Source organism: Ornithodoros turicata, chromosome 9 (assembly GCF_037126465.1).
Source record: "Ornithodoros turicata isolate Travis chromosome 9, ASM3712646v1, whole genome shotgun sequence".
NCBI classification, from domain to species: Eukaryota; Metazoa; Arthropoda; class Arachnida; order Ixodida; family Argasidae; genus Ornithodoros; species Ornithodoros turicata.
Window position 1 is genome coordinate 10276400 of NC_088209.1, and position 144179 is coordinate 10420578.

Consider the following 144179-nt stretch of genomic DNA (forward strand, 5'->3'; position numbering starts at 1 on the left):
AAGACTGGGTCAAAGGTTTGAAAGATCAATTTGATTATGATCCAGATCTACCAGATTGGAATCGCGATTGTGAAGCTAGAGTACAGAAAAGTGAAGAATCTATTTCTGACTACATTCATGCAAAGATCAAAATACTCTGCAAGTGCCCTTACCAGCTCAGGGAACGTGACAAGATCCGTTACATCACCATCGGTCTACAGAGCGAGGCAACGAGGACAAGTCTCACTTCCTACTACATGTCTACTGGATGTGACTGTCTCACTCTGATCAAGCTGGCACGACAGATCGAACCTTCTCAGAAACACCGTGATCCAAACTGGCGTCAACAAGGAGCCAAGCCAAAGGACTACACGAAGAAGGAACGTCAGCAAGGCTTTTCGTCCACATCACAGCCTAAGTATTCATCTCGGCAAAATGGTGAGAAACATTCTCCTACTTCCACCAAAACATCGGACAAATCAAGCCTAAAATACAAAGACCCAAAGGACTACACCAAACATCAAGACAAAGACAAGAAACACAGCTACACTGCTTCAATAAGATACGACTTACCATCTAGACACCCCGTGAGACCCGTCATTGAGATTCTTGTAAACAACACACCGGTCGACGCCTTGGTTGACACGGGTGCAGACATCTCAATTTTAAGAAAACAGGAAGCAGAGCTTTGGGGTATTAACATAAAACCATGGAGTGACTCAGCAATGATCGCCGTCGATAACGAGTCCATGCCGTTCGGCGAAGCCGTCGTGGAAGTGAAGTTAGCGAACACAACTGTTTCTCTTCAAGTTGCTATCGTCACTAACATCATATATCCTTTCATACTTGGTAGCGACTGGCGCACATCTGCCAAGCTTGGAATCACTGTTTGGCCTAATGGACACGTCTCCATCCAGTCACCTCCAAAGTCCCACCAGGAGAAGATCTTCAACAGCATGTTCTTAAAGAAAGACTTCCTCCAGGAACTTTCTCCATCTCACGCTGAAGAATTTCAACCCATACAGGAAAGGATCTTCTACAACACGACATCCAAGGATCAAGACACTTCGACAGACATCAAAACACATCACATCCTTCACGCTTCCAACAACGTGCAAGTAAACAACAACAAAGCCTCGACATCAACGTGTTCATCAACACAACGTAAATCTACACCGAGGAACTGTCCATTCCCACTTCTCCCTGGCACCAACATCGTGGCACCCCAGGACGGCCCCAACATCGTGGCATCCCAGGACAAGGTGAAGATACCATCTCGTCAAGCAACATCAGTCTCCGCAAGAACAAGTTCGTCAAACAGTTTTCCGGCGAACAGCAGTGTTTGTGAACGTGTTAGCGAATTCCGCAATGTTGTCGACCTTCATAGAACACAGCCATCACAGGTATGTGAAAATGTCATGTTGCATAACGACGAAAAGGATGAGTCATCTGACCTCTTGCTTGTGAATACCGTACAAGTCAATGACATCATTCCTTTGGATAGGGTTGTTGTACGAGAGTCAGATGCAAAAACTCAAGTACAGCATGCTGAAATCTTGAACTACTTGGACAAACTTAAAGACAAAGTAACCTCAGACATAAATGACACACAGCTTAAGAAACTCCATGACATCATTCTTAAGCACGCGAACGTGTTTTCTAAGCAAAAGTATGACATCGGATTTTGTCCAAAGACCGAACATTGCATCGATCTCTCTGACAGCATTCCTGTTCGCGTAAAGTCTTACCGCTACTCATGGAATGACAGAAAATTCATCAAGGAAGAAATCGACAACTGGCTTAAATTAGGTCTTGTTCGAAAATCTGAGTCTCATTACGCTTCCCCAGTTTTCGTTGTTGATCAACCATTCCATCCGTCAACACCACGCAGACTTGTTGTTGACTACCGTAAGCTAAATGGGAAAACCGTCAAAAGAGTGTATAGTATGCCTCGAACTGATGATACTGTTGACAGAGTAGGGAAAGGCAAATACTTTTCCACTATGGACATAAAGAAAGGTTACCTAAACATCAAAATAGGGGACCAGCATAAGACAGCTTTCATTACACCTGACGGTCTTTACGAATTCGTTCGAATGCCTTTTGGTCCAACTGGTGCTCCCGCCACTTGGCAAGCAGTAATGGATGAAGCCTTTCATTCCCTCAAGTGGAAGGACGTTGTAATCGTCTATTTCGATGACATCTGTATCTACACTTCCACCATAGAATTACGTCGTTAGTCTGTTGGATCCTCGCTTTAGCTCATTCGGCCCTTCATCACCCAAATTGCTAGGTATATCTTTATTGTATTTCATTGTATGTATCATACCAGAGTGTCAGTAAACTGTCTGTGTGTTATCCAAATGCCGTATTCCTGAATCTTGCTTTTGAGTTTGGCAGATAGCCAGGGACATCGGGTCCATCACCCGCGTTAACACCTTTCTTCACCCCTTTCCCTTGGTCTATCTTGCCTCACAATCCTCTCCTGGTCCTGCACCAAAAATTTGCTTGTATAACGTAAGCGGGAAAACAGAGTGAATAATAGCACAATGCAGGGTTCGACGTGATAACTGAAAGATAAATTCGAGCGAAAACCGCCTGCACAGAAAGTGTAGTGCGTAAGCTACTTCCTCGTAAAATCCCCAGACGAAGAGTGGGTTGTCATACACTGTAGAGACAACTACAGAGGGCAGCTCATCTTTTAAGAACGCACAAATAGAATGCCTCATGAAGGGGACTTTCTTCCTCACGAAGGAAGCTAACGCTCCACAGCAATTGTCTACCAAGGAGGTGAACGAAATGAAGACCAGTATTCAAGAGACAATGAAAGGGGGGAGATTACCCTTTCGCATCCTTTCATATTTTGAATTCCATACGTAGGTGGCAGAGATTCTGCGCATTTTATTGACAGACGTCGTGCGAAAGGGTACGACTTTCAAAAAATACCCTACACGAGAGGCAAGCCGCGAATTACACGCAAACGCGCGGGCGAATGTGATAGCTCAAGAGCGTTCCAACAAAGGCTCAGCATGCTCATATGGGTCGATAATCAGGGTAGAATTGTGTGTGTGTGTGTGGGGGGGGGGGGGGGGGCGTCATTTCATTCTTTTATGGCGCCACAGAGTTGTTATAGTTTGTTTAATAACGTCTTCAGGAGATGGCATCACTTCCACCAAATTTTAAAATTACCTCCGCAGCATTGACTCGGTGTAGTCGCTGTTCAACAGTTGGCGCTACTTCCACCCGAATTTTAAATTTCCTGCCCGTAGACTTTCGTGTCATGTCCAACAGATGGCGCTACTTACGCCACATTTTAAATTTCCCGCCTCTTGTGGCGTATAAACAGATGGCGAATTCCTTCGACTTCTGCCTAAACTGATGGCGCTATGCCGAATTTTAAATTTCCCGCATATAGTCTTCGCTCTTCCTAAAGAGTGTCCTCACAATGATTTCATGTCAAAAAAAAAAAAAAAAAAAGAAATGACCAACCACTTCTACGTCAGTTTACTGTCAAACAGCTCGAGTGATGTATTTCTTAGTAACACAATAACGGAGTTTAGAGTTAAACTCGCTCCCGCAGTGCAATTGGATGGAAAGTGGGAGGTTGCTCTGGCTGAGGTGAATATCCCATTTCCAATTAAGGCGGTGCATCAGAGCCGGCACTTCGTCGTCTACAATCGAGGGATGGCGCAGCGAGCGAAATGGTTCGCGCAGACACCGCTTCACAACATTTTGGCGCTTGCTTGGAAATACGGTACCGCTGATGTAACGTCTTCCTTTTGTGTTATTTTTGTTTTCTCTTGGCGCGCGACGGGTCAAGCGAAATCTTGTGCAAACATATGACCGCTCGTGCTCACCCATGCCAAGTCCAACACTGTAAACACGCATATCGCGCTCATCCAGACGGAACAATTAGTGGCGCGGCTTTTGAATGCGCACAGGCTGTCCAGCTGTCTCCTGAACTTCTTCGTCGATCTGTTGCTGTTCTGTGCTGTGTTGTTCTCGGGCGAAGGGTTAGTCACCAGTCGTTTCGTGTGATTTCTGCAATGCTTTCGCATATAATAAATGAAATTCCTCGTAACACACAAAAAAAGCTAGGTTGGACACGACGCGGTTGAAACACGTTGGTGTCGGCATGTTATAGCCTACCGACATTACGCGGAAATTGCGAAACGAAGCCGCAACCTGTTTTTGTTATTTTCTGTCACCCTGGGCTTACAAATTTCAGACCACGTTGTGGTGGTGCAAAACGCTTCATTTACTTGCACAGTCAGCGGAAATGAAATAAAACTGCAAAGAGGCTGCATAACGTTTCCCATATCCTTGGACATCAGTGGAGAAGGAGGAAAAATGTAAAAGAGAAGAAGAAAAGGGAAGAAAAGCAGGGTAGAGGAGAAAAATGTGTCTGCCTGGACCATACAGCTGATTGGAACGTAAAGTGCGAATGGAGGTTTCCAGTTTGGTCGTCTCTATAATTCGGGTCTGTTGTGCTCATCCTGGTCGTCACTAACCGCGGCCCCAGACTTCGCCCAAGCACAGATCAGCACGCCGCGAACTGGGTCTCTGATGTCCCATTCGTCTGGAAGTGACCTTCAGCTCGTGGTTCTGTCAGTCTGGATCTCGGAGTGAGAGCATTTCATAACAAATTGTCATTGTGAGTGCCATCTTGCCTATCCGCGCAGGAACTTCCAGAAATCCTCTCTAGCTTTCTTTTTCGTCCTCGTCGTGGCTGCCGACATCACGACCTTGTCTCGATTAGCAAAAACCGCACGGCACACTGATTACAATTGTTCTGGCCTGGCGTACGTCCTTCTGTAATCGGGAACTCTAATTCGCATGCTTCGAGGATAGCGAGGGTCAACAAGCTCTAGCAGGAGGTAGTCGTTATAAATTCGCGCAAGGTACGTACACCACCCTTTTCTCGTTCCGCAAGGCGTCGTCCAGTACCTACAACGAAGAGGCAGTACTGCCGGTTGGTTATACGTAACCTCTCCAAAAGTGCACTTCCACAGACCGCACTTCCTCAGTTCCGGTACGTGACTCTGTCCTGTACGCTTGCTACCGTCCGCCAGTTGGTCCTGATATTTCGCGAATGTTCCGGTCACTATACAAGGCATGTTCAGCGCAGCACAGAACTGAGCATGGGCTCAATATCGGGCTCCACTAGAGAGGACTCCCAAAACTACAGCGATGTTCACGTCCATATGATCTTGTCCGATGCTTGGTGGACGCTCAGTGTCAGCCACACCTAAAGTCTGTACATTTTGCACTGCAGTGTTAGTTCACTGCGCAATCCTTTTCTGCGTTCAGAAACGACTTTCATGTCCGCAAGTGCACAACAATGGGTGATGGTTTCCGAGCGCCTTTAAGCTACTGAACAGGTGCATTAGTGACAGACAGACGTAACTAAAGCCCACAATATTCACATGTAACTAAAGCCCAAAATACTGACATGTAACTAAAGCACTTGTAGCGCGGCGCATTCTGCGTACTCTACCAAAAAAAGACGCCGTAAGCCGCTTTCTCCTTTCTTGTTTCCACCGGAGGCTCAGCGACTGCTCTATGGTGTCTTCCTGTAATGCGGCATGCTCCTCCTTTGAGAGCTCAATCAATTTTTTGTAGTCGATGCATGCCGTTGCGAAGGACGTTGGCTCCATGTCTGGTCTTTGCGCTTGTTCCCCATAGTCAGCAATTCGGCGCTCGGGCTTCTTACACAGGGCTGGAAGGCTGGCCTTCTTGGCTTTGGTGTTGAGACGGCGCTTGGCCCTTGCCTGTTCACGTGCATTACAACGTTTTTGAAGGCTCAAAGTGTACTTCCCTGGCTTTGTTTGACACATCTCCTTGTGCACACGATGATGCAAACCTTCACGTGAGTTCACTGATACGGCTGCGGCAAATGCACGTGTTTGGAAAGACCGCCGCTGACAGAAGTTGATCCGCTTTCCCCCAACAAACTTCGCGATAACAGAATTGAAGTGCTCGGCGGCGTTATTGTCAACATTCATCAACAAGCTGCGAGCATTGCCTGCAACACGACTTAGTGTGATCTCAGTGACTAAGTGACTCAGTGATCTCCAGTGTGATCTGAGTGCGCAACCCTGTTCTGCACTCATGAATTATTTCCATGTCTCAAACAGCCAGAAGCTTTCGTGCCTGTCCGCAATGGCTTTGCTTCAAATGTTTCCTTTATACGATAGCTGACTGGTGCTCCGAATTTTTTCTTGCATTCCTGTTTTTAATACACAATTTCCAATGAAGTGAGGCTAAACGCGATCGTCCCGGTGGCGTTATATGGGGGAATGACATGCCACGATCATGCCCTCCCCCGCCCCTCCCCCCCCCCGAGAAAATAAACATCGATGAATGAACAGCTCATGTATAGTATAGTCCGTTCACGTATTTGCGGCAGGGCTAAGCTGCGTGTGCTCGTGCTCCTGCGTCACAGTCAACGTCGGCCTCGTCGTCCACCTGCACGTGCAGCGGTATAGCATTTCCAGCGCTCAAATTGTTGTGTCTTGTGACGATACCCTCCATGGGAGATGGCAGCACTGCGCTGCCCATTCTGAAGCGGCATACTCCACGGATGACCATACCTGACAAAAACTCGTGTGCCGAGTCAACGGCTTAACATAGATGAAATCTTTTTGTTGGTATTGGTTCTTGATATGTTTTTCTAGTGCGTGATCGAGCCAGATTTTCGATTTTGGGCGGCTCTATTTTGTAAGCGGGCGGAATCTCGAAATATAGCTTTTCCCAAACCTTTCGACGACGATATAAAAATTTCTGAGTCTAAAACGCAAAATCTGCTTCGATCAGGCACTAGATATAAGCATCCTCTTCCATTTAAAAGCAGTTGCACGGAGATCAACCAAATTTTCGCGGCGCTACGGGAGTTGAAAAATGTATGGGGATTCCCATAGAGCGTCGGTGGTGATGCACCGCCTTAACAATACCACGGATATCGTTAATGGTATATCGGAGACTAGCCTCCTCGATACTGTCAGCATGACGGAGCAAGCAAAGTTTCTTGCGAGAGAAAGCATTTTTTACCCTTCGCTCCATTGCTAACGAAACACTAAAAAAAACATAAAAAACGAACAAAACCAGTCGTTTTGTTTTGATGACACGTTTTTTGTTATACAAATAGATCACAGGTATGTTTGAAGCACATTGTCATTTCAAAGAGCCAGCAAAGCACAGTGTTACTCTAGTTAAAAAAAAAACAGTTGAACCTCCACTGAAAACAGTTGAAAACATATTGTCAAGCAATTACACGCATGTCTTGCTGTATGGATATATACTTCTTCTATTGACGTTACGTGACACAGTCAACCTAACGCAGCATATCGACGAATCGAGGCGACGTTTAGATTAAGTCAATTCACATACCGTGTGAGGACGACGATGAGGCAATGCTGATTTTGAGTTGAGATATCGAAAGAGCATAGCCAACACAATGTCCAACAGATCGCTGGTCTGTTTATAGAGTTTCTCTGAAAAAAAGACGCCATCACACACAAGTATTGACTGATGAAAGTTGAAGGACGACTGTTCCGTTGCATGAGAGAGGTTATTTTTTAGAAGGCTGCCTCGCTAGTATCCGGTGAGGAACGAAGTCGCTCTACACGTGATTGTTCATGCCCACGAGCTGCTGAAATTTCTACAGTGTGTACAGATGGTATGAGGAAGGACACAATCGTGGACTGTTTTACTGCATTCCGTGACTGTTACAACGAATTCATATTCAGATGCTATAAGGGAAAGAGACCAAGCATCACACAAACACACACCAGAGAGGGCTCTGTCGCAGCAGCGACGGAGAGAATATTAGGGGGTGACAGGGCAGGGCCAGAAAGGTCGCATGATTACCTCCTTCTGGAGTCAAAGCTGTGCTGGAGCAGTGTTGAATGTTTCAGTCATCTTTCTGTTAAATTTTTCTTTCCCATGCGTTTATTGACAACTTCCATGTGACGACAGCGTGCGTTGTAGACGTCATAGACACTCCTTGATCACTTTTCCGCAAACTCATCGCTAGCGTAATCTCACTTCGTTCCACGTGACCACTTTCGTGCATACCACATGGTGGTACAGCGTTTGCAGACTCACTTTCGTTCCACGTGATCACTTCATGCTTATGCTTCGTGCTATATCGTTTGGAGAAGCACTTCACGTATACGTCTTCGTATGCGTGAAGTGCAAGAGATCGAGTTGCATCTGCTTTTCATCACTTACGTAGAGGTGACCACGGAATGACAGCGCACGATGGACCCATCTCAGACAACCACCAACGTTCCAAGAACATCCTCTGGACGTTTATTTTTAACATCACCCCTGGACGAATGTAGGAAATTTATGGATACTTTTGAATATCCAGGAAATATCCGCTGGACATCCATCATGGATCTGGACGTTAGGACCAAACTTGGATATTCTAGGGACATTGATGGTTGTCTGGGATATGGAGAAAAAAAGAAACAAGTTGAAACGAAAGAGTGACTGATTATTATGTACATATCTCTGTTCACTTAAAACCAAATAAATAAACTAGTGATTCTCCGATGAAATCTTCCCCAACAACACATGCACTCCTATGGATGTCCGGGAAATATCCGAGAACGGACATTCGGACGTCCCATGCACATCCATTTTAGGTGCGTTTTATGTGTGTGAGATGGGCTGAATGAGACAGAAAAACAGCGCCGTTGTAGCGCCCAGGGATGTCCCGTGCGGACATTGACGGATCAAAATGGGCAGTGTAGGGGACGTATATTGTTTTTTTTTTATATTTCTGTCAGTTTGTTTCGTATGGCCTACTTAATGTTGACATTATTTACAAACTTCTAAACTTCTCCAGAAACACTTCAGACTCCTGTATTGGTGGCATTGCTTTATTATGCAAAAAGATGCACTGTGTGGAAATCGGTTGTTTCCTCCAAGTAGCAAAAAACGCTGCAAAGTATTACAAAACGGACCGAGGAAAACGAAACAGTAACTTGCGCCACTAACAACTTTAATGCAAAGAAAGAACACACACAAGCGCCGGGGCAACCACAGCTCACCCTAGAAGGTACGGCCACCCCACTACCTCCTAGCGAGACAAAAACGCGTGCAACATATCTAGCTTCCTCCCGCTCAGTGCAACAGAAGGCTGACTCACACACCGCTCGCTACCAAATCGCCAGATATGATAAGCTTCTATCACTTCCCTCTTTAACCCGTCTCTCGCCCTATCCAAAATAGTCGTGTCACCAAACAACGGTTTGCATTTGCAGGCGCTGCAATGGGCAGCTAGGTGGCCGCAGATAGGCGTCTTTGAATAAGCATAACAGTGTTCTCTTAACCTCGCATTAACGCAACGCCCCGTTTGCCGAACATATGCCTTACCATATCTCAGCGGGATGCGGTACACTACATTCATCATACACTGCAAAGACACGTCCCTGTGCTGGACTCCACAACGAGAACCATTTTTACACGCTGCCCCCCGGGCGTTCACAATTCTACACAATCCTTTGGGCCTGAATGGCGCTGAGCACAGAACCGACACACCATATTTACTAGCCACTTTCTTAACTCTGTGTGTGAATCCATGAGTATAGGGCAACACAACATACTTCTTCCTCTCCTATGGATCAGAGGGTGCCTCTTGCCTATTGCCAAGAAACTTTTTTAAAAGCTTCTCAGAAACCGCCATGAGAAGACTCCCTGGGTAGCCGGCCCTCTGTAATCTCTCACATTGGGAGTACACACTAACACGCACTTTGTGAAAACATGACTTCTTTAAAGCATGAAGTATGCACCCCTCAGCAAATTCCCCTCTCAACAAGTTTTGTGTGTCTCGACGAGTAGGGCAACAGGCCTTTTTCCACCCTAGGCTTATGCGTCCAGCAAGTATGCCCTTCCTACAATCGAGCTCACTTTCCAGGAACTTAATAATGCCGTTGCCGGGCATCTCATGAGTGAATTGTAAACCCAGGTGGGCTTCCCCAAACATAGTTAGTACTATGTCAACACAGCCGTTTTCAAACCTGTCTCGTGGGAAACAAACCAAAAAATCATCCGCATATCGGAAACATCTCACGGCCCCCGCTTGCCCCAATGCGGCCGCCAGCCTCCTGTCTCCCATAGCTAGCATCATGTCGCAAAGCACAGGAGCTATGTTTGAACCAATGCAGGTCCCATCTCTCTGAGTGTACACGTCACCCCCTTCCACCACGAACAAAGAGTCCAAGTACGTTCGTAAAATGGTCACAAAACCACTCACGCTCAAAGCACAGTCGTTCATGAATCTCACTGAACCATAGGTGTCGATACAATGTTCCACACCTCTGATGATTTCGCCTTGTTGCACGCTCTAAAAAAGGTCCACAACATCGATAGAAAAGCACATGATCGGTTGGCTTGTTGGCGCAAACGCCACGACCTCATCCGATGTATGGACGCTGAAAGGGTCGTCAACCGGCGGCAGCTTCAGTATCCCTTGAAGAAAAACCGCCAGGCCTCTCTGCCAGGAGCCCTTATCCTCGACGATCGTTCTAAACGGAAGACCTTCCTTATGTGTCTTCACAGTGTAAAACGGCCTAAGTTCCAGGCCCTCAGACTCCTTGATCCTAGCGGAAAGCTTCTTAAGACCCAGCTCCGTGTAAAGTCTGACCGCAGCAGTCTTGGCGCCCCTTGCACTGCAATCTGCCTCAGCCCTTCGAACAAAATTATTTTGCAAAGCAACACTGGCCTTTTCGTTGTACTCCGCTTCCTCCATGATCACAAAGGCACCGGTCTTGTCTGACTGCAGGAGCATCACACCTCTCTCCCTAAGAGCTCTCACTGTGCCAGACACTTCACGGACTAGCCTGTCATCATCCGGGGACCCTCCGAAGCCGGAAAGGATCTCCTCGACGCATGACTGCCGGATTCTCCCTTCAGCTTTTTGTACCACACTGTGGACCATACCCAGTACATCGACGACGTTCACCTTCAGTTGAATCGCGAACTTCGGCCCAAGCCCGAGCAAAACCCTAGCATTGTCTGACAAAGGCTTTTTTGTAGTATTGATAAGCCTATTATTGTCTTGCCCTTCACCACTCCTTACTCTTCTTGGCAAGGGCCTGAAGACCTGCTTCCACTTTTCCACGCATAGCTTTCCTGCGTTGGTGATGAACAATCTTGAAGTGGATTTCCAGCACACCAAAAGGTAGACATAAGCCTACCGCCGTCTGGATACCCCACCGAAAAAAAAACTTACTGGCCTCCAAGGGACGCTAACGCCATCTATGTGTTCAGATCCAAATTACGCCGTCAGAGATTTCTACCAGCGACGTTCTCTCAAATTAAGCGTCCATCACTGAAACCAACACTTTGTTTCGAATTGTAAAGGACACATTTGAGCTTCAGTTATTACTACACCTATACCGGCTGCACTTTTCTACTTTTTGTCCCAGACATGCATAATAGATCCTGTCTGGACGTTCCCTCGCGCGCCATACCGCGCACTCGGAAGCACTTAGCGATTTGGGCGGACCCGGCGCTTAAAAGAACGTTCGCCGGATGTACGCTAGGGACTGTGGACCAGACAGTCGAACCGAACCTGAACCCGAGCCGAGAACCGTTATTAACCGTCATTTTTTGGCCGAACTGAACCGAACCGAAAGAGTCGACGCCATCTTGGAGCTGAACCTGAACTAAACCGGTAAAAAAATACCGGTTACCGGTTCAAATAACGGTTCACACGGAATTAAGTGCGGAACTTTGCATGTTGTACATGAACGTAAAAACTATTTTTCCTCTTTTTTCTTCATTTATTAGTTTCGTAGACTTCCTTTTGCTTGCCGAAAAAGTCGTGCCCTGCAACAATGATCTGGATTTTCTCGAGTCACGAAGTAACGACAACAAAGAGTGTAACTGAAAACTGTTAGGACTACTAATGTCTAAGACATACACATGTATCTATATATCTTTTGTGTCACAATTATGCAGGACATAATTGTAACAGAAAAGGCGTACGCCTACTGTTTTCACCAAATCAGGGGAGATAATGGTGTCATTCGAGAGGATGGTTGGTTAGGAGGTGAAGTTACTGTCATTCTGTTTAATGCATTAAGTTTGCCGCGTGACTAGAGTATAAGAAGGTAAGGGGCCAGCCACCCTCATGCTGGTCAGAATGAAAAGAACATGCCAAGCTGGGTTTCTTTGTGGATTTGAAATAAAAGAAGCAAGAACAACCATGTTGGCATCGTATTTAAAAATCGGCAATGGGTCGAAAATGAGTCGAACCCTCTGTTTGTACTTCCTTGTTCTACAGACACTTCACTCTAACGGCGACATGGTAGCATGGCGGCGGTCAGTGCTGACACAATAACGCGCCTTTTACATAAAGACGCCGAGCTCGGGATCCAATACCAATGAAGCATCGTTTGCTGATTAACGTGTATTCGCGACTCCGACTGGTGATGCATTATTTCTATCACTTAAATGACTTAGGCCAAGGTAGCAGGCTTGGTTGATTGGCGAGATGTTCCTGGCGCCTGTTCGTGGCGAGATTCTGCGAACAACCCGGTGGGTGAGTTAAACCCCGCGACATGAGCTACGTGCGGGGACAGTCAACCCAAGGCGGTAATTCATGGCTATGCTCCTCTTGTAACCAGTACTAATCTTGTCTTTGATATCGCACAAAGTCTTTCAAAATCCTGAACGACCATTGACGCTTTCCTGTCCACTTCAAGCACTGTACCACACAAACGGAAGTTTGCTTTAACCTGCCTGTTGTGCTTCATTCGCACCCGTGGCCCCTGAACTGGTTCGTGAACCGAACCGTTTGAAAAGAACCGGTTTGAACCATTATAGTTGCCTTCTGGAGCTGAACCGGAACCGAACCCTTATTGTCGAACCTAAATCCGAACCGAACCGATAAAAGTTTCGGTTGGACTCTCTGATACTGAGTGCAGTCCTTCCCTGTTACTTCATCCAGCCTTACTTCATCGCTCATTAAATTCCCCAATACAATGTGGGTAATCCCTTACGCAAGCCTATTATTATTTATACCCATCATCTAGCGGGATTGTTCCGTTAATGAGAACCTTTTCAATAAAGAGGTCAAATGAAGTAATGAAACAATAATCTCAAATGTCAAAATACAGTGTGACGTGTGATGTGGAAGCACCTGCATACTGAGTGCGGTCCTTCCCTGTTACTTCATCTAGCCTTACTTCATCGCTCATTAAATTCTCCAATACAATGTGGGTAATCCCTTACGCAAGACTATTATTATTTATACCTATCATCTAGCGGGATTGTTCCGTTAATGAGAACCTTTTCAATAAAGAGGTCAAATGAAGTAATGAAACAATAATCTCAAATGTCAAAATACAGTGTGACCTGTGATGTGGAAGCACCTGCATACTGAGTGCGGTCCTTCCCTGTTACTTCATCTAGCGTTACTTCATCGCTCATTAAATTATTCAGCACAATGTGGGTAATCCCTCACGCAAGTCTATTATTAGTTATACCCATCATCTAGCAGGATTGTTCTGTTAATGAGAACCTTTTCAGTAAAGAGGTCAAATGAAGTAATGAAACAATAATCTCAAATGTCAAAATACAGTGTGACGTGTGATGTGGAAGCACCTGCATACTGAGTGCAGTCCTTCCGTTACTTCATCCAGCCTTACTTCATCGCTCATTAAATTCTGCAATACAATGTGGGTAATCCCTTACGCAAGCCTATTATTATTTGTACCTATCATCTAGCGGGATTGTTCCGTTAATGAGAACCTTTTCAATAAAGAGGTCAAATGAAGTAATGAAACAATCTCAAATGTCAAAATACAGTGTGACCTGTGATGTGGAAGCACCTGCATACTGAGTGCAGTCCTTCCGTTACTTCATCCAGCCTTACTTCATCGCTCATTAAATTCTGCAATACAATGTGGGTAATCCCTTACGCAAGCCTATTATTATTTATACCTATCATCTAGCGGGATTGTTCCGTTAATGAGAACCTTTTCAATAAAGAGGTCAAATGAAGTAATGAAACAATAATCTCAAATGTCAAAATACAGTGTGACGTGTGATGTGGAAGCACCTGCATACTGAGTGCAGTCCTTCCCTGTTACTTCATCTGGCGTTACTTCATCGCTCATTAAATTCTGCAATACAATGTGGGTAGTCCCTCACGCAAGTCTATTATTATTTGTACCTATCATCTAGCGGGATTGTTCTGTTAATAAGAACCTTTTCAATAAAGAGGTCACATGAAGTAATGAAACAATCTCAAATGTCAAAATACAGTGTGACCTGTGATGTGGAAGCACCTGCACACTGAGTGCAGTCCTTCCTTGTTACTTCATCCAGCCTTACTTCATCGCTCATTAAATTCTCCAATACAATGTGGATAATCCCTTACGCAAGTCTATTATTATTTATACCCATCATCTAGCAGGATTGTTCTGTTAATGAGAACCTTTTCAGTAAAGAAGTCAAATGAAAATAATCTCAAATGTCAAAATACAGTGCGACGTGTGATGTGGAAGCACCTGCATACTGAGTGCAGTCCTTCCCTGTTACTTCATCTAGCGTTACTTCATCGCTCATTAAATTCTTCAACACAACATTAGACCACCCGATTATTCTTTATTTGAATAATACGCATCACGTGCAATGCCAGTGAAAAGCAATCGCACTTCTAATGTACGGGCTCAATTCCCCGAACAACCCACGACCACTCAGTTCTCCCTCGCACTCTTACGCATTCCGGTGAAATGGGCTTCAGAAATTCAGGACGATCTTGCTTCTCTGTCGTTCTCAGCACTACCCGATGCATATTGAACTAACTCCACATAATCGGTTAACGTATAACCGATTTGGAGCATATATAACCTTGACAGTTTGTTATAATCGCCTGGGGCGGCGTGTCGTTTATACGACGACAGGTGTGGAGAAAAATTGAAAATAAGAAGATCGGCAAAATATCCGTGGATGCACACGAGAGATCCAGCAGCAGAATGTTAAGAGTACAATGAAATCCAAACGGCGAAAGATACTACACCAATATTCATGCTTCCGAAAAATAGGCTTTGATAGTATCCTCCTCGCAAAAAAAGAAGAGACACGCAGAAATGTGGCAATTAGGGCTAGGTGACCGTCCGCTTTTATCACTGCCTACTTCACCATTCGGGGTCACCATACCTATATATAAAAGTGCTCTATGCAAACACGAATACGATACACCTTGAACGACACGCACTTTCCGTGGACGGTTATTTTTGTCCGCTCGCGACACACATTGCACACTTGCACCTGTCTCGCGTTAACGAAATGTTGCAAGAGAGCAGGATTTTCCTCATTCATGGTTACGGGGAGGTCACAAACTGAATCAAAGGCTGGCCTTCCTAACCCCACCGCTAAGAAATAAGATCCAAGCTTCACGCTGCGTCGAAGCGCTTTTTGCGGGTCGCGCTTTCCTCAAAGGCATGGCGCTGCGCGACAACCGGGGAAGGCGAATTTTTTGCCGGGAGTCGATACGACGCAATCCACTTACTTGATATTCTCGCGGCTGAGGAGGACAGCGCTGTGAGCAGTAAGTATTTCCTATAGGAGTGTGGAATCGTGAATTACCGAAATTAAAAATACTCGCCCTTTAGGGATCTCTCGCAGCGTTCATCCGGGTTTTCGTCTGCTATTTTGACAGTCTGTCCTCCCTGGCACACGGTTGCTAGACGAGTGCGGCGCTCGACCACCCTTATGAAAAAAGTTTTCCAGATTGTATACAAACTGTATACAAAATCCTGGGTTGGGTGGATTAAAGGTATATACATATTGTATACAGCTCCAATCCAGTTTCTTCTAAGAAATGGGCGCGGGAGTAGTTACAAATTAGGTAGCCAAAATGTATACAAACTGGAAAGGAAATTGTATAGAACTTGTATACATATTAGTTACAAATTCTAAAGTGGCTGTATACAGTAAGACGTATACACATATAGAGCATTTATCTGGCTTCAGTGTGGTTCCTTTCAATAATTGGTGATGAAAAAAATTGGATGGCAAATTTGAATAGAGGCTGGAAACGATATTTTATAGAAACTAAAAACAATATTAGGTAGGAATTTGAGAGCATATTACAAGTCGTATAGAATATGAATAGAATCTCGTTTCATTTTCGATGCAGCTTCGACAACTGGTTGACTACGCATTGTTTGCGCCGCCTAGGCGATGGGAGTAGCTCGAAAATCTTCTTTTGTATTTCAAAAACCGCCAAAAACATTTATTTTACCGCCACATCCCACTACAAACAAGACAAAAAAAAAGAGCGAGAGAGAGAGAGAGAGAGAAAAAAGACTTAAGAAATACGTAAAATACACAAAAGGAAGAGGGAAACACCTGCACACGCACAAGCCTATGACGTGTTTGCAGAGGAACAAATACTGCTGCAACGAAATGGCTAGGCCACATGTGGAGCCGTCTTAGCTCGAGATGCAACCACACGGGTGAGGAGAGCACGCATAGATTGTTATTTCGGTAGCGAATAACAGTCACTAAAATATTTCCTCCAACTGGTTAATATATTACTGCATTAAGGACTGTGTTTATTACTCAAATTACTCGAACTAACCCAGCACAATCTCCACACCAAATTAATGTGGTGCTGCACGTTACTCATGCATGGAGCCCGCCCCGTACTATACGATTAGCTACTGCTATCAGTGAGTTACACTTGGTTTAAACGATGGTATAGACAGTTGAAATAGGTACAAAAATTGTACTACCGCCCTGGTTTACGTTTTTATACATACGCTTTTTATACCTTTTCCTCTGACAGTGTAGAAGCAGCAGTTCGTCAAGTGCAACATTAAAAAGTACTAAACGGTAAATGTTCACGTTGCCTGAAGTGATAAGTCACAATATTGCTATTAGCATTTGTATCCATATTCATACACGCACATGTCACATGTATTAGTTGTTCTTCAAATGTACAACAATAAACAAGTAACAGATGTCCGTAAATAAGATCTTTTGGGGCAGCTAGTATTAGCTCTATAGAGAATGTATACATTCTAGAGTCTGAAGTATGTACTGAAACTGTGTACAGTTTACCAGTTAAAAACCCTATACAGCTTCTATCTATTTCCTATGCACAAGATTGACACGTACTAGACACGATAGATAGATTCTCTATACGTCCTGTATAGAAACTAGAAAATTATTTTCATAAGGGTTCGTCGGACTGACAAAGATTGAGTTGAAAAATTCATCGTGCGCTATCCTGTGGGAGCTCCATAGAGCGTAATGTTCGGTAATGTTTTCCGACGGTATAGCTCCTGAATTATCAATTATCGTTAATTTGAGTACTTCAGTACTGAGCTCTTCACATTGGTGGGGTGAAAAAGCGACCTTCACTTGAAAATTTCTGACTTAAACTCGCAAAAATTTACATAATTAAACTTACGTTACATGACATTTACATCGGGAGGTGGCAAAGACCCAGTAAGAACAAATGCCGTTTACTGCATGAGGCTATAGGTCGATTAGTTGCTTCTTTTTTAATAATTCGATGGCACGTGCCATCGAATTATAACAAAAAAGAAAAAGAAAACTACTACTGTCCCGCATGTCTTGCAGACTTAACAATTCGGACTTCAGCACAGGGAGGAAAACTGCCGTGCACGGCGGTTTTCCTCGTGTGCTGAATTGTACAGCTTAAGTGAAGTACAGTTAGTGAAATCGCACAGTTAGTGAATGAGATTGAAATGACCATGGCCATTTCATGCTCCTTCACTCTTGTGCACGATACGTTGTATCAGATGTTTATAGAGCTTTCTCTTTAGAAGGTGAAGAAAAGTTGTTCTGCACGAGGCAGGAGAACAGATATCGGGGCAAGCTGGAAGAGTAGAATATTTCTGCTTGTCGTGGTGGACAGATAGCCGCGAAATTGTCCAAATTCTTCGTTCTCGCGTACGTGTATTTTACAAATGCTGAGCCCAGCACTACTGGAACACAAGTATGCAATTTTGGGATTACAGTACGGCCAACTGTACGACCAACAATGCACGATACTCTGGTGCGTAGGTACATAACCTCAACCCGTGGCACATCAACAGTGATAAAAACGATTTTGAAGTGTCTGTCAATGTAAGGCGCTTGTGAAAGAATCGTCAATGGCATGGCCCATTAAATAAGAAATGGAGCAGTGAATTCTTTTTTTAGTACTGCATGTGCGTACATTGTGATGGGGTTCACAAGTCATAAAATACTGCGGCTGAATAAATACTGAATAGGAACTAGTTACAAAACGGACAGAACTTTCTGTATAAAATCTGTATAGGGTGTTCTTGTACAGAAATTGATAAGTGCTGGTTACAAAGTGGTTAGGAATTCCTGTATAGAAAATGTATACAGTGCGCTCAATAAATCCTGTATCCAGTTTTAATCTAGTTTCTATCTGCTAGATTGGGACTGAATAGGCTGGATACATCCTGGTTAAGACCTGTATACAAACTAGAAAATCATTTTCATAAGGGCAGATTTGCCGGGCGAGTGCGCTTGCCTTGAGCGGAGCTCTGGCCTCAAGTATAATATACAGTTACGCTCAATGCGTTTCTTCGAAGGATGTTTCTGCAGATTACTTTGAGAACACAAGAAATCGCTGATGCAAAGCGACTGACGAAATGAAGGACATGAACACACACGCTACTCTTCTGACAATAACGTAACACCAGCTCTCCGCAACTCCCCATCGAGCCCATATTATAGGAAAATTCACACAACGCTGGGCACACGACCAATGAGAATGCAGAGATTGCTCCCTCAATCCTCCAATCAGAGGTATTTCCATCCGGCTCGCAGCCTGACCGGTTCTGGCTCTTGCTGACTTCTGCCTTCCAAACTGGCCTGTACCGGCTACCCCTTACTTCTAGGTCTACTAGTCATTATAGTGACACAATCGGCAGGTTGACGCACTTACATGCACTGAGCGTACTGAGTCCATTTGTAGAGGATGTGTTGTTCCTCTACATGAGCCCCGACCGGCGGTGATGGAATGCCACGGAGAGGCGATGACGGTGGCCTATTTCCATGGCCGCGCCGGTGGAACTGAGGCAGGTGCCCCAGGCGCGTGGCCATCTTCGTCGTTGTCCACGGCCCGCTACAGTGCTCCCCCCTCAGACGCGGAGCGGCGATAAGAAAGATAGAAGAATCACGTCTATACCGGAGGGAGAGAGCAAGAGTGACCGTGGATGACGCGCACTGCTGGACATGTCCACGGGCGGCACAGCACACGTTGCACGCAGAGTTCGATGAGTGGGGCGGGAGCGGCAGAGATGAGGTTTGCCAGAGATGAACGTTGACGTCGTTGAAGTCGTGGTTTGGGGTTGGAGTCGTGGCCTGGGGTGCCGAAGCCGGCACGGGAGCGAGAACTCGTAGGGTCCCAGGAAGTGAGGCTACGTAGCCGTGAGGATTGCCGAGACGCCGGCTGATGCGTGACGTGGCGTCGGCTGCCGCGACTGCCGAAACCAGCAGGCGAGCACGTTGCTCAGGTGTCGCTGCCGGCAGCGAGTGCGAGTTGAGATGCAGAAATGAAGAAGAGGGTGGTGAGTGTGCCGGGGGCCGTGGACAGCGCAGGTCGGTCCCTGGAAGCCATGAAGCGATGGTAGGTAGGCGGATGCGATGAACAGCGAGCGGTCGTGCCGTTGCGTGGTCGGTCAGGTCGAGCGGTGCGGAAGCGTGGACGTAAGCGGGACGAAGTCGATCAGTCTTGGTGGCCGGGAAAACGCTAACCTCCGCTCCCGTATCAACGAGGAATTGCCAGCTTTTCAGGTGCGAAGCGACGAGGGCGGCAGTGGATAGGCGGTCCGGAAGTCTCAATGTGGTGAAAAACGTCGTGTGTAATAGGTTTCTTCCAGTTGCAGTCTTGCGTGAGTTCTGGGAAGTCATCCAAAACGCGAGCAAATCCGGGTCACCAAATGTAGAGGAGGTGTTGTTCCTCTACATGAGCCCCGACCGGCGGTGATGGAATGCCACGGAGAGGCGATGACGGTGGCCTATCTCCATGGCCGCGCCGGTGGAACTGAGGTAGGTGCCCCAGGCGCGTGTCCATCTTCGTTGTTGTCCACGGCCCGCTACAGATTGCGTAGCGCTTCCTGGCAAACTGCAACAAAGTTCCAACTTGCAAAACACGCATATCGACACAGCCTATTCCCAACAACGAACAACTGTCACATACTTGCGCACAATCTCTTGATTATCATGTCCTTGCCTGCTATACGTCAAACATAAAATGATGCTGATTCATGAATCCTATTTTCTTGTCACCGCTATGCAAATCCGACGGCGCTCGAACGTGTTCATTGAGCCAGGATTCACGACAACACCTCAGTTTGAAATGCGATTGGCTGTTCGTAGATCGATGATAATGTCGAGCAAAAGTACAACACGATCAAAGACACCATAATAGACGGATAAGACGGCGAACGCACTTGCTTCCCAACGAAAGACTCTGCCGACCCGGCGTCCACCGTTCAAGTGGTTGAAATTTCAAATGAAACCGCCGCGAGAGTACGCAGCACGCAGGCGAGGAAGCGCGAAGTGCCGTTTTCAAATTCCGGGCAACCAATCCGGACACGCCTCTGGCGTCCGACCAATGGAGAGGCTCGGATTGCTCAGTGCGCAGTAACACGCATTTTGATACAGATTTTGCGAGAGCTGTGGCGGGCTGGGAACACTGTGCTGTCATAAATGACTGAGTGGAGCCATTGTGAGATGACATTGAAGCCTGATGGTCGTGAAGCTTCCCCCAAGAAGCAGTGTGAGAAGGTTGCACAATACCCAGAAAGCATATTTAGGCGTACAACTTAAGCACGTATTCTGTCGCGGAAATGTTCTACACTTGAAAGGTCGACAGGAAAATGGCGAGCATACATGAATGAGAACCGTTATATTCTTAATCCTATCTAGCCCTTCTCTTCTCTCGAATGTCGTGGCTTTAATATCGACCTCTACGGTTCTCCGCCCCCCCCCCCCCATCTCTGAGAAGGCGCTCGGGGCGGCTGCCCATCTCACAACCCCCTAGAAACGCCTGTGAATGGAATAATTCAAGTTACAATTGTTTGCAACGGAGTACGAATCCCTATCGTATTTGCAGCTCTCCTTCTTCTGAGCATACATTATGCTTTTCAAGTTAACTGCAATCCCAGAAAATATATCCACTGGACAGTGGGGCCGCCGTCAAAATGAAAAAGAAACCGCCTCTTACGTCAAAAATTTTCCCAAATTGCCGTTTAGCAAATTAAAATTTAAGATGACAGGCAACAATGTGTCGAAACCAACACAAAGTGCATTGCCCGTCAAGAACCGCGGCAATAAAACCATCCGCCGGAAGCTCCTGTTTACGCAATAGTCCAGGGAAAATGGCGGGCGCCCAAACCACGTGATCTCCAGGAGCCACTCACGGCGTCCCCGAGCTGCAGCGCGGGAAAAAAGCTGGGGCCCAGTGCGCATGCGCAGACCGACCTCCTTTCTGAACCTCCTCCCCCTTCTCTCCTCTGGTTTTTCGTCTCTCCTCTGGTCCCCCCTACACCCCAGCCTCGTCCGCTTGACTTCGCCGATTGCTGTAGAGCAACGATCATGCTGTCCCAAAGCAGACAATCAAAAACCGATGGTGTATGACAAATGAAATTTATTTGTCCTCGGGAACTGCCTCGAAAAAGCTACAGTACATATCTTTTTACGTCTTGTAACAGGCTTCACTGTAGCTTTAGGTCCTTCGAAATCGAACGGCAGTTCAGAAGCCAATGCTGAGCTATGTGCGTCGTTGTTGCCCATGGCTGCGGGAGAACTAAAACAAAACAAAAAAATATATTGATGATCCGTAACTCTGCACAAAAATCACTGCTATGATAGGCAATCGATCTTGATTTCATAGTTGAGCACGAAAGCGCACTTGTCACAAATGTTCGTAGATCACAGTTAATGAACGGCACATACCGTATTTTCACGCGTATTAGCCGCACCGCAGATAAGCCGCAGGACTCGTTTTTAGATACATTTTGAAAATGTTTTTGCAGATAAGCCGCACTCGCAGATAAGCCGCGGGTAATACGACGCGACTGCTTTGTGCGCTAAACCAGTGATGCATATACAAAATCAACAGAGACGCTCAACGCTCGTCAGCGCCGTACTCCTTGCCAGCTGCCCTGTTCACGTACTTGTCCGCGAAGTCGACGACTTTTAGTTTGAAGCCGCTGTCGTGGCTGTGCCTCAGCGTTGGAGCCATGCCTCGCCTCTAACTGCCGTGCCCGTGTCCACGAATGCTGCTGCTATAGTCAAATGAGAACTGACGCTTAGCTGACCACGTTTTATCCCGATGACAGGTGTATTGAACCCTTCCTGTGGGTCCGCCGACAAAGGAGACCGTGGGGAAGGCCATAAGCCCTGTCCACATTCCGGTGTCGGCATGATGTATAACAAAGGAGGTCAGTTCTAGTGTTCTACTAAGATCGGATTGTGCCCTTGTTGCGTGTTTTTCGTGGATTGACGGGTTAGTCCACTCGAATGTGGAGTGGACCCGCCCCTGTTCGGTATTGTTGGTGCACTGGCAGGGCGGTCCTGTTCCGAAAGACATGAGGCACTGTCGGCCCTTTCGTTTAACCCGGGGTATGGGGAAAGTACCAGGGAAAAATAGTCACCAGATAAGCCGCACCCACGGATAAGCCGAGGAGTGTCCGCGAAAAAAAACAAATCGCGCATAAGCCGCGGCTAATACGCGTGAAAATACGGTAATTTGATTAGCGGCATATCAGAGACGTACAAGTTGCGGCAATGCACTGTACAATGAAACGCCGCTAACGTACCGGTCACAAAAAGTAATCAAACTTGTCTTACCGTTCACCTGCGGTACGTCGGAAAGAGTGCAGACTTCCCCTCTGACGATTTGGAGGGGCAGGGATTCCATGTCATGTTCGTCTTCTCGCTGTTGTGATCATGAGCTGGATGTGCCATTCCGTTCTCATATTAGCAGTTCGCCACAATCTAAATCTAAACATTCAAAACGCTCAAACTACCCGCTAGCGTCTGCGTGCACAACGGTTGCAGTCCGAGAGAAAGCGCGTGGCCGGACAGACGTGATGTCTCCTCCGTCGTTTTCCTTTCTCCTCCGTTGGACCGATGGTGGTGGTGGTGGTGGTGGTGATAGGGCTTGCCGTTGTCGGCCTCACGTATGTGGGCAACGTCACGACTCACGCCCTGGGGGAATGTGCGTCCTGGGCCGACTTCTAAGGGAACTGTGCCGACATATGTCTGAAAGCGTCTGAGGAAACCCCAGGAAAAACCCCAGACAGCACAGCCGGCACCGGGATTCGAACCCGGGTACCTCCCAGTCTCGACGTGACATGGCCAGCACGCTAACCGTTTGGATACTCGCGCCTCAATCAAACGACTCTCGCCCAATCAGCACGAAGGAAACTGACAACAGTTCTTGGAGACCAATGAGCATCCAAATATTTATACATACAATGAGCAGCCAATCAGAGATCTTCCGAGAGCGCGCGCCGGTGGCGACAATATTTTGGAGGCGGTGCGTTTCGCTTTAGAGCCGGCGGCTGATAAAACTTCATTGCATGCGCATAACACTGGGTCTAAATAAAGAAAGTCGGCTACGTATCGGCTGTGTAGTCATCATCAGCAGCAGCAGGCATGTATGAGCAATCTCGAAATACATTGCATCTTTTTACTCCCAAATACACAATATATATATTCATTTGTTTTATGAGCCCGCCAACGGATCATGCCTTCTGGGCGGTGCACAAAATTCGAAATACAAACCAACAATGCATACAAAGATAAAACCGAACAGATCAATGGTAAAGTAGACCTACCTAAAAAGAATTTCGATGCGAGCAAAGGTACAAACACATCAGGAGCGTCGTCATTAAAAGCCACGCAGAAATCACGTTGAATGCCAACAACGGGACTTGCAAGGAGACGTACAGGAGGGTAGAACTCGCTAAACGATCGTGATAACCTAAGGGGGGGGGGGGGGGGCGTTAAAATAAACACAACGAGGTGGCGAGGAGGGTCGATCGCGCCATGTATAACCTTGTGCAAAAATATAAAATCCCGCAGCATCCTTGTCTGTGACAAAGTTCCAGGTGTGATTTTTCGAGCAGGCTGTAATAACTATAAAAACAACGGCGACGAAAGTATCTGTCGTACAGTTGTGAGATGAACAGTCTCTGAATACGATTGAATACTTGATACCTGAGTTTTTGTCAGGGAGTTGCAAACAATCGAAGGAAACTCACGTTTGCTACGCATAAGATCGTAGCAAAGCCTAACCATGTAGAGGGGTCTAAACAATACTGAAGCCAAATTATATACAAAACCAAGAACACATTGCGCAGAACCACAGACTGCAGAAACATGATAACGAAGGGACGGCGAAGGGACTGTCAAACAGAACACAAAAATCACGAACGGTAGTCACATGTTCAATAACCATATCATTAAGAACCTATATGAAGAGTAAAGGTCCCGTCTTCTAATATAAGAAGATACTAATTTTGTTTTCCGATTATTTAAAGACAAGCCATTAAGTGAACGCCACTTTGCCACAGCTAACACATCGTCTTGCAATCAGGAACAGTCACGATCAGATCACACTTATATTAATATACAGCATAATATTTTATAACACATATTATATATTTTATATATATACATATATAACACAAATATCCTGATATCATCACTGTGCAAAATAGTGTGCTCAACAGAGGATACAATGTCATTGACGTAGAGCAAGAGCAGCAAAGGGCCAAGTTTAGTACTATGAGGAACACCGGATAACGAAACATAAGAACAAGATGAGCAACTTCATATACGAGAGTAAAAACTGGGAATAGTGGGAGCTGAGCCACTAGCTCAGCTCCTTGAACTTTAAGCTCCTCAGCTCCACTTGAGCTGAGAGCTGAGCCACTATAGTGGGAATAGTGACGGGACCGGAAAAGTTGGAGGACGATAGTTAGGGTGCTTGACGTTTCGAGCGCATGCTCGAGGGGAAACAGAGGACTTCTGTTTCCCCTCTTTCTGACGAAGAGCACGTAAGAGAGAACGTCAAGCATTCGAAGTATCGTCCTCCCACTTATTCCCCTTTTGGGTACACTAGTCCCGGGTTTTACCCTTGTGTTTGTGTACCTGGCAAACCTTTTTGTCAACCTGATAGGCGAAGAAGCCGAATAGCAAGGACGCATTCTTTCTGCTCTCCGATTTACCTTGGTTTTCTCAGTAACCTTCAACCTCTCTGAGCTTCTGGGGTGCCCCCATGACAGGCAGTGGGCGGTGTCGCAGGACACCTGGAGCCCGCGACATTGAGGCCGCGCCTGACTCGGCCCGACCCGATCTGCTTAATGAGGGTGACAGGAGTCGCTTCCCGTTCAGACGTGTGAGCGTCAGAGCTCTTCTTTGATCATCATTGTCATTGTCATTGCGTGGCGCGGACATTCTTGAAGCTCAGCTTCGCCGATTTTTGAGCGTTGCAGAGTGGAATGTTACTCTCACGATGTGTTCATAAGGGAACACTGATTATGTGTGCAAAATAGTTATCCCAAGCTCCTCGGGAATTTTCGAAAAAATTAATTTTTACTTTCACTGACATTCCGTCTTGTGGCCCGCAAACCCTGTGTCGACGACACATTCGTGGTCCGCCCGTGCTCCGGCTTGGCATGACATTTGGCTTGGTTTCTTCCGCCAAGCCTGCCGGTTTCTTCTGCCAAGCCGTCTGCTGCGTAGATTGACATTGGGCAAGTGATAAACAGTTCGCTATTAGGGAGCCAGTATATATATGAACTTCACCGAACCCATGAGGAATGTCAGTTTTGCTTCCTTCGACTGCAAAACATTTGCCTAAGCCAGTACAGACTTCCTGGTGTGTTTCGTGTTCTGTGCTGCGTGCCGAGAATGCGTGAGCGTTTTGCTCCCGTCTGCAAGAACACTTCAGCATGCAGTTCCAGTGTTTCAAACCAGAACTTTTTGAAAGGCGAAAGAAAGCTATTGACTGCAATAATGGGTTACGGCTCTGACTGGGTGCCACCTTCGAAAGCAGCGAGTTGATCTGTTCATTTCGCTCATACAAATGTTACGGAAGCAATGCGCAACTTGTTTCACACAAAGCCGAAGCTATCTCGTCCGGGATGCTGTGCAAACCTTATCTGCATAGAGCAGTCACCGCATTCAATGCAGTATATGACATTGGAGCTTGTGCATGTGAATGCGTGGTTAACGGGGTGGGTGTAATTGCTCGCAGTGCTTTTGATGGAGTTAGCGTGTTGAACGTGCTTGCATGTTTTGCAGCGCGGGAGGTTGCAGGGTCGTGTTCCCGTGTACGGGGTGCTCGTTTTGCTGATTTGGCTTTGACCAAGGGGTCCGCTAGGTTTTTTGTGCGTAGGTATGGGTCACCTGTATGGGATGGGTGAATATATTGCTAAGTCGGTCACTGCTTTGGAGGAGGAGCTCGTGCTTCTGTAGAATGGCTTTGATGTTTGGGAGTGCGTTGGAATATCTTGTGATGAAGCTTATTTGGCACGTGTCAGGATTTTTTCGGTTTTCCAGAACCTCGTTTCGATCGAGTGTGAGTGCCTTGCGACGAAATTCGGTTAGGAGGGAGTCTGGATAGTCCCTTTGGGCAAGTGTACTGCAGAGTTCGTCAAGCTTCTCAGCGTAATCTGTGTCGTTTGAACAAATTCTGCGTATTCTTACACTCTGCCCATTAGGAATTCCAACCTCACAGTGACGCGCGTGGTGACTCTTGAAGTGAAGGTATTGTTGTTTGTCAGTTGGCTTTTTGTACAGGGTTGTGGTGAGGTTGCCGTTGTCTAGTGATATTGTGGTGTCGAGGAAGTTAATTAAGTGAGTTGACTGTTGTGATGTGAACTTTATGTTGCTGTGCGCGGTGTTCAGTAGATCTACGAACTTTTGAAATTCATGTTCCCCGCATTCCCATATTATCAGTATATCATCGATGTATAGAAGGTACATAGTGGGTTTTAATGAGAGGGCGCTGAGAACTTTGTTTGATACCGGACCCACTAACACAACACACGCAGCAGCTGAACAAATCATTTCCAGCACCACAACCACAACTCTCCGCAACATCGCTGAGCCCCCCCCCCCCCCCCCCGAGAAAACGCTGACGCCAGCACCGTAATAGATATAACACGCTCACTAACCAGCGACGAACAACAAGTCCTCTCTAGGGGGTTAACATTGTGTCCTACACTCAATTCTGTTAACGAATACGAAATCCACAAAGACATACCAGACTTTGCGAAACGGCTACGGCTTAGAGAATTCTTCGCTGATACAACACAAGAAAACAACAACGACCTCCGACTAGCATCAACCTGGACACCAATTCACGGCCGAGAACCCGCATTAGACCTGTACATTAAACAAGTAAGCAACGACATCCTTCGCGGTATTTACCAAAGCTCGCGTGGTCACAACCTCACTAAAACACAGCGTGGCATCATCAGAGCGCTAGCTGACAGAGATGATATCATTATCAAGCCCGCAGATAAGGGTGGGAGTATCGTCATCTGGCCCACAGATAAATATATTTCTGAAGCTCGTAGGCAACTCAACAATACGCAACACTACCTCAAACTGGACCATGACCCAGCAGAGGAGTACACGGCGCTAATAACCCATACCATACAGGACCTCCACGAACGAAAGCTCATCACACGTGATGACCTCAGATATCTCACCTCATCAAACACAGGCGCAGGTCTTTTCTATTTACTGCCCAAAATCCACAAGGTACACGCCAACGAGCTCTATACGGCTGACATCCCGGACAGGCCAATTGTATCTAATAACAACACACCAACAGAAAGACTCTCGAAATTCCTGGACCACTATTTAAACCATATTCCGACAACACTGCCATCGCATGTACAAGACACACCCCACCTCCTCAGAATAATCATAGATATAAACAACACTCGTACATTTGGTAGGGACACAATACTAGCCACGGTGGATGTGACATCACTGTATATACTAACATCTCACACAACGACGGAATCACAGCCCTCTGCAATACTCTTTCTACAACAAACATCAGAAAAGACACGGAAACCATACTCGCTCTAATGGACTTGGTCCTTAAACTGAACTACTTCGAGTTCAATGGCGAATACTACCTACAAGTACACGGTACAAGTATGGGCACACCTGTTGCACCAACATACGCAAATATCTTCATGGGGTTCTTAGAAAACAAAGTTCTCAGCGCCCTCTCATTAAAACCCACTTGTACCTTCGATACATCGATGATATACTGATAATATGGGAACACGGGGAATATGAATTTCAAAAGTTCGTAGATCTACTGAACACCGCGCACAGCAACATAAAGTTCACATCACAACAGTCAACTCACTTAATTAACTTCCTCCACACCACAATATCACTAGACAACGGCAACCTCACCACAACCCTGTACAAAAAGCCAACTGACAAACAACAATACCTTCACTTCAAGAGTCACCACGCGCGTCACTCTAAGGTTGGAATTCCTAATGGGCAGAGTGTAAGAATACGCAGAATTTGTTCAAACGACACAGATTACGCTGAGAAGCTTGACGAACTCTGCAGTACACTTGCCCAAAGGGACTATCCAGACTCCCTCCTAACCGAATTCCGTCGCAAGGCACTCACACTCGATCGAAACGAGGTTCTGGAAAACCGAAAAAATCCTGACGCGTGCCAAATAAGCTTCATCACAAGATATTCCAACGCACTCCCAAACATCAAAGCCATTCTACAGAAGCACGAGCTACTCCTCCAAAGCAGTGACCGACTTAGCAATATATTCACCCATCCCATGCAGGTGACCCATACCTACGCGCAAAAAACCTAGCAGACCCCTTGGTCAATGCCAAAATCAGCAAAACGAGCACCCCGTACACCAGGGGCGGATCCAGGAGGGGCTGCCCCCCCCCCCCCCCCGAGACATACCTCTACCCCCCATTCCGGCGAATTTTCCTGCTACATGGCGACCCCCCCCCCCGTCTTCTCTCTTCTTTTTAGTGGGGCCCCCCTGAGGATCTTCCCTCGATCCGCCCCTGCCGTATACACGGGAAGACGACCCTGCAACCTCCCGCGCTGCAAAACATGCAAGCACGTTCAACACGCTCCATCAAAAGCACTGCGAGCAATACACCCACTCCGTTAACCGCGCATTCACATGCACAAGCTCCAATGTCATATACTGCATTGAATGCGGTGACTGCTCTATGCAATACATCGGTGAAACCGGCCAACAAATGAACAACCGCCTTACCGGACACAGAACCGACACGTCCAACGAACTCCCCAAAGCAGTCGCCGAACATTTAAGGTTCCTGGTCACAATTTTGACAACATTAAACTATATATTCTAGAAACCGGGTTTAGATCCGCACGTGACGGACGTGATAGGGAGTCTTATCTCATATACAAGTTCAACGGTCTTCACCCGTCCGGTATCAACAAATCACAAGACACCCTGGAAACACTTCACAAATAAAATATGAAAAAATGGCTAGGAAGCAAGCGAGCTGGTGAAGATGATGCATAATGTAAAAACCCCGAGACTAGGGAACATGAAGGGACAGACACAACACGAAGTCTCAAACACTCAAACACACAAAGTCTCAAACAGCTGTGTTTGAGACTTCCCTTCGTGTTCCCTAGTCTCGGGGTTTTTACATTATGCATCAAATAAAATATGCTTTTCCCTTCTATCTTCATTATCATCTGTTATGTTCTTCATGGCCACTGCTTTCTGCTTTCTTTATTGCATGCCACAACTTTGTATTACTAATATTTAAAAAAAGAACATTGCTCGTTCTGGAATTTTCCCCAGGTAACCACTGACCTCCTTATCTTTCGCTATGCTCGCAAATTCTTGCCTGTTGTCCCGTTTCGTCCACGTGTCCGTCAGCCTCCCATTTTTCTGTAACCGGTCTGGAGCCTAGATCACTACGTTCACATAATCCCTTCCACACTCTAACAAAGCGGCCATTCACTCCGGCCGTAGAAGCCCGTACGGTTCTTCCCCTGGGGGCTGTTGACCCACAATTCCCATGAACCTTTAAACACGTCACACCTAACCCATTAAATACCATGCCAATGATGAGGACGGTGCCCAGAAGAAGAACAGTCTCTGTTCGAAATATCGGCAGCTTCTGTCCTGAGGCAACTCCCTTCCTACATCTCTACCGGTTCGCTGGATTTCTACCCATCTACATTCCGAAAGGTAAGGAGGTTAGTGGTTTCGTGGGGAAAAATTCCAGGATATATATTCGTAATACAAAGTTGTGGCATGCAGAACATAACAGATGATAACGGTGATAGAGGGGAAAGGTGTGAGCATATTTTATTTGTGAAGCGTTTCTAGGCTGCCTTGTGATTTGTTGATACTGAACGGGTGAAGAGCGTTGAACTTTAAGACTCCCTATCACGTCTGTCACGTGTGGATCTGAACCCGGTTTCTAGAATATACAGTTTAATGTTGTCACAGTTGTGACCAGGAACGTTAAAGTGTTCGGCAACTGCTTTGGGGAGTTTGTTGGATGTGCCGGTTCTGTGTCCGGTAATGCGGTTGTTCATTTGTTGGCCGGTTTCACCAATGTATTGCATAGATCAGTTGCCGCATTCAATGCAGTACATGACATTGGAGCTTGTGTATGTGAATGCGGGGTGGGTGTAATTGTTCTCAGTGCATTTGATGGAGTTAGCGTGTTGAACGTGCTTGCATGTTTCGCAGCGCGGGAGGTTGCAGGGGCGTGTTCCATGTTTCCTTCCTCCATGATTTGGACATATGGAAGTTGCATCGACTTCCCCGTCGCCAATTGCAAACGCCGTCTGTCAATTTGAAAATGACGTTGGCGATGACGATGTGTGCGACATTCGCCATCGTTGGCTATGCAAATGCCGCCGACGCGGCTACACTGCTGCCAGCAATATTGCGCGCTGCAGCCATATTCTGTTTCTTTTCGGCACGTCTTTTTACCGTATATGTCATCTTTGTGTATATTAGAGATCCGTCATCCTGCTCCCAGCGTAAATAGCTTTTGTAGTGAAGGAGCTGGCAGTGTAGACTGGCCTCCAGTGTCGTTGCATTTCTGTCGCTAGTACACGCTGCACAAGTATACTTTGTCATATTAAATATCTTGAACAGTAAACGCTCCCGTCTGTTCGTGAGTGTTTTTCGTGTAGTTTTGTCTTCAGAGCACACGGTACGCTAAACAATGATGTTCACTGTTTGTACGACATGCCGAGGTGTGTACGTACAGCAGCAGATATGAGAGTTATTGAAGTGTGGACTTGGCCTCTAATGAAATGCAATGCGTAGCAACACTGTGCCGCCATACGCATGTATACATGTACAGCAATCAACCATTTATTAAAATTCACTGTTCCCAGCAAGCGTAGCCCAATGTCAGAATCTGGAAGGCAATGTGAAAGTATACTACCGTAAAATCTACAGCCATTTGACCGTAATCACGATTATGGGCACACTACCGTCTTATTTACGGTGATAACCGTCATAATTACGAGATATTTCATTGGTGCCACATTAATTACACTACTTGGACCGTATTTCCAATTAAGGTAGTATACCTGTTCTTTTTACGGCAATTGTTTACAGTGTGGATGCCGTACTAGGTGCATCACCACAGCATACCTCAGCAGGAGCGGACCAGATGTTGTACAAAGCACTTCAGCATCTTCCCTATGCAGGTCTACTATGTCTCTTACGCATATTTAATGATAGCTGGCGGGAAGGGTGGTTTGCCGAGGAATGGAAAGCCGCAATTGTAGTTCCTCTGCTCGATCCCGGCCAATCTCCTCACCACCTGTACTCCTTCCGCACGATAGCCCTTACCAGCTGTGTGGGGAAGGCCCTGGAACGAATGGTCTTCAACAGGTTCAGCTGGTACCTAGAGAGTACCGTTTTCTTCCCGGCCACAATGATGGGGTTTCGCCCAGTCCGGTCGTCACTGTCCTTTCCCTCGTCAGTGAAGTGCAACGAGCTCGTGCGGATGGCTTCCTGTCCACCGCTGTTTTCCTAGACGTTACGAAGGCGTATGAAAGTGTGCAACATAAGACAATTTTGTGTGCACTCCAAGATGCCAAAGTAGGAGTTCTCTTCGCGCCATGGCTCCGTGAACTTCCTCACAGACCGTTATCTTTTTGTACGCACTACGGACGGGGACGCTGCTTCGAATCACGTCCAACGAGGTGTCCCACAGGGTAGCGTACTCAGCCCCCTGTTGTTTAATCTCCTCATGGCCTCGCTTTACACACAGCTGCCAAAACACACTCAGGTTACATTCTATGCAGACAATATTTGTGTTTGGACATCTGCCCTTCATCGTGATGCGATCCAACGTCGTCTAAAGGCTCCATGGACACAATATGTCATTATCTCGCCGACAAAGGCCTAACGATCACAACTGCCAAGACTGTAGCCATGGCCTTTTCAATGAAGTCATTTCACAAGTACCGATTATCTCTTGCTGGGTCGCCCATTACATTTGTCTCAACCTCCCGTTACTTGAGTTCCACCGTTGACCGATGCTTGACATGGTGTCCTCGCGTGAAAACACTTGTTGGCAAAGCTTCAAGCCTGGTTCATGTCCTTAAGTGTGTCGCAGGTGCGTCCTAGGGCCCCTCCTGCCGTGACCTCCACTGAGTCCATACTGATCTTCTCTTGGGCATGTTACGGTATAGTCTCCCTATCCTCCATGGAATCAGCCCCATCCAAGACCGAGAGCTTCTCAACCTTCAAGCCCGCAACCTCCGTGTCTACCTAGGGGTCCCTCAGACAACGGAGACCTACTTCGCCCTCGCAGAAGCTATATAGAGAACACTCTATTCCTACTCTATGGGACTCAACCACCCTGCGCGTATACACAAGCTGTCTGACCCACCCTTCCCATCCCCTTTGTCAGATTGCAGAAAGCTGCCCTGCTTCCGCCTTCGGTACTGCCACTGCCCGCCTAAGAGATTACCCCTCGCCCACGACATTTGCTCCCTCCTTTGCGCCAGCTATGTAGTCCCTTGAACGTCCCGTCATTCAACCTGCAATCCAGGACCTTCCTCGCGCGAAAACACGAAGCTCCTTCCAGTAGTAGCACATCAGCTCTCCTTGGCACATATTAACTCTACCTACCCTTGCTGTCGTTAAATATTCACAGATGCATCTATGATGCGTGACACATCAGGGGCAGCCTTTGGCGTCACTGATACGGGCCACGAACAAGCCTACACGTTGCCCTATCCTGCGTCCTCTACTGAGGCGGAACTGTATGTCATCTCCGCAGCCCAAGAGTACATTGCTGGCCTGCCACCTGAGGAATCCTGGGTTGTCCTCACTGACAGCAGGGTGTCCCTCCTCCTTTCGCTGTCTCCCCATCCCACAATCATACGTGACCTGCCCAGCATGATTATCCAGGCATACATCCACTCTGAGCAACTCGTCACGTGCTTTCTCTGCAGTGGATCCAGTGGTTCGGGCACATCGTGTGAAGCTCAAGCTCTAATAGTACAATTGTAATCTGCTACCTCAAGTCAATAATTAAAAGGTTGATTAAAATATCTCTGTTGATTAGTCCCCTAATTGAGAATAAATACGGCTTCCTAGTAGAAGCCCCGTCCAGTAATGCAATGGCGAAAGTAAAAGCGACCTAAGGCAACTCCCCTTGTTATGAAAATTTGTTGCAGGTAAAAGTATATCCTGTACATCTTGGCGTCATAGCGCCAGACTTGTACGTAACGCATTACTAATAATTGCGTTACTTGTGATCAATTACTTTTGAGTAATTGTTCGGGTAATCAGTTACTTTACTGTCAAGGTAATTTTCCGAGTAATACATTACTTTTCTGAGTAATCGATGACTCAGTAATTGATTGCTTTTCCGGCAGGAATTAAGTTACGTTTCAGATGTTAGAAGCCCGGTTTCACCAACGCAGATCAACACTTGAACCAAGGTCAACGGTCCCTTAACTTGAATTTAACGCTTAACTGTGCTTCACTAAAGGCAGTTATTATTACCGAAACACTCATCACGTCACCATCTAGCGTTTGCAAAAAAATAATTCAGCGTTAACTTCAAGTGTTACCTGATCTCGGTTCACAGGTAACCAGTGTCGGTGAAACCGGGCCATAGTCGCTTGTAAGGCTGATGGGCCGAAACGCCGTCAACCCTCTAGATGATTTTCCAGGCTACAGGACTGGCACAACTTGCGACGTCTTTCATGACGGGGGGACAAAACCGCGTCTCCAAGAGTCGTTAATTAAATTAAAAGTAAAGTGCGCGACGTCGGTCCCAAGGAGGCTATAGCTTTGTATGAGACTCAATCGGGCCCTGGAGCTGAACGCTTCGTGGACTTGTGGATGGCGGCGTCCAATTCCTGTATAGTGAAGTCACATCATATATAGTCTTAGTCATATATCAGTCAGCTGGCCGTGTAAAGTCAACCGCCCTATACACGGCATGTGACGAGTCCCTGTGGGATGTTGTGGGGCCTAATAAAATGCCTAGAAAACTCTTCCTAAATAGATTTTTCGGTCGTGCCCTGATGAACCGCCACTGTTCCAAACGGCTTCATTTGTTCAACCGGGGAGCCTATATGCCCTTGATGATCCGCAAGCCATGTCCCGTAGGCGTGAATGGAGATAATGTAGAGCAGAGTGCTCTCCATCTCTGCTTGGCTAGACGTTGAAGATGAGTGCGAATTTGAGATCGTAGCCTGCAAACCTCGTGATAATCCTCAAGGCAACCCTATCTTCGCAGTCTTCTTTCCGCACGACGACGTATTGTCAGCAAGCTTTCGAACTCAGCATCTACGCTGCGATATTTGATCGGACACGATATCTTTTTTGTTGCAGCTGCAATGCTAGTCGAGAGCGCCTCGTCGAATTCGTCGAAAGTGGTGATATTCTGTAGAGGCTTCTCCCTCCTGCGTTTGAATACGTTCCAGTCTCTGACTTTTTCTTTTCGTGATCCGGCAACCATTGAGGTGTAAGGAATGAGTATAGGTACGTGATAACTCCCTAGTGTATCTAAATCCGTCTTCCAGTGCCTGCGAGAAACCAGATCGGGAGAGCAGACTGTAATATCCGAGCAGTTTGAATAAGAGGGACCCCGGAAATATGTCGGTGAGCCGTCATTTAACACCATTGTTTCTGACTTCATGTGCTTTCGCAGAGAAACATCGACAAGCTCTTCGAATTTTCATGGCTATTGTGGCACTGAACGAAGCTACAGCTCCTCCACGTTTTTGGAAAATTCTCTTACGTGCTCTGGCGGGACCCAATGTGAAATGCAATGCCTCGCGATGGGAAAAAATCGATTCACGCGTGTCATCATGTAGACATTTTGCCCGAGAAGACATTATTCCTTAGTTTCGTAGAACTGATGAGGCAAAAGCTGCATATGTTACAAGATGTTAGGATACTTACTGAAGTCTGTTCTCATCAGTCTATGAATGGGTTGTGATGTGGTTTGTGTTTTTCAAAGCAGTGCACGTCTTATGCGAAAGCAAGAAGCTAAAGACTACGCTTTTTTTAAGAAACAGGAACCAACTTCTGGGGAGAATGTTGCGTTCTATTTCGCAAGAACATCATGCTCAGCATTGAATTATCATTTTGAAGTTGGTACCCAGTCAACCTCTGCGCTGGTAGCCAATATAGCAGCTACCCCAGTAGCATCCGCCTTTGATTGCAGTGTCCGGTCTCTGAAACACAACCACGAGGAAGGAAACGGTAAGTATGGTTGAAGGAATTTCGTACAGCTCTGCTGCTTTAAATATGGGATACCAACGTCTAGTATCCAATATGGACTACCAGAATAGCCACGAACAGCATTCATTACTCAACCACACGAAATGTTCCCGTGAAGCCCTGCGCCCCCAGAGAGGGCAATTCGTGTCGAATGGTTGCGAAAATACTGCTCCGCAAAAACGAGTGACCAGGCGTCCATCTGACTCTAATGGCGAATTCGGGTAGTCATTTCGTGGCAACACGGCCTAGCACTCGGAAATTGCTAGGTCGGAGACCGAGCTGGATCACGTGACCGTTGCAACTCGAACATGAGTGCTAGGAACCTAGCGGTTTTAGTTACTTGGATCACGCTAGGGGCATCGTGGTCGCCCGTTTTCGAGTTCCGTCGCCTGCTAAACCACTTGATTTCGACCTGCGGGCCAATGAGGGTACTCACCACCGTTGCAGTGCGGATGTGACGACACCAGATATAGTTGGGCAACTCGCTGCTCGATCGTTTTGAGACCGAGCGAAAAAAAGTGCTAGCTGGCAAATTTCGGGCGCTCGTAAAGCGCAACGCGAACGTGTGAGATTGCTTCGCTTTGACCGAGCGAATATGACTGCTCGGGATCTTGTAAAAAATGTGCCACGAAATGACCACCCCAATTCGCCATAACCACCGTCACAGATAGCACTGCACCTGATGGGCTGTCTCATGCGTTGCTAACGAAATATCACGAGAGGCAACCGCCGGGAAACAGTTGAAAATGGCAGCATGGACGCTCGCACGTTTTTCCGAAGATGACAACGTTTGTAGATCATTCACGTGTTTAAATACATACTACTAATTTGCATAGGTGATTAATGATCATTTACGTGTTTCATGGAAATGAAAACTTATATTTAGTGTTTTGTGGCTCTCTTGGAAGTTTTCAGAAAGTAAGCGTCACTTTATTTTGCGAAAAGCGTTGTGAATGCGTCCTCTATGCTAGTCGGGTGTCCAGGCGCGGGGGCCGCGCTGGTGGACTTTGGGATCGGAGGCTTTGAGCTCACGATCCAAGTCTAGCAGAGCTGGAAACTACATTCCGTAATTGCGTTGTCCTCTACAGATAACTTGTACACCCTCCTTGGAAGCTCTCTTCATCCCAAGACCCAGGCATAAAACCCAGGGGACATTTAGTGACTAGGACCAGTTGGAAGTGGAACCAGTTTCATGATGGTTCTACTTGAAGCGGAAGCAGTGGAGTTGTTCCAGTGGTTCCCGCTGTTATGTGGCCTCGGATTCTGCCACTTAGCAGCGGGACCAATGAATGCATGACCGAATATAATGCGTACAAATGCACATGTTGTTCAAGTAAATATTGTTTATTGCACTAAAAGCTGTGGGATTTGTTTTGTGGTGTTGTCGACAGGTGTCGTGATTGATCGTTGGGGCGCGTCGCTTGCGGGTAAATTAGGGGGCGGATACCTGAAGAACTTATTTAAGATGTATTGGCGGACCGGAGAGGGTCGCCCTTCTTCTCGGGGGAAAGCCTTGGCTAGCGCAGTTTGAAGGTACGAAATAAACCCTTTGTTAATTCTTCGAACTGGTGTCTGCTGCTTCTACTCTATTAAGTGCCGGCTTTTAGCTTGTTGGGATGAGCAAACCATGCTTCTAATGTGTTGTTCCTCCAAGCACCCAGACGGCCTATCAGACTGACATGAAAATCACGGATGATTTCATCATCACGTCGCTTTCTTAGCATATCTCGACTAAAGCTCCCGCTGTCGCCAAACTGGCGTTAGAACCGCATTACACGGTCAGCGGGAACAGTCTCTGAGTACTGGCTTTCAGCTGGCGTGGACGAGCAAAACCGTATTTCTAACGTGTTGTCGTTCCCAGAGTATTTGATCCCTTTGTATTCCCACAGAGGGCAATCCCAGCAGTTATGGACTCAGAACGGCCTTCATAGTCTCAACTATGCCAGGATCCGACGGGACCTGCTTCCAGTTGCTACAGTATGCATCTCCGCACGCAGCGCACGTAGCAGTCACTATTTCGGTCACCAGAACCTGATGGTCGCGTTGTAGTGTTTTTACGCGGTCTTCCACTTGTAATGTGGGGAGTACCCTTCCAGGCGCTCGCAGTGTGGAGTTACCCTCTTACTGCTTTACCTTCATACTCTTTTCATTCCAGCACGCAAAGACAGAGACAGCGCTCCAGTGTGCGCCTCACGTCCCACCGAGGATCTCTGCCCCCGCCACATCTCGGTCCCCAGGTCCGAGAAAGAAGTCCGTGGCGACGTGGACCACGGTCCACCTTGGATGCCCCGTATCGTGGGCTTCTCATGATAAGTGGTCATCCCAGCAGGTTTCCCACAAAGCAGATACTGAACAGTAAGAAATAATCGGTACATCTCTATGTACGAACTACGTATAGTAGTGTTGGGAGTAAAAAGTTTCCGAAAAGCGTAGCTTAGTTACACTAACGAGTTACGTAACTCGTTACTGTAACTAAGCTACATTTTTCGGTAACTTTTGACTTAACTCGTCGCTTTAGAGCTCCAGTAACTTCTTGAAGAACTCGTTCGTGCTTAGGTAAGTTTCTCCAAGTAACTCGGAAAAAGTTCCATGTTCCTTTCATTCGATAAGTGTACCCCGTTGAACCCTTGAACACCTTTGCCGTTACACGGTGAATGTTACAAATTCTGTTTCGGACGTACATTATGAGGCCCAGGTGTCGCTCATCTTAACGACGAGAATTCCATTTACAATAACAAAGCGCATGGTGTAATAGTGCAAAAACGTGTCACGGTTCTACGATATGTGCGTAGAGGACAACTCACAGAACATAAACTTGCTTTGTGCTCCGTTCAAGAATATTGCTACGAATCATCATCGCGGCCGACGACTCCGTTATAAGTTGTACGCTGGCTAAGAAGCTTCGCAAGGTGCAAACGAAGTGGGATGAGCCTGACATCAGGACTGCTGGTGGACACGTCGTAACACCGACTGGCCGATGCACGGCAGTCATACAAGTGCGTGACATCCAGTACGTCGTCAGCTTTGCCGTCTTGCCGAACTGCCCACGTGATGTAATACTCGGAATGGACTTTCTAGTAGAAAACGAAGCAATCGCCGACTTCACAAATGGAGGTATCTCTTTTAAAACACCGGAAACAGCAGAAGACAAGTGGTGGGCACGAATAACCCCGGGGAAACGCGCAAACACGGACGTAACCGCCGTGACGACTCAGCACGTCAACCTGCCTCCCTTGTCGTCAGTCCTTGTGACCGCTACGTGCGGCAGAGCACCGACTGGGTGTTTGTTGGCTGAAGGCAACACGCAACTTCTCCTCGAACGAGGAATTGGGATAGCAAGAGGAATTGTGCCCGTAAGAAACGGAATATTCGAACTCCTGGTCACAAATTTTCGCCCGGAGCCACAACACCTGGCGAACGGCACGAAGATAGCCGTCATCGTAGACCAATACTCCACCACGGATGTTTGCCTGAGGACACTACTCGCATCGCGGTCAAAACGGAACACGAGGCCGGACATTTCGACGTAAACCCTCAACTCAATACAACTCAAAAGCAAACCCTTCTCCAGATGCTCAACGATTTCAGTGACTGCTTCGCTGCATCGTCGAAAGTAAGACAAACGCCCATTGCGAAGCACCGCATCACCGTCGACGAAAAGGCCCGTCCAATTCACCGCATGCCGTACCGGGTCTCCTGCAAAGAGCGAGAAACGATCGGAACGCAAGTAGAAGAGATGCTAAGAGATGATATTATCCAGCCGTCGACCAGTCCGTGGGCATCGCCGGTGGTACTAGGGAAGAAGAAGGACGGAACACTCGGGGGGGGGGGGGGATTCTGCGTCGACTACCGGAAACTCACTGAGATAACGAAGAAGGACGTCTACCCGTTACCGCGCATCGACGACACGCTCGATCGCCTTCAAAACGCAAAATTTTTCTCTTCCATGGACCTCAAGACAGGGTACTGGCAAATTGAAGTCGACGAACGGGACCGTGAGAAGACTGACTTCGTCACTCCGGATTGACTTTTCGAATTCAAGGTTATGCCTATCAGCCTTTGCACAGCACCAGCGACGTTCCAGCGCGTTATGGATGCAGTTCTCGCCGGGGTGCAAGTGGCAAGCCTGCCTGGTGTACCTCGACGATGTTGTCGTATTCGCAAGAACATTCGAAGAACATGTTGAACGGCTAAAGCAAGTCGTCGAGGCTATCAGAACTGCAGGGCTGACGTTGAAGCCTCAGAAGTGTCGATTCGGCTACGAGGAACTCAAATTTCTCGGCCATCTCGTGAGCAGCGACGGCGTACGCCCCGACCCCGACAAGACGGCGGCCATCGCAAATTACCCTGTTCCTTCTAACGTGAAAGACGTTCGAAGCTGGGGACATGCGCATCGAGATTCTTGAATCATGCCACGACGAACCGTCATCAGGTCATTTGGGATACAGCCGGACACTGGCCGTATAAGGGAAAAGTACTACTGGCCAAAACTGACCAAGACGGTACACCACTACGTAAGGACGTGCCGGGAATGCCAACGACGAAAAATGCCGCCGGTACGACCTTCAGGGTACCTTCAGCCAATCGCACCGCCGTCGGCGCCGTTCGAGCAGATTGGGATGGATCTACTCGGGCCCTTCCCACGTTCGTCTTCCGGAAATCGTTGGATAATCGTCGCCACCGACTACGTGACACGCTATGCTGAGACCAAGGCACTTCCACAGGGCACAGCAACAGAATTGGCGAAGTTCTTTATCGAGAACATCATACTGCGGCACGGAGCTCCGACCGCTTTAATCACCAATAGGGGAACGGCATTTACAAGCAGGCTAACACAAGAAATCCTTCGACTCAGTCACACCGCTCACCGGAGGACAACGGCGTACCATCCGCATACGAACGGGCTCACCGAACGCCTAAAGAAAACTCTTGCCGACATGATTTCGACGTACGTTGACGTCGAGCACAAGACATGGGACGAAATACTGCCTTACGTCACGTTTGCCTATAACACGACTGTCCAGGAAACAACGGGATTGGTAGAGCCCTGGACCGGTAATCGAGAAGATGTGGGTTCGATCCCATAGCTGGCTAGCCTTTTCAGTGACTTTCATCTTTCAACGGGATTCACACCGTTCCGCCTTGCACACGGCCATGACGCATCGACTATGCTGGACGCGATGCTGCCCCACGAACCCAGTGATGTGGAAAACGAAGCTCTGGACTTCACACAGCGAGCAGAAGAAGCCCGCCAGCTGGCCAGACTACGCATTGGTCAACAACAACGCGTCGATGAAAGAAGATACAATTTGCGCCGACGAGACGTACGCTTCAGTCCAGGCGACTTGGTATGGGTTTGGGCGCCGATTCGACGACGAGGCCTGAGCGAGAAGCTACTGAAGCGGTACTTCCGTCCCTACAAAGTACTTCGACGCATTGGAGACCTGGATTACGAAGTGGTACTTGAGGGCAGCGTTCCCTCTCGACGACCCCCGAGGACTGAAATAGTTCACGTCGTTCGACTCAAGCCGTACTACAGCAGGTAGCGCTGAAGACTGGCTGGAAGGAGACAACATGACAAAAAAAAAAAAGAAGGAGAAAAAACGGCATAGAGACGATGCCACGTCTACGGAGGGGGCAATGCCACGAATCATCATCGCGAAACTTCCAGGGCAGGCACGAAACAGTATATCTCGTCCCGGCGCATGCTGAAGAAGAAGCAAGAAGCTTCCAGACACATCGCCTGCCCTCTGGCAAACGCACGTGCTGTTTCTAGGCTTTTCAGCGCGACGCTTAAATGCTTGTGCGCTCCAAGCTGGAGTATTCATTCTTTGGACTCAGTTGTGTTCAGAGAGCTATCACTCTTGTGTTTTGCTACCAAGTAGTGTAATAAACCGTTGGCTGTTTATTCGACGACTCGCCGACCCATTTCGCTTCGTGACAATATATTAAGAGATCAAGATAATCGAATCCCTCCCTAAAGAAGCGCATTAATGTAGTTTTTTTAGATCAAGATCTGAATTAACTACAGAAAGGTAAAGAACAAAAAGTATATCTATTGGGTAGACATAACTTGAAACTAACTCCTTACTTTTCTGAAGTACCTTAGGAACGTAAAGTTCATTTTCATTATGTGTAACTTCGTTAGTAACTTAGTTATACTTCTTGCACAGTAACTGACTGGTAACGAGTCCCCTATGTCGCGCAACTTCACATCTCTGCTACGTAGTATACAGGGTGTGGCACCTAAAGTGATAAAAAATTCTAACTAGCCACGTACTCGCCGGAGGATTGTGGGACTTCCTCGGCAACTAACTTTCGACTTCTGGAAACTTTTGCGACCATTGAGGAAGGCTTTAGACAATTTTTAATTGCGCGAAATTTAGTTTTGTAATTGAAATTTGGAAATTTCCAAGCGAGCCTTACTTTTTTTTAAAGAAATACGTTGTCTGCCACGGATAACCGCAGACTCAACGAAACTATGCACAGTATCGCAACAGTATATCCAGGGAAATTTTTCACACTAGGTCCTCCATGTGTATGGACTGTAGTACTCATTAAGCTTCGTAAAGTTTAAATAAATTCAAGAAATAGTCGAACAAAATTAGTAATAAATTACGCTTTAGCCCCGCCTGCTTGGTTTTCGCATAGAAGAGGGGGCAAAATGTGCGCCTAGACATGGAAGTGTCCCTGTCAAGCGTCCTGGAACAGCTGGTCGCACCAGTGCGACCTACGTTTCCCTTTTTTCTATTTCTATTCTTTTCTATTCTATATCCCTGTCTTCATTTGTTTTGCCTTCTTTGTAATATCATGGTTGTTTTGTTTTCTTTGTGATAAGTCGCTTGTCACCAGTATCAAGGTCAAGAGGCGGGAACACTTTCTTATCTCCCCGCACCTTCCTTGCTCCCTTCTTCGCGACAATCAAGCAGGCGGGGCTAAACCCGAATTTTTACTATTTTTTAGACTATTTCTGTTGGGATACTGTGCATAGGTTTTGTTGGGTCTGTAGTTATCCGTGGAGGACTTCATATTTCTGCAAAAAAAGTAAGGTTCGCTTGGAAATTTTCAAATTTCAATTGAAAAACTGAATTTCCAGCAAGTAAAAATTGTCTAAAGTCTTCCTCAATGGTGGCAAAAGTCTCCAGAAGTTAGTTGCCGAGAATCCCACAATCCTCCGGCATGTACGTCGCCAGTTAGAATTTTTTTATCACTTTAGGTGCAACACCCTGTATAATACGTAGCAGATAGAGTTGGGAATCCCGAGGCCTTGTCACGATCCCGGGATTTCGGGATTTAAAAGTTCTAATTCCGGGATTCCGGGACGGGTCAATAATTTTCAGCAGCGAGTTTCATAGTCGTATTTCCAGGGGTCATTACATATGGCAGACACTGTCTAAAGCTTGAAAACAGGAGGGGTTTATTAATTTTATCGCCTGCTTTGGTTTTCAATGTTTTTTTAAGGTTCAAGAAACAAAGCTTTCTCGCGCAAGCAAAGCGACCTTAATGTCTCAGTCGTGAGCCCTAGCTTTGTCGTAATCACCACTGCGTCGTTGCTCAAAAATGCCCTCAGGAAACACAAAGCGTCGCAAGAACTGTCGTCAAGGCGAGATCGGACTTTTGTGCAAAAGCTTCCTGCCGAGCTGAAACTTCTTTCCGATTCCACGCTGGTCGGAACAATTGACCGGAGGCAGTGATTTGCTTCTTTAAGTCTTTAACACTCTACCGCATCTCTTACACTTCTCCGATTGCCCATCTACGCACGTAAGTGGTAGTACAGCTTGGGACAAAAGTTTACGGAACACTACTCTAGCGTATTCCTTCATCGGAGCGGCCCCCGCTACTTATCAGGGAGCTTGATCGAATAAGAAACGGGTGACCAGCCATAGTATCGATCCTTTAGTATGTGCGTCCGCTCCTGTTCTCTGCTAGAGTATCGCCCCACTGGAGAAATGCGACACCCCGGTGTTCCGTAAACTTTTGTCCCAAGCTGTACCACACACTGCTGCTATCATTACATTTTGGCCGAACTTCGAAGTAGAGAACGGCGAAGGTTTTCACGCTTTGACCAAATACTGGTGATGCAAGCACAACACGGGAACGCTGGGCTTGCGTCGGCGAGGCAGTCGGACGCCGGTACGGCTGCTGCCTCCAGCTCAACAAAGAGAGAAAACCGTGCGCTGGCCGGTCCCTCCCCGGCAACGACCGTAAGCTCCTGCGTTGCGCTGGCAACTTTTTGCGGACGGAAGCTTCAAAGAATGAATCAACGGAACCATCGCTTCCATCAAATTACCTCCTGCAGCTCCTGCCCGGCGCCTGCAAGTTGAAGACATAGGGGTGCTTTTGATGTCCCGAAAACCCGGGATTTCCGGTTCCCAACTCTAGTAGCAGAGATGTGAAGTTGCGCGACATAGGGTACTCGTTACCCAGCCAGTTACTGTGCAAGAAATATAACTAAGTTACTAACGAAGCTACACATAATAAAAATGAACTTCACGTTCCTAAGGTACTTCAGAAAAGTAAGGAGTTACTTTCAAGTTACTTGTCTACCCAATATATATACTTTTTGTTCTTTACCTTTGTGTAGTTTATTCAGATCTTCTTCTAAAAAAAACCTTCATTAATGCGCTTCTTTAGGGAGGGATTTGATGATTTGGTATCTTAATATATTCTTGAACGGAGCACAAAGCAAGTTTATGTTCTGTGAGTTGTCCTCTACGCACATATCGTAGAACCGTGCCAAGTTTTGACACTACTACACAATACGCTCTGTTATTGTAAATCCAATGCTCGTCACTAAGATGAGCGACACCTGAGCCTCCTAATGTACGGCCAAAACAGAATTTGTAACATTCACCGTGTAACAACAAGGGTGTTCACTTGGGATGTTCAAGGTTGTGGAGCGCTCGCATAGCGTGGGAGCGGCCTCAGGAGCCAATGGGCTCGTGACGGTTGAGAACTCGCGCTTCGACGTAAAAATTATGACGTTTCATGACGCGAAAAGCTCGCAACGCCTCACTCTAGTCCGCAAGGGAACTCGCGAGTTTCATCCCCTTGGCACGCAGATGTGCGCGTACAAAATGCGATTTCAAAACATTGTCGACCAATCGGAGCGCGCACAAAGTCTGGGTCAATGAGCTTGCAACGTTGTCGATTGGCGCAGTTGTACATATTCTACAGTCGCATCCTCGTGTACCTGAGGAAGGCTGATGGTGCGACGCCGCTTCCAAGTTCGAACTGACACTCCCGCCCTGCCGTTTGAATTTGAATTCATAGCCGTACCGTGGCTCCCCCACAGTCCATCGGCCACCGGCCTCTGCAATTGCCTTTTATTTTTCCTTTCCCTTTTCTTTTTCGAATTATTTAGCTTAGTTACTGTCATATTTGGAATATATGTCTATTGACATTTTGCTGGCGCTTATGACATTCATCTGGAATTCAAGACGAGTACGAATCGAAGTTACCTCACATATTTTACCGCAGATGCAGCCGGATAACGAAAGGAGATCGTGTATATGATAAAATGGATCAAAGTAATTGATCAACCAAAAACCAGAAGGGTATGTGACAAGAGCAGACTCTTCCCCTATACAAGATCACACAGGGGAAAGCTGCCCAGCTTGGGATCTCAGGTCGGTTAACTGACCATTCTGGGAACAAACTGGTACCTGTGAGGCTCCAGGAAGTAGTACTCCTGGAACCACCCGAGTCCAGAGGAATACCACAGATTTCACCAAAGTGGAACCAGCCACCCCGCTTGGGATCCAGATGGTTACCGTCCACATTCAACTGGAACCTTTCCGGGACCATCCAGATTCAACTGGAACCATACTGGGAACAGTCCAGATTTTTGCCTGGCTGGGGCCGAATTTCTTGGGAAGCAACTGTCTCGGAGAATGTAGAGAATGGAGAATTCGGAGAAACCGTTGTGTCACAGACTTGTCGTTCTTTTCAGTTTGTATCTGTCATGGAAGACGGGATAATCGACAACTATTGGTTGCCGCTTCTCTTATTTCAGTTAGCTCTGCAGTCTGCAGCCCTCACTAACTCAGCTCAGACATGTCCACCACCACGCGTCACAGATGAACGGCGGTTACGCTCCATGTCAACTGCAAATGTTCGCTTTATACGCTAGCCGACGTGCCAGTTGCGGTATGAAGTCCCGCATCTCCCACTTTTGTTTTCATCCTCCCAACCGTCTTCAGTGCCACCTTCTCAATGGCTACGAAAAGCACCAAGTCGAAGCAGTGTACCAGACGGTGCCTTGCAATTTCACACTAATATGGGATTCGTACTACCGCTCTCACGCTTTAGAACTTCGTGGCGCCCCAGATACTGCAGTGGGCTTTCCTATAGCATTTTAGATTGCTGTCATGCTGCACTGAGAATGGACTTGGTGAATGTGAAAATAGTTGAAAAGTGTAGCTTACCAAACAAAGTGTGCCGTCAGGACGATTAGCGATTGGGTGAGGGTAATGCCAGCAGTAAAACTGGCAGGCAAAAGGACCACGTTTGTTCTGCATGCAAGTGAATGATGGTTAGCTGTGATATATCATGCTTCTGCGATCTGCACAAAGAAACGCAAAGGAGATGGTGGTCCCTTTGCACTGCAATGCGACATCTCGTAATTGGATTTTGAGAAGAAAACAAACTACGTAATCTAAGTGGGTTATATCAATTGCTTTCACGTTACTGACACTGTACTTGTAGTGTTTGCTAATCCAGGGTGAGAAATGCTTCAGAAAGAATAAAAACTGTATGCAATGGGGTACGCAAGACGAAATTTCTATAGAATGAGAGAGCTATCAACAACATGTCCTTCGAATGAGATTGTTCTCGAAGTCAGGTATATACACTTCGGTTTTGCTCCGTTCGCCGTCTTGCCAACGAATCACAGTGTATGTTTCCAGTGAAGTGAAAAAGAAAAAAAGGGAAAAGGGTAATAATGGACAAAAATATTTTCCTGAAATAACAAATTCGTTTTCTTCTTTCAGAATTACTCCAAGACGAATGGGAATATGTTATTCGATATCGATGTGCTGTACTCAGTTCACAGCAAAAGACGCTGTGCTGAATAAGGACTCACGAGTTTTACACGCGAGCCCAAGAGCCGTCTCTCTCTCTCTCTTCATTGCTGTACTTAATGAGCTACATCAATGGTTTACGGCCTCAAAATTTGCTAATCCTTTTTTTTTTTTTGTGATTACGTGCGGTCATCTTTTTCGCGTTACGTGTATCAATGAGGCCGAGAGCCATCCCGAGGTTAGCTTCCCCATGGGGCACGATTACGCGAATCGCCCCCACCCCTCCCCCTCAACTAGACGCCCTGTAATCAAAAATGAAGAAAGGCGAGAAAAAAAAAAACGAAAGAAAAAGCTGATATGGACTTGCGAGCTCAAAATTCTCCTAGATCTGGTTTTATTGGCCATCCTAGCTCCCGGAACCTGCCGTGCGGCGCCCCCTGTGAAGAAGGCGCCCGGGGAGGCCGCCCTATCTCACCCCCTTCCCCTCATCGGAACGGCTCTGATGAGGCCAGTCTAGAAAATTAGTTTACATGTGAATACTTACATACAAGTAATCGTGTCCATGCGCGCATGGCAACGTGGTGTTGGGCGCTGCAAAATAAATGAATAATTCGGAAAGGTGACTTTAAGGTGAAAGGTCGGTAGCGTTTGGACGCACACTGTGGCCAATTCGCGGGCGCTGGTATCTTTTCCCACAAAACGCATCTTGCGGGTTGGGTGCGGGTAGCGCGCCTGTACATGCGGGGCTGAAATTCCCACAAGCCCCACACCCTACTTATAAACAACTACATTACGTGCAGCCAAGGTTGCGCTAATACACTTTTGTCGTTCAGGGATCACAAGCGGGTCATATTTTCATAGATATTTCGAAGGCATTCCTCGTGGTACCTAGTTCGCTTCTGCTGTTAAAGCTAGAGTCATTAAATAAGCTACGCCTCAGGGTATCGACACTGAGACAAAAGAGAGGGTTGGAGCCACCATGTAGTTTCTGTTTGACCTCCAGCCCCACCTCTACTTCGGTAGTAGAAATAGATGAAGCTGAAGCTCGGCAGTGGAAGAAGGCAACAGTTCAAAGTGCGCTCCTTGGAAGGCGCTGGAGGTCACACGGAAACAACATGGCGGCTCCAACTCGCCCTCCTACCTCATTGTCGGTACTCTGAAGCATAGCTTATGTAGTGACTCTAGTTAAGCCTAGGTAATCGCAGCAATGGCCAACATATGCCGACTTCGTTGGAATACTTCTTAGCCGATCGCTCGCAGTACCTACGTTTCTACGGTCACGACTCTAATGACATACCAGTGCACTGCTCTTCTTAAGCGAGATTAATGGCCTCGCTCGCTCTGTTTCCTCAACTGTACGTTTCTTTGCTTATGACTGTGCTATTTCCCGGAAAATTAAGGACAGTTCTGACATGACTAATCTCAAATCAGAGCCTCTTCTATGGAGGTGGAATTAGGGTTGTCGGCCCTAATTCGTTATCGCCTATCGGTTAGGGTTATCGGCCTATCGATAGGGTCTTCTATAGCCTCCTCTATAGAGAAGGCTATAGAGGAAGATGTGCTCCAGATTGCTTATAACAAACTAATATCATGTGTGAACAACGGGACATGAAACTGAACCTAAGCAAATGTATAGGCGCATGTATATATCTCGGCGTCATAACGGATAGCGCTAAGTGAGTGCTCTTTCATCAGTAACATTCAACTTTAAACTTCAACCGTGTTCAAGTATTTTGATGCATTACTAACTTCTGACCTTTCCTAGAAAGCACATGTCGAACACATAAATAGCAATGCTAACCGCTCACTTGGATATGTCTTGCCAATCTTCCATATAGCCCCCATATAGACTCGAAGCGCTCACTCCTCAAAACTCCCAGTTCGACCGAAATTCGAACGCGCCCCTGCCAGACCTCATGCCTTCCACACTAATGAACCGTGGACAGTAAACGTCTCGTCCGTGAAGGCTACGTGTTGGGAAACGTACGAAATCCAGCTGGAACACAGCCTAACCTAACCTAACCTAACCTAAGCTAACCTAACCTAACCTAACCTAACCTAACCTAGAGCACTGTGGGACATGGAGTTTGAGATTGAGAAGCGCGGCATATACAAAAATAGGATCCCCTAGCAATGACTCGTCCAAGTGATCTGATGACGGTGGACGTTTTAATGCAGATGGGGAAGGCCATCTCGCGTTATGATTACCTTGAGGCGAAAAAGAATTTCATTAATTAGTCATCCTTGTTAGTCATTATAGTCTTGCTTGGGACAGATATGCGCCTGACCGTAGAACTCAACTGTGAAAATGACGTGCTCTCGTGGCTTTTTTATAAAAAATTGTCAAAGCTGAAACGCACACACACACAAAATAGACGGGAACGTGCCACAAAGGCATACTTCGTGATCGTAGCCCTTTTTAATATAGAATTTTTAAATAAAACAACTAGGACTACCGGTACATTAGTTTCGCATTTACGGTATGCGAGTGGAGGAAAACCTTATCTGCAAGGTGTTTTGACATTCTAATTTCCATAATTCACTAAGATGTAATTTTTTTATCAAGCTGTGTTTCTTTCTTTCGAGAAACAGAAAGAGCAGAATTGCTGGCAATCTTCCTTCATGTTCATTTTAGATATGAGATGAATCCTTCATATTTGCATGCTTCAAATTATTATCCACAGAGGTGACATTTGTTTGTAGTGCACCGTTTCAGGTTTTCCATTACGGATATACCTCGCTCGCACTATTCTACTTCCCTTATCCGCAAGGGCGTCGGAAGTCCTTCACGGCAAGGAGGAGCGAGCCCTACCCTACCCTACCCTACCCCGACCCGACCCCAACCCGACCCCAACCCGACCCCAACCCAACCCAACACCACCCCACCCCACCCAACCCAACCCAACCGAACCTAACCTAACCTAACCTAACCGAACCGAACCGAACCGAGCCGAGCCGAGCCGAGCCGAGCCGAGCCGAGCCGAGCCGAGCCGAGCCTGACCTGACCTGACCTGACCTGACCTGACCTGACCTGGACCTAGACCTAGACCTAGACCTAGACCACTGTGGGACATGGAGTTTGAGATTGAGAAGCGCGGCATATACAAAAATAGGATCCCCTAGCAATGATTCGCCCAAGTGATCTGATGACGGTGGACGTTATAATGCAGATGGGGAAGGCCATCTCGCGTTATCATTACCTTGAGGCGAAAAAGAATTTCATTAATTAGTCATCCTTGTTAGTCATTATAGTCTTGCTTGCGAAAGATATGCGCCTGACCGTAGAACTCAACTGTGAAAATGACGTGCTCTCGTGGCTTTTTTATAAAAAATTGTCAAAGCTGAAATGCACACACACACAAAATAGACGGGAACGTGCCACAAAGGCATACTTCGTGATCGTAGCCCTTTAATATAGAATTTTTAAAATAAAACAACTAGGACTACCGGTACATTAGTTTCGCATTTACGGTATGCGAGTGGAGGAAAACCTTATCTGCAAGGTGTTTTGACATTCTAATTTCCATAATTCACTAAGATGTAATTTTTTTATCAAGCTGTGTTTCTTTCTTTCGAGAAACAGAAAGAGCAGAATTGCTGGCAATCTTCCTTCATGTTCATTTTAGATATGAGATGAATCCTTCATATTTGCATGCTTCAAATTATTATCCACAGAGGTGACATTTGTTTGTAGTGCACCGTTTCAGGTTTTCCATTACGGATATACCTCGCTCGCACTATTCTACTTCCCTTATCCGCAAGGGCGTCGGAAGTCCTTCACGGCAAGGAGGAGTGAGCCCTACCCTACCCTACCCTACCCTACCCCGACCCGACCCCAACCCGACCCCAACCCGACCCCAACCCGACCCCAACCCAACCCAACCCCACCCAACCGAACCCAACCCAACCCAATGAACCTAACCTAACCTAACCTAACCTAACCGAACCGAGCCGAGCCGAGCCGAGCCTAGCCTAGCCTAGCCTAGCCTAGCCTAGCCTAGCCTAGCCTAGCCTAACCTAACCTAACCTAACCTAACCTAACCTAACCTAACCTAAGCTAAGCTAACCTAACCTAACCTAACCTAACCTAACCTAACCTAAGCTAACCTAACCTAACCTAACCTAACCTAACCTAACCCAACCTAGAGCACTGTGGGACATGGAGTTTGAGATTGAGAAGCGCGGCATATACAAAAATAGGATCCCCTAGCAATGACTCGCCCAAGTGATCTGATGACGGTGGACGTTATAATGCAGATGGGGAAGGCCATCTCGCGTTATGATTACCTTGAGGCGAAAAAGAATTTCATTAATTAGTCATCCTTGTTAGTCATTAGAGTCTTGCTTGGGAAAGATATGCGCCTGACCGTAGAACTCAACTGTGAAAATGACGTGCTCTCGTGGCTTTTTTATAAAAAATTGTCAAAGCTGAAACGCACACACACACAAAATAGACGGGAACGTGCCACAAAGGCATACTTCGTGATCGTAGCCCTTTTTAATATAGAATTTTAAAAATAAAACAACTAGGACTACCGGTACATTAGTTTCGCATTTACGGTATGCGAGTGGAGGAAAACCTTATCTGCAAGGTGTTTTGACATTCTAATTTCCATAATTCACTAAGATGTAACTTTTTTATCAAGCTGTGTTTCTTTCTTTCGAGAAACAGAAAGAGCAGAATTGCTGGCAATCTTCCTTCATGTTCATTTTAGATATGACATGAATCCTTCATATTTGCATGCTTCAAATTATTATCCACAGAGGTGACATTTGTTTGTAGTGCACCGTTTCAGGTTTTCCATTACGGATATACCTCGCTCGCACTATTCTACTTCCCTTATCCGCAAGGGCGTCGGAAGTCCTTCACGGCAAGGAGGAGCGAGCCCTACCCTACCCTACCCTACCCTACCCCGACCCGACCCCAACCCGACCCCAACCCGACCCCAACCCAACCGAACCGAACCGAACCTAACCGAACCGAACCCAACCCAACCCAACCCAACCTAACCTAAGCTAACCTAGAGCACTGTGGGACATGGAGTTTGAGATTGAGAAGCGCGGCATATACAAAAATAGGATCCCCTAGCAATGACTCGTCCAAGTGATCTGATGACGGTGGACGTTATAATGCAGATGGGGAAGGCCATCTCGCGTTATCATTACCTTGAGGCGAAAAAGAATTTCATTAATTAGTCATCCTTGTTAGTCATTATAGTCTTGCTTGCGAAAGATATGCGCCTGACCGTAGAACTCAACTGTGAAAATGACGTGCTCTCGTGGCTTTTTTATAAAAAATTGTCAAAGCTGAAACGCACACACACACAAAATAGACGGGAACGTGCCACAAAGGCATACTTCATGATCGTAGCCCTTTTTAATATAGAATTTCTAAAATAAAACAACTAGGACTACCGGTACATTAGTTTCGCATTTACGGTATGCGAGTGGAGGAAAACCTTATCTGCAAGGTGTTTTGACATTCTAATTTCCATAATTCCCTAAGATGTAATTTTTTTTTATCAAGCTGTGTTTCTTTCTTTCGAGAAACAGAAAGAGCAGAATTGCTGGCAATCTTCCTTCATGTTCATTTTAGATATGAGATGAATCCTTCATATTTGCATGCTTCAAATTATTATCCACAGAGGTGACATTTGTTTGTACTGCACCGTTTCAGGTTTTCCATTACGGATATACCTCGCTCGCACTATTCTACTTCCCTTATCCGCAAGGGCGTCGGAAGTCCTTCACGGCAAGGAGGAGCGAGCCCTACCCTACCCTACCCTCCCTACCCCGACCCGACCCCAACCCAACCCAACCCAACCCAACCCAACCCAACCCAACCTAACCTAACCTAACCTAACCTAGAGCACTGTGGGACATGGAGTTTGAGATTGAGAAGCGCGGCATATACAAAAATAGGATCCCCTAGCAATGACTCGTCCAAGTGATCTGATGACGGTGGACGTTATAATGCAAATGGGGAAGGCCATCTCGCGTTATGATTACCTTGAGGCGAAAAAGAATTTCATTAATTAGTCATCCTTGTTAGTCATTATAGTCTTGCTTGGGAAAGATATGCGCCTGACCGCAGAACTCAAATGTGAAAATGACGTGCTCTCGTGGCTTTTTTATAAAAAATTGTCAAAGCTGAAACGCACACACACACAAAATAGACGGGAACGTGCCACAAAGGCATACTTCGTGATCGTAGCCCTTTTTAATATAGAATTTTTAAAATAAAACAACTAGGACTACCGGTACATTAGTTTCGCATTTACGGTATGCGAGTGGAGGAAAACCTTATCTGCAAGGTGTTTTGACATTCTAATTTCCATAATTCACTAAGATGTAATTTTTTTATCAAGCTGTGTTTCTTTCTTTCGAGAAACAGAAAGAGCAGAATTGCTGGCAATCTTCCTTCATGTTCATTTTAGATATGAGATGAATCCTTCATATTTGCATGCTTCAAATTATTATCCACAGAGGTGACATTTGTTTGTAGTGCACCGTTTCAGGTTTTCCATTACGGATATACCTCGCTCGCACTATTCTACTTCCCTTATCCGCAAGGGCGTCGGAAGTCCTTCACGGCAAGGAGGAGCGAGCCCTACCCTACCCTACCCTACCCCGACCCGACCCCAACCCGACCCCAACCCGACCCCAACCCAACCCAACACCACCCCACCCCACCCAACCCAACCCAACCGAACCTAACCTAACCTAACCTAACCTAACCTAACCTAACCTAACCGAACCGAACCGAACCGAGCCGAGCCGAGCCGAGCCTGACCTGACCTGACCTGACCTGACCTGACCTGACCTGACCTGGACCTAGACCTAGACCTAGACCTAGACCACTGTGGGACATGGAGTTTGAGATTGAGAAGCGCGGCATATACAAAAATAGGATCCCCTAGCAATGATTCGCCCAAGTGATCTGATGACGGTGGACGTTATAATGCAGATGGGGAAGGCCATCTCGCGTTATCATTACCTTGAGGCGAAAAAGAATTTCATTAATTAGTCATCCTTGTTAGTCATTATAGTCTTGCTTGGGAAAGATATGCGCCTGACCGTAGAACTCAACTGTGAAAATGACGTGCTCTCGTGGCTTTTTTATAAAAAATTGTCAAAGCTGAAATGCACACACACACAAAATAGACGGGAACGTGCCACAAAGGCATACTTCGTGATCGTAGCCCTTTAATATAGAATTTTTAAAATAAAACAACTAGGACTACCGGTACATTAGTTTCGCATTTACGGTATGCGAGTGGAGGAAAACCTTATCTGCAAGGTGTTTTGACATTCTAATTTCCATAATTCACTAAGATGTAATTTTTTTATCAAGCTGTGTTTCTTTCTTTCGAGAAACAGAAAGAGCAGAATTGCTGGCAATCTTCCTTCATGTTCATTTTAGATATGAGATGAATCCTTCATATTTGCATGCTTCAAATTATTATCCACAGAGGTGACATTTGTTTGTAGTGCACCGTTTCAGGTTTTCCATTACGGATATACCTCGCTCGCACTATTCTACTTCCCTTATCCGCAAGGGCGTCGGAAGTCCTTCACGGCAAGGAGGAGTGAGCCCTACCCTACCCTACCCTACCCTACCCCGACCCGACCCCAACCCGACCCCAACCCGACCCCAACCCAACCCAACCCCACCCAACCGAACCCAACCCAACCCAATGAACCTAACCTAACCTAACCTAACCTAACCGAACCGAACCGAGCCGAGCCGAGCCGAGCCGAGCCTAGCCTAGCCTAGCCTAGCCTAGCCTAGCCTAGCCTAGCCTAACCTAACCTAACCTAACCTAACCTAACCTAACCTAACCTAACCTAAGCTAAGCTAAGCTAACCTAACCTAACCTAACCTAACCTAACCTAAGCTAACCTAACCTAACCTAACCTAACCTAACCTAACCCAACCTAGAGCACTGTGGGACATGGAGTTTGAGATTGAGAAGCGCGGCATATACAAAAATAGGATCCCCTAGCAATGACTCGCCCAAGTGATCTGATGACGGTGGACGTTATAATGCAGATGGGGAAGGCCATCTCGCGTTATGATTACCTTGAGGCGAAAAAGAATTTCATTAATTAGTCATCCTTGTTAGTCATTAGAGTCTTGCTTGGGAAAGATATGCGCCTGACCGTAGAACTCAACTGTGAAAATGACGTGCTCTCGTGGCTTTTTTATAAAAAATTGTCAAAGCTGAAACGCACACACACACAAAATAGACGGGAACGTGCCACAAAGGCATACTTCGTGATCGTAGCCCTTTTTAATATAGAATTTTAAAAATAAAACAACTAGGACTACCGGTACATTAGTTTCGCATTTACGGTATGCGAGTGGAGGAAAACCTTATCTGCAAGGTGTTTTGACATTCTAATTTCCATAATTCACTAAGATGTAACTTTTTTATCAAGCTGTGTTTCTTTCTTTCGAGAAACAGAAAGAGCAGAATTGCTGGCAATCTTCCTTCATGTTCATTTTAGATATGACATGAATCCTTCATATTTGCATGCTTCAAATTATTATCCACAGAGGTGACATTTGTTTGTAGTGCACCGTTTCAGGTTTTCCATTACGGATATACCTCGCTCGCACTATTCTACTTCCCTTATCCGCAAGGGCGTCGGAAGTCCTTCACGGCAAGGAGGAGCGAGCCCTACCCTACCCTACCCTACCCTACCCCGACCCGACCCCAACCCGACCCCAACCCGACCCCAACCCAACCGAACCGAACCGAACCTAACCGAACCGAACCCAACCCAACCCAACCCAACCTAACCTAAGCTAACCTAGAGCACTGTGGGACATGGAGTTTGAGATTGAGAAGCGCGGCATATACAAAAATAGGATCCCCTAGCAATGACTCGTCCAAGTGATCTGATGACGGTGGACGTTATAATGCAGATGGGGAAGGCCATCTCGCGTTATCATTACCTTGAGGCGAAAAAGAATTTCATTAATTAGTCATCCTTGTTAGTCATTATAGTCTTGCTTGCGAAAGATATGCGCCTGACCGTAGAACTCAACTGTGAAAATGACGTGCTCTCGTGGCTTTTTTATAAAAAATTGTCAAAGCTGAAACGCACACACACACAAAATAGACGGGAACGTGCCACAAAGGCATACTTCATGATCGTAGCCCTTTTTAATATAGAATTTCTAAAATAAAACAACTAGGACTACCGGTACATTAGTTTCGCATTTACGGTATGCGAGTGGAGGAAAACCTTATCTGCAAGGTGTTTTGACATTCTAATTTCCATAATTCCCTAAGATGTAATTTTTTTTTATCAAGCTGTGTTTCTTTCTTTCGAGAAACAGAAAGAGCAGAATTGCTGGCAATCTTCCTTCATGTTCATTTTAGATATGAGATGAATCCTTCATATTTGCATGCTTCAAATTATTATCCACAGAGGTGACATTTGTTTGTACTGCACCGTTTCAGGTTTTCCATTACGGATATACCTCGCTCGCACTATTCTACTTCCCTTATCCGCAAGGGCGTCGGAAGTCCTTCACGGCAAGGAGGAGCGAGCCCTACCCTACCCTACCCTCCCTACCCCGACCCGACCCCAACCCAACCCAACCCAACCCAACCCAACCCAACCCAACCTAACCTAACCTAACCTAACCTAGAGCACTGTGGGACATGGAGTTTGAGATTGAGAAGCGCGGCATATACAAAAATAGGATCCCCTAGCAATGACTCGTCCAAGTGATCTGATGACGGTGGACGTTATAATGCAAATGGGGAAGGCCATCTCGCGTTATGATTACCTTGAGGCGAAAAAGAATTTCATTAATTAGTCATCCTTGTTAGTCATTATAGTCTTGCTTGGGAAAGATATGCGCCTGACCGCAGAACTCAAATGTGAAAATGACGTGCTCTCGTGGCTTTTTTATAAAAAATTGTCAAAGCTGAAACGCACACACACACAAAATAGACGGGAACGTGCCACAAAGGCATACTTCGTGATCGTAGCCCTTTTTAATATAGAATTTTTAAAATAAAACAACTAGGACTACCGGTACATTAGTTTCGCATTTACGGTATGCGAGTGGAGGAAAACCTTATCTGCAAGGTGTTTTGACATTCTAATTTCCATAATTCACTAAGATGTAATTTTTTTATCAAGCTGTGTTTCTTTCTTTCGAGAAACAGAAAGAGCAGAATTGCTGGCAATCTTCCTTCATGTTCATTTTAGATATGAGGTGAATCCTTCATATTTGCATGCTTCAAATTATTATCCACAGAGGTGACATTTGTTTGTAGTGCACCGTTTCAGGTTTTCCATTACGGATATACCTCGCTCGCACTATTCTACTTCCCTTATCCGCAAGGGCGTCGGAAGTGCTTCACGGCAAGGAGGAGCGAGCCCTACCCTACCCTACCCTACCCCGACCCGACCCCAACCCGACCCCGACTCGACCCCAACCCGACCCCAACCCGACCCCAACCCAACCCAACCCCACCCAACCCAACCCAACCGAACCGAACCGAACCGAACCTAACCTAACCTAACCTAACCTAACCTAACCTAACCTAACCGAACCGAACCGAGCCGAACCGAACCGAACCGAGCCGAGCCGAGCCGAGCCGAGCCGAGCCTAGCCTAGCCTAGCCTAGCCTAACCTAGCCTAACCTAACCTAACCTAACCTAACCTAACCTAACCTAACCTAACCTAACCTAACCTAAGCTAACCTAACCTAACCTAACCTAACCTACCCTAACCTAACCTAACCTAGAGCACTGTGGGACATGGAGTTTGAAATTGAGAAGCGCGGCATATACAAAAATAGGATTCCCTAGCAATGACTCGCCCAAGTGATCTGATGACGGTGGACGTTATAATGCAGATGGGGAAGGCCATCTCGCGTTATCATTACCTTGAGGCGAAAAAGAATTTCATTAATTAGTCACCCTTGTTAGTCATTATAGTCTTGCTTGGGAAAGATATGCGCCTGACCGTAGAACTCAACTGTGAAAATGACGTGCTCTCGTGGCTTTTTTATAAAAAATTGTCAAAGCTGAAACGCACACACACACAAAATAGACGGGAACGTGCCACAAAGGCATACTTCGTGATCGTAGCCCTTTAATATAGAATTTTTAAAATAAAACAACTAGGACTACCGGTACATTAGTTTCGCATTTACGGTATGCGAGTGGAGGAAAACCTTATCTGCAAGGTGTTTTGACATTCTAATTTCCATAATTCACTAAGATGTAATTTTTTTATCAAGCTGTGTTTCTTTCTTTCGAGAAACAGAAAGAGCAGAATTGCTGGCAATCTTCCTTCATGTTCATTTTAGATATGAGATGAATCCTTCATATTTGCATGCTTCAAATTATTATCCACAGAGGTGACATTTGTTTGTAGTGCACCGTTTCAGGTTTTCCATTACGGATATATACCTCGCTCGCACTATTCTACTTCCCTTATCCGCAAGGGCGTCGGAAGTCCTTCACGGCAAGGAGGAGCGAGCCCTACCCTACCCTACCCTCCCTACCCCGACCCGACCCCAACCCAACCCAACCCAACCCAACCCAACCCAACCCAACCTAACCTAACCTAACCTAACCTAGAGCACTGTGGGATATGGAGTTTGAGATTGAGAAGCGCGGCATATACAAAAATAGGATCCCCTAGCAATGACTCGTCCAAGTGATCTGATGACGGTGGACGTTATAATGCAGATGGGGAAGGCCATCTCGCGTTATGATTACCTTGAGGCGAAAAAGAATTTCATTAATTAGTCATCCTTGTTAGTCATTATAGTCTTGCTTGGGAAAGATATGCGCCTGACCGTAGAACTCAACTGTGAAAATGATGTGCTCTCGTGGCTTTTTTATAAAAAATTGTCAAAGCTGAAACGCACACACACACAAAATAGACGGGAACGTGCCACAAAGGCATACTTCGTGATCGTAGCCCTTTTTAATATAGAATTTTTAAAATAAAACAACTAGGACTACCGGTACATTAGTTTCGCATTTACGGTATGCGAGTGGAGGAAAACCTTATCTGCAAGGTGTTTTGACATTCTAATTTCCATAATTCACTAAGATGTAATTTTTTTATCAAGCTGTGTTTCTTTCTTTCGAGAAACAGAAAGAGCAGAATTGCTGGCAATCTTCCTTCATGTTCATTTTAGATATGAGGTGAATCCTTCATATTTGCATGCTTCAAATTATTATCCACAGAGGTGATATTTGTTTGTAGTGCACCGTTTCAGGTTTTCCATTACGGATATACCTCGCTCGCACTATTCTACTTCCCTTATCCGCAAGGGCGTCGGAAGTGCTTCACGGCAAGGAGGAGCGAGCCCTACCCTACCCTACCCTACCCCGACCCGACCCCAACCCGACCCCGACTCGACCCCAACCCGATTCCAACCCGACCCCAACCCAACCCAACCCAACCCAACCTAACCTAACCTAACCTAACCGAACCGAACCGAACCGAACCGAACCGAGCCGAGCCGAGCCTAGCCTAGCCTAGCCTAGCCTAGCCTAGCCTAACCTAGCCTAACCTAGCCTAACCTAGCCTAACCTAACCTAACCTAACCTAACCTAACCTAACCTACCCTAACCTAACCTAACCTAGAGCACTGTGGGACATGGAGTTTGAAATTGAGAAGCGCGGCATATACAAAAATAGGATTCCCTAGCAATGACTCGCCCAAGTGATCTGATGACGGTGGACGTTATAATGCAGATGGGGAAGGCCATCTCGCGTTATGATTACCTTGAGGCAAAAAAGAATTTCATTAATTAGTCATCCTTGTTAGTCATTATACTCTTGCTTGGGAAAGATATGCGCCTGACCGTAGAACTCAACTGTGAAAATGACGTGCTCTCGTGGCTTTTTTATAAAAAATTGTCAAAGCTGAAACGCACACACACAAAATAGACGGGAACGTGCCACAAAGGCATACTTCGTGATCGTAGCCCTTTTTAATATAGAATTTTTAAAATAAAACAACTAGGACTACCGGTACATTAGTTTCGCATTTACGGTATGCGAGTGGAGGAAAACCTTATCTGCAAGGTGTTTTGACATTCTAATTTCCATAATTCACTAAGATGTAATTTTTTTATCAAGCTGTGTTTCTTTCTTTCGAGAAACAGAAAGAGCAGAATTGCTGGCAATCTTCCTTCATGTTCATTTTAGATATGAGATGAATCCTTCATATTTGCATGCTTCAAATTATTATCCACAGAGGTGACATTTGTTTGTAGTGCACCGTTTCAGGTTTTCCATTACGGATATACCTCGCTCGCACTATTCTACTTCCCTTATCCGCAAGGGCGTCGGAAGTCCTTCACGGCAAGGAGGAGCGAGCCCTACCCTACCCTACCCTACCCTACCCTACCCCGACCCGACCCCAACCCAACCCAACCCCACCCAACCGAACCTAACCGAACCTAACCGAGCCGAGCCGAGCCGAGCCGAGCCGAGCCTAGCCTAGCCTAGCCTAGCCTAGCCTAGCCTAGCCTCACCTCACCTCACCTCACCTCACCTCACCTCACCTCACCTCACCTCACCTCACCTCACCTCACCTCACCTCACCTCACCTCACCTCACCTCACCTCACCTCACCTCACCTAACCTAACCTAACCTAACCTAACCTAACCTATAGCACTGTGGGACATGGAGTTTGAGATTGAGAAGCGCGGCATATACAAAAATAGGATCCCCTAGCAATGACTCGCCCAAGTGATCTGATGACGGTGGACGTTATAATGCATATGGGGAAGGCCATCTCGCATTATGATTACCTTGAGGCGAAAAAGAATTTCATTAATTAGTCATCCTTGTTAGTCATTATAGTCTTGCTTGGGAAAGATATGCGCCTGACCGTAGAACTCAACTGTGAAAATGACGTGCTCTCGTGGCTTTTTTATAAAAAATTGTCAAAGCTGAAACGCACACACACACAAAATAGACGGGAACGTGCCACAAAGGCATACTTCGTGATCGTAGCCCTTTTTAATATAGAATTTTTAAAATAAAACAACTAGGACTACCGGTACATTAGTTTCGCATTTACGGTATGCGAGTGGAGGAAAACCTTATCTGCAAGGTGTTTTGACATTCTAATTTCCATAATTCACTAAGATGTAATTTTTTTATCAAGCTGTGTTTCTTTCTTTCGAGAAACAGAAAGAGCAGAATTGCTGGCAATCTTCCTTCATGTTCATTTTAGATATGAGGTGAATCCTTCATATTTGCATGCTTCAAATTATTATCCACAGAGGTGACATTTGTTTGTAGTGCACCGTTTCAGGTTTTCCATTACGGATGTACCTCGCTCGCACTATTCTACTTCCCTTATCCGCAAGGGCGTCGGAAGTGCTTCACGGCAAGGAGGAGCGAGCCCTACCCTACCCTACCCTACCCCGACCCGACCCCAACCCGACCCCAACCCGACCCCGACTCGACCCCAACCCGACCCCAACCCAACCCAACCCAACCCAACCCAACCTAACCGAACCGAACCGAACCGAACCGAACCGAGCCTAGCCTAGCCTAGCTAGCCTAACCTAACCTAACCTAACCTAACCTAACCTAACCTAACCTAACCTAACCTAACCTAAGCTAACCTAAGCTAACCTAACCTAACCTAACCTAACCTAAGCTAACCTAACCTAACCTAACCTAACCTAACCTAACCCAACCTAGAGCACTGTGGGACATGGAGTTTGAGATTGAGAAGCGCGGCATATACAAAAATAGGATCCCCTAGCAATGACTCGCCCAAGTGATCTGATGACGGTGGACGTTATAATGCAGATGGGGAAGGCCATCTCGCGTTATGATTACCTTGAGGCGAAAAAGAATTTCATTAATTAGTCATCCTTGTTAGTCATTAGAGTCTTGCTTGGGAAAGATATGCGCCTGACCGTAGAACTCAACTGTGAAAATGACGTGCTCTCGTGGCTTTTTTATAAAAAATTGTCAAAGCTGAAACGCACACACACACGAAATAGACGGGAACGTGCCACAAAGGCATACTTCATGATCGTAGCCCTTTTTAATATAGAATTTTTAAAATAAAACAACTAGGACTACCGGTACATTAGTTTCGCATTTACGGTATGCGAGTGGAGGAAAACCTTATCTGCAAGGTGTTTTGACATTCTAATTTCCATAATTCACTAAGATGTAATTTTTTTATCAAGCTGTGTTTCTTTCTTTCGAGAAACAGAAAGAGCAGAATTGCTGGCAATCTTCCTTCATGTTCATTTTAGATATGAGATGAATCCTTCATATTTGCATGCTTCAAATTATTATCCACAGAGGTGACATTTGTTTGTAGTGCACCGTTTCAGGTTTACCATTACGGATATACCTCGCTCGCACTATTCTACTTCCCTTATCCGCAAGGGCGTCGGAAGTCCTTCACGGCAAGGAGGAGCGAGCCCTACCCTACCCTACCCTACCCTACCCCGACCCGACCCCGACCCAACCCAACCCAACCCAACCCAACCCAACCCAACCCAACCTAACCTAACCTAACCGAGCCGAGCCGAGCCGAGCCGAGCCTAGCCGAGCCTAGCCTAGCCTAGCCTAGCCTAGCCTAGCCTAGCCTAGCCTAGCCTAGCCTAGCCTAGCCTAGCCTAACCTAACCTAACCTAACCTAACCTAACCTAACCTAACCTAAGCTAACCTAACCTAACCTAACCTAACCTAACCCAACCTAGAGCACTGTGGGACATGGAGTTTGAGATTGAGAAGCGCGGCATATACAAAAATAGGATCCCCTAGCAATGACTCGCCCAAGTGATCTGATGACGGTGGACGTTATAATGCAGATGGGGAAGGCCATCTCGCGTTATGATTACCTTGAGGCGAAAAAGAATTTCATTAATTAGTCATCCTTGTTAGTCATTAGAGTCTTGCTTGGGAAAGATATGCGCCTGACCGTAGAACTCAACTGTGAAAATGACGTGCTCTCGTGGCTTTTTTATAAAAAATTGTCAAAGCTGAAACGCACACACACACGAAATAGACGGGAACGTGCCACAAAGGCATACTTCGTGATCGTAGCCCTTTTTAATATAGAATTTTTAAAATAAAACAACTAGGACTACCGGTACATTAGTTTCGCATTTACGGTATGCGAGTGGAGGAAAACCTTATCTGCAAGGTGTTTTGACATTCTAATTTCCATAATTCACTAAGATGTAATTTTTTTATCAAGCTGTGTTTCTTTCTTTCGAGAAACAGAAAGAGCAGAATTGCTGGCAATCTTCCTTCATGTTCATTTTAGATATGAGATGAATCCTTCATATTTGCATGCTTCAAATTATTATCCACAGAGGTGACATTTGTTTGTAGTGCACCGTTTCAGGTTTACCATTACGGATATACCTCGCTCGCACTATTCTACTTCCCTTATCCGCAAGGGCGTCGGAAGTCCTTCACGGCAAGGAGGAGCGAGCCCTACCCTACCCTACCCTACCCTACCCCGACCCGACCCAACCCAACCCAACCCAACCCAACCCAACCTAACCTAACCTAACCTAACCTAACCTAACCGAACCGAACCGAGCCGAGCCGAGCCGAGCCGAGCCTAGCCGAGCCGAGCCTAGCCTAGCCTAGCCTAGCCTAACCTAACCTAACCTAACCTAACCTAACCTAACCTAACCTAACCTAACCTACCCTACGCTAACCTAGAGCACTGTGGGACATGGAGTTTGAGATTGAGAAGCGCGGCATATACAAAAATAGGATCCCCTAGCAATGACTCGTCCAAGTGATCTGATGACGGTGGACGTTATAATGCAGATGGGGAAGGCCATCTCGCGTTATGATTACCTTGAGGCGAAAAAGAATTTCATTAATTAGTCATCCTTGTTAGTCATTATAGTCTTACTTGGGAAAGATATGCGCCTGACCGTAGAACTCAACTGTGAAAATGACGTGCTCTCGTGGCTTTTTTATAAAAAATTGTCAAAGCTGAAACGCACACACACACAAAATAGACGGGAATGTGCCACAAAGGCATACTTCGTGATCATAGCCCTTTTTAATATAGAATTTTTAAAATAAAACAACTAGGACTACCGGTACATTAGTTTCGCATTTACGGTATGCGAGTGGAGGAAAACCTTATCTGCAAGGTGTTTTGACATTCTATTTTCCATAATTCACTAAGATGTAATTTTTTTATCAAGCTGTGTTTCTTTCTTTCGAGAAACAGAAAGAGCAGAATTGCTGGCAATCTTCCTTCATGTTCATTTTAGATATGAGATGAATCCTTCATATTTGCATGCTTCAAATTATTATCCACAGAGGTGACATTTGTTTGTAGTGCACCGTTTCAGGTTTTCCATTACGGATATACCTCGCTCGCACTATTCTACTTCCCTTATCCACAAGGGCGTCGGAAGTCCTTCACGGCAAGGAGGAGCGAGCCCTACCCTACCCTACCCCGACCCGACCCCGACCCAACCCAACCCAACCCAACCCAACCCAACCCAACCCAACCTAACCTAACCTAACCTAACCTAACCTAACCTAACCTAACCGAGCCGAGCCGAGCCGAGCCGAGCCGAGCCGAGCCGAGCCGAGCCGAGCCTAGCCTAGCCTAGCCTAGCCTAGCCTAGCCTAGCCTAGCCTAGCCTAGCCTAGCCTAGCCTAGCGTAGCGTAGCGTAGCGTAGCCTAGCCGAACCGAACCGAACCGAACCGAGCCGAGCCGAGCCGAGCCGAGCCGAGCCGAGCCTAGCCTAGCCTAGCCTAGCCTAGCCTAGCCTAGCCTAGCCTAGCCTAACCTAACCTAACCTAACCTAACCTAAGCTAACCTAAGCTAACCTAACCTAACCTAACCTAACCTAACCTAACCTAACCTAACCTAAGCTAACCTAACCTAAGCTAAGCTAACCTAACCTAACCTAACCTAACCTAACCCAACCTAGAGCACTGTGGGACATGGAGTTTGAGATTGAGAAGCGCGGCATATACAAAAATAGGATCCCCTAGCAATGACTCGCCCAAGTGATCTGATGACGGTGGACGTTATAATGCAGATGGGGAAGGCCATCTCGCGTTATGATTACCTTGAGGCGAAAAAGAATTTCATTAATTAGTCATCCTTGTTAGTCATTAGAGTCTTGCTTGGGAAAGATATGCGCCTGACCGTAGAACTCAACTGTGAAAATGACGTGCTCTCGTGGCTTTTTTATAAAAAATTGTCAAAGCTGAAACGCACATACACACAAAATAGACGGGAACGTGCCACAAAGGCATACTTCGTGATCGTAGCCCTTTTTAATATAGAATTTTAAAAATAAAACAACTAGGACTACCGGTACATTAGTTTCGCATTTACGGTATGCGAGTGGAGGAAAACCTTATCTGCAAGGTGTTTTGACGTTCTAATTTCCATAATTCACTAAGATGTAATTTTTTTATCAAGCTGTGTTTCTTTCTTTCGAGAAACAGAAAGAGCAGAATTGCTGGCAATCTTCCTTCATGTTCATTTTAGATATGACATGAATCCTTCATATTTGCATGCTCCAAATTATTATCCACAGAGGTGACATTTGTTTGTAGTGCACCGTTTCAGGTTTTCCATTACGGATATACCTCGCTCGCACTATTCTACTTCCCTTATCCGCAAGGGCGTCGGAAGTCCTTCACGGCAAGGAGGAGCGAGCCCTACCCTACCCTACCCTACCCTACCCCGACCCGACCCCAACCCGACCCCAACCCGACCCCAACCCAACCGAACCGAACCGAACCGAACCTAACCGAACCGAACCCAACCCAACCCAACCCAACCCAACCCAACCCAACCTAACCTAAGCTAACCTAGAGCACTGTGGGACATGGAGTTTGAGATTGAGATGCGCGGCATATACAAAAATAGGATCACCTAGCAATGAGTCGTCCAAGTGATCTGATGACGGTGGACGTATAATGCAGATGGGGAAGGCCATCTCGCGTTATCATTACCTTGAGGCGAAAAAGAATTTCATTAATTAGTCATCCTTGTTAGTCATTATAGTCTTGCTTGGGAAAGATATGCGCCTGACCGTAGAACTCAACTGTGAAAATGACGTGCTCTCGTGGCTTTTTTATAAAAAATTGTCAAAGCTGAAACGCACACACACACAAAATAGACGGGAACGTGCCACAAAGGCATACTTCATGATCGTAGCCCTTTTTAATATAGAATTTTTAAAATAAAACAACTAAGACTACCGGTACATTAGTTTCGCATTTACGGTATGCGAGTGGAGGAAAACCTTATCTGCAAGGTGTTTTGACATTCTAATTTCCATAATTCCCTAAGATGTAATTTTTTTTATCAAGCTGTGTTTCTTTCTTTCGAGAAACAGAAAGAGCAGAATTGCTGTCAATCTTCCTTCATGTTCATTTTAGATATGAGATGAATCCTTCATATTTGCATGCTTCAAATTATTATCCACAGAGGTGACATTTGTTTGTACTGCACCGTTTCAGGTTTTCCATTACGGATATACCTCGCTCGCACTATTCTACTTCCCTTATCCGCAAGGGCGTCGGAAGTCCTTCACGGCAAGGAGGAGCGAGCCCTACCCTACCCTACCCTCCCTACCCCGACCCGACCCCAACCCAACCCAACCCAACCGAACCCAACCCAACCCAACCCAACCTAACCTAACCTAACCTAACCTAGAGCACTGTGGGACATGGAGTTTGAGATTGAGAAGCGCGGCATATACAAAAATAGGATCCCCTAGCAATGACTCGTCCAAGTGATCTGATGACGGTGGACGTTATAATGCAGATGGGGAAGGCCATCTCGCGTTATCATTACCTTGAGGCGAAAAAGAATTTCATTAATTAGTCATCCTTGTTAGTCATTATAGTCTTGCTTGGGAAAGATATGCGCCTGACCGTAGAACTCAACTGTGAAAATGACGTGCTCTCGTGGCTTTTTTATAAAAAATTGTCAAAGCTGAAACGCACACACACACACAAAATAGACGGGAACGTGCCACAAAGGCATACTTCGTGATCGTAGCCCTTTTTAATATAGAATTTTTAAAATAAAACAACTAGGACTACCGGTACATTAGTTTCGCATTTACGGTATGCGAGTGGAGGAAAACCTTATCTGCCAGGTGTTTTGACATTCTAATTTCCATAATTCACTAAGATGTAATTTTTTTATCAAGCTGTGTTTCTTTCTTTCGAGAAACAGAAAGAGCAGAATTGCTGGCAATCTTCCTTCATGTTCATTTTAGATATGAGATGAATCCTTCATATTTGCATGCTTCAAATTATTATCCACAGAGGTGACATTTGTTTGTAGTGCACCGTTTCAGGTTTTCCATTACGGATGTACCTCGCTCGCACTATTCTACTTCCCTTATCCGCAAGGGCGTCGGAAGTGCTTCACGGCAAGGAGGAGCGAGCCCTACCCTACCCTACCCTACCCCGACCCGACCCCAACCCGACCCCGACTCGACCCCAACCCGACCCCAACCCAACCCAACCCCACCCAACCCAACCCAACCCAACCGAACCTAACCTAACCGAACCGAACCGAACCGAACCGAGCCTAGCCTAGCCTAGCCTAGCCTAGCTAGCCTAACCTAACCTAACCTAACCTAACCTAACCTAAGCTAACCTAAGCTAACCTAAGCTAACCTAACCTAACCTAACCTAACCTAAGCTAACCTAACCTAACCTAACCTAACCTAACCTAACCTAACCCAACCTAGAGCACTGTGGGACATGGAGTTTGAGATTGAGAAGCGCGGCATATACAAAAATAGGATCCCCTAGCAATGACTCGCCCAAGTGATCTGATGACGGTGGACGTTATAATGCAGATGGGGAAGGCCATCTCGCGTTATGATTACCTTGAGGCGAAAAAGAATTTCATTAATTAGTCATCCTTGTTAGTCATTAGAGTCTTGCTTGGGAAAGATATGCGCCTGACCGTAGAACTCAACTGTGAAAATGACGTGCTCTCGTGGCTTTTTTATAAAAAATTGTCAAAGCTGAAACGCACACACACACGAAATAGACGGGAACGTGCCACAAAGGCATACTTCGTGATCGTAGCCCTTTTTAATATAGAATTTTAAAAATAAAACAACTAGGACTACCGGTACATTAGTTTCGCATTTACGGTATGCGAGTGGAGGAAAACCTTATCTGCAAGGTGTTTTGACATTCTAATTTCCATAATTCACTAAGATGTAATTTTTTTATCAAGCTGTGTTTCTTTCTTTCGAGAAACAGAAAGAGCAGAATTGCTGGCAATCTTCCTTCATGTTCATTTTAGATATGAGGTGAATCCTTCATATTTGCATGCTTCAAATTATTATCCACAGAGGTGACATTTGTTTGTAGTGCACCGTTTCAGGTTTTCCATTACGGATATACCTCGCTCGCACTATTCTACTTCCCTTATCCGCAAGGGCGTTGGAAGTCCTTCACGGCAAGGAGGAGCGAGCCCTACCCTACCCTACCCTACCCTACCCCGACCCGACCCAACCCAACCCAACCCAACCCAACCCAACCCAACCCAGCCGAGCCGAGCCGAGCCGAGCCGAGCCGAGCCGAGCCGAGCCGAGCCGAGCCGAGCCGAGCCGAGCCGAGCCGAGCCGAGCCGAGCCGAGCCTAGCCTAGCCTAGCCTAGCCTAGCCTAGCCTAGCCTAGCCTAGCCTAGCCTAGCCTAGCCTAGCCTAGCCTAGCCTAGCCTAGCCTAGCCTAGCCTAGCCTAGCCTAGCCTAGCCTAGCCTAGCCTAGCCTAGCCTAGCCTAGCCTAGCCTAGCCTAGCCTAGCCTAGCCTAGCCTAGCCTAGCCTAGCCTAGCCTAGCCTAGCCTAGCCTAGCCTAGCCTAGCCTAGCCTAGCCTAGCCTAGCCTAGCCTAGCCTAGCCTAGCCTAGCCTAGCCTAGCCTAGCCTAGCCTAGCCTAGCCTAGCCTAGCCTAGCCTAGCCTAGCCTAGCCTAGCCTAGCCTAGCCTAGCCTAGCCTAGCCTAGCCTAGCCTAGCCTAGCCTAGCCTAGCCTAGCCTAGCCTAGCCTAGCCTAGCCTAGCCTAGCCTAGCCTAGCCTAGCCTAGCCTAGCCTAGCCTAGCCTAGCCTAGCCTAGCCTAGCCTAGCCTAGCCTAGCCTAGCCTAGCCTAGCCTAGCCTAGCCTAGCCTAGCCTAGCCTAGCCTAGCCTAGCCTAGCCTAGCCTAGCCTAGCCTAGCCTAGCCTAGCCTAGCCTAGCCTAGCCTAGCCTAGCCTAGCCTAGCCTAGCCTAGCCTAGCCTAGCCTACCCTACCCTACCCTACCCTACCCTACCCTACCCTACCCTACCCTACCCTACCCTACCCTACCCTACCCTACCCTACCCTACCCTACCCTAACCTAGAGCACTGTGGGACATGGAGTTTGAGATTGAGAAGCGCGGCATATACAAAAATAGGATCCCCTAGCAATGACTCGTCCAAGTGATCTGATGACGGTGGACGTTATAATGCAGATGGGGAAGGCCATCTCGCGTTATGATTACCTTGAGGCGAAAAAGAATTTCATTAATTAGTCATCCTTGTTAGTCATTATAGTCTTACTTGGGAAAGATATGCGCCTCACCGTAGAACTCAACTGTGAAAATGACGTGCTCTCGTGGCTTTTTTATAAAAAATTGTCAAAGCTGAAACGCACACACACACAAAATAGACGGGAATGTGCCACAAAGGCATACTTCGTGATCGTAGCCCTTTTTAATATAGAATTTTTAAAATAAAACAACTAGGACTACCGGTACATTAGTTTCGCATTTACGGTATGCGAGTGGAGGAAAACCTTATCTGCAAGGTGTTTTGACATTCTAATTTCCATAATTCACTAAGATGTAATTTTTTTATCAAGCTGTGTTTCTTTCTTTCGAGAAACAGAAAGAGCAGAATTGCTGGCAATCTTCCTTCATGTTCATTTTAGATATGAGATGAATCCTTCATATTTGCATGCTTCAAATTATTATCCACAGAGGTGACATTTGTTTGTAGTGCACCGTTTCAGGTTTTCCATTACGGATATACCTCGCTCGCACTATTCTACTTCCCTTATCCGCAAGGGCGTCGGAAGTCCTTCACGGCAAGGAGGAGCGAGCCCTACCCTACCCTACCCTACCCTACCCCGACCCGACCCCGACCCAACCCAACCCAACCCAACCCAACCTAACCTAACCTAACCTAACCTAACCGAGCCGAGCCGAGCCGAGCCGAGCCGAGCCGAGCCGAGCCTAGCCTAGCCTAGCCTAGCCTAGCCTAGCCTAGCCTAGCCTAACCTAACCTAACCTAAGCTAACCTAACCTAACCTAACCTAACCTAACCTAACCTAACCTAACCTAACCTAACCTAACCTAACCTAACCTAAGCTAACCTAACCTAACCTAACCTAACCTAACCCAACCTAGAGCACTGTGGGACATGGAGTTTGAGATTGAGAAGCGCGGCATATACAAAAATAGGATCCCCTAGCAATGACTCGCCCAAGTGATCTGATGACGGTGGACGTTATAATGCAGATGGGGAAGGCCATCTCGCGTTATGATTACCTTGAGGCGAAAAAGAATTTCATTAATTAGTCATCCTTGTTAGTCATTAGAGTCTTGCTTGGGAAAGATATGCGCCTGACCGTAGAACTCAACTGTGAAAATGACGTGCTCTCGTGGCTTTTTTATAAAAAATTGTCAAAGCTGAAACGCACACACACACAAAATAGACGGGAACGTGCCACAAAGGCATACTTCGTGATCGTAGCCCTTTTTAATATAGAATTTTAAAAATAAAACAACTAGGACTACCGGTACATTAGTTTCGCATTTACGGTATGCGAGTGGAGGAAAACCTTATCTGCAAGGTGTTTTGACATTCTAATTTCCATAATTCACTAAGATGTAATTTTTTTATCAAGCTGTGTTTCTTTCTTTCGAGAAACAGAAAGAGCAGAATTGCTGGCAATCTTCCTTCATGTTCATTTTAGATATGACATGAATCCTTCATATTTGCATGCTTCAAATTATTATCCACAGAGGTGACATTTGTTTGTAGTGCACCGTTTCAGGTTTTCCATTACGGATATACCTCGCTCGCACTATTCTACTTCCCTTATCCGCAAGGGCGTCGGAAGTCCTTCACGGCAAGGAGGAGCGAGCCCTACCCTACCCTACCCTACCCTACCCCGACCCGACCCCAACCCGACCCCAACCCGACCCCAACCCGACCCCAACCCAACCGAACCGAACCTAACCTAACCGAACCGAACCGAACCCAACCCAACCCAACCCAACCTAACCTAAGCTAACCTAGAGCACTGTGGGACATGGAGTTTGAGATTGAGATGCGCGGCATATACAAAAATAGGATCCCCTAGCAATGACTCGTCCAAGTGATCTGATGACGGTGGACGTTATAATGCAGATGGGGAAGGCCATCTCGCGTTATCATTACCTTGAGGCGAAAAAGAATTTCATTAATTAGTCATCCTTGTTAGTCATTATAGTCTTGCTTGGGAAAGATATGCGCCTGACCGTAGAACTCAACTGTGAAAATGACGTGCTCTCGTGGCTTTTTTATAAAAAATTGTCAAAGCTGAAACGCACACACACACAAAATAGACGGGAACGTGCCACAAAGGCATACTTCATGATCGTAGCCCTTTTTAATATAGAATTTTTAAAATAAAACAACTAGGACTACCGGTACATTAGTTTCGCATTTACGGTATGCGAGTGGAGGAAAACCTTATCTGCAAGGTGTTTTGACATTCTAATTTCCATAATTCACTAAGATGTAATTTTTTTATCAAGCTGTGTTTCTTTCTTTCGAGAAACAGAAAGAGCAGAATTGCTGGCAATCTTCCTTCATGTTCATTTTAGATATGAGATGAATCCTTCATATTTGCATGCTTCAAATTATTATCCACAGAGGTGACATTTGTTTGTAGTGCACCGTTTCAGGTTTTCCATTACGGATATACCTCGCTCGCACTATTCTACTTCCCTTATCCGCAAGGGCGTCGGAAGTCCTTCACGGCAAGGAGGAGCGAGCCCTACCCTACCCTACCCTGCCCTACCCTACCCTACCCTACCCCGACCCGACCCCAACCCAACCCAACCCCACCCAACCGAACCTAACCGAACCGAGCCGAACCGAGCCGAGCCGAGCCGAGCCGAGCCTAGCCGAGCCGAGCCTAGCCTAGCCTAGCCTAGCCTAGCCTAGCCTAGCCTAACCGAACCGAACCGAACCGAACCGAACCGAACCGAACCGGACCGGACCGGACCGGACCTGACCTGACCTGACCTGACCTGACCTGACCTGACCTGACCTGACCTAGAGCACTGTGGGACATGGAGTTTGAGATTGAGAAGCGCGGCATATACAAAAATAGGATCCCCTAGCAATGACTCGCCCAAGTGATCTGATGACGGTGGACGTTATAATGCATATGGGGAAGGCCATCTCGCGTTATGATTACCTTGAGGCGAAAAAGAATTTCATTAATTAGTCATCCTTGTTAGTCATTATAGTCTTGCTTGGGAAAGATATGCGCCTGACCATAGAACTCAACTGTGAAAATGACGTGCTCTCGTGGCTTTTTTATAAAAAATTGTCAAAGCTGAAACGCACACACACACAAAATAGACGGGAACGTGCCACAAAGGCATACTTCGTGATCGTAGCCCTTTTTAATATAGAATTTTTAAAATAAAACAACTAGGACTACCGGTACATTAGTTTCGCATTTACGGTATGCGAGTGGAGGAAAACCTTATCTGCAAGGTGTTTTGACATTCTAATTTCCATAATTCACTAAGATGTAATTTTTTTATCAAGCTGTGTTTCTTTCTTTCGAGAAACAGAAAGAGCAGAATTGCTGGCAATCTTCCTTCATGTTCATTTTAGATATGAGGTGAATCCTTCATATTTGCATGCTTCAAATTATTATCCACAGAGGTGACATTTGTTTGTAGTGCACCGTTTCAGGTTTTCTATTACGGATATACCTCGCTCGCACTATTCTACTTCCCTTATCCGCAAGGGCGTCGGAAGTGCTTCACGGCAAGGTGGAGCGAGCCCTACCCTACCCTACCCTACCCCGACCCGACCCCAACCCGACCCCGACTCGACCCCAACCCGACCCCAACCCGACCCCAACCCAACCCAACCCCACCCCACCCAACCCAACCGAACCTAACCTAACCTAACCTAACCGAACCGAACCGAACCGAGCCGAGCCGAGCCGAGCCTAGCCTAGCCTAGCCTAGCCTAGCCTAGCCTAGCCTAGCCTAGCCTAACCTAACCTAACCTAACCTAAGCTAACCTAACCTAACCTAACCTAACCTAACCTAACGTAACCTAGAGCACTGTGGGACATGGAGTTTGAGATTGAGAAGCGCGGCATATACAAAAATAGGATCCCCTAGCAATGACTCGCCCAAGTGATCTGATGACGGTGGACGTTATAATGCAGATGGGGAAGGCCATCTCGCGTTATGATTACCTTGAGGCGAAGAAGAATTTCATTAATTAGTCATCCTTGTTAGTCATTATAGTCTTGCTTGGGAAAGATATGCGCCTGACCGTAGAACTCAACTGTGAAAATGACGTGCTCTCGTGGCTTTTTTATAAAAAATTGTCAAAGCTGAAACGCACACACACACAAAATAGACGGGAACGTGCCACAAAGGCATACTTCGTGATCGTAGCCCTTTTTAATATAGAATTTTTAAAATAAAACAACTAGGACTACCGGTACATTAGTTTCGCATTTACGGTATGTGAGTGGAGGAAAACCTTATCTGCAAGGTGTTTTGACATTCTAATTTCCATAATTCACTAAGATGTAATTTTTTTATCAAGCTGTGTTTCTTTCTTTCGAGAAACAGAAAGAGCAGAATTGCTGGCAATCTTCCTTCATGTTCATTTTAGATATGAGATGAATCCTTCATATTTGCATGCTTCAAATTATTATCCACAGAGGTGACATTTGTTTGTAGTGCACCGTTTCAGGTTTTCCATTACGGATATACCTCGCTCGCACTATTCTACTTCCCTTATCCGCAAGGGCGTCGGAAGTCCTTCACGGCAAGGAGGAGCGAGCCCTACCCTACCCTACCCTACCCTACCCCGACCCGACCCCAACCCAACCGAACCGAACCGAACCGAACCCAACCCAACCTAACCTAACCTAACCTAACCTAGAGCACTGTGGGACATGGAGTTTGAGATTGAGAAGCGCGGCATATACAAAAATAGGATCCCCTAGCAATGACTCGTCCAAGTGATCTGATGACGGTGGACGTTATAATGCAGATGGGGAAGGCCATCTCGCGTTATGATTACCTTGAGGTGAAAAAGAATTTCATTAATTAGTCATCCTTGTTAGTCATTATAGTCTTGCTTGGGAAAGATATGCGCCTGACCGTAGAACTCAACTGTGAAAATGACGTGCTCTCGTGGCTTTCTTATAAAAAATTGTCAAAGCTGAAACGCACACACACACAAAATAGACGGGAACGTGCCACAAAGGCATACTTCGTGATCGTAGCCCTTTTTAATATAGAATTTTTAAAATAAAACAACTAGGACTACCGGTACATTAGTTTCGCATTTACGGTATGCGAGTGGAGGAAAACCTTATCTGCAAGGTGTTTTGACATTCTAATTTCCATAATTCACTAAGATGTAATTTTTTTATCAAGCTGTGTTTCTTTCTTTCGAGAAACAGAAAGAGCAGAATTGCTGGCAATCTTCCTTCATGTTCATTTTAGATATGAGGTGAATCCTTCATATTTGCATGCTTCAAATTATTATCCACAGAGGTGACACTTGTTTGTAGTGCACCGTTTCAGGTTTTCCATTACGGATATACCTCGCTCGCACTATTCTACTTCCCTTATCCGCAAGGGCGTCGGAAGTGCTTCACGGCAAGGAGGAGCGAGCCCTACCCTACCCTACCCTACCCCGACCCGACCCCAACCCGACCCCGACTCGACCCCAACCCGACCCCAACCCAACCCAACCCCACCCAACCCAACCCAACCGAACCGAACCTAACCTAACCTAACCGAACCGAGCCTAGCCTAGCCTAGCCTAGCCTAACCTAACCTAACCTAACCTAACCTAACCTAACCTAACCTAAGCTAACCTAAGCTAACCTAACCTAAGCTAACCTAAGCTAACCTAACCTAACCTAACCTAACCTAACCTAACCTAACCCAACCTAGAGCACTGTGGGACATGGAGTTTGAGATTGAGAAGCGCGGCATATACAAAAATAGGATCCCCTAGCAATGACTCGCCCAAGTGATCTGATGACGGTGGACGTTATAATGCAGATGGGGAAGGCCATCTCGCGTTATGATTACCTTGAGGCGAAAAAGAATTTCATTAATTAGTCATCCTTGTTAGTCATTAGAGTCTTGCTTGGGAAAGATATGCGCCTGACCGTAGAACTCAACTGTGAAAATGACGTGCTCTCGTGGCTTTTTTATAAAAAATTGTCAAAGCTGAAACGCACACACACACGAAGTAGACGGGAACGTGCCACAAAGGCATACTTCGTGATCGTAGCCCTTTTTAATATAGAATTTTAAAAATAAAACAACTAGGACTACCGGTACATTAGTTTCGCATTCACGGTATGCGAGTGGAGGAAAACCTTATCTGCAAGGTGTTTTGACATTCTAATTTCCATAATTCACTAAGATGTAATTTTTTTATCAAGCTGTGTTTCTTTCTTTCGAGAAACAGAAAGAGCAGAATTGCTGGCAATCTTCCTTCATGTTCATTTTAGATATGAGATGAATCCTTCATATTTGCATGCTTCAAATTATTATCCACAGAGGTGACATTTGTTTGTAGTGCACCGTTTCAGGTTTTCCATTACGGATATACCTCGCTCGCACTATTCTACTTCCCTTATCCGCAAGGGCGTCGGAAGTCCTTCACGGCAAGGAGGAGCGAGCCCTACCCTACCCTACCCTACCCCGACCCGACCCAACCCAACCCAACCCAACCCAACCTAACCTAACCTAACCTAACCGAACCGAACCGAGCCGAGCCGAGCCGAGCCGAGCCGAGCCGAGCCGAGCCTAGCCGAGCCTAGCCTAGCCTAGCCTAGCCTAACCTAACCTAACCTAACCTAACCTAACCTAACCTAACCTAACCTAACCTAACCTACCCTAACCTAGAGCACTGTGGGACATGGAGTTTGAGATTGAGAAGCGCGGCATATACAAAAATAGGATCCCCTAGCAATGACTCGTCCAAGTGATCTGATGACGGTGGACGTTATAATGCAGATGGGGAAGGCCATCTCGCGTTATGATTACCTTGAGGCGAAAAAGAATTTCATTAATTAGTCATCCTTGTTAGTCGTTATAGTCTTGCTTGGGAAAGATATGCGCCTGACCGTAGAACTCAACTGTGAAAATGACGTGCTCTCGTGGCTTTTTTATAAAAAATTGTCAAAGCTGAAACGCACACACACACAAAATAGACGGGAATGTGCCACAAAGGCATACTTCGTGATCGTAGCCCTTTTTAATATAGAATTTTTAAAATAAAACAACTAGGACTACCGGTACATTAGTTTCGCATTTACGGTATGCGAGTGGAGGAAAACCTAATCTGCAAGGTGTTTTGACATTCTAATTTCCATAATTCACTAAGATGTAATTTTTTTATCAAGCTGTGTTTCTTTCTTTCGAGAAACAGAAAGAGCAGAATTGCTGGCAATCTTCCTTCATGTTCATTTTAGATATGAGATGAATCCTTCATATTTGCATGCTTCAAATTATTATCCACAGAGGTGACATTTGTTTGTAGTGCACCGTTTCAGGTTTTCCATTACGGATATACCTCGCTGGCACTATTCTACTTCCCTTATCCGCAAGGGCGTCGGAAGTCCTTCACGGCAAAAAGGAGCGAGCCCTACCCTACCCTACCCTACCCTACCCCGACCCGACCCCGACCCAACCCAACCCAACCCAACCCAACCTAACCTAACCTAACCTAACCGAGCCGAGCCGAGCCGAGCCTAGCCTAGCCTAGCCTAGCCTAGCCGAACCCAACCGAACCGAACCGAGCCGAGCCGAGCCGAGCCGAGCCTAGCCTAGCCTAGCCTAGCCTAACCTAGCCTAACCTAACCTAACCTAAGCTAACCTAAGCTAACCTAAGCTAACCTAACCTAACCTAACCTAACCTAACCTAACCTAACCTAAGCTAACCTAACCTAACCTAACCTAACCTAACCCAACCTAGAGCACTGTGGGACATGGAGTTTGAGATTGAGAAGCGCGGCATATACAAAAATAGGATCCCCTAGCAATGACTCGCCCAAGTGATCTGATGACGGTGGACGTTATAATGCAGATGGGAAAGGCCATCTCGCGTTATGATTACCTTGAGGCGAAAAAGAATTTCATTAATTAGTCATCCTTGTTAGTCATTAGAGTCTTGCTTGGGAAAGATATGCGCCTGACCGTAGAACTCAACTGTGAAAATGACGTGCTCTCGTGGCTTTTTTATAAAAAATTGTCAAAGCTGAAACGCGCACACACACAAAATAGACGGGAACGTGCCACAAAGGCATACTTCGTGATCGTAGCCCTTTTTAATGTAGAATTTTAAAAATAAAACAACTAGGAGTACCGGTACATTAGTTTCGCATTTACGGTATGCGAGTGGAGGAAAACCTTATCTGCAAGGTGTTTTGACATTCTAATTTCCATAATTCACTAAGATGTAATTTTTTTATCAAGCTGTGTTGCTTTCTTTCGAGAAACAGAAAGAGCAGAATTGCTGGCAATCTTCCTTCATGTTCATTTTAGATATGACATGAATCCTTCATATTTGCATGCTTCAAATTATTATCCACAGAGGTGACATTTGTTTGTAGTGCACCGTTTCAGGTTTTCCATTACGGATATACCTCGCTCGCACTATTCTACTTCCCTTATCCGCAAGGGCGTCGGAAGTCCTTCACGGCAAGGAGGAGCGAGCCCTACCCTACCCTACCCTACCCTACCCCGACCCGACCCCAACCCGACCCCAACCCGACCCCAACCCAACCGAACCTAACCTAACCGAACCGAACCCAACCCAACCCAACCCAACCCAACCTAACCTAAGCTAACCTAGAGCACTGTGGGACATGGAGTTTGAGATTGAGAAGCGCGGCATATACAAAAATAGGATCCCCTAGCAATGACTCGCCCAAGTGATCTGATGACGGTGGACGTTATAATGCATATGGGGAAGGCCATCTCGCGTTATGATTACCTTGAGGCGAAAAAGAATTTCATTAATTAGTCATCCTTGTTAGTCATTATAGTCTTGCTTGGGAAAGATATGCGCCTGACCGTAGAACTCAACTGTGAAAATGACGTGCTCTCGTGGCTTTTTTATAAAAAATTGTCAAAGCTGAAACGCACACACACACAAAATAGACGGGAACGTGCCACAAAGGCATACTTCATGATCGTAGCCCTTTTTAATATAGAATTTTTAAAATAAAACAACTAGGACTACCGGTACATTAGTTTCGCATTTACGGTATGCGAGTGGAGGAAAACCTTATCTGCAAGGTGTTTTGACATTCTAATTTCCATAATTCCCTAAGATGTAATTTTTTTTATCAAGCTGTGTTTCTTTCTTTCGAGAAACAGAAAGAGCAGAATTGCTGGCAATCTTCCTTCATGTTCATTTTAGATATGAGATGAATCCTTCATATTTGCATGCTTCAAATTATTTTCCACAGAGGTGACATTTGTTTGTACTGCACCGTTTCAGGTTTTCCATTACGGATATACCTCGCTCGCACTATTCTACTTCCCTTATCCGCAAGGGCGTCGGAAGTCCTTGATGGCAAGGAGGAGCGAGCCCTACCCTACCCTACCCTACCCTACCCCGACCCGACCCGACCCCGACCCGACCCCAACCCCACCTCGCCTCGCCTCGTCCCGCATCGCCTCACCTCACCTCACCTCACCTCACCTCACCTATCCTCACCTCACCTCACCTCACCTCACCCAACCGAACCGAACCGAACCGAACCGAGCCGAGCCGAGCCGAGCCGAGCCGAGCCGAGCCGAGCCGAGCCTAGCCTAGCCTAGCCTAGCCTAGCCTAGCCTAGCCTAGCCTAGCCTAGCCTAGCCTAGCCTAGCCTAGCCTAGCCTAGCCTAGCCTAGCCTAGCCTAGCCTAGCCTAGCCTAGCCTAGCCTAGCCTAGCCTAGCCTAGCCTAGCCTAGCCTAGCCTAGCCTAGCCTAGCCTAGCCTAGCCTAGCCTAGCCTAGCCTAGCCTAGCCTAGCCTAGCCTAGCCTAGCCTAGCCTAGCCTAGCCTAGCCTAGCCTAGCCTAGCCTAGCCTAGCCTAGCCTAGCCTAGCCTAGCCTAGCCTAGCCTAGCCTAGCCTAGCCTAGCCTAGCCTAGCCTAGCCTAGCCTAGCCTAGCCTAGCCTAGCCTAGCCTAGCCTAGCCTAGCCTAGCCTAGCCTAGCCTAGCCTAGCCTAGCCTAGCCTAGCCTAGCCTAGCCTAGCCTAGCCTAGCCTAGCCTAGCCTAGCCTAGCCTAGCCTAGCCTAGCCTAGCCTAGCCTAGCCTAGCCTAGCCTAGCCTAGCCTAGCCTAGCCTAGCCTAGCCTAGCCTAGCCTAGAGCACTGTGGGACATGGAGTTTGAGATTGAGAAGCGCGGCATATACAAAAATAGGATCCCCTAGCAATGACTCGTCCAAGTGATCTGATGACGGTGGACGTTATAATGCAGATGGGGAAGGCCATCTCGCGTTATGATTACCTTGAGGCGAAAAAGCTCGCACTAGAGCAGCAGAAACTGAAATCCTTGTTGATGGTTTGACTAAAGGCGGTAAGACAAATTTATAGAAGTGAGCGTGCGATGGCGTGTTTCCTCATTTTTTAATAATTCTTATTACCGTCGAAAGTACATTGATTTCTTCGGTAAATGGTGTTTATTGCTGCACTATACGCTCCGTCGATTATTCTAGCCATGGTTGAGGCAAAAACAGCCAGATAAGCTTCAGGACTCATCAAACGTACCAGCAAAATCCTCCAAAGGATAAGAGCTTCCACTGAAGGCTTCCCTGCGTCGACCAAAAACAAGGCCGTGTCCTTTGCTGGAGAGCAAATCTGTGTTTTCTAGTACCATATACAAGGTAGCTCCATGGCATGTCACTGCTCTCCGTGTAGTAGGTATGCAGATACAGTATCACGCGCGTAGTACCCATCCGGGTGATTTTCGTGTTTTACTCGTCTTCTACGTACTACTTTTTGAACTAGTGTTCATTTTCATTCTGCGGTAAAAGAGCTGAAATGAAATCTGTGTCGGATGAGACTTGCGGACGAAAGATGGGGTAGTGGGTTCCTAAGAGCGAAAGTTCGGGGGGGGGGGGCAGAGCCACCGTGAAAACTCGAGGAGCGTTGGACTGTTCCCCCTGCCCCCACATTCCGATTTATACTGAAACTAAGCAGGAGCAGCTGACCAAGCTAGGGCTCCGGAACGAACCGACAGCAGTAAAAAACGATAACGGAAAAAAAAAAGCGAGGAAGGAAGCAGCAAACAAGGTATATTCGCTGGAACCGCAACAGGACGAAAACCATTGCAAACACGTTTTTCTTGTGCCGGTCATCGGCATTTAGCAGCCTTTCTTTACCCTGATGTGGATTACAGGCCCAAATAATGACAAATGAGCAAGCAAGCATCCTCGCTGCTCACTTTTTGGTGTTTTACGTCGTTTCAAGTGCAAATTGTTGCGCCCACCACTAGCGCCACATTCGCGTTCACCTAAAATTGCTCCTCTGTTGAACTGTCCTTGTCGGCTCGCATGGCCGCGCCCATGAAATCGGCTATCAACTGTTATCATTTTCTGGAGTGTACACCAAACTGTTTATAGTTCAATGTACAGGTACTTAATACGAGTGGGAAAGCCTCAGCGGTCTTCCTGTGGATTCGTGGGTGCATCAACGAAGATGTGCATAGCTTTCAGGATGGCTGTGTGAGCGACAGCTGATATCTTTCCTCGTCTGTGCATGTGTGCGTCCTGACAGATATACAATAATATAAATGTTATACTACAGTGCGCAAGTGACGTATGCTGTAGGTTCGGGGGTCTCGTCATGATACAGTGAGAAATAATGCGACGGACCTGACGGAAAGCACGTTAGCTCGGTTCCCGAGTGTTTGTGCGCTGAAGTGAACTTCTATTTTTTTAAAACAACTTCAATATATTGCAGTTGTAGCGAGATAGTTTCCTTGGTTTTGTCGCATATTGCGTTCACTTCATCTGCTTTCTCTTTTCGCCAAGTGGTGTAACCCCCGCTTTGACTATTGCGGCCTCCCTAAGGTTTATATGTCAGTTTTGGAAACACTGATATTGTTACATGTGACACATTGTAGTGTACTGCAGCCAGCTTCACTGTCTGACTGATAATTTGTACGGTTACTTCTTTAATATTATTTGAATAACTTTTATCTGATACTGTACCATTAAATAGGATAGGAATCCATTATGGTTTAGAATTATTTTTCCTTTGCGATGTTCCCACACTAATCTTGGTGACAAGTTGTCTCTCATTAAATTCCTTTCGAGTTGTATTTCACACTGCTTACAGCATAATGTGAGGATGAGAAAATGTATGCTTCGCATGTTCTCAGCATCCTCTACAGCAACTGCTCTTGCGCTTAAAATCCAGAAACTACATATGAAAAAAATTAACAAATGTAGAACAGACGACACAGCAAAAAGGACACGACAAAATGATTGGGACTGTGTTATGCTGTAATTTTTTTTGTGTGTGTGTCTCTCTGGTTCTGCATTTTTGTGAACACGTGTCATGTTGCCGGCACCCTTGCCCTCTTGTCACAAAAACAGCCTCCAACATAAAAATGCAGACAAAAAAGTAGAGAACTCCAACTTAACATAACAAGAGAGAACAAAGATGGGGACACAGGAATATTCTAGAGTCTTGGCACATACGTGGTGACCCCTCGGTTTGTAACAAAAACCGTGACCCCTCCCCGAAAAATGCTCCCATCTCCTTAAATAGCGACCGGTTGTGCAATCTCTCATTCAGTTTGGCACTGATGATGTCCGTGGCATGACGGACGAAACGTCTGAGTAAACCTTGTTATTTTGTTATGTTAAGTCGGAGTTCTCTACTTTTTTGTCTAGTTAAGTCGTCTCCCGGCTTTTGGAGTATTTTTGCATAAAGATGCAGGTTGTGAGAGGCACATAAACACCGCTTACATTGCTAACCTGTCTATCACAAGACATGTGAAAGGATTGCCAAATTAAAATTCAATAATACAAAAATGATTCTGAAATACATAATTCCAATAGAAGGGAGAGTAAATAACAGGTAAATGTAAAGCACTAAATGCACTAAAGTGTTGGCACTCTTCTGATGCGTATGATATACTTCTCTATTTAACCCATGACATATATGTTGTGAAACATTAACTTCTTGCATTCAACATCAAGATGCTATACCTATTCCACCTAAGCGACTCGTCTTTACACGGACACGTGGCACACCATTTTAGCACAAAGATTTGATATCTCTGCTTGTTGGATATACCAAGCAAATACTGTGCCAAAATTGTGTTTCCTACATGACATGCTGCATGTGCTGAGATATGTTACGGGAGAAATACTCCTAAAGCGATTAGAGGAAGTGCATACGAGTATATATGCTTTGCAAACAAGTTGTTCCAAAGTATAATTATGGTCGGGTTGCATTGGCAAAGCATTAGTCATCTCATAACAAAGTGATGAAAGAAACTAGTGAGAAATGCAAAGCCGCAAGCACTGTTGCATGGTCATGTTCACAATGGGCAATGACGCGTTTCACTTTCCGTACCGCGGACCGACTATGCTCAATGAGTTGTTTGCAGTGTTTATGATTGATGTAAGCCATGGCAACTACGGATGAACTTTGCAGATTGTGCAATTATATCTTTTGTGAACGACAAACCTCAATATATTCCCATGTAATTTTGATCCTACAATTAATTGAGTTGAAGGATTCAGGTATTTAGGTGTGCACCTCTCTTCTGATATTTAATGGAAATCACACATTAGTTACGCATCCTCTAAGCGTCTTACAAAATTGTCTTCTTGAAGTGGACACGAAAACTACTTTTCGCAGACAGTACACTGCTGGCATACAAAACCCTTGTACAAAGTGCCTTGGAAACTGTTTGGAAACGGTACAAATGACATCATACAGTTCATCATAAAAACAAATGGCATCATACTGTTCGACAGAGCCACCAATTTGGTACAGTTGAGCTACGCTGAAAGCTGGGGGGGACGGGTTCGCGTCTAAAAGGCACGGTCTTGAGATAATTACGGTGGTCTCTGAAAGAGCACGCGACTTTCTGTCCTACTTTTCTTTCAAGAGGAGGCAGCGAACAAGTGCCCATTCGTGGAACCCAGCCCTCCCCTTCAGATTTGTTTCGGTATCAGTCTGTCTACCAACGTCATGATGACATTTATATTCTGTTGAGTTTCTTACGTGCTGTCCGGGACATGTATGTAGGTGGTATGCCAAGAATTTTTTTTTTATAATTATCCTTTTTTGTAGTTTGAACCCCTTGAAAAAACATTGCACAGCACCAGAACACAAAGGCTACATTATGACCCAGTTTCACCAACCTTTTCGGCATCTGAACTAAGATGAACGGTCATTAAACTATCTGCTTCACCAAAGGAGTTATTATTACTGAAATATTCACCACATCACCAATGTAAAAAAAGAAGTGTCTGTTAAGTTCAAGAACTGGCAACACTTGATCTTGGTTCAGTTAACCAGAGTTGGTGAAACCGGGCCTATGGAAGTCACCGAAACATTCATCACATCACAAACCAATGGTTGTCAAAAGAATTGAGTGCTAGCATGAAGTTTTGGCAATTGTGAGTAGCATTTTAACTGCTGCCTATGTAGCTGTAGCATAATTACAACAAACAAACCTAAAAAAACTCCGCCATCAGTCCCAGTGGCCCTTCTGAAGTTGATTTGGAGATATGTTTATAAGCATTGTAGATTCGACATAGAAATTCTTGCACCTTCAATTCTGTAATTTGTACTATATCTCCGAGTACAACCATGTCTACGACGTATTGAGATGCAGTGATAATAGAATCATTTCGCTGCTCCTCTTTTTTGAAGCACTTTTTTATCATGCCTTCGTATGACTTATGGTAACGAGTACAAAATCCGTCCATCATCTTTAGTTGTCTGTTCTGCTTTCGAGTGTGCCTCTACACTTAATTAAAAGCATATCTATGCTCATTTTATTGTTTAAAATTTATTATGCTATCTGGTTTCGAATGTTATTAATACCCACCTTCCGTGAGAAGTATGGAAATTGATTTACAAAAAGATGCGATGAGTAGGAAAAACGTGTGCTTTCAACGACTCTACGTACAAGACCGCGCTAGAATACTCCCTTCCCTAACTTGATTTTGGTGTTGAGGTCGTCGGCTCTCATCGCTCACTTTATCGCTTGAATCCACGAGTTGATCCTGTTTATTCATTGAAAACGACTCGTTTCTGTACAGATTCTGTGGTATATCCACGCTGCTTGCTTAGAAATTATTTGTCTGAATTAATTATTGTTTTTACTTTGTTTCAGGTATTCAGTCGATTGATATTCTATGAGTTGGAAAATTACTTCCTGAAATAATTATTGTCTCGTATTTGTTTCAATTGTTCACTCGATTGACATTAGTGAAAACAATCTCTGAGTTCGGAATGCCTCATATTTGCCTCTCCGTATTATTTTTAGTCCGTCCAACTCCAGCCTCATATTTCCGAATTGCATTTCTCATATGATATTTCTGTGAGGTTGATTTATATAGAACTTTCTGTTGCAAGATATTACAAAAAATATCTAATAAAATTCGTTTCTTTTTTGATTGAGTATTCTTTCTATCATTGAATAATTTGGACTTTCTCTACACGTTCAATAAAAAAATATTGCCTCTGAAAAAACTTAGCCGACTTGTTATCCACTTTGAGGAAAGATTCCGCTTCAAGGAAAGGATGTGAAAAGATAGTGATACCCGCCAATGATACCGACATCTATTTGCAATAATTGTACAATAAAATATATCGCCTTTGTACTATGTTATCTGAGCTTGAGAGCGTCCTGTTTGCTGAAAGAAGCAATAATGCTTTACGCCACAACCCTTGCAGTGATAAAGCATGCGCAGTTGCTTCGCTTTGGTCGAATAGATACAGAGATAATGTCTCGTGGCTTTGAAAAAAAACGAGATCCTCTCACACTGTACCTGGGCGTTGGATGCCTCCATGAATGCAAGGTTTCTAGCGTTCGTCAGAATGAAAATTGTATAGTGTGCGATTAGATTAAGTCTCGAAGATGATTTTATGATGGTACAATGATCGATTATTTTTTTGCTCTGTTGTTTACGTGATGCCGCGTGAGTTGTTTCGCTATTATATTCCTGCATGTATCCGTTGTTTACGTGTTGAATGATGTGCAGCTTTGGCTCTTTATTAATGCTATCTGTTGACTGTGTTGTTTCTCATTATTTCCTTACGTCTATGCTATTCACCTAACAAGAAATTGATTAATTAAAACTTGTGTAATGTTGGAACAAAACATATGAAACTTAGATTCCCTAGTGTGCTCAAAATGTTCGTAATTGTCAGAAAACAGGCGTACCCCTCCCGTCTTCAACAAATCAGGACAGATATCATTAGAGATGGTTGTTGGCTAGGAGCGGGCGATGCGGTGAAGTTCATTTTTAACATATCTACTTTCTGTGTTGGATTCATAAAACAAAGTAAGATTTGTAGCGTCTGTTAGAATGAAAATTGTAGTGTTCGATTAGATTAAGTCATGAGGATGATTTTGTGACAGTTAAAATGACAGATTCTTCTCCTCTGTTGGTTACGTGGCGCCGGTTAGAGTGCTCCTCTGTTCTTCAGCGTTAAGCCTGTGCTAGTCACAGTATTAAATTTGTAATGTTTCTCGTTTTGATAGACTGTTTCACTATTATTTTCCTGGCCGTATCTGTTGTTTACGTGCTCGATGATGCGCAGGTTTGGCTCTCTATTAATGCTATCTGTCGATCGTGTTGTTTCTCGTCATCCTTACGTCTCTGCTATTCACTTAATAAGAAATTGAATAATTACGCTTGACTGATTATGAAATTGATAATTACGCATGTAGGAACAATCAACTTAGATTCCCTATTGTGCTTGAAATTACTTACAAGACTTACCAAGAAACATGAGAATCAGGAAATTATTATTGTTGCAATAATAGCGATCGCGACTCAGACTTGTTATATTAAAACTTGTAATTTTGATTGTAATCGTATTGATTAAGAATATCTTCTTTAACTAAGTGTAGTGTTATAGATTTTATTTCCTCTTTATTCGTGTCGTTCGTGTCCCATGGTCTTTCAGGGTCCCTGCTGTTCACAATTAATTACATACATCTCTCGGCACTTGTAATTAAAATTCCGCTATTGCAGTTATGGTGGCCACGTCTCAGACTTTTTATAATAAAACTTGAAATTTTGATTGTTATCATATTGATTAACAATGTCTTTTCGATTAAAAGTCACGTCCGTTTCTCGTTTTGATAGAGCAATGTTTAGCTATTATTTCCCTTCATGTTGGAGGATACGTCGGTTTGGTTCTATATTAGTGCTAGCTATTCATTGTGTTGTGTTGATTCGAACTGTTTCCTTATGTCTGCACTATTCACTTCATAAAGAACTGGTTAGTTAAATTTGTATAATGTTGCAATATTAAACATAGCTTCCCTATTGTGCTCGAAATTACTTACATCTATCAGAACTTGTAATTAAAAATCCGCTGTTGCAGTGATGGTGCTCACGTCTCAGACATTTTATAGCAAAACTTGTAATTTTGATTGTAATCGCTTTGATTAAAAATATATTCTTTGATGAAATATGCTACTCCGTTTTAATTCTGATTCATTGAAAACTTGTGTGCATGATTAGCATTAATACCCAAATATTGTGTTTGATGTGTGATACCTCTTCAATGCTATTGCATCATACTTGTAATAAGCAGTTTACTACATGTAGTTAAACTACTAGTTAAATTACCTTGTAGTTAAAAGTAGTTGTCAACTATTTGCAGAAATGTAGTGGCAGCTACTAGTTAAACTACTATTTTAAGTAGTTAGCTACAGTAGTTAGGTTACTGAAGGCGCCAACTAGTTCCCATTTTGCCACAAGCTTTACGGCACGATTGTGCTTCCGACTTTTGCCTTGAGCTACTTGTTTGATGAGAACGGAGGTGCAGAGCTATTGTGTCGTGCATGCGTACTAAATCTTCACTTTTAATGCTTGTCCAGTGAAGCCTCATTTGCTGTGAAATAATTCCGCAACTTAGTTTATCGCGTAAGCACAGAAAGGATCCCGCCACAAGCTTTGTATTTGACGATCATAGCAATGGCTTGAGCAAAAGTTTATTATTGCTTGTGATTCATATTTAAGTGACCAAGAACACTACAAGGGATTGGTGTTGGTGGACAACGTTAAGTAGTTATAGATGAAGTTGAACTACCAGTTAAACTACTCAATCACAAAGTGGTTAGTAGTTAGGGGCCGTCACTGGTAATAAGTAAGTATAATTTTTGTTACTTGGATTGTATTGTGTTTCTTCTGCTTCAGGTTTTTTGGCTGGGCTTTTCTCCCCACATACAGTCACAGCATAATTCCCAGCATTACTGGCATTTTCACTTGTACTTTTTGGTATGGCTATCCTTTGCATGTCCATACTTGCATGTAAACAGCCCACCGCACACGTGTTGTAGCGAAAAAAAATTGCCCAGGCCCAGGTGGAAAAACCGCGAAAGAAGTCGGCCTCGGCTGAAAAATGCGCAACGAGAAGCGTACGCGCAGCCCTCCGCCCGCCGGTAAGCGACCCAGCAGGCCTCCGCCGGAGCGCCATCCACCGCGCGCGGGAAAAAAGTCGCGAGTGAAGTCGACCCAAGTCAATAAACGTTCCTGTAACTCTCATCGCCTGGATTTCTCATAACTTGTATACAGCTCACCCTTTATTATAATGCTCTCGTGGGCACTATGTTATTTCAAGTTCGTTGATAATTGTCATTGATCATTTGTCTTTTTTCACCTGATTTGGTTTCTATAGCGTCCAAAGAACAAAAAAAAAACACAATACGAGGTTACTATATCTTTGCTATACAATATGACATTAAAAGTCATAGAAATAGTACATCACGACTCAGTAGTTGTGAAAAAGGTAAAAATGTTTGGAGCTATAATTCGGTTTGCAGCTTGCACAGAAACGGCAAAATTTACAAGATGCTCATTTTGAGCTAAAAGTTGTCGAAAACAGTGCAGCGTACGTGGAAGCCCTTCCAGAAGATGAGCATCCACAGTGTGTCCATTGTGTGGATATGTCAGAAGCTTTACTTAGCCTAGGATGTGCAATTACCTTTTTCAGCGGCCATTCTGTCATAATGATCTAAGGCATAACATACTCCTCCGTAGCACTTTCCGTAGTCAGCTCTATCAAAATTCTGAAAAGAAGCCGTGCGATAACAACGTTAGCTTGATCAATACAGTTACACAAGTACGTTACTTATTTGAGAATATCAATGACAAAATGCGAAGGTCACACACTTGACACTACGGCAGAAAAAAAAAAGGGTTTTCTTTTTTTTAAATGCAGTGGTGATTTAACGGTAAATGCGGGAGAAACGCGTTAGCATTAAGCGCTTTTTCCTGTCCATACTAAACTTCTGGGGACCCACTTGCGGTCTAAACCCAGCTTCCGGTGTCTACTTTCCGGGAATACTTGTCTTCCGGTCTGCACTTCCGGTCCAAATCGACTTCTCGTTCTCCACTTCCGGTCTAACCTGACTTTCTGTTATCAACCTGCGGTCTATACTTCACTTCGAGTTCGACACTTTCAATTACTATACGTCAATTTAATGAACCTTTAATTAGCCTCAAGTACTTTCAATAGACCCTTTTCAAAAGTGGCCACCTTCTAGCAGACGACATTCGGTCATATCTTGGGCACGCCGTACATGTGGTGCCGTGTGTAGTAAGCGAGCACGCAATGGCGAACGAGAAATCAGTGGTCGAGAGACTTGACGAACATACCAAATGGGTTTTCCCAAAGACGTGTGGACCCTTTTTGTGAACATATGAGTTCATCTGGCACGTCTGGCCGCGCTAGCGTGAACAATATGCGTGTCATATACGGATTCAACTTCCATCCACGTTGCTTTGTCGACTTTCAGATACGGTACACCACATTTTTACATGCTGTATTGTTTTTCTTACGCACATTTCAAGACCAGTCGTGTATTTTGAATGTGGGACCTTACTGTGTTGCACGCTTTCTCCGATGCTTCCTACTATATCCTACTATATGTGCTATGCATTCGCCTGCGACGTATTTATAGTTCGCCCATTTAGAATGCCAACAGAACGCTTCTGACGATAGTTATTTGGAAAGCCATGTATCATGTGAACTTTAGCCGCCAAACAGTTTGTGCACACGCCTTGTTCCCTTCGGCGTCTCTCATGCCACGCTGGCTGCAGAAGGGTACGCAACAGCAGACTGACATTACAAATGAAGATGGACGAACAACTCATGAAAAGATCGATGCTTCGATGAGAAAGCAGACCAAGTCCCTGGCGGCGGACGACAAAAGTCGCGCGGTTCAAACAGAGCCGGACTGTCCGCGCGCGGGCAACGCTTCCATCCTTGCCCAAAGTATGGCGGACGCGCGCTGCCAGAGCGTAGTTGGCTCGCCGTAAACTAGATGGCGCCGACTTATGAAAACCCTCTATTACCCTGTAATTACTCTTTTGTTACTGAAAGTAACCGCAGCTCACCTGAGGTAATCTCACTAATTTCATTTAATTCCTTTCAAATACGTTTGCTTAATTTAATTACCCTTAATTCCCCTTTAATTGACGTTAATTACCTTTAATGCCATTAATTACATTCAATTACTATTACATCGTACTCTTAATTACCTTCGACTACTTCAATTTCAAATCATTTACCTCCACTTACATTTACCCTCTTATGTCCCCTTTGCATGTCCACTTATACCTCTGCCTCAGTGGGACTTCACCATCCCATATATGGACACACACACACACACATACATACAGCTTTTTCCAGTTTGACACTCCTAATGTTAACGCATTCAAAGTTTGTCATGAGCGGTGAGTTAGTAAAATGAAAACTTGATTTTGTTATCAAGAGTTCGCCCAAAGTAACGTGTGAGCACTGCACAGCAGTACCGAGTAAGACGATATGTCAATCACCCGGAACACCAAATCTTTTGATGCACATCTGAACCCGCTTTCTCTGACAACACGTGTAATATACTCGAGAATGCCTCTGAGAACATCGGAATATGTAGCAAATCGGATGGACACTGCATGAACGGGATTCGATCGGCAAATTGAACTCATAACGATACTAGAATATTGGTTGTGCACAATGAAGTACAAATAAAGACGAACTGTTCGCCACGTAGCTGTAATGTAATAGTTTCCGTCTTAATAATATCGGTCGTCACACGGAAATATTAATAAATGGTGGAGGGTGACCATCTAAATCAGGGGCGCCGAACTCATTCGTGCCCGCGGGTCTGCGGGTGCCCATTGAGCCATGGAAGAAATAAGCAGGCCGCATGCCACGGCCTTGGGCTTAGTCTGTTTCTCGTAAAAATGACACAACACGAAACTTGAAACGGTACAAAAATGCATATGTTTGTGTTACCGAGGGGTGCTAATGATATTGTTTGGACGATGTGGCCTCGTGCATGTGCCAGAAATCATGGCAAAGGTCACTCCTGCACTAGATTTTGAGTCCTAGATTTGACTGTGTGAATTTCGGTGTGATTCCCAAAGCTTTCTTTCAAAGGATCAAATTCTTGTTGTAGTACTTCTGTGGAGGTTTTTGTGTTTGCTGTATGTCGTCAATGTGGTATCATACCTTGGAGGTGGTTCCCAGGGTGGGACCATGTTACCACACTCTACAACTTGGGAACTATAGGACGAAAAATCGTGATGCTCAATATCCCATTCAATTCTCATAGAAAGAGGAGGGAGTACTGAGGGCCTGTTAATAAAGAGCTGTTTGAAGCGTGTGCTTTTAACATAAGTCAGTGCTGGGTATTGCGGACAACTCCTTACTCTTAGTGTATATGACACCCCGAGATAAAATCGTCTTCTATTTAAGGAGTATTCATGTGATTCCACATACGAACTGTGGACTGGAGAGGTTCGGAATGCACCGAGCACAAGCCTGGGCCCCTGGTGTTGGACAGGGTCGCTTTCAACACGGATTCACAGGAGGCAGCACACAATGTTGGACCCATATTGGCTGGGCATTGGCGATACAAGTCCAATATATAAACCGCTTTGCCAGGGTTTCCCCGATATTGGTTGAAACTTTTGCCAAGTTTCAACCAGTATGGGGAAAATGTCTGCAATATGGGCCCCATATTGCCAAGTCTGAGCCAATAGGGGTCACATGTTGCCCGTGTGCACTCCATATTGACTGAAAATGCAGAGAATGGGACGTACCCGAATTGGCACTTGTACCAACTGCCCAAATCGATACGGCAAGAGTGAACGTTGAAGCGTGTGAAATGCACAACCCAAATGGAGGCGTGCTGTGGTGGTGTCTCTCTTGAAGCCTGGCAAATCCGCGCATGCTCTGGACGCCTTTCGCCCAGTCGCTCTTGCCAGTTGTGTCGGGAAGGTTACAAAGCGCATGGTGTACGCCCGGCTGAACTGGTACTTCGAAACCACGCAATTCTACCCCGAGGTAATGGCCGGGTTCCGCCAAGGGTGATCAGCTATCGATAATGTGATAGCCCTCGTCTCCTCTGTGCAACAAGCGAAGTCGGAGGGGCCTCTCAGTGCTGCCCTCTTTCTTCACGTCGCAAAAGCCTTCGACGGTGTTCTTCAGAGCGTCGTAGTAACATCGCTTCAGGAAGTCGAACTGAGTGGCTGCACGCTCTCATGGCTACGCGATTTTCTTTGGGACAGATCCTTATTTGTGCGTACGCGAGAGAGTGATTGCGACACGTTCCCTATGCATCGCGGCGTTCCACAGGGCAGTGTTCTAAGTCCCCCTTTTTTCAATGTCATCTTGGCGCACTTGCCGCTTGAACTGCCTAACCATACCCACATCACCATATATGCGCGGATGATATTTGCATATAGACTTCTGCTGTGCGGCGGGATACCATACAACGCCGCCTACAATCTGCTCTAGACGCTACTGTGTCATATCTCGCTGATCGAGGACTATCGGTATCGCCAACCAAAACCGTGGCTATGGCATTCACGCGGCGCTCATTCTGCAGCTATCCCCTCTTCTTGACAGGATCAAGACTGCCGTTTGTTGGCTTCATCATTAATCGGGGTCTAACATGGTCTCGACAGATTACTGCCCTCTGTGCCACCACAGGCTCTTACTTTCACGTGCTGCGCCGCTCTCTGTGGGCCCTCTTGGACTACTTCCTGCACCGACCTCCTCCAAGTACACATCTCTCTCATTATTTGCACTTTACGCTACTGCTTGCCTGTGTTGCACGGTATTTCCCCCTTCAAGGAACGGCAACTGCTTAATCTTCAAGCTCGTCGCCTGTGCACTTGCTTGGGAGTCCCAAAGGCCACGGAAACTTTATTTGCTATCGCCGAAGCGCGAGTTCCTTCCGTACTTATCATCCGGGACACGGCAACCCTCCAAACATACACACACTGTCTTGCACGGCACTCATGTCACCACCTTCGTGATATTACGCAGCATTGCCCTGCTTCTGCGTACGGCCTAGCTATTCTGCGCCAACAAGGGTAAATCCCACCATCGCATACCTTGGTCTCCTATACGAAGCCGCTGTGGACGTTAAGTCTGCCCCCCGTGCACACATCCGTTCCTGGTCTTCTGAAGAAGAGTTATGTCCCAGCTGTTGTGGCATGCGAACTAACGCTGCAACATCTCCACTCCGTGCACTCAAACCGAATGGGGATTTTCACTGACGGCTCGGTGGCGTCCGATGGATCATCATCTGCATTTTACGTTCTGGAGGACGCATACCAGCGCGGTTTCAAGCTGCTGCTGGCGCTGTCATCAACCGAAGCAGAAGCCTTTGCTATCTTATCTGCTATGCGGTACATCTCTTCGATGACACCAAGAGCATGTACTATACTTTCGGATAATAAGTCAGCTTTGGAGGCCCTGGCGTCGTATTCGTCCAAAGTTATCCACGACATCTACACGGAGATCCTTTTCCTGCACGCCACACTTTCGTCTCTAGGTCACAGTGCGTGGTTCCAGTGGATTCCGGGCCACGTTGGTATCTCGGGGAATGCCCTTGCCGATTGTGCGGCCAGGGCTGCTCGTGCAACTGGGTCTGTGACTTCTGTCCTGCCTACGCAGTCTGCCTGCCGGCTAGCCATTCACCGCTACTGCAGAAATAGCTCTCAGACCTTTTTCCAAGACGCACTGTCATGTCAAAGGACACATCCCGCACTTGCTGCTCCACTGCGCCCGTTACCGCCAACATCGTCTTATCCTATACGGTCGCGCATCGCTCGTCTGAGGATTCCGGACTTTTCCCTAGCTACGCTGCTACGCCCCACACAATAGTCAGGTGACAAAGGCACTTCTTCAGTTTCTACGGATCAGTGGCCTTCTGGGAGAACTGTGACCAATTTCGTGTTCGTTTTTCGTTTTGTTTGTTTGTTTTGCTTTCTGTGTTTTTTTTTCTTTTGTTTGCTTACCTTTTGTTTGTTCACGTTTCGTTTGTTTTCCCTTTGTTTTGTCTTCCTTTTCGTCGTTTTCTTTAATTTTTTTTCTTTTTATTTGTCTCTCTTCCTTTTTCCTTTCTTTCTCTTTTTTCTTTTCTTTGCTGGGAGTAGCAAGCCGCCGTAGCGGTGGCTAACCTTACCCTCCTTTTTTATATAATAAACATATTCCTCCCCCCAGCCACCCAGCCAAATACGTCATTACCTCCAACAACTTCCCACAGTTGATACACATTGTTCGAAACAGTAAACATATCTGGCAATCCCACTGCAGCATGCACTGCAACTCAACGAGTCAATTTTCCACTTCCTGCAAACGGCCGCCATCTTGCTTCGCGCTGCCAATCGGTCGACCCGACTGAGAGCGTGGTCGTTTTAGCGATGTCTCGCGTCCTACAACTAATGCGCATGCGCGGCACTCGGATCGGACGTTTCATTCGGGCTAAAATGTCGCTGGTTTCTCGAATGACTACGGAAGCGGCAGGTCAAGTAAAAAACACAATGTTTGATAGGAAGGGATATCTCTTCTGTAATGTGAGGTGCTTCAAGTTAGTACAGGTAGTGTGAGTTGCTGCGGGGTATGTCCGTAACCGTCGCGAAAGTGCTTCGCTCCGTTGTACTCCAGGAGTAGGTTGGAAGTTGATGACAATACAAGGGATGTGTTTGGGCAAGCTTTCGCTTGTTCCGTCTTACAGTTGGCAATATGATGTTTTTGGGACTGCAGAAGCCTTACAAGACAGCGCAGCACCTGTCCTTTGTTTTTAGGAGGCGGGCAGTGTTGGTTTTTTAACATGATGCAACGTGGACCATTTAAAAGATATACAGAAAAATAAAAATAAAAGCAACGTAAGTATTATTACCGTTAGTAGTGCATATTATACCAGATAATGCTTTATAATTACCCAGATTCATCGTTGGCGCTATCAGAAAAAAAAATAAAAAATTCGCGCACTATGGGCAGCCAATATTTGTCCAATATTGGTGCGCTATCTGGGCAACAGTTTGCTATCACTAACCAACGCAAGGTAAGCTGTACAAGTGCAGCGCCCAATTGTAGCGCCACTACAGCCTATGCAGGTTGGGACGAATATTTTTTTTTTTTGTTTAGCTAACTATGTATTTATTTTTTGCTCGACGACCACGCGGGCCGCATAGCAATCACAAGCGGGTCGCGTGCGGTCCACGGACCGTCACTACGGCGCCCCTGATCTCGATGAATTGCGTTCGTAGGACGTTAGCTTAAGTCTGAAGAGTTGAAAGTGTAAGGATTTCTTTCCTCTGCAACAAAGACGAAAAAGAAGGTAAGAAAGAAAGGAAGACAAGATTTTTATCTGATTATGCCTCGTGTTACCTACGTAAATCAGACACATTGCGAGTACTAGGCTCACACGCCCTGACCAACAACTATAACATTGCAGATAGTGTCTACGTACAAGGCAAGGCTCCTGGTCCCACTCCATTTGGTAGCACGACACCGGGTCGTCGGGGTAGCACTTGCGGGAGCAGGTAAGCAGGGCTCCGTTTATCTGTAAAACACAAAAAAAAATGTATCACGAACAATCCGGCATTGTATAATACTTGCACTCTGGACAAGATAGCACGTCGTCAGAATCGCAACCAATTTATGCCATGGCAGTTTTCCATATCTAATATTTTATCCCCGCTATATGTTGTTCCTGCATGTGGTGTAGGAGTGACAAAACACTTATTTTACAGCGACATCTGCTAAGTGCTCATTCCTGGGCTGAGCGGCCTATCTCACTGGCAGCCGCTTCCAAAAGCCATTATGTAAACAGCCCGGCTGTGTAGTTCCCGGGTATGAACGTTCGCTTAATCTTAAAATGCGCTATTTCATACCCGGCCGACAAACTACCCGTGAGAGTATGAACTATGCCGAGCGAGCCCCAACAGAAATTCGGGACACATGTAGAGAAATATTGAGCCTGCAATTGCGCAAACAAAGCATAGCATATGCGACATGGATCGTGCGTAGATTTAGTCTTCGCAAACGAGAAACTCAAACCCGTGCACGCCCTATGAGCACGGAACCATTTCAGTGACCATAAAGCCCACTTCATTATATTTTAATGCCGGAACCGTCAATAAGGATACTATACAGACTGTAAAATGCCTACGAGTACTTCCTAAAAATATTAACCAAGCGCTCATGCGCGGAAATGTAGCCAAAAGGAAAAGCAAATTAAGGTAATGTAGCCGCAGCTGTGGTGTGCGGAAAAAAGGAAAATTCCTTACTGCACCCTCACTTCATGTACGCTTGCGTAAGTACAGCACCGACCACTGCGTTCCTAGGGTGCCTCAATACTAGCTCCCTATGCACAGGAAGCTAGTATTCCGGCATTCATTCGAACTGAAGTTTCCGGGAGGACCTCCATATTCCATGTTGCGAAATCGCCGATCTCGAAATTCACAGGGTATAAAATGAGGGGTTCAGAGGTGAGGCCCGGTGATGCCCAGACGGTACGGACGCATAACATGGATGAGCTCATCGGGGAAACCCTGCTCTTGTCACCCCTCCCACACACATACACACTGTGCGTTCGCTGTTGGTCACAAACACGCAGCGCTCCCCCTCCCTCCGGCAAAAGGAAAGCTCCGCGTCTATGCCTGGACGAGCCGTTTCTAATAAACGCATCGATCGCTGCTATTTTTGTATTTACCACGCTTCTCAACACAGAACCGTGATGGAAAGTAACTGGTCTGAGGTTGGACATACAGATGTCGAAAAATCCTGCCGCTTTTTGGCTTTTCCATGAACTGCCTTACTTGAACAGAACCATGCACCGTATTGCTCTCTGATCGGTAAGGTTAGGTCCTAGGATGCGGACGTATTGAATTTGCGAACTGGCGGCGCTCTGCTCCGTACTTCACTTTGATATTTCAATTTCCCTTTGTACACCCGAAGTAGACCGTTCCAACCATTGAGAGCTCAATTCAGCCTGGGAAAATTCAACAATTCTCGAATATTTGTGCTCAGTTGCGACTCCACCACAGCAGCGGTCACAAGAAAGAAGAAGCTCCTGGTGCTTCCGACTTGAGACAGTCGGACAGATCATTCGCGCTGAACCAGTTTTCTCAAATAAAGCACACAAAAAAATGTGGACGCAAATCGCCGACACCGGAGAACGAGCTTTCCACCAAATCATCCCGAAACCATGCACCTACAAGCGGCTTCGAGGCGAGCAAGCTTGCCAAGCAGCGTCTCTAGGTGCATGCGCACATCCCTAACCGTACGTACGAGGCCCAGCGGTCTCCTATCGAGAGAAACCGGTGATGGCGCCACAGAGCAGAGAATGGTAGCAAGCGACAAAACCACTATTCGTATTCGCACGGATCTGGAACACTGCTCTAAGTTTATGGACTTTATTTATTGAAATCGTTTTTTTTTTTTTTTACTGTTGTTGTAGGGAATGACAAACAAACAAGGGAATGTTGGCATAGGTATTTGCAGCCGTGGGTGCCGTGAGAAGCGATTTTGTTGCATCTCCTATAGACTGCCATGTATTGGAAATCTGACAAACTTCAAATCACCTCAAGTTAAATAAAGATCAGTGGTTCGTTTTAGGCCTTCAAAAATGTGTCATTCCCTTGTTGAACTTGGGAGGAACGCGCCTGTACTTGTTTCGTGCAGAAATGTAGCGTGGTTTGCGAGATCCCTGCGAATAAAACTTCCCCATAGACTTTCTTAAGAAGTGAGTTCGCCTAAATGGTGAAAACAGAATTTAGCACAGCAAGAATCTCGTTGTGCCGAAACTCTCCGATCAAAAAATGAATCAGAGCGAATCCTAACGGAACCATCATGTGAATAGGCCTATCAGACATTTCCACTAGACTAGTGTTTTGATGGTCTGATGGGACTATTATGCCCTGAGGGTCTAATGGCTCGGTGTGAGACTTACAATACGAAAAACTTGTTCTTAGTAGAAATCGATACTTTTTCTAACCTCTGCCACCGCATATTTTATTTCCTCTTAGAAAAGGCAACTGAGAAAGGCACAGATACGTATATTGGTTTCCATCCGAGCTTCGTTGAACGTGAGTGTCCTGTTTCCTGCCTCAGCCAAATGGGAGAGTGAGGCGTCTAAATTTATCTCGTTTACTCACACAAGTTATATTGAAGTGAGGAATTGCTCGGGCTATTAACTCAGGACTGACACAACGTCTGTATTTCTTACTGTGTTTGGTCTGAGAAGTTTCTGTAGGTTCATCGAAAATCGAACTTCCGCAGTGGAATCGCGCGTTTTTTTTTCTGTCTCTCTCTCTCTCTGACAACATATGCTCTATTCTGTCAGAGAATTGCGAGAACTCGAGAGCCGACACGCGAGATCCGGCGGATACACGGCCAGGGATGTCCATCTATGAAGCTCCCAATCGTTTTATGGATGCTTATTCTAACGACGAATGGAACCTGTTGTTGTCATCTATACAGGAACCTGGATCATCTATACACGCTGTGGCACTTCCAGTTTCCGAACACGAACCCGACAGTTTTACGAAGTCATGTGTCACGAACCATATTCAACTGGATCCTAAACCAATCTTGCAATATTCCGACAGTCAATGAATCAGACGGCATAGACCATTAGCAGTCTGACGGTTGGCAGGCTATGGGCCCGACAGGACAGTGCGTGCTGCCATATTGACTACTGTAAGAATGTCGGCAAGTTTATTATTCATTTCTCATAAGTGCGAAATCCAAATGCAAGAAAACACCAGAGGACAATGGTAGAAGTGCAAGGGTGCAGGCGAGCTGGTACATTGTTTACGAGAGGACAAGTCTACGACAGGACAGGACGTCCTTCCAATATTGCCTTTTGTAGTCCTATTCTGTACTGTTATTTTGCATTTACGGTCTTTGCGATTTTAAGCTATTTCACATCTCTGATGTCCGTTTGGGGTCTACTGATATATTATGAAGCGTCATCTGTTGGACTGCCCAGCCTCGCTGACGGAGCATTGGTGTTTCCTTGTGCTGTCACTAAGCCCACCTGATGGACTGTTACGGTACGCACTGGAGGTACGCTTTGTCGGACCGCGAGGGGCCCTGTCGTACCGTCACACCTTCTTGCTGATCGTTAGGCCCAGCTGGCGGAATGCGCGACAGCATTTGTCGGACCGCTAGCAGTCCTTAGGGACAGCTAAGAGTTGCTAATGGGCCGTCAAGTTGGCTTGATGATCCTTCAAAATATTCTGATGGACCATTACCATTCCTAATCTATTTTTCTATCGCTTCGGACGGATAGTAACATGGCTTTTAACGCCGACGCCGGGTTTCAGAATGTACCCTATTTCAATATTACACGTGGCATGCTCTACTAATGTGGAACTCTAGACGTGCACTCTAATATGAAGCACAGCACACTAGTATTGACAATGTTTGGACCTATTATGGAGTCCAAAACAGACAAGGTTCTCTCTCATGGCACAAAGTACGTGTAGAGTTACACTTACCCTGATTTGGCTGTAACCCCTGCACATATTAAAGATACATGGCACGGATGCTGTCGTAACTGCAAGGAATGGTTGACTTAGTAAATAGTGAAGCGAACGGTCGCCATTTTTATGTGAGAGCGCTTTGTAAGAGTTTGACACTCCCACCGTTAAGTGGGGACATTCGTACTCCGAGTTTCGTACGCGAGCACGCTCCGCACGCCCCAGCTTTTGGCGGGTGCTCCAGAAAGGGGTATCGTGCAACTTTCACGTGACCTCTTCCCTTCTATCCACGGAAAGTGAAGGAAAGTGACGCAGGACATGCGGCGGTAGCAGAGCACGGAGAGTAGAAAACACCGAAAGAGGAAAATGGCAGCACAGCGAGGGTGATCGATGGTCGAAGTGGCGTTTGATAACTCCCCCAGGAGCACGATACGCGGAGCGCCCGAGTAGGAGTGAGAGAGCAGCTACTTAATGGGACGATCGCATTCGGGGGTATGCAACTGTTACCATCATGTTCACCATCATCACCAAATATAATGCATTACCACACGATAACTATATCGCCCAATCTCGTCGTGTCGTTGTAATGTCTGCCCTAGCCTACACTCTTAAAGGTGCATTAAAGTGGCATCTAACATGGCCAAAAACTACTGTCATCTTGTAAAGCAGTATGTGAAAAGCATTCCCACAAAATATTTGTCCAAAGTTGTTTCACCACGGCGCAATTAATTTGGAAAATTGCTGCCGCGGTGACAAGCCGGAGCGCTCCAACTGCAGACCACACCCACTCTACGGTGACGTTGGTGGTAGAGAGCCCCTTATTCGTTAGCAGGAATAACCGTCTGCTACGAACATTGCGAGCTGTTTCTTGTTGACTTCTATTCTTTATATGATTTATATCACGTTTTCTAAAAAAAAAACAAAGCATATACGCAGCCTGAGAAAATAAGATTACGATCACAAGAGTAATATAACCGTGGCTTCTGTGCAATCTCAGAATTCACAGTAGCAGAAAGCAAGCGATGGCGGCGGTCTTGTGGCGCCACCTGTTAGCCACTGAACCAACTGCGCGGTGACAACTGTCGGACAGGCTGCACACTGTCGAGAAGCACGGGATTTTCGCTGTACAAGCGCAGTTAATTTCAGGCTGCACCACTCGTTCTTCCCGTGGTGTCTGCGGTCCCAAAAAGTCGCGGTTGTGTCGTGGACAGCCTTCAAACCCTCCATTTCGGACATCACGTAGCCGGAGAACGCATGCCGTCTCCGAAGCGGTAGCAGACGTTCCCGCCTGGGCGATGTTGCTCACCTCGATCATGTGATCCCAGGTCCAATGAGGAGCGTCCTCACCACTTGCGTCACATAGTGACGCGTGTGGTGGCGCTCATCACGTGCCTATCGTGAAGGCGAAGGAGGGTGTTTCTCGCACGGGAGGTTCGGGGAGCTATTGCAGGCGTCCCAATTTCGCTACGGTTGTACTAATTGTGGGAAAACTGTTTTCGGCCGCCTAACATTTCATACTGACGAAAAACAGAAGCAAAGTTGTGGGCCTCTATACTGCTCCTTTAAGAGTGAGATTCACTACATAGCACACTCCTATCCAACCAACATTCCGAATGATAACGTTCTAGTGCCTGATTTGTTGAAAACGTGGGGCGGAGCCTATTTTGTGACACTTATGCTGTTCGTAATTGTCACAAAAAAGGCGTACGCCTCCCGTTTTCAACAAGTCAGGGAAGATAATCATTCGAGATTGTAGTTGGCTATGAGCATGCTATGCGGTAAAGTCCAAGTCTACACTCTAAAAACAGAACTTCACCGCATAGCACGCCGTGCTCCAACCATTGCCAAGAATGATAAGGTTATCGCTTCTGATTCGAAGAGAGAGGGGGCGTACGCCTTTTTGTGGCAATTTTCATATATCGAAATTGCCATAAAAAGGCGTACGGCCACCTCTCTCTTCGAATCAGAAGCGATAACCATATCAGTCGCGGCAATGGTTGGCGCACGGCGTGCTATGCGGTGAAGTTCTGTTTTTAGAGTGTAAGAGTGTAGCCTCTCCGCTCTTTCAACTCATGTTCTGGTACACACTGCGCGTGATGGATATGCACCTGTTCTGTACTCAGGTACTTTTTCTTTCGAGTAAAAGTTAAAGGGGCGTGAACTCTACCGAGGTAGCAAGCCGACTGTGTCGGCTCCAAACGGCGATTTTAACCTGTTGGCTGTGACACGTTTTGTATAGACGAATCTAATAGGTCCGTATCTTCACTACATATATAGCACGCTGCTAGCCAACCATCATCCCCAATGACAGCGTTCTCACTCCTGCTTTGTTGATAACGGGAGGCGAAGCATATTAGAGAGTTTTAGCAGACCGTTGATAACGGTGGGAAGCGTCTAACCGTATCAACCGGAACCAATCAGTGGATAATATTCTGAGTCACGCACGAGTGCGATTGGTTCCGATAGAGACGATAACTTTATCAACGGTATACTAAAACTCACTATTATGCGGATACATTATTATCGCATTATGGCTCCAAAATAGGCTCCGCCTCCCGTTTTCAATAAATAACGCTACGAACGATAACGTTGTCAATTCGGGATGATGGTTGTCTAGGAGCGTGCCATGTGGCGGAGTTCATTTTTAAAAGTGCATAGCAGAACGTTAGATATACTTCCGCGCTGGCGTCTAATTGGGTGCTACAATTCTTCAGATGACGTAACAATAGATAGAGGCGCTTGGATGGCGGTGCGTCTACTCGCCCGTATCCGAAAAAAAAGTGCATTTTTGTATCAACGCTGCATACGTTATGAAGGAGAAGAATTTAACAATAAATTGCCAATAGAATTACGAAGCGTAGAAGAACAATAGCACAGCTATTAAACCCGTAATATAAAAATATACCTGCAGATGGGAGTTCTTACCTCCTTTAAACAGCTTGCTGATTGGATTGCGAAAGCACTGAGACTTAGGACGATAAGGACGATAGATCCGGCACAAATTGATGTAGGCGCGTAAAATTTCATTATGTGACGGAGGCGTAAATTTTCTATCGTTCAACGTGAAGATCACGTTTGTAGGCCGCTTGACCGCCCAGATCTTGTGTGTTTTTCATAAAGCGGCGTGCCGTTCCAGACCAGCATAGCACGTGGCTGCCGGCGAGGTCAGGGCCCGGGAATTTCCAACTTTCATCTGCTTTCAACAAGAAGCCAGCGAGAAATGGCAGCTCAGCGTATTGTAATTTGCGATGTGGCTCGTCACCACGTGCATAGCAGGGTATGCAAAGATGACTGCGTCCTTTGTATATAGCGTGGCAGGCAACGGATTTCGCACACACGACGTGGCCGGCTTAAACTAAATGGCCACGTGATCATTCCGCACGAACAGGAAAAAAATAGCAATTTTACTCACGGGACCACAGGCACGCGAAGAAGACGAGCAACCCATCCAGAAACGTGGGATTCATTTTTGCTTCTAGATGTATATTACCTGCGCAGTTTAATTTGAGGCGTCACCCAGTTGATGCGTTGCATTGACAGTGAGAACATGCCCATCATCTAGCGGGATTGTTCCTTTAACGGGACCTCTTTCAATACAGAGGTCAAATTAAGTAATGAAAAAATCATCTCAAATGTCAAAATACAATGTGGCGTGCGATATGGAAACACCTGTATAACTAGAACAGCTCTTCCGTGCACGTCGTTACTTTCTCGCTCATTAAATTTTGAGTACAATGTGGGCCATCCCTCATGCAAGTCTATTATCGTTTATTTGTTTCTTAAGGCGCATAAACTTCCTGTGGCCCCGTCTGTTATAATGAGAAATGTGTTTTCACGTTAACCGTAAAAAAAAAAAAAATATTGGGATTTTTATTACAGATGTTGTTGCTAACACGTTTCATCTCTGCATGTTACATTCTGACTCACTGACCTTATGGAAGCAAACCCGAGACATTCCTGATATTTTATCTATGCCTGCGGTACGCGTCCTTGATTAATTTAAAGGAGCACTAAAATACGAAAACAACTCGCTCTCAAATGAAAGTACACTCTTAAAGATGAACTTCATCACATAGCACGCTCCTAGCCAACCATCACCCGGAATGACAACGTTCTCGCCCCCGATTTCTTGAAAGCGAGAGGCGTCATTCGGGGTGATGGTTAGCTAGGAGCGTGCTCTGTGGTGAAGTTAATTTTTAAGAGTGTACGTGTTTCAAGTAGTATAACACAATCAAAATTACTTCACACAGCGCTACGGTATAGAAGAAAAGCGCAGTGAAAACAGAGCCGTCTTTGGCGGCGACGAATGGGATCCACAGAAAGCGACGATTGGAGTCATCCAATGAGACAGCAGGAGAAGCGCACGCATACCTATCCTGGCCGTGTAAATTTGGAACGGGTAGGACCGTAGCGTTCCGTATATGCGCGACAAGATGCACACTGCTTCATCTTTCAATATCGACTCACGTAATTGTAGCCTGCGACAGTTCTCGCAGATGTTCCACTGACAACATTTATTTTCAACGGACAGCGACACCAGTCCGCTCTGCAACGCGCACTATGTTTTTCGCCGGCACTGCTTCACGGCGTGGCACGCGAGTGCAGGCGCAGCGTGGACTAAAAACACCGATGCACGAACTGAAATGGACTTCCACTGCTTAGCGCCGAAGCAAGAAAGAGTCCTGACTGTTTTTGACTGTGGCTTCGTAACGGAATCAAAGTTTTGAATTATGGTAACAAGTACGAAATTCACATAGCGTGGAACGTGATTTGAAGTGAACTTGGTTTTGCACTTTAGTGCCCCTCTAAAAGGGGCACTAAAGCGCTTGTCTCTTCGCGATATGAAAGATTTCCTGTGTGACGCAAAAAGGAATAAGGTACGAAAACAAAGAACAAAAGAAAAAAAAAAGAAGAAGCAGTACATTGTCTAATACCCCTGTCACACGGCAAATTGAATGCCATTCCCAGCGAATGATATTCTCACTGAATGACATTCGACTCGTGTCACACGGTGGAATCAAATGATAATACCCTCTTAATCTGGTGACGGCTTTTCAGCGTTAGGAAAATAGCATTTTTTTTAACGACAGCCTTCGCCGTCACAGCTTTACGCCTTCCTACATGACGCCACAGTGCCGTCAAAAAGTGACCGTTTTCTTAACGCCATTCTGGCGTGACGCGTTTTCGTGTGGCGGCACTACAACGTTAAAAGCACTCGAGATTTCAACGGCTATACTCCGTCGGGATGTAGCTGGCGTATACCGGAACCGGCGTCGCCGATTTACGCGCCAGCATCGTGACCAGTGGTGGAACCAGTGCTTCGGTGTCTTCTAAGTCACCTGCCAAAGGTATTGGTCACTCACCTAGAAGAGATCAAGCTGAAGAGGCAAGGTGTACAATGGCGCAATATGGGACGTAACAATGCAAAGTTCTAATGTGTATTATATTTATTAGACGCCGTCTTTACATTGCCATAATACGTGATGCGTCAACGAGGTTATGAGGCTGGTTAACAGTTGCACGAACAGTGGAACGAAGTCACATGGGTCATTTCGCACATCTGGAGCTATAGGCACTAGGCATTTCGGATGCTAAAGGAACACAGGGAAGGAATATTACACGTTGACTAACAAAATCACATTTCATCCCTTTTTAAAATATGTGAAACTCACCAGAAACACTGTGCTGCTCATTTCTAACTGCATGCATCTGGTTCAGCGTTCCTGTGGTTGGATTTGTACTTCACATTTTTTAACGGGTAACAATAAACACACCACGGAATAATCACGCTAAAGTAAAATTATTGTACCTGTAGTCACTTCAATGCTGATGTCAGCATCATCCTTCAAGTGAGCTGAAAGTACTTCAGTAAAAGACGGCGTGCCATACAAAGCAAGATGTCGCGCTTAGAACATTTTTAGAAGTCGAAATGCATAGCATCGAGACAATTTTCTCGAGATGTGCTCTTCGAGAACCGAACGGCTTACCCAACAGCATGTGCGCTGTCGGGGGATGGCCACGGTAAATACACCAGCCAGGGCTGGGTGGTGCCTGCAAGACAGCAATTCCCGCTGGGTGGATTCCGAACAGTCGCAGTTCCGTTCCCTCCACCCTCCTCGACCGAAACCCTTAAGGTCTCTGTTGGTGTCCTCTATATCCTTCGGTGCTAGCACGTCACCGCATTGAAGTAGATTAGGTACCTACGACATGCAGAAACCCATTTCATTGACAAGCTTCTCTTCTTCACAATGTTCACCAACTACAGAAACTGAAATTGCACTCACCTTCCAAACACGTCGAGACTGCGAGCGTTTTGAACCGCCAAAAGTTTACGCGTCCAGAAAAAAAACGCCGAGCACGCGCTGGGCGCATCCCGACAAGCCAGAGCACGCCCTCTCCTTCTCTCCACCAAGCTTCGGCGTTAGTTTTAGTGATGTCACGAACCTGGCAAAGTTCGAGTTCGCGAAAGTTCGCAAAAGTTCGACTTCACTGTGCATGCGCTGGCGTGACCTGCAAGGAAACGTAAACAGTATCAACGTACGCCACTCAAGGCTTAATTAGGCTTAATCACATCAGGCAATATGTCCTCCTGTACGGTATATACGATAAATCAGTTAACTTTCCTTCGATTTGTACTTTTCTAGCAACAAAAACTTATACCTGCGTCTACCACGGTACCACCTAGCATTCCTACATACACCTTCGCAGAGTAAACAGACAGTCGGTAAGAAAAACAAAGCACGCAAGGACAACGGCGCAAAACTGTTAGCAGTTAAATCTTAAATGTACAAACTACGTTTACCACGAAGCCAGAACACTAGTGGGCTCAGACTTGTGCCCGCTACCAATAAAAAGGAACTAAGTACCGTTACCCGTTACTTCCGAAAAAAGTAACTAAATACGTTACTCGTTACCAACATACAAAAGTAACGAGTTCTCGTTACTCACAGGTAACGTGTTACTTTTACGTTACTGCCGCGTAGTTAGAGGAGCCAGCAAACATGCCGTCGCTTGCACGTCATTGCAATTCGAAGTGGGGGTGATCGGAGATTGTGAAAACACAAGAGAAGACACTGGCTCTCGTGCCACCCATCACCAACGGTTCCCAAAGACAGACGAGGGGCTGCGTCATAATTTGGGGCGCTCAGAAAAGGCTAGTAGTCGAAACGCGTTTTTTTTTTTTTTTTTTTTTTTTTAGCCATAGCACAATTGGTGCACATTCTTGGGAAGGAGTAAAAGTCGGAGATTACGAAAACAAGAGAAAAGACGAGGGTTCTTCGTTTAAGACGATTCAGCATATCAACAACACCTCCAGCGAGGGACTGCAATAACACTTGGAGTCATACATCACGCAAGTCGAATCTGCACGCATTGCGCCACACGGAGTGCCGAAATGTGCTTCCCAGTGCTGAAGAAAAATAACGAATAACGTCAGTAACGAGTTACCAATTTTTGTAACTGATTCCGTTACTATTACCATTTTTGAAAAAGTAACTGAATCGTTACTTTGTTACCAGAAAAAGTAACCGTTACCAAGTAACGAGTTACTTGTAACGCGTTAGGTACAACTATGAGTGGGCTCTGGTCTGGGGCGGACTTTCGTCGCTTACCTGTCATCAAAGGCACCACAAAGTTTTATAGCCAGCTGGCAATTATACCACACTCTTCTGAGTCTTCTTGAATAACAGCAATATGAGAAATATCAATTTTATTGGCAAAGGAAACCGTTTTCTGCTTTCTGTGTTGTGGCTCACAGCATAAATAAATACAACTATAGCATCAGTCGATCGCAGCCTTGCTCATGTGGGCAGAAATATGTACCTCGCACAGGAGGGCGCACGTGACCGTTCATTATTGCCTGATTTTTTACTTTTCCTTCGTTTCACTCAAAGTTAAAAAGCAGCTAAAAAGTCAGCTAAATTCAGCTGCGAACTTTTGCGAACCTTTGCGAAACTGACAAGAAATTCGAAGGTTCGTCGAACCTTGCGAACCACCAGGTTCGCAGTCGAACCGCGGGTTCGCAAAACGTTCGTGACATCACTAGTGAGTTTCAAAGGCGTCAAACGCCGATGTCGCCTAGCATCCCATTGCCTTTGGTGCTGTGACGCCGAACCTCTGCTCGGCGATGCAGATTTCGACGCTGATATTAAAACTGACGGAGAGAAATAGCGTCACGCGGCTTCTACGCGTCTCCAGATTAAGAGTGTACATGCGAATGAAATTCGCCCGGCCAATGAGTTCGGGGAACTCATTCACTTTTCCCTCTCGCACCGACAGCGTAACCTCGCACTAGGGAGGTATCAAAAACAACAACGGTAAACCGTTCGAAGAAATGAAAGACGAATGAAAAGTTTAACTCCAATATTTTATCACGAATTTTATAACTTTTGACACGAAGGACGGAAAGCTAAACACTGTTTTTCGGAGAACGACCCTCGTTTCCAGTCGCCATGTTTACCAAGCGCGGTGTAGATAGGCTTCTTAGTTGTCTTTGCTCTTGGTACTTAGCCAATTAAGTGTCCTTGAAAGGCAACTATTTTCTGCAATAATCTAACGTTTCGCTGGTTTCGAGCAAAAGAAATAAAAATATAACTAATGTACCTGTATAATGCGTCATATGTTCGCCCCTGGTGTCTTAATTATCGACACTGACATGGATTGCGCATGACATTCTGTTTTGTTCTTTGTACCTCGATGTAATGGAAGACGTAGGAAGCATCCAAAATTTAAAGATTTATTACTAGCTTTGAGGCAGAGACTGCCCTTCTTCAGGTACATTGCGCACATGTTACAAAACAATATATAGCACCAACATGGGTGAGCCCAGAAAGGAAGAGGGTGAGGGAGTGCTTGGCACATTTGATGGCACAAAAATATTCAAAAAGAGAAATAAAGTAAGAACCTGGGAAGAAGACAAAATTCGCGTGACATTGAGACCCGTATTTTGTCTTCTTCCCCGGTTGCTACTTTCTTTCTCTTTTTGAATATCTTAGTGCCATCAAATGTGTCAATCACTCCCTCACCCTCTTCCTTTCTGCCCTCACCCATGTTGGTGCTATATATTGTTTTGTAACATGTGCCCAATGTACCTGAAGAAGGGCAGTCTCTGCTTGAAAACTAGTAATAAATCTCTAAATTTTGGATGCTTCCTACGTCCTCCATTCTCAAGCATACCTTTGTGACTTCGACATTCTTCACCATCTAGCTTGACGTAAGACAAACGAATGACATTCGGTGCGATTGTCATTCGCTGGGAATGCAATTCGGTTTGCCGTGTGACAGGGGTAGAAGTATAGCTAGACTTTGTATTGTTGACAGCACACTAACACCAGGGTGTTCGTTTATGGCAGAGTGGAACAAGAACAACTTTATTTTGAGACGTTGTCATTCGGGGTTGGCTAGGAGCGTGCCATGTAACGAAGTTCATCTTGAAGAGCCCAGGACGCACATTCCCCCAGGGCGTGAGTCGTGACGTTGCCCACATACGTGAGGCCGACAACGACAAGCCCTATCACCACCACCACCACCACCACCATCATCTTGAAGAGACCAGCCACGACAGAGAGTCAGGAGAGACCACCTCCCGTGGCTCAGTGGTTAGCGTGCTGGGAGGTACCCGGGTTCGAATCCCGGTGCCGGCTCTGCTGTCTGGGGTTTTTCCTGGGTTTCGCTCAGACGCTTTCAGACATATGACGGCACAGTTCCCTCATGAAGTCGGCCCTGGACGCATATTCCCCCAGAGCGTCAGTCGTGACGTTGCACACCACTGTGAGGCCGACAATGGCTAGCCCTTTCACCATACCTACCTACCACCGCCGTCATCTTGAAGAGGGTAAAGCAGAACGTTATGTGTACCTCCGCGTTGGCGTCTGATTGGGTGCTACAATTCTTCAGATGACGTAACGATGGATAGATGTATCTGGACGGCGGTGCGTCTACTCGGCCGAATACGAAAGAGAGTGAGTTTTTGTATTAACACTGTACAAGTTATGAAGTAGAAGAATTGAACAATAACTTGTAAATAGAATTACGAAGCGTAGAAGAACGATATTCCATCTACTGAACCCGTACCGAAATACATGCAGCAAAAACTTCTGTAAACATTAACTAAATATGGGGAAAAAGTAAAATCGTTATACATTTTTATCGTTCGCGTGCTGCTAGCTGTGAAAGTATTTATCCATGTGTAACGCTTGTCAAGCAACAGTGGAATTGGATCACTTTTACAGCTCCACTCAGCAGCTAATCACATTATAGACAATAGCATAAATTAAAAACATAGTATTAGATACGAAGGAATGTCAGGAACGTTATTCGTTATACCTTGACTATGCAGATACGTGAGCTAATTGCAAAGACAGCCCCCCTCACCGTAACAAACGTTTTGCGCCCAATACACTTATAATGGACGTGCCCCAACAACGTGTACTTCAGTATATGCTCCGGCCTCCGGCCATTTCGCCAAGAGAGACAACTGTGAATGTTCCGGTCTCCCTCCAAATCCGTGTTCGCGGTGGAGGGGGCAAAAAGGGTTTCTTTTTGCTGTTTTCTTTTTGCTTTTTCTAAGGGTGAGGGCATTTTTAACTATAAGTACACTGTATCGATAAAACTACACGCGGTATAAGAACTACTGAATTACGGGGTTTTTATACCTGCACCGCACAATATCCATCTCATATCCACATGTCCATGAAATACATTGTCTGGAGGTTCCTGGAATCAGAAAACAGGGGTAAAGTCCAGCTCTCATGGATATCCAGTGGATGTAAGTTTGACCCTCACGAAAATCCACTGGATATTCAGATATCCATGTTGTGACGTCTTATGCACGTCTGTGTGCCGTTGGTGGTTTGCTGGGTTACTTCCTTCAAGAAACAAGAGGAAACAAAAGGCGCGTTCCCAAGCACGCGATTAGCTGAGCGACGGCGACAGCGACAATTTTTTTCTTCTTTTTTTTTTCCTGTTCCGCGGAGGCAGTCTGTTCCGCGCAGATTGTAGCAACAACAGGTTTCTCGCAGCCGTATGGTTTGGTTGTCAACATCGCTTCACTTTCCGCTCGTATAAAAATCGTTCAACGAGAACCGGAGGCATAGAAAAATTGTCGCTGCCGCTGACGCTCCCGCAAATCGCGTGCTTGGGAACGCGCCTTAAAGCTCAGCTCCGCCGATTTTCGACTGCGACAGAATGGAGCCATGCTTGGACTGTGCGTTCGTTTCCGCACAGGGAGCATACATGTGAAAAATTTTCACCCAGTTGTTTGTGGTTTTTAAGAAAACATTTTTTTTAAATTTCCCTGGCACGGCGGTCCTGTGGTCGGCAAACCCTGACCAATCCCGGCTTCGTCCTGGCTTAGCCGCGCTCGTGGCTTGGCTAACGCCAAATCGTCGATGCGATGGCGGAGATCTATGGGCGAAGGTGAATGTTTTGGGTGTGTTCCGTGATAATTGCTGTCGTTAATAGCCTCAAAGATAGTCTTCTTTAACAAGCCTTACAGGATGGCCTCGTTGTGCAACGACGGCCGTCGTGAGCGGACATTCTGTGCCCGCACTGTGCTTCATGCTACCAACAAGACCTAACGCCTAACGTGTGACGTACTCGTACGCATTCTCAATAGTTTTGGCAGCGCACTATGCGCGAACTTGCTGCGCGTGCAGAAAGCACCACCAAAGCTATTGAGAACGAGAACGCGTACGTGCTCGAAGACGAAGTATTTCTTATAAGAAACATGATAAAACGGTGCGGTGGTCCCCGATAGCTCGTGACAGCTATTTCAGCACGATACAGCGGCCATGACGGAGCGTAAACACAAACTAGTTGCCAGGCAGAGCTGGCTATGCGTGGCTATCCAATCCGCGCAGTTCCAAGTATGACGTCACAAGTGGAACCGCCGCCCGGTAGTTTTTCTCAAATTTCTCACGAAGGAGTATGGAAATTTGGAAAACAATGTGCGTTTATGAATGAAGTTGGGACCACGGTTCTGAATATCACAACGTCTTCATACTTTCGGAACAGCAGCGGAGCTGCACTTTAAAGCGGGTACCGCAACTTTAATATCTAATAATGCTGGTAACAGACACGAGAGCACGAGGAGTATGGCTCAAAGGGCACAAAGGCCATTGTCAGGCTCCTGATAAAGGGACTCTCTTTGACACTTTAACCTGACATAACCGCAAGCGACATCCGTGGGAGCCGTCTCTTCCGCCACGTCTAAGCGCAGATCTCACACTAAACTGGACCTCTGGAAACACGCGTGATCGTTTTCAAGTTGGTAAAAGCATATAGACTAGAAAAATGTGCACTAGGAAGGTAAATGGCGGTAAAGACAGTTCAAATGACTAGCATAGCATGTACTCGGAGTCAATATGTCATAAAAAGGCTAAGTAGCAAGGTCTTGTGGTGAAAGCTCCAACGCCAAAGTATCACAAGTCCAGTTGCAAAGGTAAGTTTGAAGCAGTCAACCACAGTTTGAGCAGAATGTATTTCTGGTTGTTGAATATGATCAACCTTGACAATTTCTTTAGCAGATGAGGCCTGGCTGTCACCTCCTCTGTACATTCCTTGGCAAGATGATACATTTTAAATTTAATGTAATTTTGAAATAATTAATCAATTATTAGGTGGCCTGCCACGGTTGTACCTCGGAGATTTCTCTTTTGCATGTTGCGTAGGATTTTTCCAGCAAATTTTCCCGTGCCCTATGGTATTTCCAGCAAAGCAGAAGCGCGATCAAAACGGAGAGACCAGTGACACATCAGACCGGCGGTGCTTGGTTTGCGAAAGAATGTGGAGGGAAATAGCACAGGGTTCTGTGTGGTTTTATCCCACATCATGTAGGCGGTGACCTCAACTGGACTCTGCAGGTGCTTAACCCAGCAAAAAGCCCTTGCAAAAAGTAATCTGTATAGTTCATTACCACGGAGTGTCCTACCTTACCCCCGCGCTGCCTGGTCTTGCCCGGAGGGTTGAGGCAAGACGAGACAATCTGCATTTTTGAATCACTTGTTCTGTGTTGATCTTAGAGCCGCTTGCCTCCGTTATGATTTACAGATAAGAATCTCTAGACCTGCGGGAATGTGCCTAAGAATAGTTTTAAAAAACATGAAAATAAAAATTCCACATTCAATTCGGAATCTCTGTTTAATCTTGCCCCACATCCAGCCAGAATTTGCCCAAAATTGTCGATTCGGCATGAGAAATTCTGGCCACTTTGAGTGAGAATTGTGAATGTGATACCCCCTTACGCCGAGTGAAATTTCTCACTGAGGTGGACTATTTCCAGCCGCGTTACAAACGGTCTTGGTGCCGATCACGGGTGTCGTCATCTTTATGGTCACCTGTGCCTTGACGTTCGGTGTGGATTACGACCAGGACCTGTCCAGGGTGCATTGCGTTCGCCTAGCACGCTTTCGTCTACGGAGCAATACATTGGATGCCACCCCTCTGTTCAACGCGCGATGTCCCTAGGCTCCTCAAGGAGCGAATAGGTCATTTGTTGACGGCACCTCCCAGGAAACACATGGTAGTCTGGTACACATCCAGACCAGTACCGACCTTAGACTTGGGCTATGTCTCAAGCTAGACCAAACTATAGGGCATCTACGAAGAATATAGGTAGGAAGGCAGTTACAACCTGTTCGTTCTTACTAAAGGGTACTCAGATTAATTAGCAATTTCCCGCAAGAAAAAAAGGTATGATTTTCTACCCATTTCGGTAGAGCTGCATTGCAATCACATTTCTACTCCAACCAGTTTTACCTTTTGGGTATAACTGCAGAGTAGAAACAAACTACTGAGTAGAATCTGTCGTTCTACCATTTATTGGTAGAAAGACAGTAGAGCGCTTGGGTAGGAAATTCTACCATTTTTCCTTAGAGCAAACGTGAGAGAGAGGAGCAAGGGAAAGGGACGCCGTCGCTTATACCCGCGGGGGAGAAGTCGCGTGTGGATTGCACGAAATGGTATCGAAGTAGTGTCCTGCTGCAACTTTGGGTAGGAAATTCTACCTTTTTTCCTTGGAGTGTAGAACAGAGGTACCAGGTTGTAAATCACAAGAAAAAGAATTACATGTGATGTCGGTGTTTCCCGCTGTCCTTTCCGCTAACCTCTATGGTATAGACTGGATCGCGCATATGGGGTGAGTCGCAGCGTGGTCACCAGCAGCCATATTGGTGGGCCCACGCATCCTGTCGTCTGCATGTTCAAGCGGAGCTGCCTGCGTTTTTTTTTTCCCTTAAAGTGAAAGGGTATGTCATGCCAGTTTATTGCGGTTTTGAGTACAGTTCACTAACGGACACAGAAAGCGGGATCATTTTTCACAGGTAAGCCTTCCATTTTCAGGGAAAATCCCGTTTATTTGTATCGCATGCATGTGAGAACTGGCTTGCATTTCTACTTCGCTGGTGCCATTACGTATGAAGAAAGTATGTATGCTCCTACAAATATCAAAACCATGCATTTTCTATAAACAATGCCCTTGTGCAATAGAGGTTCCCCTCACAGTCGCAAAGCCGTGCCGAGGAAGCGCATGCAGAACCTGCATCAATATGCCAATACAAATATCCCAGTTTGTTCTACTGTTCTTTTAATTTGTGCGGTAGGGTGGAAGTAAATAAACTGCTGTGTTAACCTCGTATGTGCAGTCGCTCCTACAGCATGTGTGATAAGTCATGCATGTGCATGCTCTTCGTGCACAGCGCTTCGAATTTCTGTAATGAAATTCGCTCACAGCTTTGGACAACTGCAACGCACACGTGACATCAACGTTATTTTAAGATGAGGAATGGGCAGTTTCATGGCCAGCGGCGGTATCTGTACCCCCAATGCTGGTGGTGATGTGGTGAATCAAATAATGACCCCCTTCACAGTAAGGATCGAATAGTGATATTGTAGAACGACACACACTCGTAGGACATCATACGGTTACGGAAAAAGCCAAACGGGAGCCATACGACACCAAATGAAAATCACACAGTATCGAACGAAAACCACGGAACGCCACAGAAAAACCGCACAATAAGGAACGAAAACCACCCCCATACACCATAGGCAGCGGCCTCTACCATACACGAGAAGTTTTAAATAGCAACATAGATTTCCAATGCGATTTTTGGCTTTTCAGGTAAGTGCTATTCTGTCTTGCTGTTCTAGATGTGTCGCACTGTCCAGGACATTGACTACTTGATTTGTTTTAGAATTAGTCACTTATTTAGTCGAGGAACCCATTCTACGAGGAACCCACTGTGAAAATTTACAGTTTAAAACGATTCTCTATTCTTGCGCTTATAATCGTTAGTCAAGTAGCACTCTGTAGATGACGATGGTCTTCTACGCGAGTCCTGACCGGCGGTGATGGAATGTCCCAGCGGGCAGATGTGTCTTGCCTCACACTAAGGACGGTGCCGGTAGAACTGACGAGCCAGCGTGGTATCGCGTGGCGCAGCAGAGGCACATCGCCGTCATCATCGGCGGCCATCACAACTCGAAAATTAAAAATTTTAAGTCTTCATTATAATCGTGACCCGGGAGATTGAAATGCATAGATATGGGAGTCTCTCGTTTATCGACGATGGCCCCTTTGTTCAGCATTGTCTCTTTTACAAGAGAAAACGCATCTCGTACTTACATCCGCCCCACTATATGAAATACAGTCCTCACTACAGCAGCAATAGGTGAAAGAAAAAACGAAAAACAAGTTGTTTCGCAAATCCTGGGTTTCGTTCAGAACCCCTGTGAACCCCGTCAAGCTAATAACCAGTTCCAGTGTAGAGATGGATCCAGGAGCGATCTGAGCGAGGGGAGTGGGGAGGTCCTGCCTTTCAAACCATTCTATACATCACCAAGGACAAGTGAAACTCTAGGTAACGATCGAAATTGAGGAGGAATGGGGACAGGAGCCCCCCACTAAATCCGCTCATGGGATATAATACACTGTTAAAAGGGCTAATCCCGCGGTCTTAATTCGCGACCTATTGTGGAAGGATCTTACGGGAATGTTTGTTGTAGAGGCTCACGGGGTACTCCAATCTGCCAAACGCATGATCATATCGTTCGTTGCACCGGAGTGAAAAGTCGCGCCAGCAGTTTTTCGTTTAAAATTATAGAACGTATAAACTGTTGCTCGTATGCCATAATTTTTTATGGTAGAGTGTGTTTGTATGGGAGAGTCGTGAAATTCCCTTCCCTAATGATTTTATGGCAACAGGTTATAAGGAAAGGCGAAGTACACTTTCGAAAATCGAGAGTTCATGAAATTGGATTCATTTGATGAATTCATTTCAGTTGAGATTTTATAAACCTGCTTCCAATAGGTACACGCACACTCTAAAAAAAGAAAAGGGTTGAAAAGGTGGTAACTTAAGTAGTTGCCACCTAGGTCAACATAGCGTCTGATAAAGGGTGTAAAAGGGTGGTAAAAGCAATTATCATATATCCAAATTGCTAGAAAAAGGCATACACCGGCCTCGCTCACCGAATCAGAGCCGGTGACATTATAATTCGTAGATAGACACTTTGCAGCCTTTTAGGCACAACATGCTCGTCGACTATTACCTCCTAAAAGGTGCAAAGAGTACAAATGTCGTTGACCGCATATTTCATCTGTAGTTTCACGTTGCCTCTAAAACGCCGTGTATATTCGGGCTTCCGAATGTAGAAGGAAAATCGAGGATTTGGATAGTATGTGGTTCGGCAATGTGGACACATTGGTTCGCACACATTTTATTGGAGTGCTCCTGAAACACTCAGCTCATTCTAAAATGGATACGAAAGAGACATTTTTTGTCGCGGATTCATTGGCGAATTGTCAGGGCAAGAGGACGTTTTGCTGAAACGGACTGAGTTCACGAGGGGAGTTCTTGCACCTCTCATCTGACGGTGGATGTGTTTCATTCTCGTCATCGACCTCATCACACTCTGAGAAAAAAAAGGTAGAATTTCAAACCCAAGGTGGTAGAACGACAGTATTTCTACCATTTCGGACCAATCCACGCGCGCCTTCTGCTCCGCGGGCATAAGCGGCGGCGTCCCTTTCCCCTTGCTCCTCTCTCTCACGTTTGCTCAGAGAGAAAAGGGTAGAATTTCCTAGAGTCACTAAATAAGCTCCGTATAAATAAGCGTAGCTTATTTAGTGACTCTAGAATTTCCTACCCAAGTTTGCTTCTACTCTGCAGTTATACCCAAAACGTTAAATTGGTTTAAGTAGAAATGTGGTTGCAATACAGCTCTACCGAGACGGGTAGAACATTCTACCTGTTCTTCTTAGAGTGCAGTGTTGAAATCGCCGCATCAGTCGAGGCAGCTAGCGACATAAAAGAGCCGGTCACTAGTCAAGCCCTTAACGTTGCCCAGCTTTACCGAGGATCTTTTAGCAGCCTTTTGGTATGCCCTCAGTAAGGCCAGACTGCCGAGCACGTCTGCCTGGTACTCCCAGGGATACTGAGCATAGCCCCTGGATTTCGGAGCCCCGTTAATATGCTCCACATAACAGCGCTCCACAATCTTGAACTCCTTCGTGCTCTTCTCCGTAAACCACGGTACCTTGTCCCCTTTCCCGTCGTTCGGTATCAAAGCCGTGCATTATCTCATGCGTCATTGTGTATACAAGTACGCCATAGTTCATTTCGGGTGGACCTCCAAGGTTAAAGTAGTGTGATAAAAGATATGGGATATTAATTTGGACAAAATTCGCTGCGGGCAAATAAAAAGCGTTAGCAGAGCTGAAGCAGTCAGCATTTCATAGAAATAATGGGAATACTGTATCACAGCATCCCAGTACTTCTGGGTCTGAAATGCGCCAACGCTTAGAACGTCCTGAATAAAGGGACCGCTGAGGTCTACTTGTCTACTTTTTTAGAGGTGTTCAATCCCGGTGCCATTCCTAGGCGTACCCTAAGCATAGATATTTTCTTCAAAGCTCCTTTTTTCGTTGTGCCATCTAGCCACGGGCAGGTTCTAAAGCTTTCATTTATTTCGTCGATGATTCCTTCGCTCATTTTCGTGATGGCTTCAATCCTTTCGCCGTAATTGGCTTGGAACGGGGCTCCTATGGACGCCGCGTTTGGGAGGATCCGCGCCGTAGTAAGAGCGCAGTTGTAAGTTCTAACAAAAAGACGCTTGTAAAAGTCAGAGGCACATCTTCAGGCGAAGAATACTCGCATATCATCTTTCGAGACGTCCCTGTGCTTCCAAACAGGCGGTGGAAAAAGCGGAAATCAGCTTCTATTATCTGTACTATTTTCGTTTGTATCGCAGCGGGTGCGTAGCGTCGGAGCGCCTCACTCCACTCGTCAGAGAGTTCGTCGTCTCTTTGCCCCACTTTCCGGAGCTCGATCATCTTGACAGTGTCGTTTGACATCCCATGCCCACTTCCCTGTGATTTATTGCCACCCAACCCGTTCTCTAACTCTTCAATAGTCCGCGCCAGGTTGCTATAAATGGATGCCGAATATATGCGAGACAAAATTGCTCTAACATGTGTAGACCCTACTCCTGTGGGGGCTATTGTCTCCTTGCGAAACGCGAAAGCACGTGCTCCAAGCTCAACTGGTTCCAATGAAAACAGCAAATGAATGTTAATCTTGAAGATAAATTTCACCATGATGTCCATTGGCTGGAATGACATCTTTTTCGTTACGTCCATCTGGTGCTCTCGAAAGAAGTCTATAATGACTTCCAGAGATGTGTTCTTGTCGCCCTCTGTGCAGTGTTTGTAGCGCGCTGCAGACTTTTGGAAAGCCATTTGACCTACGGGAGGAACGTTCGCCTCTTTCAGGTTCTTCGCGACGGATGCCATCACGTCTTGTTCTTCTAAACTGCCGCCAAAATTATCGACGTACATACCAGTAGGCAGCCGTTCATTTTTACCGCAGGCGAAATTGAAAAAGTTATCGCACGGGTCTCGATCTGCGTCCACAACCGTTTCAATGAATTGGCGGACGTATTTGCAATCGTCGGTGTTGCAAACTCTCGTATCTTTCGGTGCTGTATCTTCTGCCTGATCAATACCGCTGTCCATGTAATCCTCGTAGTTGTCCTGAGGAGGCTTTTGCGGGAACTTCGGCATCGATACGTGTCCAGCAGAAGCTGCGTCGGTCTTGTCCTTGGGTGTCGGATGGTTCAGGTTCAGTGCGACAACACAGATAGCCGTGACAGTGGTGATGATTAGGGTGACAAATATAGTGAATGCTACGGCAGCGTAGGACCTGGTGGCTTCCTCCTGAAAAGTACGAAATACTCCTGTTACATGTCGCCTCTTTCATTTGAGGGAGAGGTATTATGTTCCTAGAACCAGTAACTGGGGTTTTCGATGTCCTCACTGAACAGGCCAGAGGCACTTTTACGCATGTCCTCTTGGTTAGAGTGCGTCTGTGCAGAGACGGCAGCTGTTTTAAAGACTGGACAGCGGGCCATTACTTTGAACGCTCCCACTCACAGCAAAGTCAACTGCTGACGAACTAACGTGTACCAGGAGGGTAGTGTTACAGCGGAGAAAGCTTTCTTTCTCTGCCGTTCTGCTGATTTCCAGATTATTCTCAAAGCAAAAGAGAGTCGTTACTTGCGTAGTACACCAGGGTACATAAACCTACACGGCAAATGGGAGGACGGAAGGCGATCACGACTAGGCGCTGGACAACCGATTTCAGAAAGCCGTTTTCCATGCAATTTCCTAAGTATACGGGGTGGTGGTGGGAATGGAGTCTGTAGAGTTCATAAAAGAGGAGCAGCTCCATAAGCAGGAAAAAGACAATTGAGGGCAGACGATCATAGCTCGCTCGTGTAACCTTCTACAGACCGACTCGGAATACACGGCTCGAGTTGACATCCTGCAACCTCTCAACAGCCAACTCTCGGCAGTCGCCACCAGCGCTGTGCCGTCACAGATTGCGCCAACATCCAATTGTGATGAGCCAGGTCGTCTGCGCACAGATTTAGCAATTTTTTGCAATAGATCAAAGTGTGTGGCCATTATTTACTGGTGTTGGCATCGTTACTCCCATAAACCGCCCCAAAGGTACACCTAGCTCTTGTGCTACCGTTCCTAGCAGAGCAGTTGTCACAGAGGAAACTGAACCTGAAGCATCTCCCGCTAAGAAAGAAAAGTTATGCCGTCGTTATTTATCATTAATGTACAGAGTTATAGCTTAGAAGAATGAATATTTCACTGTTACTCTTTCGGAAAACACGGATGCGGGCCATATTGTACCTACATTCTACCATTCTTCCAAGCTGTTCTTTTTTTCCACTGCAGGCGCTGTTAGTCTCATCAGGAGGATGGAACCGATACAGTGATGCTCACAATCTCTTCACTGTCAACACTGCCTGCAGCTGACACTATATATGGTGACGTAAATTAGATACATGAATGGAAGCGCAGGCGACAGCCTCCGATGTCCTCTGCTTCAGAAAGTCGTCGGTGAACCCGCCAACATGAGAGGGTAAGTAATGGCGTGCCTCTGTTGTGTGAAACATGGTGTTAAGCATGATTCACACTGTTGCCTTTACCGCTGCGCTCGCGTATCACGTCCACTGACAGCGAATCATGGCAAAGGAACAATCTTCTGGATGGAACGAAGGTACACGTAAGATGCCGTTCGTAGCCGTAAGTGCTGCAATGTGAGTCCCTTTTGTTTCGGCCTTCTTTTGCCTCTTCAGTAGCGTGCAGGCAAGAAACGTTTCAGCGGATGTAATAGGGAAAGAAAACGAATCAAAGCTCTGTGGCTGCAAGTTGAGCATATGTTTATAATCTGATCGCTCAGCCGAGGACACCTCTTTCGATCTAGTTGGTGCCCTTCCGCCCGGCGCAGGGCAACGTTTGAGTGGATGGCGTCAGCGTTCTGACGCCATCCACTCAAACGTTGCCTGCCTGCGTACTGCTGATGAGGCCCAACAAGGCCGAAACAGCTGTCCAGTACTGGCATGGCGACGTTTGAGTTACATACATATGCTATACGTGCAGCCAAAGAGCTCGGGCTATTTTTTTCCTTTTATACTTCACTGGCTTTGCACTGGGCTTTCAGTGAGTGAGTTATCTCACCCTGACGGGAGGAATCACGTGTTACGTGACCTTCTGACGCTATCCACGCAAACGTTGCCTGCCTGCGTACTGTTGATGAGGCCCAACAAGGCCGGAACAGCTGTCCAGTACTGGCATGGCGACGTTTGAGATACAAACATATGCTATACGTGCAGCCAAAGAGCTCTGGCTATTTTTTTCCTTTTATACCTCACTGGCTTTGCACTGGGCTTTCGGTGAGTGAGTTATCTCACCCTGACGGGAGGAATCACATGTTACGTGACCTTCTGACGCCATCCACTGAAACGTTGCCTGCCTGCGTACTCTTGATGAGGCCCAACAAGGCCGAAACAGCTGTCCAGTACTGGCATGGCGACGTTTGAGTTACAAACATATGCTATACGTGCAGCCAAAGAGCTCTGGCTATTTTTTTCCTTTTATACTTCACTGGCTTTGCACTGTGCTTTCAGTGAGTGAGTTATCTCACCCTGACGGGAGGAATCACGTGTTACGTGACCTTCTGACGCCATCCACTCAAACGTTGCCTGCCTGCGTACTGTTGATGTGGCCCAACAAGGCCGAAACAGCTGTCCAGTACTGGCATGGCGACGTTTGAGTTACAAACATATGCTATACGTGCAGCCAAAGAGCTGTGGCTATTTTTTTTCTTTTATACTTCACTGGCTTTGCACTGTGCTTTCAGTGAGTGAGTTATCTCACCCTGACGGGAGGAATCACGTGTTACGTGACCTTCTGACGCCATCCACTCAAACGTTGCCTGCCTGCGTACTGTTGATGAAGCCCAACAAGGCCGAAACAGCTGTCCAGTACTGGCATGGCGACGTTTGAGTTACAAACATATATACATACATAGGTTAAAGAGGTTAATATATCAGACGGCTGCGAAGTTGAATAAAAGTAGAATAATAAGACGTGTACGACAGATTGCAGGAAAGTTAACAAAAACTAATTTATTTCATGGGTAATTTAACACATAGATTATAATAGAGATGGGACGAATCCGAAATTTTTCGAATCCGAATCCAAGGAAGGTTCTGCGAACCACGAATCTTACGAATCTCGAATCTTTCGAATCCTTTCTCTAAAAAGAGTTTTAAAAGCCGGGAAAAAAATACTTCTAGCGAAAAATGTTTTGAAGCAGAATATGATACATTTGTTTACTGAAAAACACGCGTACTACAAGAAATACGTAAATGCTTGACTCCGAATTCTTTCATAAAACTAAGTCACTATCAAAATCTAGTTTTTAACTTGTAATGTAACGGTTCCTGCCTGAACTCTCTCAGTCCAGAGTAATGTAAACAAACAAAACAAGAAGACACCTGTCGGCCAATAGGGCTTTCGGCGGACTCCGAAGGAGCCTATTTTAAAAAAAGAAACAAACAAACGTGGTTGGTGGATTCGAAAGATTCGATTCGCCGTTTTGGGCACTGGGATTCGGATTCACGAACCTCGATTCGTGGATTCAGTTGGTACATCCCTAGATTAAAATATTCTATGAAACGTTTAAAAGAGCGGTCGACGTTTCGACAGTAGCGCTGTCTTCCTCAGGGCAAAAGAGATAAAAGGGTTGCACATTGCTTAAATAGCTGCGGTAAATGATGCCCTCTACAAATCTCGAGCATTTCTTCACGCGAAGCTCCTGAGAACGCTATCCTCTCGATTACATAGTAACTTATTGCAGTTCTGTTCCTACATTTGACCAATGACTGCACAAAAGAAGAATTAAAGAAAGAAATTCGCGAAATTCAAAATGGCCTCCAAATTTTCTCAGACGTTCGGCGGTTGCTCTTGCATTTACTTTACATTGAATCAGCAGGGAGCCTGCTAGTTTTCTGCTGAAACCTTTCCAACGTACACCATGTTGATAACAAAATACACGGAGGGAATTGCAGAACAACTTACTTCTTTGTGGTAGTCTTCAATCAGGGTAACTCCTGTACCGTGCACGGCAAAGTACCCGTCGTACGCCATAATGGTCTGAGGTTCCTTTTTTTTCTGCTTCTTCCTCAAAACAGTGGCGCGTAACCCCGATTTCTTCATCATCTTCTGCATCAGACGGTGGCCGTTATCCACCAAGGGAGATTGCTCAGAACTGGGATATTTATTTCTAGCTATGATTGATGGGCATGGGGACGTCGTTTTCAAAAATAATATCATATGATACGTGTCGTTTGTGGTTTCTCCTTCGGGATGTCTCCTTCTCTCCTTCGGAGTCTTAAAGGGGCCGTAAACAGGTACAAAAGGTGCACATTTCTTTGTGTTATATTATTGAAACTTATGCAGTGAAAACTCCTTGCAATTACTAACGCTCAAAAACAAAAGGCGCTTGCATACGGATGAAATATTCACTGCACTCTTTCGCATTTTAGCTCCGCCCCGCGCTCTAACTTTACGTCGTTTTGACGTAGCGCTTTCCTCACCAATTACGATCGAGTGTTCCACGTATGATTTTATTTCAAATGCGGAATTGGACTAGATGAACGTGAATCCTCTTCTATTCAAAATCTGAACAGTTACAGCCTCAAACTGAAAAAGAAATGCGTTTAATTATAGGTATCATACGCGCACTACGTTTTCTGGGCAGTAGCACGCAGCACACCACGAGCGCGAATGAATATCCGGGACTACAGTTCCGGAATCTTAGGTAGGTGCGCGATGGAACATCTTCGTCATCTTCGAATGGTTCCGACAACTGGGCTGCCGTACTTTGGTTTGAGCCACGCGGCATCGCATCAGCAGCTCGCGTGGTACAGTGGACAGCGTGCTGGTCATGTCACGTCGTGACTGGGAGGAACCCGGGTTCGAATCGCGTCATGTGATAGCAGCCCAACTGTTGACGTTTGCGCCAGCCGGAGATGTTGAAGATGTCATGACGTTGAATTTCGGAACCACGGAGCGCAAAACGTCGTTTCACACGAACAAACTGAGCGCTCCGACTCACAGCTGATAACGAAGTATGTTTATTGGCTGGTAATTTGAAACGTCATGTGCGCAGCTCGGCCCCCCGATTCGACGGCAAAACGCTACGTAGCCATGTGACGTATGCGTGGTGGAGAGAGGCTCGCTGGTTACTCATCTTTGAAAGCAGTTATATGGGTCAATGAGCTGGCACGAGCCGAACGAAATGTATATTTGGGTATTATTATCTGCGTTCTTTCATGGGGTATCATTATTTCAGAAATGTTTGGTGGCCTGTTTACGGCCCCTTTAATGCTTCTCTCATCCTTCTTCGTCCTCCTCCTCCTTCTTCTCATCTTTCTTATCCATCGTCACATTGCTGCAAGTGGTGATATCAAATTTACCAGTGTATACGGGATGAAAAATAGGAAGGGGGACAAATTGCTGACTATGTTAAGTGCGATGACAAATGTTAGCATGGAGAAACGACAGAGAGGCCTTCTTCGGGAGGTACATTGAGGACGAAAAACGGGGGAACATTTCCATTCGTGAGAATCATTTGAGCTATCCATTTTTTCCATGCGCCCGTGCATGGTCTAACTGTGAAATGCAGGCCCGTGCATAGCTCTACCTTGTGATACCGTGTACATAACCCATGGACACCTTGTGCTTGATACGGCAGAGTTTACGGAGAGCACGGACTGCATGGCGGAAGTAATTCCTGTGTAATGTGAAGAGGGTGTATAGGAGAGAGTGATGAACGCATTTACTAGAGAGCCAGGAAGCGCCAATCAAAGATTAAGCGGAGTGACGCAGAACGCTCGTACGTAGCTGCACATATAATTAGTTACGGTGTCAGGCCCATATAATTCAACCCATATAATCTACAAATCAAAAGCTAATTAAGCACTCCATGTAATGGACACGTTAAGATACCGATGAAATAAAATATGGTGTTGTCTTCAACGTAGCCACAACGATGGATTATCGCCTATGTACGGAAGCCTTGTCCATTCTGTCCACTTGGTGTCGCAGCCGGAACGCTCCGCAGATGCCGACATTGCTGTGTTCGGGAGCAAGGCGCTGAAATACAGGACACAGATGCAAACTAGAACGCCGTTCTTCCAGCTTGGGGGCGCTGCATGCCACGGGGGCAGCGATGCAAAACACTGGTTTATCATGCTCGACACAGCCCAGTGATCTGTTCATGTTTAAAGACAAGATATCGTCCTGGCGATAAAATTCTATATTCATCAAGTTGTTATTGTCGTCGGGAGGTGTCGTGGATGGGAGAGAGGTACAATAACCGTCTGCCATGTTGATGTGCCTCATGCAGTTAAATAGGAAGACTCTGGAGAACGGAGTTGGTGCGTAGTCAATGGAGCTCACGTAGCCCCGAGCGCGACAGCCCGGATGCAGCCATCCCTTCGTCGTGGACTGCGTTAGTGGTCGAATTTCTGCCCCCAAAACTACAGCGGAGCTGCTCCGCTTGTTGCCAACTGTGTGCAGTCACGTGGGATAACAAACCTGGAAACCGACCGATGGAGCGAACGACGTCCGCAAAGGAAGCGAGGGCAGCCGTGTAAGACGTCGAGTCCGTAAGAACCTTTTGGATACGTACACAGTTGAGTAGTGCTGTCGGCATCAGAACTAGACGTTCTTATGGAAGCGTAGCTTAGCATGGAAACTTCCAGTAGGTCAATGAAAAAATGGCTAGGAAGCAAGCGAGCTGGTGAAGATGATGCATAATGTAAAAACCCCGAGACTAGGGAACACGAAGTGTCTGTGTCTGTCCCTTCGTGTTCCCTAGTCTCGGGGTTTTTACATTATGCTTCCAGTAGGTGTTTCAACCCTGCCCAGTATACCAAAGCGCTACCGCACAAGGCGCTCGCAAAGCGTCTCTTAAATACACTTATTATCCATGCAAGAAAGCTAGTGAGTGTATCTGAGTCAACATGGACCATGCCACTTATGTAGGAGGTAATTTATGACCAATAAAGCTGTGAAGTCGTATGTTTTACGAACCTGCAGCTGTCGGAAAACTTCTATTGAGTGTAGCATACGCCTAGCGCGCTTACAACAAGCATACGCGTTACAAATAGTTTGCCGTTGGTGTCTCTGGTTAAAACCGTGAGTAGATATCTCCCTTCGTACTGTGTTATTGTGTAGTTAATATTAATTAATTAAAAGTTAATTAGTTAATTAAAAGTTAATTAAAGTTAATTAAAAGTTAATTAGTTAATTAGATAAAATTAGTTTAATCGTGATTTCTTGTGCCGCACCACTTATCCCGTTGTGATCCTTGTGGTTTTTTGCTGATGAGTAGAGGTTTGTGACCCATATTTGAATACGGGGAAACTTTCAACCTACCGCATGTGACCTTGAAGTTCAGCTTCGGGGAAAATTCAGTGCCACAGATCACAAGAAAAGTGAGCAGGCACAAAGGTTGGTGCCTACTGAATGTGCGTCGAAAATAGTTTGGACCCTGTATTGGCGGAGAAATCGAATTTTTGGTTTGCCGTCCGACCGTCCGCTAAAACCGCTGCCCTTACGGCCAGCCCTTCCATTGGCTATTCTTGTCTCGTTTACTTGCTCGAAGCTTCGCAATCGCCAGGCTGAAAGCGAAATCGAGAGCCGCCCATATACATACAAGCACCACGGGCACCGTTCTCTTCGTTGAGCATCATCGCTTTCCTTCGGCAGGTCAGTACGCAAAACGTCATCTAAGGTGTCACCTTGTGAGAGGTGCGGTGTGAGAGAATTGTAACACTACCATGCTCCTCGCGATACGAATAGGCACCCCTAACAACTAAGATGTTTCGTACCAAATTATCAGTTGATTTCGTGCATGACCGTGTGGCATGGGACTAATGGTTGATTGCTCTAAACTTCTTGTTGCTCTGAACTTATCAGGACAACATCGTATGTGCTCCAAGCATTTTGCATCAGAATGCTACGAGGTCGTTCACAAGGCGTCTGATTTAGCCTCAAAAAGTCGCTGGAAAGGGTTGTGGTACCTGCCTTGTTCAATGATCACATAGAGCACAAAAGCACCACAGTTGCAGGTAAGCGTCCACGCGAACCTGCACACAGTACGAACATGTGAACTCCAAATGTGGGACTGCTCAGCCCTATAGTCCGCGGTTGTGTGTAAAAGTACGTAGTTTCTCGGAGAAGGTGGTTGCAAATTACGACTTTGAAGAAACCTGACCATGAGCACAAGAAACACGACAGAATCACAGCAGCTGGGGTCAGCAGTAAATTGAGGGTTCCTGTTTTGAGACACTCTGTGTCTGCATTTACTTCTGTATGGTCACGCTCAGCCTTTTTCCCAACCACGGAACAGGCCCATACCCCACTTACGTGGCAGCATTATTTCTCCTTTTTAAAAGCCGGGCTGTGTCTGTGATTGACAGTGTTCGACACAACTCGATGGCCGTTCGCAACTCAACATGTTCTCGATAATACTGATGACGGCACAACTCGCGGGTAAATCCAGCTGCATGTCTATATTCGTCTACATTCTGTTGTACCACCTTTGCTGTCATGTGCACACCACAGCGGTCACGATGGACGACGAAGGGTCCGTCTAGTGGACACGGCAACAGAACACTTTCAAGGTTGTCCCTATAAGTGGTGCCGTTGAAACGCCCCTGCACTCGAAGGAGCGGTCCCATTCTGCAGATGGACACCGCGTCCCACACTCCCACTGAGTGCCGGCCACTGTTGAGCACCCTCTGGGCATAGGCTGGCATAAACTGAGGAAAGGCGTTTAATTATTTTCACATCACACAAACTAAATATTATACCACTGAGGAGGCTGTAGGACACGGCACCGCTAACTGAAACACGTGGAGAACGTCGATTCGTCCGAGCAGGTGACGTTGGCCCAATCTTGGACGGTCCTGTTGCGATAGCGTTCTGTGAAAAGCACCCTAGCACCCTTGTGCCCATCCGTGAGCTCAATTTGTCGTGCGGCCACACGGTTCCTCAGCCCCAACAGTGAAGTCTCCTAATGGGATTGGAGTAGATTTGGTCATCCTCCTCATGGCTAGAGGTTGCTGAGGGTGGCCCGCAAGGGGCATTTCGTGGAGGGTCCTCGTCCCTAAAAGCCTGAATCGCACAGGTGACTGCCGGCAGGGAACGTCCTATCTGTCGTGCGATCTGGCGCTGGGAAAAGCCAGCTTGAGAAAGCCTAGCGATTTTATTACAGTTCTATGTCGAAACTCCTGGTGGCATTGCAACCGCCAAAAAGAAGAAGGCGAGAAAATCCGGAAAGCGCCCAGATATGCGCACCCCTCCATGGTTACCAAAACGCTTATCAAGATACCTACCGTAGCACCCCGACACCGGGTTCACGATTCCTGATATGGTGTTTTAGAGCGTGTGCGCGGTCTATATGCCGTTCTCTTATCAATAGGACAGTCGTGGGTCCATCCTCTGGTGTACCAGATTCTTCAAGCACTGCAAGTGTCAGCAGTCGTACTGACACTACGACGACCACTAGCAGTATATATTCAGCCATGCCTCATCCACTTGCCATTAATATTCACCTCTTCACGGTGACTACGCAGACTTCGACCGCACGCAACGTCCATCAGAATATATATGACACTCATGTACTGACCTGTGGACGACTGCATGCCTCTAGTGCCACGCGATAGCACTCTGGCAGCTTCCAGCTGTTCGGAATGTTCCGACAACACCGACTAGGAGCGCCTGATCCTCCAGAAGCTGCCTGCGTTTCTCTTCTGACTGGATTTTTGTGCAGGCTAACGTCACATGCCGGTGTGACATTTCTTAGTCCGCATTGAAATAGTTTTTTTTTCGAGCACGAGCTTGCATCGAGCTTCGGAGAACCACAGGTAAGGCAAAGGAATAAGTGGCCCTGCATTAGACGTCACGATTGAATTATTCTTCGTAGTGGCTATGATTTTGAACAATTATATATCTAATGATTATTTCTGTTTGGTTTTTATCTTCTTTAGTTTAGTTTAGTAACATTATTATGATGTAATATTATTTTTTATTGATGCACACCAACGGGAAAAGCCTAACCAGAGCTGCACTTATACACTGCAACAGATGCTAAATAGATGCTTATGTTACAACGTAAGCGCTACCGATAAATTCGTGTCGCACGGGAGATGAACGAAAAAAAGGTCCGCAAATATTGTCGCCTACTCGACTACTTCCGTATTTACTCTTTACTAAATAAATAAATAACATTTGCTTTTATCCTCAGTCCTTTTAATATAACGCTCCTGATCAACAATTCATGCGCACAAGATTGTCCCCAGATGCGTGCCAACCGGGGAACATTATCGATGTTGATGTTGATCAAAAAAGAAAAATACTAGGGAGAGGTAACACACCGGCTTCCGCCGATATCAATAAGTGCTCAGCGTGCATACTCGCTAGAGTCAAGCCAAGTGCCGCGTTGACATGCACAGCTGAAGGCAACAACGTTCCTCGCCAAACGTCGGACAAAACTGTGGCACGAGCAGGATCATCCGAACCTTCTCTCCCATTAGTTTCGCTAAACGCCGCTAGGGTGTGTTTCCCCTGTGTCCAGCCAGAGGTGTTTATAGAGAGAGTTTGGCCATTAGGGGGAGCCAAACTTAAAGCGCGTCATGCGACGTCACGGCTGAACGACCTTCCTCGTCGTCCTCTATATAGTTATCCAGTCGTCAACCAGTCGCCGACGCCATATTGATGCTGATCGTTGTTTACAATCCAAGGTGAGGAGACACGTGCGTACTTCTTGCTTCGAAAGCCTTTCGTCCTTGAACTCTTTCAGTTCGGCAACAAAGCCCCTTATCACTGGCGCCTGTGGGTCATAAGCCGGTTATTCCTGTAGATTACATTCAACGCGACCACAAAGCTGTCGACCAGCTGGCGGACAGCATCAATGTGGCGAGGACTAGTTTGCTGATAAGCGGATTCCGCTCCGATTCAGACTTTTTGGGCGGCGCGACGACGACTCTGACGTCAATATAAGCTCCTCCCATGGGGCGGCAAAAGATCAAAGAATGGCAAAACTCTCCCTATAAATGGCTCTGTGTCCACCATTCCCAACGACGAAGGAGCGTTCAAGTGAACTCTAGATCTAGCAGTACCTGAAATTAATAAATCAAGAGGTAACGAACTTTTTACGGTCCTCTCTTCGCATAGCTTGAGCTGTATTCCCATCGACTTCCGCAACGAGATGCGAAAAGTAACACTGGTGTTGCTGATGATGTCCTTCACTCCAGGTGAGCCCTTTTTTCATTTGTAGGGACCACATAGGAGGGCGTGAGGCTACTAAAAGAAAAACCAACGAGGTTACATTAAGGCTGCGCGCGCAGTTAGTGAGTTACAAGTTACTCTCTTTGAGATGAAACTAGTTTCAGCTACAGCTAGAGCGTTAACGTAACGCAGTTATTTTGCAGTTACCTGAATGTATATCTTAGGAAAGGAAAGTCGAAAAAAAAATCTAACTCTAAACCGTTTACGCGGGTGTACTGTTCAAGCAGGGTTATACATTGTTACTATATGTTAAAGCTACTAAAATCGTAACTATAGTTACAGTTACCACATACCTTTGTACAAAAGTAGTTAGTCATGCTGCCATGCTGACTAGTTCAGCTTTCCGTTACCCGTAACTTACGCACCCGAACGTACGGACTAATTTTTAACTTCTAGACAACGACGACATATCGCTTTCACTCTCGTCAGACATGTTGAATGTTCTGCGCCGCCTTTACGGGCGACGGCGGAACAGACGTGTCCTGATTCAAGATGGCCGCGCCCCCCATTGCTTCTTCGAGAGATAAATTTTCTCGTTCCCAGGGAAAGAGATTTCCAGCTTACCCTCAACACCCGGCGTCTAATAACTCTGTAAGACGGCCTTTAGGGTTACGGCATTAAGAAATGGATACGGCTTTCAGCTCTGGGAAGCTGCCGGACGGTATCTGTGCAGGCATTTTGCCAATGATGTCCACATCGATAAACACATCTGCGAACGTTGAATGTAATGTCGTGAAGTCACATGTTTTTCACAGTGAGAGTACACGAAAACAACGTGTGGTTGGTATTTTGAAACTTTTGAAAATACAACAGGAGACTACATTTGCTTTGACGTGCCTTGGATATTTTTTTGAGTGGCGTCCGACTTTTTGGATGCAGACAACACGGTGCGTTGCCGCGTGCAGTGGTTCGAGGGTGTCACTACGATCTGAACACCTGAACAGACGAGATAAAAAGCGAAGCAAAGTGGAAAAATGCATCAGCAAAACGCGACAAAAAAAAAAAAAAAGAAAAGACGACAGAACATTACGTCGCGTAAAAAAAAACATTTTATGTCTAATTGAAATAAATGTGCGAAATCCGGCTTATGGCGCTTGGTGACGAGGCTTGGGCAGTTTTGATGTAATGTCGTAAGCTCTCTTGCGGTAACGCCGTTGCCCTTCTATCTCAGTTTTGTCGCAAAGGCCGTATTGCTGACCGTCTGGCAAGGAGTTAATGACAGGATGCACTTATGGCCATAACCGTTAAGGCCGTAAGTGCGCGTGTCTGATAGGGGCATAATCGAACAACACTCGCTGTACACCACTATTTCACGTTGAGGCTTTCGATGGCGTGGTCAGGAGTAATTTAGGAACAAAACGACATTATAGTTTCGGAATCGTCCTGAGACGGGTGCGACTGTCACTTTAATGCATAGATCGAGAAGTTACCCGTCAAAAAAAACTCATTACAAGTTCAGTTACAGTGTGAAAAATGTAAATAAGTTAATAAGGGAGTTCTTCAGCCCGAAATGTAAATCACAGTGACGGAGTTACTTTAAAAAAGAAAAAGCACGAGTAACTTTCAAGTTACTTCAGACACAAAATAGCATTACACATCGGCAACGCGCGTGAGCAGTTGAGTTCAACCTTGAGTTGCATGCGGAGGAGTGCAACACGCGGAGATTGTTTTCGTTTATGTTCAGTAATTCGAACGCTTTGCATCATACTCCCTGAGGGCGCTGAACGGTTCCGCTTCATATTCATTTACAACACCACCTTTGCCCATTTTTGATACTATCTGCTTAGGTTACTTGATTAAAGGTTCATACAGCTGTGTACAACGTGTAAAAAATGGTTCTGCCGCCCTAAACTTGCCAATCAGGTGTGTCGGCAACCCAATCTGCTAGATTTCCTAAGATTACTGCGTTTTCTCCCGACATGCTTGTTTATGTTTTCTAAACGTAGATAGATAGATAAAATATCAGTAACACTCATACAAACAGCGACGCGATTCCACCTCTAGTGCATAGACAATTCGTCCACACTCCTATTTTTTACACCCTTTAGGGTGTATTAAGGGTGTAATTCAAAAGTGCGTTAACTCACTCCCTTTCGGGTGTAATATAACACCTTTTTCCACAGGCTACACCCTCCAAAACAAAAAGGGTGCACCATTTTTGGAGGGCGTAGCCTGTGCAAAAAGGTGTTATATTACACCCTAAAGGGTGTAAAAAATTAAGAGTGCAGGAAACGGGTGACCAGGAGAGCCAAAAGAGAAAATGGAAATGTTATTGCAAGGGTAGGTTACAAAAAAGATAAAACAGCGTGTGTAACGAGCACGCGTATTTGGCGTAGTTTTCGTTTTGCGTCACTTCGTACAAGTGGCAGCCGAACTGTCCGCCACTATCTGGCAACGTTGTGGAAGTGGATTGCGCCAACATTAACTCCCAATGACAGAAACCAAGTACACTTGCTGTTTGTCAGAGGAAACATTTTCCACGTGCGCACCAGCAAGATGAACCGTTTTTTCTTTCTTTCAGTCGTTCACCTCCACCCGGATGACAAGTACGACTGTCCCTACCACGAACGTGAATGTGACACGACATGCAAGCTACTTGGCTTCATCGGTGGCCACTGTAGCGGCTTCGAAAACATTTGGTGCAAATGTGAATTCAAACCTTGGTCGTCCAAAGAGCCAAATAAAGAAGAGATCGTCTTCTGATGACGTTAGGGTATCTGCTTATTCACACGAGCGACATCTTCACGAATGGAAGAAACAGGAAGAAAAAGAGAACACACTGCTCACAGAGGCGAATTTCCATGCGGTGTTATGTTGAAGGGGTTGAGACCAGGTTATGCCAGATAAACGTAAAAAACGGTTCTTTGCACCGATGTGAACCTGTATTGAAACTTTCACAGCGAAGGACAAGTGGAGAAAATGGGCACCGCGAATACCGAAACTCGTGGGGCTCTGACATCACAGCGCGCGTGCTTACGACTGCCAATGGGAATGGACGCAGCTCTGACCTCTGTGACGTCTGCGCTTCGCTCGGGAGTGTGTACAAGGGCTTGTATCTCGCTAGGTATGACACGTAGAACAATAATTATTTTTTCCTCAGTATTGTGGTGTGCAGTACAATGCGTCCATGATGTAATGAACAACATCTATGAATGTGTCCCAACCCCTTTGAGCATTCACACGGGGCTGAATATCAAGAGTGGCGTTTGCAGACGACACTGTCAGCGTCTTTCCTGTCGTCTGCTACAGAATAACTTGTGGCTGTGTCTCAGAATATTTCCGGTTAGCAGTGTTACGTGAACACTGGACGTTCAGCGCTCAGAAATCTGCGACATTTTTCGCGCCTTTCGCTTCTGTGCGACGTGAATAAAGGGTATGTTGCACGGAAAACTGGTGGTGAATGAGGCTCGTGCATATGACGTCACGCGGAGCCTTTGAGCGACTTGGAACCACCGTCACATCGGAAAACGTGGGTTTGCGTCTCAGGCGTCTTATTGCGGGCCAAATGAAGCACCAGTGTGCGTTTCTTTAATCGCACGCATACCGCAACAGCTCACAGCTTGACCTCCTATTGTGACTCCGGGGAGGAAATACGCTTTCAAATGCCACGTGACAAAACCTGACGTCACTGCGCAAGCACGTGTGGTGTACCGGTACCGGATCGGTGTAGCAACAAACCGAAGGAACCGTTGAGCATGATGCACCAGAGCAGCCAGCGTTTTATGCAAACTAAAAGCCAGTATAAGATTCTTGTGCACTGCAACAGCCAGTGCAGCACATCTCTTAAAGGGAGGATCCGCAACGGTTGTGCCCAAAATTAAGTGAAAGTTGATTTCAGCAGAGACCACCCCCCCAGATCCTGACAACAGACTCCGTTTCGTATAAACGTGCGCGTATAATTTATAAACAGCGAAAACGATAAAGCGAAACCGAAACTCTGAGAGCAGGCGGTGGCATCGGAATCGAGGAGCGCCACGCCGTGATGTCAGTCGCGAGATTCGTCTGCCGTGATTCCCATGTGTTGTATTGCATTGAAGACGCAAGGAAGCAAGTTACGCTCAACGTGCAATCATGGAAACCGACTCCGCATCAGAATAGAACTCCACGGGACTTCAGCCCGATTCAGACGTCTATTCTAATGAGGAGAATGACTTGACCGTCACCATAAACCACAACGACTCGCCGTATTCGACGGACCCTGTACCAGTGCGCGCGTCGCTTGAAACCGAGGCCTCGGACCCATACACTGAAGACTGTCGAACTCGGAGTAACTAATGATGAGTTTCTAATAGGTTGTCACACATTCTTATACAGGATGTCCCAGAAAACGTGTCATTGAATTATAGTAAAAAAAACTACACCAACTAGAGTCATGCGGTCAATGGCATTTGTTCTTACTGGGTTTTTGCCACCTCCTCGTGTGAATGTCGTGTAACGTAAGTTGAATTATGTAAATTTTTGCGAGCTCAAGTCGGAAATTTGCCTATTAAAGGTAACTTTGTTACCCCACCAATGTGAAGAGCGTGTCTAATTTAGTCAAATTAATGATAATTGACGGGGATATTCAGGAGCTATCCCATCGGAGAAAATAGCCGAACATCATACTCTACGGAGGTCGCACAGAATAGCGCACGATTAATTTTTCAGCGCAATCTTTGTCAGTCCGACGAAAGGAGGTTGGAAACCCAGCCCTCCCCGACATCGCAGAAAGAGATAAAACAGGCACGGCTTATCATGTCCGACTTTCGCTGGGATTTTGCTTTCCCTCTCCCAATTTTAGGAACTGTTACTTTTTCTACTATCACTCTGTGGGCTGGCTTCGGAACCTCCTTTCGTCGCACTGAGAGCGATTGCGCTCAAAAAGTCATCGCGCGCTATGGTCCGGTGCTCCGAAAAGCATGATATTCGGCTATTTTTTCCGATGGAATAGCTCGTGAATATCACTGCGAATTATCATGAATTTGAGTGTATTCGGCACGCTCTTCATATTGGTGGGGTAAAAAAGTGACCTTTACTTGGCAAATTTCCGAGTTCAGTTCGCAAATATTTACATAATTAAACTTGGAGTACATGACATTCACATTAGGAGGTGGCAAAAACTAATAAAAACAAATGCTGTTGACCGCATGATTCTAGGTGGCGTAGTTTTTTTATTATAATTCAATGACACGTTTTCTGGGACACCCTGTATATGTGCCACGGGTGCACGCGTAATATGAAACATGTTGCAGGTGCACGTGCGGTCGGTGCCTCCGGCAGGTGCCCGTAGGTGACGTTGTTTGGCCGTCGGAAACTGGAAATATTCTACGTCCCTTGTTGTATCCGACCTGTTGCCACAACTGATTATACAGCATGTCTTACCGGCCATCGTGGTGGGTGTAAGATCAGTGTGCGACGTAACGAACACAATTGCTACGGAAAATTTCCTTCGTCAAAACTGCCAAAACACACAGCAAAGCAAGGCGGACGGCGCGGGATATCTCGCGACTTACATCACGCTCGGTGTTGCTTGCAGAAAAGCGCTCGTGGCTCGCACTACCCTGTCACCGAGCGCGTCATAGAAGAAAATCATTTTTATCAAGTTTGACTCAGTTTTCGAAGGAGATATTTTACAGGCATGGTCGTTGATGGCTAAAGGTGACGAATATTCGAAAATCTCGGAAGGGACCTTATGCGGATTCTCCCTTTAAGGCTCATTCACACATGAGTTTCAAAAAGCTGCGCCGCCTCAGCGTTCGCGGCGCCGCCGAGAGGGGCCTGTCACACATAGCCGAGCCGCCATCCTGCAAACGCGCTTCGTTGTTTTTCTTGCCTTCGTCAAGATCGTATTGACTTCCAACTCTCTTCCTCCAAATTTACATTGTGAAGCGTGTTATAGCCTGTTAGCATTATTGTAAAGCATTTCTGCTGCAGTCATCAATCGTTGGAACGACAGACGAGACACAATGGCAGAGAAAGAACGGGCAAAGAAGCGAGACACCTACCGACGACGCACACAAGTTGTATTTATTTTCGTCGATTCCGTGGTTTGCGCAAATTTCCAGCTCAGCGTTGACAGCTCAGACCACAAACAGCTATTGGTGACAAATAATTTACTCACGCGGTATCACCAAACACACGCACACGCACAAATGACAAAAGATCCCAGCGCGGTATGGGGAGGCCCGCCGTTGCGCGCCGGCGCCAAAAGAAAGCCACTTCCACCCCTCCAAGCGCTCCCATTGGCTGGATGAAAAAGCGTTTGTAGAGCAGCGCTGCGGAGATGCAGCACGGAGCTGTTCTCGCAAACCGCCTGGAAACGCGCGGGACAGCTGCCTCGCGGTCTCAGAGATCGCGGCGCCGCCTCAAGAAACGCATGTGTGAATCCAGCTTTACCTCATTATGTATGTTATGCACCACGTTGAAGCAGCCGTTACTGGGAGCGATCGGATGACGCTGTGGAGGAAATATTATACAGGGCTCATTCATTGACACATTGTGGGGAACTGAAATCTATATAAAGGAGAATCAAAGAAGTCTGAATCAAAGGCGTAATTGTTCTCCTTTCGAGGACCAAATGTATTGCCACACACACACACACAAATGTCCGTTTCAGGTGTAAACGCACTGCAGAAAATGAATGTCACAGAGTGGAGACTGCATTTCACGCTTTATTCTAACAGTTCCAGGTAATCAACTCGTGTGCGTAAATTAAAATACTTAGTATCAAAACCGTCAACAGTGATATATCGAGTGATATAAAATCTAGCGACATACCTGGGGCACAATTTGCGAAGAAGGAAGCCCTAACTGTTTCTTACTCTGTGTGGGTGGAAAATTTCTCAAGTTGGCTGAGTCATACAGCGTTATGCCACCAAATTGACCAAGAGCAGATATTTACGTAGTCTGTCGCATTTGGAGACCATTTGCGAAGTTCAATGACAATTTGCAGTCCTGGGGTGTAAATGTCGGGGTTAAGGGACTAAAATAGGGAGTAATTATAACCTAGGGGACTAGAAGCTCCAATTACTCCCTCTTTTACTCATTTTCTTCTTTCCTTGAGTGCACCTACAAACAAATAACCTAAGGGTGGGATATTCTGAAAGCAGTGCAGATATAAGAAAAATGTAAGTTGTCAAGCTAAATGTTTTACGATACCATATGGCGAAACCATGAAACGTTTCTCTGTGATCAGGTTTATACGAAGGCAGAAAAATAGGCGATGTCAAGTTGCCGGTGGTGAGTAAATCAAACAGCGATATTAAACGGTAGGAGCAACTTAATTTATTTACATATGGTAAACAAGACTTTCGTGCACGAGACTGCACCTCTTCGGGTTACAGAAATATGAACATGGTACAGGCACATATATACAAGTTGACGGGGGAGTTTTGGCATGAGAGGGTACAACAGGGTGATGGAAAGCATGCAAATACAGGTAAAAATGAAAAGAACATAAATACAAACGCAGGGGTATCAGATGGATATCAGGGGATCAGATCAGGGGTACACAGGAAACGAGAACGCATGTAGGTGACGTTTGAGGAATTATGGGGCCACACGGAATGGGGCCACACGTGTGGAGTACAAAGATGGCCAGTGGATCGCGACAACCTGAAGACGGAGGTGGGTCTCAGAAGAGATATTGATAATGTCAATAACCACCCTACACCCGTTTGTACACACGTTCCGCGCAGTCGCGTTGACTGTGGATAGTGCCAGATATCATCTTTGAAGCGACCACACGGAACAACAACAGGCAACGGGTGTCGAATGACAGGTTGAAATTCACGACACGCCGCGTCGATTAGCGAGCGATCCTTCCAGAAGCGTCTGCTCATCAATCTCAAGGACGGGCCGACGACCTCGGAGAATCTTCTGTATTTCCTCCTCTCCACCGACGCGTGTTTTCTACAATGTTCACCGCTGTGTATAAAAGCTTGTGAGTCGGAGCATTCTTTACCTTGGTTCTGGTTGAGAGCTAGCGCTCTTGGGTGTTAGGCAGCCAAGCAGCTGAATAAAGCTTTCGCCGATTATTCGCCGTCTCGCTCGTCTGTTTCCATTCGTGACAATAGCATGCGTAAACAGAAAGGATTTTTCGGCTTCTCAGTCATCTCGAGTGTGCTCTGAACATGAGAGGACTAAGGAGAAGTGGCTTCCGTGTCGTTTTCAGTGGTTTTCAGTGACTTCCATCTTTCATCGTGCTATGAACACTTCGTCGATGGAAGGAGAACAGAGAGGAACCCGACGCCGATTACTACGCCTTGGCTATGAAGGAAAGGTGCTTCTCTCTAGGAGTTCACAATGCGATTGTTTCACCTTATTAAGCGACGTCTCACATGCCTCCCACCTTAGGTGAAGGTCGGTAGACGGCGCATTCTAACGCAACCCTACGTGCCGGAATCGCGTTGGATTTCAATTGTGAAACCGTGTAAGTTGTATTCATAATACCCGGTGTTTTGCACACCCTTACAGATTTCGTAAGCCTAATAAATAAGTCTTCGTAGTACATTTCTCAGTGACTTCTCTGAAAATGGTTGTTAGGTCCGTCCCGACGAAACGCAACCAAGAACAGTTCCTGGCATGAACTTGGTGCAAGTCGCAGCAGATAGCAGTGATGAGGTGCATATCACTACTTGTTCTCTCACTGCGTTTAAAATACATAGAATTGCTGATTACATGTTTTCTCATGCTTCCAACCCTTCTTGTAGCGTGACCCGAGTGCAGACATGAGTCCACACCCCAGGAAACACATTGCACAACTGACGATGCTCTTAGCCCAGGCAGTGATGAGGTGCATATCACTACTTTTTTTTGTTGAAATATTTACATAGTAGCATTGTCGCTAGACAGCTTGCTTCACACAGTACAACCTCGCTGTCCGACGTGCAGTTACTGATAGCATGTTTTCTCATACTTTCACTTCTTCTTGAAGTCTGGCTCTAGTATACAGAAGTGCAGCACTGTAACAGGCTGGACCTGGCACAGCACAAGTATTTCGTGTAATTCCATCTGCGCAAACACCTTCTATTGAAACACAGACAGACAATGACTCTGTAAGTATCTGTAATTAAGTTTTTGAACTTTAGCAGCACAGGAAATATAGAAATATAGTTAAAACAGAAATTATGTGTGTTCATTCAGGATCGCAACCGTGACGTAGCCACACAGTGAGAGGATGTAGCATCAGCAACCCTACATACAGCTTGCCGCTGAATATGGGAGCTCTCCATTCATATGAGGTCTCGGATGCGGACTTCTGACACCCTGTTTTACACGCAGGACTCTCGGGGGAAGTTTTTCTGAAGGTCCTTCTATGCCTTGAACGATCATTTCGGCCCCTCTCACAACTGCCATTGGAAGACCAGTTACTGCTTCTACTGATGCGCCTCAGACTGGGGACTTTGCACCGAGATCGTGCCTGGCGGTTTTTCATATCTCCATCGTCTGTTCGCAAGATATTCAACAACGTCCCGAAATCGCTGAATTAAATTACGAAATACTTCGTGGTTGGGCTACCGGAGTCAACGATACAAAGCAGCGTGCCACATTCATTCACTCAGAGCGGTTACGAGAACGCCAGGTGTATTCTGGACTGCACAGAAGTTTTCCTCCATAGGCCAAGGAAACAAATGTCCAGGGCACAAACGTACAGTTCCTATAAGGCACATGACACACTTAAGATTTGGACTGTTATTGCGCCAAACGGCTTTATAATGTATGTGTCCAAAGCATACGGGGGTCAGGCCTGTGATAAGTTGATTGTGAAGGATTGTGGAATTCTAGAGTACTTCGCACGAAATGATGAAATCATGGCTGACAGCGGCTTTACCGCTGGACCCTTACCTGGCAGCCCAAGGGGTGAAGCTAAACGGCCAAGCACACGGGGTGTGGGTGGACGCTCGTAATATTGCTGCTAATTCACGGAACATCATTGCTTATCTCAAATTTTTCATTCCATTAGATGTTTCGACATCTAATGCTGGAATCTTTTTTAATTTCCTGAGACTACTTAAACCATAATACCTGTTTAATGATGTTTCGCTCTACATGCACTCTCAGAAAAAAGGGTGTGAAAAGGTGGTAAGTTCTATAGATACCACCTATATAGGTCGGCATAGCGTCTGATAAAGGGTGTAAAAGGGTGGTAAAAGCAATTATCATATATCCAAATTGCTACAAAAGGGCGTACGCTCACCTAGCTCACCGAATCAGAAGTGGTAACCCTATCATTGGTGGGAGAGAGTGAGGTGCAGGTAGAACTTTGCAACCTTTTAGGCACAACATATGCGCCAAATATTACCTCCTGAAAGGTATAACTGCTCCATCCTTTCTTCTGATACAATGGTCTCACAGTGCTCAGCTGAAGCTTTCCAGCAATATCAAAAATATTTAAATTAAATCACTGAATACTGGGCAAAAAAGTAACTGAGCCGAGCTGTACCAAATACCGGGACAATAGGTACATTTTTTTGCCTCGGGTATTGCCGTTGTAGTAGTGAGTGTATTTTGCAATATAGCGGGGTAAATCCGGGATGTGCTTTGTGTCCGAAAAAGTGTTAGGTTGACTTTGCAAACTTTGGAGTTCAATTGGGAAAATTCGATTTCTCACAAAATTAAGTTTTAAATTAAATCCAGCCCGAGATAAATAGCGTTGACCCCATAGTCTTCAGACAAGTAGAATATTTAATACTTTTTTTTTCGTCCATGTCGGGTGAGATACTCTGTTCGTACCAGTAAAAGTGTGGGTCATACAGCCTGCGAACAAACTAGTCAATATCAGAGCTAGGGAGCCGGGTACTGTAAAGGTCCGTCCAACCTTGTATTGTATGGACAAGGAAGGTGGTGTAAGATGAGAAGGGCTCCGTCCGACCTGCTCGATGTCTCAGCACGGACCGTCCTTCCAGAAGTGCTCCGTGTGCGAGCACACAGACCCGCGTGCTGTGTGTCATCTGATGACGATTTGGCTTCCGGGCCACCACGCAGTTACACCTCGCACCTCAAGTTCGTTAGCATCCCGGCAGAGGCATCTAACGTATGACACGATGACCAGCCCCATCCGTTGCACAGGATTTTCCAGGTTCTCTGGCTTTGAACCTCAAAGCTGCGAACAGCCTGAAGAAAACAGTACAACACCTCACAAACACAAAGCACACCCAACCGACGAAGGTATCCCGGCACACCAAGCTTCCCGAAGAAAGGTGCGGTATCGACGCAGTTATAAGACAGTTATAAGGCCTTGAAGTGACACCAGCAGGCTGCAAAGTTTGCCGACCTGACCCTCACAGTAAATCATTTTGCACCTTTATTCGCTCAAAAACAGGTGTATTGTTATAAAAACACCATTTTCTATCCCGCAGATTGAAGCCAAAGGTGTAAAAAGGTATAACATCGCCATACAACACGTTTTATCCCATGTCGATCATTAAGAGTTTAAAAAGGGGTGTCGAAAAAGCTGTTTACGTTCTATACACCCTTTTTAAACCCCATTTGAACTGGGAATATAGTGTTGAAAACGGTGTTTTAATTCGCGAAAGAAAAATTATACTGGTTTGACAGCTCAGCTCATTAGGTAATCACATTATAGAAGATACATACATACAAGCAAAAACGTCGGACTGCATGGCTCGACATGCTGCCGTGGGAGCTAGCGCTACATTAGTTATTTGAGAGGTGGTATTTGCCAGCAAACACTTCATCCTAAGGGGTGTTTTCAATAGGATACACCATTTGATGGTGTAAAAAATGGAGTGCGCCATTGGACAAGCATGTGCATAAAAAAGTGTAAAATGACTTATTGTGTAGATGATCCTGTTGACTGCGCCAGAAAAAGTGTGGGTCATAGAGCCTGCGAAGAAACTATTTAATATCAGAGCCAGGGAGCATTGAACAACTTGGTTTTATTGGCGGTTACTGTCAACGTCCGTCCGACATGCTCGGTGTCCCAGTACGGGCCGTCCCTCGAGAATGCTTCGTGTGCCAGCACACTTCCCCACGTGTTGTGTATCATCGAATAGCGATCAGGGTTCAGGGCCACCGTTGCAGTACCCCGAAGGCTGTCCGAAGAAGATGTCACCAGAACCGGACGGATTGCGTCCGTTAGAATTCATGTTGAGAGAGCCATCAACCGGACGAAAACCTATCGAATATTCAAGTCGTCCCTTAGCATCAAATCTAACAGATGATCAACAGATCAAATCTAACAGATCTAATCTGTATGATGATTTTTGTGTGGGCGGGACTGTGTAACCTTAAGCCACCTCCTATTGCAGAAGCGACAGGCACACAGGAGCAACAATGAGGGCAGACTGCAGGTGATTCCTGACAGTCATCTACGAAGGCACACTCAATCTCCAATACTGCATCACGGGACTCTACAACACCGTCCGGATTGTCTATGCACACTTGTGTACCACAGAGTGTGACACGAAGCCCAAGGACAGTCTGGAACTGTTGGCGGGCGACTGCTTCACTCCTTATTCCATACAGTGTGGCAGCATTTCCGTCAAAACTTGGAGAGGTGACAGACTGCTCGCGCCTTGGCCGTTGATGTTGTTGCTCGCTTCTGGACCTTTTTGACATTCGGGGCTGTTTATCCCAGCTTTCTGTATATGTACCACAAGGAGCCGTTCTGTGTCTTGGTGGCTTCCTCTAAAGCGGTTACCGCAGAAACACAAAGGTCAATATATCTGCCCTAAAACGCGTTGCACGGACCACGAGATTCCCTTCAAACTGGCGATGTCCTCATGTGAGGAATGCTGGACGATAGGTTTTTGCCTGCTCGATGCTGTGGCTGCCGTGCTGGAGCTGCCAGAGTTGCATGAGTGTTCCTGCAGTGGAGAACACCGGTCACTATGGTGCGACATACATTAAGCACAGATATTATTATTATTATTATTATTATTATATGTTTTATTATTTGCATATAATTTCCTATTATTAAGCTGCCAGGCCCCAATCAGTCTCAGTGTACGCTGTGCTCATACGCACCAGCTCCCGAGGCATAGTGGTTAGGATGATCGCTTTTCACGCCGAGAGTGGGAGGTGACACGGGTTCCGATCCTGTCACCGGCTGTGCTGTCTGAGGTTTTCCCTGGGTTTTCCGAAGACTTTCCAGACGAATGTCGGCACAGTTCCCCCTGAAGACGGCCCAGGACGCATACTAATCCCCTGCCCCCCACTCCTTCCCCGCTGTCCTCTCTCCATCTATCCGCATCTGCACGCCGCTCACAGCCACAGCTGCTTCGCGGCGGTAACACGGAATTAAAAAAGTGTGCTTGTACATATGAAAGCGGAGGCATTCCAGGTCTATTTTTGCTTGCATGAGACTGTTCCCAAATGCATAAAAAATGTAGGGGATTAAACAAATTTTTTAAACAATAAAAAAAAATGAAGATGTAGACACCAGAAGGAAAAGTGAGAAGCGCCAGCCAGCGCCAGGCGAGAGAGAAAGAGACTGTAACCGTATACTCAGAATCCAAAGGGTATTCTCAAGTGTATTGAGACGAAAGGGTGCGTCAGTTCATCGGTGTGACCGGCGTTGTTCGGAATCATTCCTTTGTGTACCAAAAATGTATTGTGTATTGATGTGTAACACCGTTGGGAAGAAATAAACTACAGGATTACCCAACATTAATCAGAAGTGGGATTGTGAACACACCATCGGACGAAGACAACAAGCGAAAGTCAAGTAAGCAGACTCCTCGTTGGAATTTAGGCCTAGCTAACAATGAAGAAGAAGCGTCCGCAGTCGGGAGCTCAGCCGCAGGCAGCAGAAGATACATCTGCTTCGAACACTCAAATTTCACCTGCGGGAGATGGCACAACACCAACTGCCGATACAATTGGTCAGTCTGTGCAAGACCCCGCTGACGATGGTGAACATGAGAGCCGTGAGGCGATCATAGATTCTTCTATCACCTGCGAAGAAGGCTCCACCGCACCGAATGTGACTTCGACCACCGAGGGCACACAGCAACTCGACTTCCAGGCAATTCTTCAAACCGCGGTTGAGACAGCGGTCAGAGAAGCAAGTGCTGGCATATCACCAGCTCTGCAGCAAAACGCAGCACGTCCTCCTCACCACCGTGTCAACTACATGAACGATCTCGTTCCCGAGTTTCATCCGGATCAGGACAAGGTGATGACAGCAGAAAGGTGGACGAAACGTATTGACGAACTTGCAGAAACATTTGGCTGGTCAGATCTGGACACAGTTGTGGTGGCTCTTCCGAAACTCAGAGGAACGGCACGAACGTGGTATGAGGGTGTGTCCGTAGGCCGTCGAACTTGGGAGGAATGGAAAGAGCTGTTGCACGAGTCATTTCGTTCCACATCAGGCCTTCAGTCGCTCTACAGAGAAATGGTCGCCCGAAGGAAACGTCCAGGGGAGACATCAGAAGAATACTTTTACGACAAGGAGACGAAGGCAAGACAGTACAACCTCTCCGAGCCAGACGTTATCGAACACATCATCACAGGGCTCACCGACATGAAGCTCGTTCAAGCTTTGAGTGTGAGAGACTACCAGAACACCAAGGAACTGTTACGACACATCAAGAAGATAGAGGAAAGAGTCCAACTCGCCACAGAAAGGCACCAGAAAGGAAAACCACCTGAACAGTCGAAAGAAAACGCTTCAGAGAAATCGCAGGTCCAGGTGCCCAAGTCAGAGAATCAGAAGGGGCAGCCACTCTGCTTTAACTGTAATAAAAGAGGGCATATAGCTCGTGACTGTCCAGAGCCGTCTCGACGACAACAATCACCAGCTGTTAAGGACACAAACTCCAATCGTCAAGCGCGCGATGCAAGTCGGGGATCATCGCAGTTTGTCGTG

General features: G+C 46.0%; 2 protein-coding genes and 1 long non-coding RNA gene across 4 annotated transcripts; 1 reads left to right on the top strand and 2 right to left on the bottom strand.

Annotated features, from left to right (window-relative positions):
- Nucleotides 1-35603: 35603 nt before the first annotated feature.
- LOC135369291 (uncharacterized) lies at nucleotides 35604-102735 on the bottom strand. Of its 2 annotated transcripts, none has more exons than XM_064602894.1 (7): nucleotides 102635-102735; nucleotides 99163-99181; nucleotides 95127-95219; nucleotides 88337-88421; nucleotides 47366-47412; nucleotides 46228-46314; nucleotides 35604-35754 (listed from the first exon to the last, which is right to left on the bottom strand). In XM_064602894.1, exons 1-7 carry the CDS (start codon nucleotides 102700-102702, stop codon nucleotides 35683-35685), a joined length of 471 nt encoding a protein of 156 aa, XP_064458964.1. In that variant the 5' UTR covers nucleotides 102703-102735; the 3' UTR covers nucleotides 35604-35682. The 2 variants fall into 2 exon arrangements, with proteins under 2 accessions (XP_064458964.1, XP_064458963.1); XM_064602893.1 differs by having other exon boundaries at nucleotides 99163-99221; nucleotides 102557-102694.
- Nucleotides 102736-117116: 14381 nt separating this feature from the next.
- Nucleotides 117117-122207, bottom strand: LOC135369293 (uncharacterized). Its single transcript, XM_064602895.1, has 2 exons — nucleotides 122081-122207; nucleotides 117117-118357 (listed from the first exon to the last, which is right to left on the bottom strand). The coding sequence occupies exons 1-2, from the start codon at nucleotides 122147-122149 to the stop codon at nucleotides 117185-117187; spliced, it is 1242 nt and encodes a 413-aa protein (XP_064458965.1). The 5' UTR covers nucleotides 122150-122207; the 3' UTR covers nucleotides 117117-117184.
- Nucleotides 122208-125099: 2892 nt separating this feature from the next.
- On the top strand, nucleotides 125100-132067 carry LOC135369295 (uncharacterized). Its single transcript, XR_010415055.1, has 3 exons — nucleotides 125100-125206; nucleotides 129251-129330; nucleotides 131886-132067. It is a non-coding gene; the product is annotated as an uncharacterized LOC135369295 (long non-coding RNA).
- The last annotated feature ends 12112 nt before the right edge of the window (nucleotides 132068-144179 follow it).

Bases quoted from the DNA above. Each gene is read 5' to 3' on its own strand.
- LOC135369293 (XM_064602895.1), bottom strand. From the start codon at position 122,149: ATGGCGTACGACGGGTACTTTGCCGTGCACGGTACAGGAGTTACCCTG. The intron at 118,358-122,080 runs GTAAGTTGTTCT...CGTACTTTTCAG, and splicing joins TTGAAGACTACCACAAAGAA to GAGGAAGCCACCAGGTCCTA.
- LOC135369291 (XM_064602893.1), bottom strand. From the start codon at position 102,611: ATGAATCCCACGTTTCTGGATGGGTTGCTCGTCTTCTTCGCGTGCCTG. The intron at 99,222-102,556 runs GTGAGTAAAATT...CATTCCTTGCAG, and splicing joins CTTCGCGTGCCTGTGGTCCC to TTACGACAGCATCCGTGCCA. The intron at 95,220-99,162 runs GTAAGTGTAACT...TGTGTTTTACAG, and splicing joins GGGGTTACAGCCAAATCAGG to ATAAACGGAGCCCTGCTTAC.